Raw genomic sequence first — 124,426 nt, 5'->3', positions numbered from 1 at the left:
GACAACATGTCTCAAGACAGTAAAGACAAGCTGCTAATCCCTGGCATTAAAAGAAAGTTAAAATCGAATACCATAGAAACTAAGATTCAAGCTATTGCAGATGTAGAGAAAGGAATTGACAGTAAGGCGGCCATCGCTAAAAAATACGAAATCCCTCCAAACACATTATCAACATGGATAAAAAATGATGAATAAAATAGCATGCATATTAGCTGTACTTAATAAGATATTGTATTTAATAAACATAAAAAGTTCTTTTTAAAAATCCGTCTTTTTTGTTTCTTACGTGATAGGTTCTTTCACTACAACGCAATAGCTACATCCTAGTCGGGCCTAGACATCAGTAAAGTAAGAATACAAATTGTACGAGCATCTTAATTTTGAAACACATTGTGAGTGTGATGTTTATAGATATGGAGAAAAAACACCGACATATTTGCCTTTGAAATCCCACAATAATATGTTTTACGGCGTTACCGTGTTTGAGGGCGAAGCAAAAAAGTTTTGGCATTAGTATCTATATCCAAAACAGGACAAAAACAACCCGAAGTTAGCACGCGGACGGAGCTGTATCAAAGCATCCTAATTTTGGACATTTGATCCGCCTATATATTGAACGCGGGAAATATAACGCAATCGATGTAAACAGTACATTGTGACGTCATATTCAGCGTCTTTATTTAGCAAATGTATAAACATGGCGTTTGAACCACAACAAAAAACATGGCGTAAATCGTGGAGTGATTATATATGATTAGGAAAATAAGATTTACATGCTTTTACGGATTTTATGTAACATCTCAGAACGACGTGAACTAGGGTAGACGAGATTCAAAATGGAGGAATACATGTCCACGCGCTAATATTCGAATTGACTCCATTAGGTACCAAACTTTTCAAGTTCCATAGGTATGGTTTAATTTTTCATTATTTTCCTATATTCTCCTTTTAAACATGTATATACGTGTTACCTATAGGGAGAGCTCCGCTCTCACGGCCCTTCGGGCCGTGAGAGGGCTTCGCCCTCTATCAATCAACTTGTATTATAAGAAACGGCAACGGGGTTGTTGTTTATAATGCAAATCCCATACTATGCATCATATATCCCCCTTCAAAAAAAAAAAAAATTCAAGATCGATTTTGGATATCTCGAACCCCCGGATATCTCGAAGTTTTTTCGAAGTCCCTTGAACTTCGAGATAGAGATATTTTACTGTAGTACATATGCAGCCATTTACAAGATATTTTAAAGAATAAATGAAAAATATTTAATTATTAAATTAATAATTATATATTTAATAAATAATAGTCTTCTACTCTGTAGTTCCGATTCGATGGTAAGTCACCAAAATAATGTTGATAGCATTACATCCAACTCAATCAGAGGGTTTTTTTTTTTTTTTTTTGGAAAGTCTCTCCACAGCAGAGTTCAGTATGTTATCACACATAAAACAAAAACAAAAAAGTATGCAGAATAGTTTCTACTTTTTATTTACAGAATTTGCAGCTGTGTATAGTTTTGATATTGATCTTTTTAAGATTAATAACTAACAATTAATGATCGATGAATATTTCTATACTGTAGGCACTGCACTGAAGAATCGACTGTAGAATGCCTTGTGTATATATGTATATAAGTCTGTAGCTCCAGGGAGAATCGACTGTAGAATATTTTGTACATTAAATACCACCTATATAAATCCGTAGCTCCAGGGAGATAACTCTCCCTTCTATTTGGGAATATATCAAACAATTCTCAGGAAAATAGTCTCAAAATAGATAGGCAGATATAGAAAACAGCTCTATATATACTATCTATAGACATATAACATTTATGCGATATACTATTATATATATATATATATTTCATTACACGGGGAATGTTGAATTTTTGCTGAAAAACTTGGTTTAAAAAATGCAGCCATTTGATAAAAATATAGTTAATGTTCTTAACACCATTTGGATACCAATCTTTAAGAAATACAATATTTTTCTTGATTTGACTGGAATATAACCAAAAAATTTACATACTTTACACATTCATTATGTTTTGTTGTTCATAACATATCGCTATGAGATAAAGGGCGAGATCAAAAGTTCGATGTCTGACCAAAAAAACCCCAACGAAATTCACATTGTTTTTACCAATGCCCCTTTAAACTAAATATGATGGATGTTGAAACAAGTATAAACACACACTCTGTATACCTTTTCTATTGTTTATTCACAAATTATTGTAGATTCTATATTGTTTAACGTCCGTTTCGAGAATATTTCACTCATATGGAGATGTCACCATTGTCAGTGAAGGGCTGCAAAATTTAGGCCTATGCTCGGCGCTTACGGCCTTTTAGCAGGGGGAGATCTTTATCGTGCCAAATCTGCTATGACACGGGACCTCGGTTTCAATGGTCTTATCCGAAGGACCGCCCCATTTAGTCTCCTCTTACGAAAGGCAAAGGATACTGAGGACCTATTCTATCCCGGATCAAGAGGTGTACATTAAACTATTCACTAAAATATGGTATTATGTGGTTTTTAATAGTCACTCATCTTCGCAAGTCAAGGGTTATTGCTTCGTTACCTCGCACCTTTATTTGTGAAGATGATATTCACTTGTCTTGTTGGGTTTTTTCCACTAAAGAGCAATCGATGTCGGGTGACAGAAAATCACGGGGAATATTTATTCCCCCTTCCCCTGTAACTTGCATTTGAAATATGAACAACCCCAAAGCCTAAGATTTCATGTCCCACATCACTACCATTGAATATATCTAAACATGGACTAACTTTTTTTATCAACGATAATAATATTTATGGTATCACAGAGTTCCGGCCCAAAACGGGCTTAGCCCCTGTAAAACACTATTGTAATTCATATTAAAGGATTTGTTCAAAATCGATTATTTTTGTCAACACCGTGTGGTCGATTTACACTTTACATATCAAGTCCATTGGCATATATAAGTAAGTAATTTTACTTATATATATATATATATATATATATATATATATATATATATATATATATAGTGTATTTCAATGAATATTCATGAATTTTATACCTACATACATTTAGAAATGCCAATGTTTGTTATGTTTGTTTGTTGTTGTTGTTGTTGTGGGGTTTTTTTTGTGCCTATTTTTTTCATTTATTCTTTAAAATATCTTGTAAACGGCTGCATCTACAGTATATAGGAATCATAATCTCTTATATATATGTACACTAATTTACAGTTAACAAAATACGGACACCCATTCTCAATATAAGAGCTCAAACACCAAAATGATTTGTTAAAAATAAAAGTAAAAGATATGGATATTACTATTATGCATAATGAAAATAAAATGTCTATAGATTTTGTATCAAATTTTCTTTTTATCAAATCTAAATACATGAAATAATGACAAAGTGTTAAAAAAGAGGATAATTTCATTTCAAATATGCACGATAAATGTACGTTACCGTCGCTGTATCATCAAAATAGGTCTATAATTAAGAGCGTTATTGAAGAAAATTATATTTTTGGGGTTGTGTTTTAACACCAATGAATACACAAACCTATTTTAACAAAATGATCTTTCTGAATGTAAGCGTTCAAGTATTTTCCCCCTCTTAAAATGATGGTGAATTATCGTTCAGATAAAAAGAAACATTTTATCGATATAATACTTTTATCGGTTCTTCTCATTGTGTTTGTACCGATCAGTTTGGAATACACCTGTCTTTTTTTAAATGGTGAGTGTTTAACGTCTACACAATTAGCTTTTCTTTTGTAATCATTAACAAATTTTACATATAGTTTGGCAATTTAGATACCTGATATAAATGTAACGTACATTTCATGATTATTGTCAGTAAGAAAAACTCAAAGCATCATTAATTTTTGTTTCAATATATTTGTAAACACTATTTTAATGAAAGTAAACGTGTTCAAAACTACCGCAAACCCCAAAAAATATACTTAAAATGTGAAATGTGATTTGGTAACGTACATTTCCAACTTTCAATAAACACACAAATAAACGACAATAAATCAACTGTAAAGAAATAAAAATCAGTTTGAAAATATGTTTCTAGACAGTATTAAGAAATTATAATGTTGATAGTAATATTTTGGTGGTTTTTCTTTTTCAAAATTTAATGTTTGGTAACGTACATTTCGAAGATTTTAACGAAGAAAGTTAAAGCACAACGTTTGGACATTGCATATGGAAACACGATTTTCGCTATCAGTAGAAGAAGAAGACAATATTCTTTTTTTCAAATATAGATTTAAAATTTGCAGAGAATTTCCAGTGAAATCGGCGATTAACCGTAGTGGATACTCACGAAAACTTTGAGCCTCTGCTGAAACAAACGAGGACCCCCTGCTTGCCCCCCATCTCTCACTCTAATCTACCGACAACTACAGTAGTCATGCATATTGCTTTGTTTATAAAATAAATAGCCCCCAAAACATAGTTGTTCCTTTTAAACTTATTGTAGCTTTGAGGAAGGACATCGTAATATAAGCTGGAATAAATGCATATACATGTACTATTAAATCATTTTCTTTGTGTTTGACAAAATAGTGTTTTAGTTTTAACTCCACAGTTAATTTAAACCTGATAAAAAAATTTCCTATACTGTATAGATTTTTTTTTATTCCAATTCCGTTAAGGATTGGAAATACTCGAGATTGCTTTATCTAAACACCACTAATACATGTACCTTCATCGAAGAAACATTTTCAAGTAAATGTTCTTGTTTGTCGCTTTTCCAAGACAGTTAACACCGTATCTAAGGTTTTTGTCGTTGTTTGTTTTTAAAGTAAGAAACAAATATAAGAGACATAGGGGAAAATTAATATGTTCTGACAGTGGTAAGTTGTGGACACCTTACATATACATGTATTTAATTTGATGAAAGAAGACAAGGCTAAAACGGAGTCATTTGTACATTTCAATTATTGAAATGTACGTTACCGTTATGGATGTACTGGTTTTTCCAATTTTATTGCAGCATTAACCTTTCAAAAGAGCACATTTATTTTATCTATACACGACAATATGAAATAGATGTCAAGGATTATCAATATAAGAAAATTATGTTCATAAAATGTGAAAAATAGTAATAGAACATCGCATATAACAGATTTAGCTCAGATGTTTATAATCAGTCATTTTAACATAGTAATGCAGGATAATTATGCCGGTGAAATGTTCTTTTAATGTGCAATATTGTTATGACAATTCTAATATAATATTTGGTATTGATGTTGTCACTAATTCTTTGATTAATTTTTTAAAAATGTGAGCTGGAAATATGCAAAATGTACGTTACCATACATAACGTACATTTCATTTCTTCAAATCAATACTCCACAATTCCCACATGTTACAGACGTAATGCACTGGTTTATACCTTAACATGGATTGCTCAAGAAGTGCATCACACATGTTTAATATTCATAAACCAGTGCACGATATTCAAAATCATATTACAGATGAAAACCCGTCATACCAGCCTCGTGCACAGGGGAAACTTTAGTTTTCCTTCACTTCTGACGCTTAGGCGATATTTAACCTTCAAAATCGTCCTTCGTGTAACTATTAGAATTTGTAAAATATGAAAACAAGAACGCGATATCAAAGTTCCGAATTTTACAGTAACGTACATTTCGGTAACGTACATTTTTTACCAGGAATATTTTACTTAAAAGAAAGTATTCAAAGTGATAAAGCGACTTTAAATTATTTTTGTCCAAGATGCACACAGTCAATAACTCGGGGGTGTTTGACATTTCTCACTCGGCATATTGAATACGGAAAAAACTAGGGTAACGTACATTTCTTTCTTATCTCTACGTTCTGAAATATCAATTTTCAGTCAAGAATTTGAAAACAAATTGTTAAACTTAAGAATCATTGTTTCATTTAATAAGACAGAAAGTATATCAACGTTTAGGTAAGATACAATTAGCATATCAATGTACCTACAGGAAACGACCAGTCGGGTCTCTAATCTTTGCGATTATTAAAAAATTGGGCGAAAATAGAATATGCGACAGGTACATTATACGAGATAAATCATTTATTATCACAAGGACGAATAGAAACAATGAGCAATGTCATCTATACGATATTTTGGTTTGTTTTATCAGGACATTTTAACCTAATATTCATAAACGGGGATCAGACGTAAAGTATTACTCGGCGACAGTAACGTACATTTCAAATACGCTACTATTTTCTGATTTGAAACCAGTTAAATATCCTTCCAAACCAATCCTATTGTATTTTCCTTTTTAATCATATAAACATATTCATATTGTGGATGAAAATATAGCACGGAGGTTAATTATCTTACGTAATAATGGAGCGACATCGTTTGATCCCTTATATTGAGAATGGGTAGGAGAGTAAAATCTGCACTTTGTCCGTCTTACCGTGCGGCAGTGGTACTGAATTTTGAAAAATGTGAACACTTTGTGGTCGATGTAGACAAATAAAGCGTGCCCAGGGTCTCCCATTAACATTTACCATAGGCCTTAATGAGAGAATTCCGAGTACACAATATAGACCGAGTACTGCGGCAGATCAGAGGATCTGGACCACGAATATTCAATGAACTAAGTAAATCATCAACATTGTCCATACAAAGCTAAGAAACAACGGCAGACTCCATTATGCTCTTTGGAAATGAAATATTACAAATTCCCCGTTTTATATATGAGGACATATTAACGAAGATGCATATATATGTGTATGTGATGATGGAGAGATTCGATAATCCAAGAAAATATAAGAAGGATTCGGGTTCTTCATATCGAGGCATCATTCCGAGGTGGGATGTTCCGATTACAAGGATTTTTCGAATTAAAAATTGGATGATCGTATCACACTGAAAAGAAAATGAAGTGTTTATAGAATAACGTTAGCTAGCCTATTTAGTAGTTTTCCTTGTCTAATATTTATCAATTGGTCTCAATGTGTGGTTACTGTATGTGCCACGAGATCCATATATACATAGCAATGATCATGTTATTGTGGGATGTCTTATATTAATTATTTTTGAGTGCGACACACAGGTCTGCACCTCTCGCAAAATATGCCCGATGACCGGTCGGGTATCGGGCCCTATCATTAGGTAATGAATATCCGGTGGTTTTTCTTGATATTTAAAACTATACTTTAAAAATAATAGGGACCAATCAAAGATAATGTAGTTTTAATGTTCGACGTCAATATTTTCCAATTTTTGCAATATTTTAGTTATAAAAATATAACATAAATTTTCTATTAAAAATATTTTACAAACAGGTACACGCTTCTTTAAGAAATATAATAAATTGCATCATTTTTACAACACACAAGGGAGGCTACTCGATATACACAACCATAGCACAGCGCGCCGAAACAACATTAATTAGCAAGACGATGTCTAGTAACTGGGAAAAGTAGTGAATTAAAAGCAGAAATAGTGTGTTTAAAAGTATTACGTCCATATTTGTGACATGGGAGTACAGCTATACCTTTATTGCATGGCGGCGCAATGAAATTCATTAGAAACAGTTATTTATTGTTATCTTAAAATAAAAACAAAATATTTTTTGAATTGCATTTGTTTATCGGGAAACGTGTCAATAGCTACACAGGCAAATGTGCCTCACGTGAATTTCACGAGAAAATTTCTATGTGAAATTCACGTTAAAAGAGCATCAAATGTGAATTCACACGAAAAAAAATCACGTGAAATTCACATGAATTTCACGTGAAATTCACATAAAATTCACGTGAATTTCACGTGAAATCATTAACATGAATTTCACATAAAATTCACGTGAATTTCACATAAACTTTATAACGTTAAATCATACATGGATATTTTGATACTCTGAATCTCGGGTTCAGATGAACACAAAAAGGAGTACAAATCTGCTTTCAATCTGCTGATAATTTAATTGATTGAATTTGTTTTTACATGATTGTCTTCATTGTCTTTTCTTTCTTTTAATCTCTGAAAAAGAAATATTTATGTATTAAAAGGACTGTTCAATATACAAAAGGAGTCATCTTAAGCCTTATGTACACATACTGTACTATGAATGAAATTGCATGTAGATGTAGCAGAAACGAAGAAAAAAAAGTTGCAAAATTATCAATAATTTGTGTTTGAAAGAAACATAACCTTTTATATATCATCATACAGAATAGAATAGAATTATTATACAAGATACAGAAGGAAGTCATGGAATATGTTTTCAAATTGTCATGTTCTAGTCCAGAGGCGATTTGAAAATGACTTTGCATTCCTCATTATCTAGATGAAATCTATATAAATGCATTGCTTAAAATGAAACGATTGACATTGATAGAGCTTTCAAGCTTACATTCTTCTCATTTAAAAGTATTGTTAAAGGGGGGAGCAACCAATATATATACATTTTATTGGCATTACGATATATATAACAATCGATGGACATTGTTACACATCACCCCCCCCCCCCCCCCCCCCCCCCTTCAACGTGCCTGATCTCGATGATGCCTCTATGAAGGTAATATAGAACGTTACTTAGCACCCCTAATCAATATCTAAATCGATTAAATTATAAAAATTATGTTCTGAATTACGATTACCATGTTCTCTGATGAATAAGGAAAGATTAACAAACCGTGTAGAGTTATGCGATTCTGCGACAAGTCCCCGAAGTGACTTCCGTATTTTCGCTGTCGTGCCTATTCGTTGACGTACCCCGTCTAAAGTAATTCTCATCAGTCTGAAATAAACGGTTGCATTAGGAACTTTAGATCACATAAATGTAATAAGCCTAATGGCTTGAATTTACACTGAACATTTATAATTACAATGCTCAATCTCATCTTACCTATAAGAGTTCCTATAGTACTTTCACATTCGCTGTCTTGCATACGTCAGACGCGTCAGACGGTTTACTCGAGTGTGACGTCACAGTCTTGTAAATATTACCGGAATCTGACTGTTACAGTGTAAAGCTTTATATATATTTTTAAAAGTTATCTAAATATACCTGGACAGTATTGTTAAGGATTGTTCATGTTTTTCGCTTTCTTCCGAGTGCTAGAAATCTGTGTTTTCCTTTTGATTGACGATCTGCAAATTCGGGATGGTGAATACGGCTGATAGAAAATTTTCATTTCTACATGCGTGTATCAGCAATTTCCAATAAGTCTAACTTTATGCATACACCAGCTTCCAAGGTATCACACCGGTAATTATTCTCGATGTATCTAATAAGGAGGGGGGGGGGGGGTAATTAAAATTGATGCCAAACTACCGACAGCGGAAAACAATATCATGGCATTTTTTCCCACCTGCACAATACTACCCTCAAATCACATGTATGTAAACAGCCCAAGTTCACTCCGACAAGTAGCCTGTTACTAACATCATAAAGCAGCGAGATAAAAACTTTAACTCATCTTCAGTAGTTTTACAAAACTGACAAAAACAACAATCTTTTGGAATGCATGGTTTTGAATATCCACCAGTTTCAATTTCTAAAGGGTTGGCAAATATTCTTAGCTATTTAAAACGTACTACTCTCACAAATGGAAATTTCAAATGGTCTTATTAGTTTTAATTCATAGTTCTTTCTGATTTTACTGTAAAATAGTAATTTTCCATGTGTAGAAAATTTCGTGGTTTTGAAGTTGCACATTCTAACTCTATCAATACAGTGATTCTTCAAGTAGTTGGAAAATATGCTTTCATTAATATCTATGACGATGGGAGATTTAATTTATATTTTAATTCCTAAGAGAAAAAATAATGGGAAATGAGAGAAATCAGGTGTGGAAAGTACATGTAATCATACTGCGTACAGAACTACAATGCAAGTTAATAATTTCGCAAATAAACGAGGAGAGGGAGGCGTGAGCAGGATCTACTTTATTGGTCGTTTGCCTACATTTTATAAATGTACTCTAACTTTTGAATTGCCTAATCTCCATATCGTTTTATATTTTACCTTAATTTTATTTATTTTTTCGCTTGAATATATTAAGAAGTGTGAATATTTCACTTTAATCGCTTTTCTTGTGAAAGTTTTAAAGTGAATAGCTTTTCACGTGAAATTCGTGTGAAATTGTTCGTGTGAATTTCACATGAAGAAATTTCACGTGAAATTCGTGTGAATCTTTTCACGTGAATCAACGTTCACATTATTTCCTTGCGAAAATCAAATCACATTAAAATTTTCGTAAGGAACTAATGTGAAAAGTGATATAATGCTTTTCACGTGAAATTCATGTGAAAAATTTAACGTGAATTTCATGTGAATTGCTGTTCATGTGAAATTCATGTGAATATTTTAACGTGAATTTCACGTGAAAAGTGATTCACGTGAAATTCATGTGGACATATTAACGTGAATTTCACGTGAATCACTTTTCACGTGAAATTCACATGAAATTTACGTGAATTTCACGTGAAAGGCTCATGTGAATTTCACGTGAACAGCATTTCACGTGAAATTCACGTGAGGCACATTTGCCTGTGTAAAACAAATGTCATTTTCAATATGTTCATCAAGTTTTAGAAAAATTATGTGCAAAATTATTGAATTAGCGTTATTCTCCAAAATGTTAAAAACAAACAAATGTGGACGCATTTTCCTTATAGCATGGTTTACATATCATTTTTTTCTGTTTATATTAGTAGATGTACATCTGTTAGAGTTATTTATGAAAAAAATCCATACCTTTCCTTAATAATTTCAAATCTATAGCTTCCAGAGTATGTATACCCCCATAAAAAAAAACCCCGAAGTCTGGCACCATACAGTTGAGCTATTCAAAATCACTCGGGATTAAATTTTATATGTAATTTCATGAAAAGACACCGAAATGATTCCTTATCACCTTGGTCAGATGTTTGTCAAAAATAAAGGAAATCTATCGCATAATGGACTTGATAAATAATTTAATGAAAACAGAGTTATTGTCCTTGGATTCAATATTTTGAAACATATCATTATTATAAAATTTAGAAATTCATTTCAAAATTAAGGATTATCTCCCTCATGCATAGCTCTTATCCTTGGACGAATTTGGTTCCACTCTTTTGGCACGCTGTTTTTGGCTATATTTAGCTCTAAAACTTCATAGTTATTTCGGATTTCAAACATTTCGGTTGAGCATCACTGAAGAGACATTATTTGTCGAAATGCGCATCTGATGCATCAAAATTGGTACCGTATAAGTTTTACATTATGACCCCTGGGTCGAGGCCTCTGCTGGTGGACTGTTAGTCCCCGAGGGTCTCTACAGCCCAGTAGCTAAGTACTTCGTTACTAGCTTGAAAATACGGATGTATATTTTATTGCTCTTATAAAATTTAGAAATTCATTTCAAAATTAAGGATTATCTCCCTCATGCATAGCTCTTATCCTTGGACGAATTTGGCTCCACTCTTTTGGCACGCTGTTTTTTGGCTATATTTAGCTCTAAAACTTCATAGTTATTTCGGATTTCAAACATTTCGGTTGAGCATCACTGAAGAGACATTATTTGTCGAAATGTGCATCTGGTGCATCAAAATTGGTACCGTATAAGTTTTACATCATTGACTATTCAAATATAACTAAGATTTTTGAAATATTTTATGGCTAACAAGATTTTTGCAATAATTATTGAAAAAGACTCCAACAAAATCTATGTTCCTGTCATTAAATCATTGACTTTGCAAAATCCTATGACGTCACAGGTGTGTGGAACTACGTTAAAATGTCAGTTTCATTACATTGCAATTTGAAATATTGTTAAGTCGTACGTAAATCAAATCATCAGGAGATATATCGTCCCACCAAATCTGATAAGATATCACCAAGTTCACAATGTTCAATTGTTAAATGCATACATTTAATCAATATGACCCTTACCCTGGTGTTAATTATCGTGGATTTCTCACCCAACTCACCATCTTAAAATCGGTGCCTTCCCTACAAAATCAAAGTGGAAAAAGTCTGAAAAGTCTTCTGTAGTTACTTATATGTACCATTCTGATTTGTAAATAAAAAAATGAAGAAAAAAAAAAATGCTTGTTTAATTTATAGCCATGCTTTACCAAAGGAACAGTCACTATATATTCATATATTCTCTCCGGAAACACTGTTACATCTGGGGACAATAACCATGTAAGACAATATTGTCCATATCCCACTTCCCGTGAGGATCCGGGTTAGAATAGATCCTCGGTACCCCTTACTTGTGGTAAGAGGCAACTAAATGGGGGCGGTCCTTCGGACGAGACCGCAAAATCCGAGGTCCCGTGTCACCCAACCCCCAAAGATTGTGACTCCCTGCATTCGGCCTCAGGGAGGGTATCACAACTTGATGGAAGTGCACTATACAATTTACCATTTTAAGACACGGATGTGGCGTTTTCTAGGTGACAACAGCTTTCTTTTATCTGATCAAATTTTGACTTCCAAATGAATTAAAAAAAATATCTATGCACAGAAATTTAATGTTTTCATGCTGTGGTGTTAACATATTGGAAGAGAGAAAACTAAATGATTTAGTTTTGGTAAAATGAGGGTTTTCACAATGGAAACCCGGTCAATAGACGTGGGAATCCGTCGGTTCCATTGTCGAAAAGGAGATTTAATGTTTGGTAAAACAATATTGTAATTCATGTAAAGAGAAGGCTGTTATCCCCAGTGTGGCTCTCATCTTAAACACGGACATATTTTTGAATTACTTATTTTTAGACCAGAAATCTTAAGCATCAAGAGCAACAAATAAAGAATTATGAGAGAGAGAGAGAGAGAGAGAGAGAGAGAGAGAGAGAGAGGGAGAGAGGGGGGGTATCATGAGCATACTGAGATATTTTGTGTTCTTTATCATTGCCAATATAATGCCTTTGATATTAAATACTAAATGGGTCGGTCCTTCGGACGTGATCGCAAAAACCGAGGTCCCGTGTCACAGTAGATGTGGCACGATAAAGATCTCCCCCTGCTCAAAGGCCGTAAGCACCGAGCATAGGCCTAATTTTTCACCGGCAGTGGTGACGTCTCCATATGAGTGAAATATTCTCGAGTGGGACGTTCAACAATAATTAAAGCATCCGTCTTACAATATTGTTATTTATCAGAACAAAACAATATTGAAAAATCGAGGTTGCCAACAGGGACACCCAGTTACCACATATCTGTTTTTCCTCATCGTCGGAAACCCACGGTTGATTACGCTTCGTTCCTCTCTCCATCACCCGTGGGTCCATTCATACCTATTCGCTCGTTCTCATGAATAATTCATGAGGCAATTTCATTGGGCGCTTTACGTATACCCTGAGCGAATTCGTCCAATCAAAAAGACGCTTTTACTTTTGATTTTGGAGTTGGGGTGAGTTTTAATGAACTTAACACTCGTTTTGTCCCTTTAGGCGTTGACAGTTTGTCTTTAAGACTTCGAACACCTGTCATATCTTTCAACGTGGATAACAGCTTATCTCGTTCGTCTTTTATGCTAATTAATTTAGTTTTCAGATCGTTGTTGAGCTTTTGAACGCGGTTGAGCTTGTTGGCACAGGAATTACATGCAAATCCTTTTATGCTTGGAACGCACATAAGTTTGTACACATCCTTGTACTGTTCCTGACTCGGGGCTGACGATAGAGACCTGTATGATCGGTCAGTGATGGTCTTTTGGCAAAACACGCAATATTTTACAGGCGCGGCCATATTTGCTGTGGTAGCAGTTAAGTAATGCTACCTTTAAAAACAGAAGAGTTCCGTTATTATAACGATTACTTTGATTGGACAATATTTTTAGATATTATTCATGAGAACGAGCGAATAGGTATGAATGGACCCACGGCCCACGGGTGATGGAGAGAGGAACCGTGGGTTTCCGACGATGTTTTTCCTCGGTTTTTGCGATCACGTCCGAAGGACCGACCCATTTAGTATTTAATATTCTAATATGAAATTATACAGAACTTTATGATTTTAAGAACCGATAAGATGCAACTTGCGATCCATTCCAAGTATGTTATGACCCCCCCCCCCCCTTGAGGCCCAACGCAGGGGGTCATAATCTCTGTTTTTTGCCATTACGCATTTTTACCGCATAGGATAGAAATAGGGATTGATTGATTGCATGTTGTTTAACGTCCCTTTCTATTGTTTAACGCTCCTTTCGAGAATCTTTCACTCGTATGGAGACGTCACCATTAGAACAGATCCTCAGTACCGCTTGCTTGTCGTTAAAGGCAACTAAATAGGGCGGTCCTTCGGATGAGACCGCAAAAAACGAGGTCCCGTGTCACAGCAGGTGTGACACGATAAAGATCCCTCCCTGCCATGAGCGCCTAGCATAGGCCTAAATTTTGCAGCCCTTCACTGGCAGTGGTGACATCTCTATATAAGTGACATATTCTCGAGAGGGACGTTTAACAATATTCAATCAATCAATCTTTGGGACAAGGGCGATCTGGACCATGGGCCTCTTGTTTTTTCAAATTTGGTATAAAATTGTAAAGTTCAGGTCTCCTGCACCCCCTGAGGCCTTAAGGGTGGGACAAAATCTGCTAAAAGTGACATCAAAACATTTCTTCTCTACAACCACACGTGAATTTTTAGTAGAAATTAATTTATTATAAAAAAAAATTTACTAACCCCTACTTGACTTGAACCCGCGATCTACATTTCAGCAGTCGACGTGCTAACCTACTGAGCTGATGATATTGAAATAAATAGAATTTATATTTTCATCCATGTTTAAAAGGGAGTCAGCCATTATGACGATGTAGAGTACACCCTTGATGTTATTGATACCACAGGCACATTTCCTGTTAAAGAGTGTTCTTTAATAGTAAATTTGAACCCAAGCGATATAATTGCCTGAGATTGATAATAAATCGAAACTAAATGGATATATATATATATTTTTTTAAATTTGTATTCACCTGAGGATGGATGTTAAAATCCAGAAAGCGCTAGTGATTTAAATATATTTTGGAACTGTATATTTTCCTGATTTTTTTATTGAATTATTTTGACTGTGTGATATCAACTCTTTCTATTTGAATTATATATATATATATATATATATATATATATATATATATATATATAAGCAGTAAGTAGCCCTTTACCAAATTTGTAAATTTCATGATCCCAGGGGAAGATATTCTGGTTCCACGTTAATAATGTTCAGTTGAATGGACGACGCCTGACGATGGATGCAGACCAATAGCAATAGGTCACCCGAATGACTCAGGTGATCTAAAAACTTTTATAGGATAATAATCCCACAGGAAATTCCTTCCTTCCACTGGAGCTAGCCACAACACTCACCTGTGTCACTTTGTTCTTCAGAGGAACATTCTGAGAAGATCCTATCCTCTATAAATAAATAGATAAATTTTGACCCTAACCTCAGTGTCACATGGGGCACCGTTGTGACACGATAAAGATCCCTCCCTGCTCAATGACCGTAAGCGTCGAGCACAGGCCTAAATTTTGCAGCCCTTCATCGGCAGTGGTGACGTCTCCATATGAGTGAAACATTCTCGAGTGGGACGTTAAACAATATAAAATCAATCAATAGTAAATTCGAATCCAAGCCATATACATGTACATGTAATTCTCTGTGGTTAGGACTAGTGAAATAAAATTACTTCGATTCTCTAAGCTAACAGTAGTAATACGTCAAACATTAATCTGAATACCCGCATATCAATATCTGTAATCAGTGGTCAACATTTTGAAAGATTAAATGCACGTACATTTCAATGAAAAACTATTGAGGTTCCATCCTAAGTTAACTCCGGGCAATGATTTGTAGGAAATTGATTCTGCCTTGTCTCGAGAAGATTTTAAACATTTTCCCCACACAAAATTCTGTTCCCATTTTAATTGTCCCCTCCTGTGGCAATGAAATGAATAAACTTGAATCTAACTACTTTATGATCCTGTGGGGATCCGGGCTAGAATAAATTCTCAATAACCTTTGCTTATCATAAGAAGTGACTAAATGTTGCGGTCCTTCGGACGAAACCACGGAAAACTGAAGCCCTGTGTCACAGCAAGTGTGGCAAGTTAAAGATCCCTCCCTGCTCAACGGCCGTAAGCGCCGGATATAGGCCTAAATTTTGCATTACTTCACCGGCAATGGGAACGTCTCCATATGAGTGAAAGATTTTCGGGTGGGATGTTAAAAAATATACAATCAATCTAAAGATTTTTTTTTAAAGTTTTAAATCCATATAAACTTTAACCCCCTAATGTTGCTGCACCACCCTATCCATGGGGTCATTGATTTTTGCACTACCTGTAAACACAGCCTACCTGTATACCAAATCAAATTTTGAAAAGAATTTTTCATATATATTCCCTTGATCCCCTGTTGTAGGTGCACCCTACCTCTCAGGGCCACAACTTGAACTTGAATCCGCACTTTCTGACGATGTTTGCATAACAATAGGCCTAATGAAGACTGCACTGTTCTTTGCAACTATTCCTTTAAAATGGCAACATAATTGATAACAAGAGGCCCATGGGCCACATCGCTCACCTGAGTCACCTTGGCCCATATCTGAAGACTTTCCATATATATTTCCATGTAAAACCTTAGTCCCTATTATGGCCCCAACTACCCCTGGAGGCCACGATTTTGGCAAACTTAAATCTACACTACGTCAGAGAGCTTTCATGTAAATGTCAACTTCTTTGGCCCAATGGTTCTTGAGAAGAAGATATTTAAAGATTTTCCCTATATATTTGTATGTAAAACTTTGACCCTCCCCCCACTTAATGTGGCCCATCCTAACCCCCGGGGCCCATGATTTGAACAAACTTGAATCTGCACTATGTCAGAAAGTTTTCTTGTAAAAATCAGCTTTTCTGGCTCAGTGGTTCTTGAGAAGAAGATTTTTCCTATATATTTGTATGTAAAATTTTGATCCTCTATTGTGGCCCCATCCAACCCCCGGGGCCCATGATTTGAACAAACTTGAATCTGCATTATGTCAGAAAGCTTTCATGTAAATCTCAGCTTTTCTGGCTTAGTGGTTCTATTTTTCCTACACATTTGTATGTAAAACTGATCCCCTATTGTGGCCCCATCCGACCCCCGGGGGCCATGATTTGAACAAACTTGAATCTGCATTATGTCAGAAAGTTTTCATGTAAAAATCAGCTTTTCTGGCTTAGTGGTTCTTGAGAAGAAGATTTTTAAATGACCCCACCCTAATTTTGCATTTTTGTGATTATCTCCCCTTTGAAAGGGACACAAGGCCCTTCATTTGAACAAACTTGAAAGTCCTTCACCAAAGGATGCTTTTGGCCATTAGTTTGGTTGAAATTGGCCCAATGGTTCTGGAGAAGAAGTCGAAAATGTGAAAAGTTTACAGACGGACAAAATGTGATCAGAAAAGCTGACTTGAACCTTCGGTTCAGGTGAGCTAAAAATCAGTATATGCACCCAGGGGTGCATGAGCCGAGTTGCATGGGATACATTGTAAAGCCAGGAATGATGTGGCATATTTATAATTGTGAAGAACTAATTTCAGTTTTAAACTTTTCAAGTTACTGTCCAGAAACCATATTTGTCTGAAGTTTTAAAACTATATTCGGTCACTGTGACTTTGACCTTTGTTCTCCAAAATCAATAGGGGCCTTGCTTTGCTGGTATCCAACAATATATCCAAGCTTCATTTGATTGAAATTAAAAATTTTCCGAGTTATCCTCCAACCAATTTTTCTAAAATTTTAAATCTATTTTCGGTCACTATCACCTTGACCTATTTTCTCCAAAATCAATAGGGGTCTTCCTTACCTGGTACATAACAATATCTGTAAGTATCATTTGATTTGGATTTAAACTGTCTGAGTTATCATACGGAAACCAAATATTTCTGAAATTTTCATTCTATATTCGGTCACTGTGACCTTGACCTTTTCCCTCCAAAATCAATAGGGGTCTTCCTTACCTGGTACCCAACAATATAGCAAAGTTTCATTTGATTCAGATTTAAACTTTCGGAGTTATCATCTGGAAACCAAATTTTTCTGAAATCATTCTATTTTCGGTCACTGTGACCTTGACCTTTGTTCTCCAAAATCAATAGGGGTCTTCCCTAACTGGTACCAAAAACAATATATCAAAGTTTCATTTGATTAGATTGCAAACTTTTTGAGTTATCATCCGGAAACCAATTGTTGACGCCCAACCGCCCGCCCGCCCGCCAACCTGCCCGCATCACCAAACCAATAGCCGAGTTCAACTTCGTTGCAACTCGGCTAAAAAAAAAAACAACACCCAAAAACCTTACAATTGTGGTTTTCTTTTATTTTTCGGAAATAAATACATTTACTAGCACTAAAGTAGAGAGTTTCATTCAATACAGTGTGTATCTAATTTAACAAATCATTTCCACCAGTAACAACAATTGAGATGTAGAAAATCACTGAGAGTACTTTCGTTACTTTGATTATCGGGATGCCGCTGAGTGTCCTGAAGTTTCCGATGAAGGACTTCCTGGAATATTTGTTTCCTCTGTGCCCTCTACACTGTCCCTTTCTACATTTCTAGAACTATGGTCACTTAATCTCATTTCTGCTTCACTGGCCAAAGGAGATTGCTCTCTCAACAGCTGAGCAAATCTTTCATGTGGTGGGCTATCAGGAGATTTCCCCTGTTCAGAATACTCCTTTCGAAACAAATTGGCTAGATGCCGTGGTGGAGAGTTATTTCCCTTGGCAGACATAGAACTATCACAATTATTACCATTAGCACTGCCGTCACCAGAACTGGTGGAGTTCAGATGACCGCCACCACCGCCGGACTGGTGGTCACTACTGTGGTAACGCTGAAGAATCTCTCGAATTTGGACGGATGATCGGTCAACGTTTTCCAAACACATTCGAAGTTTATCTTTGTGATGAGAGGTCATGAGGTCATAGGACAATTCTCGCACAGTCTTACACAGCTGAATGCAAGCAGACACAACACTCATACAGGCAGCTGCAAAAAAAACCAAAAGTTCAAATTCAATAATCATTGAATCATACAATTTTGCAACAGTGAAAAGAATACTAGTACCCAGGCAAGCTAATCCCTGCCATTTTCCATGGGCATTGATTTAAGGAAGAATAACATACCAGAAAGAAGTGGAGTATATGTACAATAATATTTTAAAATTGAAAACTTTCAAATTTACCTTGATTGTTCAAACAAAATGCAGTTTTAGTAGAAAGCAATCTGGAATTTTTTTTAAAACTCCTGCTGGATTCGAATAACTGCAATCTACAGATCAGTAGTTGAGATGTTAACTTACTGAACTACCCAGTTAGGTAATCTAATTTAAATGGAATATATAATGATATTGCTGATATTTATATTTTCATGTTTCAAAAGAAGTCGGCCATTATGACGATGTAACACAGACCACCTTAAACATCTGTTTAGTGCCTTTTCCCCTAAAATACATGTAATTTGAACAGAAAGCATTTCAGCCCTTCCATTACTTAAAGAGAGCGATTAAACACCCATTTCATTACTTATTTTTTCTTAAGGTAGTACTCTACATCGTCGTAATGGCTGACTTCCTTTAAAAACATGGATGAAAAAATCATTATCAGCAATATTTGACTTTTCTTTTTCCATTTAAAATACCTAGCCGAGTTAAGCTCAGTAGGTTAGAATACCGACTGCTGAACTGTAGGTTGCAGGTTCGAGTTCAGCAGGGGTTTTAAATTTTTTTCAGATTACCTTCCACTAAAACTGTATTTTTTGACAAAATAATGTAAATTTGAAAATTTTCAACTTCAAAATATTGTTGTACATATCCTCCACTTTTCATCTATACATCAAATTTCTCTGGTGTAGCATACATCCTTAAAGGGGCATGGACATGATTTCAACTGAAAATTTTCAAATTTTAATTTCCCATTTTTAATGTTTAGAATGTTTAACTAAGGTATTTCTGATGGTCAGCAAAAATATAAATGTCAGATGTTATAAAATTTCAGTGTGAAAATAGTCTACTTTAATTCTGAAAATGTCACTGTTATAAAAGTTCAAAGTGTGAAAGTATTTCTTTGTTATTAAATGACAGTCTGAGAATATCATTTTGTTATTAAATGACATAGTCTGAGAATATCATTTTGCTATAAAATTTCAATGTGAAAATATCACTTTATCATTTCAAAATGTAAAAATAAAAACCATTGAAATATGATCGAATTCATTTGACACTAGACTACTGAAAATCAGCCATAGAAAATTTACAGTTTTAAAATGAATGCTGGTAGGTATGACAAGTCTTTAATAAGTTTATCACGCACTCTCTCTCCTCTGCCTTCAACCACTGCAGTGTTCATTATAAACACACCCTCAAGCCAGCTGTCACACAGAGAAACATATTGATGGAGTTTGTCATCAGACAGGGACATTCGCAGTCCCTACTTTATATGTATATACAAGAACACTTTAAGTGCAGATCTACACATAATAAATCCACTGATTGAGGGCATCTTTTCCTAATCAGCTCTCATGACAGATAACATAAAAGCAGTTGCTAGGGGTAACAGTAATTTATATGAATATATATAGAAATTATCATTTTTTGTCAGTTCAAGAAATAAATTTCAGTTTTGAGAATACATGAACTGCGGTGTTTTATTCAGGCATATTTCATAAAGCGTGTTAGCGTTTCATGTAAAGTATGTCAGCATTGTCTGTTACAGTTCATGTCCTCGTGTATTTTCAAAAGTATTTCTTGACCTACTTTCAGTTCTATTGGAATTAATCCCAGCTGTTAAAATAGACGTGCTAATTAATTTATCAAGATTCATATGAACATAATGTTTACAACTGCAATGCATTCACGAGAAAATGGCTATCATTACAATATATAAAGATATATTGTTCTCAACTGCAAAAATATTGGAAATGTAAATATATGGGAGGAAGGAGCCATTCTATGTTGGTGTCAGACAGCTATGTAAACAGAATAACAGAAGAGATACCTATATCAAATATAAAGAAATATCAGAGATTCTTCTACATTTTGTACAAAGGTCCTGTGGCTTTCGAATTGGAAAAAATTGTTGACATTTTCAGTCAAACTGGGAAAAATCAATTCTATCATAAATAAGGTTTAAAATCATATCAAACATTATATTATCTTTATTTTACACATCTAATTTTCTTTAACCTTCTAAAATTTTCAACTATTCCATCCAAATCATCATTCCCATAACTCTTTTGTTAAGTCTTAATATGTATATATAATTTACATCGAATGTTTATTTTTTTCAAATATGTATTCCTTTCATAATTTTATTATTGGGAAAAATGCAAGCTAAATTGGGAAAAAATTTGCAATTTTTAGGAGGGGAAAGGGCCGAAATTCGGACCCAAAATGGGCCTTAAAAAATCACTGAATATGATCATCCAAAGTAAGTCTTCTGAATTTTTACAATCGCCACGCATCAGCCAGGACACATACTTGAGAGAACTAAAGCATAATTCAGAATAATATCTGCAGTGTATTAGTTTCAAACATTGCAATTCAAACCAATTTAAAATGATGCATCCATCAGGAAGAAACATGGCAAACCTCCTTAATAGAAGCACGTATCAACATCCTTAATGGAGAGAGTTTTACAATCAGCTTGTTTCCTGCTGGGTTTGTATAAGTGCTATCTATACTGACGAGTAGTATATTATTGTCATGCACTCTTCAAAAATCCCAATACTTAACAATGGGCGTCGCTCCCATAAACCTAGAAGCACTGTCAATGCTTGTATTGAATGGGTGGGGCTGTTTCATCAAGGAAAAAAATATACACTAGGCCAATAGATAATGCATTGATCAGGTTTCTCTGAGGGTGATTTATTGTAAGAGCTAGCCTGGATAAATAGTGGGTTTTATCTGAAATTGGAGTACTTAGTCTGTTTATTTACAGAATACTGTGTAAAGCAAGTAGTTTTCATTTTACTGTGAAAGTAAATAGGGAGAATTGAAGAAGAAGGCATTTTATTTTTCAAAATTAAGAATTTTCAATGCTGAATTATGTCAGAATTCTTAAAATTTCATTGATTTTAATGTAACAGACAAATCTATATTGAGGAAAATCTTGAATGTGGTAAAATTGAGCCAAGATGTTATATTTAATAAACTTTTAAAGATTTTTCTTTGATCTATGTTTGCAGTTTGTTGAATGCAGGAGAGAGAGAGAGAGAGAGAGAGAGAGAGAGAGAGAACTATTCAATATATTTATTTACTATGACTCACTTTAATGTTTGGAAATTTTTTTTACTGTCACTTAATTAAGTACACATGCCCCATACAACACTGATGGGTGAGATTTCCCCTCAACAGAAACAAGAGTTTAATAAGCTCTTAAATAAAAGTAACACAATTGAAAAATCATCATGTGCACACTTTAAAAACTTATCCTGGATATTTATCAGTACTCTAAACACACCTGCGAAGTTTTCACACAGGTAAAATTTATTCATCTCTCGAATTCCAAATCCTGACCACACCCAATGTTTAATGTCTGTATATCACTATATTACAGTGAACAGACATCAATTTCAATATTCCCCCCTCCCCTCCCCCCTATTCAATCTGGGCAAAACTTTTTAAAATACATTAACCTTAAATTGTGACTATGATTAATGCTTGGGTGGGGCTGCAATTTTTATCCCCAGGGAAATTGATCAATATGTTACCGACAACTCTGTATTGATTTTTTGATTTAACTTAAAGGCGAATTCTAACAGACTTGAAGAACGTCGATTTATCATTATAAACCATACAGAAGTCTAATCGGACAAGCTTGGTGCGAAGAAAAGTCATCAGATTTAAGACAATGTCCTGAAAACAGTGTCTTTTCCTTAAGATCAGTGCTAAATTAGCCGGATTGTTATTGACTGTAAATTGAGTTTACATCGTTAATTCAATATTGTATGCTTTCATATTATATACTGAGGGCCTCATTAGTAATAACCATTGAAAACCTCTACAATTCCCCCCCAATTTTCTCCATTGAAGTCAATCTAGTTGAAATCTATTAAATGTGCTATTACATGTACAGTTTCACTTCTGAGTTCTCGATAAACTGTATAATTACAATTCAATTACTGCAGAGTAAAATCAAATGCTTGAATTATCAATGTGTACATTGTTTGATAAATTAATTGAAGTCTCGGGCTGACCATTTAACATGCTTGACCATTATTATGACTCTTAGTAGTGGACAAAAACAACTGGCCCCGGATGTTGATGTCCAGTGAATGTTGCTATTGGGGAGGAGTCGCGTGGCACACTTTACTAACATCATGCAATGAGCTCAAATTAGGACTTGAACCAGCGACCACTGTGTGTCCTCTGCTAGTCCATGCTACTAGCTAGCTTAATACCAAAGACATCTTTTAATCATTTTTTATTTTCTGTAATGTAATGTTATAAAAGTTGGATTTATTTATTTTTGTGTGTGAGAGGGAGGGGAGGGAATAGTTCCTCCAATCGCCAAAACACAAATGAAAAACATGTCTCAATTCATTTATAATCTTTAAAAAAACAATTAAAGTATACTAGAAGAATTATATGTAGAATGATGACAAACTAAAATCTTTTTGTTGTTGTTGGAAATTTTGGTGAATAATGTTTCTAATTGATAGCCTCAGATTACAGACTTAGGACATCTGCGTGACCCCAATGCAACTTTTAAATAATTGAGCTGGTTGTATTGAAGTCGTCCACTATAACACCTTGAAAGAGTTTATCAAATCAGCACCAATCATTTAATCATGAAAGATATTTATGATGATATGTCATAAGTACACATGTCAAAAACTATGCATAATGCAATTTTGCAGGAAACCCCCCCCCCCATGATTTTAAAAGATTCATTTCCATAGATAACACAAAATACACTGGGGGATTTGAACTCGGGATCTGCGGTTCAGTAACTGGATACCTTATCTACTGAGCTACATAGAACAAACAAATGAATCGATACAAGTAACTTCACAAAACATTGAATTGTCGTATTGTGACTTGTGTCATGAAATGTTTAAATCTTGATATAGCATGCCACCTGAAAGCAAATTCACGTTTTCTTATAGAGATCCATGCCCCGGCTCAATATAATGTAAAATGCACGTTTTCTTGTAGAGATTCATGTCCCGGCTCAATATAATGTAAAATTCACGTTTTCTTATAGAGATCCATGCCCCGGCTCAATATAATGTAAAATTCACGTTTTCTTATAGAGATCCATGCCCCGGCTCAATATAATGTAAAATTCACGTTTTCTTATAGAGATCCATGCCCCGGCTCAATATAATGTAAAATGCACGTTTTCTTATAGAGATCCATGCCCCGTGTCAATATAATGTAAAATTCACGTTTTCTTATAGAGATTCATGTCTCGGCTCAATATAATGTAAAATTCACGTTTTCTTATAGAGATCTATGCCCCGGCTCAATATAATGTAAAATGCACGTTTTCTTATAGAGATCCATGCCCCGGCTCAATATAATGTAAAATTCACGTTTTCTTATAGAGATCCATGCCCCGGCTCAATATAATGTAAAATTCACGTTTTCTTATAGAGATCCATGCCCCGGCTCAATATAATGTAAAACTCACGTTTTCTTATAGAGATCCATGCCCCGGCTCAATATAATGTAAAATTCACGTTTTCTTATAGAGATCCATGCCCCGTGTCAATATAATGTAAAATTCATGTTTTCTTATAGAGATCCATGCCCCGGCTCAATATAATGTAAAATTCATGTTTTCTTATAGAGATCCATGCCCTGGCTCAATATAATGTAAAATGCACGTTTTCTTAATATAGAGATCCATACCCCGGTTCAATATAATGTAAAATTGCACGATTATCAAAAAACACTAAATAGATATTTGTTTCCATGCAATCATAAATTCATCTCGTAATGAATTTATACGTAATATTTCAAAACCACTTTATATCTTTCTGACCTCAACTTGACCTTTAGTAGTCTATATTGCTGAAAAGAGGTTTTTTTTTTATCACTGCTTGTTTTAGATATTAATAATAACATTATATACATATCAAAATACCATCTATACACACAATGGTGTCAAAGGTGAAGGCAACTCTAATTTTATATTGAGAGTATGTGTTATATATTTAAATAAATTATCTACATGTGTGTGTGGGGGTATCTATAACATCTGCACAGATTAAAAGTAACAATTAATTTTGAACCAAAAACCTCTTTCATAACATAGAATGTAGTTTTAACATTTGTTGAAAACTTTTTTGACAAATTAAATGTGTTAAAAATTGCTCCCAGCAAATTTAAAATCCATTAACAGTAAAGTTTATCTTTCAAGCAGTGAGTTTGTTAATTATGCATGGTCATTTTCGTCTTCAATTATCATGTCCTGAATATATAGTAAAATCGCCAAAATATTGTATATTTTAGCCCTCAATGAACGTCCACACACTGCTGTTGTTACATCCGCACAATAGACATCACCGAAGGAAAAATGCTTCATCTAATTAAAAATCATGTTTGTGGTTTTTTTTTAAAAATTCTGTTCATTCTTATATAAATATTCTCTGTATTAAATCTTATAAAAAAAATGCATTTATTTTCTGATAGTTCATGAGATAAAGAGATAACTTACCAGGGTAGAAAATGTAGTGTGCTGAAGTCTGGAGAAGGAAGGGGGTGAGGTAAAGAATGTAGTGTGCTGAAGTCTGGAGAAGGAAGGGGGTGAGGTAAAAAATGTAGTGTGCTGAGGTCTGAAGAAGGAAGGGGGTGAGGTAAAGAATGTAGTGTGCTGAAGTCTGAAGAAGGAAGGGGGTGAGGTAAAGAATGTTTTTTTTGTAGTTTTTAAATTTTTTTTTAACATAATGTTTAATGGCAGGGGTAGGAGGGGGTCTGAACAATTGAAAACTATTATAGATTTAGTGAGATGACAAGTTGACAACTGCTTCTTAACATCCTGAACATATACATGAAGTGCTACGTCTCATAGATACAAGTGCAAAAGTCACAGTTTAATAGCTTCAAATTCCAGTGCCCCACTCTGTTCATATCAATCTTGGGAAAATTGGCTTGACTGTAATTTCATCAGAACTGATGTCCGTATTACAACCTAGTTAAAGCTCATACTAAATTACTGCTAAATATGTTCAAGACTTGTGGATTTTTTTATTTTACTGATTTATGGACTTTAATTTGAATACAGACTTCTTATTGATGATCCACTTTCCCAGTAGCTGTAGAACTGTAACTCTCTGAGAAAATATTGGGCCTGATACGAGACCCAGAGAGCTACGGTTCTGCAGTTACTCAGATACAAATGACATGCTACACATACCAAGGATTGACTTTTGTATATCTCGAGCTTCCGGGGTCAGGACTGCTTCCTTGCCGATAAAGTCCTCCTCGGTTGCAAAACTGACTAGAGCTTGGGCTGTGGCAGTCACAGGATCACAGAAGTTGAGGAATCGAGAATAGTGTCGTGTGTTGGGAAGAGATTTGTAGGTTTTAATACTGGCTATCAGACACCCTGCAGCACATGTTACGCTTTTTACACAGAGCTTAAACTGGTCTCTAGTTCCCTCATCACGAACTTTCTCATCTGCAGATTTACAAATATTTGTCAGCACAGATATATGTTTTGATATATTTGAACACAAATCGATGATAAGCTGAGGTGACAATTCGTCGATGCGAGTCTTTTTTAACCTATTGCAACTTAATTTAATCTCTAATCCTGCTAAACATATAGAGTACCGATCCACGAGCCCAGGAATCGCCTGACAACAGTCTTTGAAAGATATCGCACAAATATAAGCAATGTGGCTGCACAACTCCATGAAGGTCACTACAGTGGAGGTAAGCTCTGTCAACCCTTCACAGATTTCCACCGACTTAGTTGTAATCATGTGTATGTAATTCGCGACACTCTTCATCAGAGTCTTAATTGTTTTTGTGCTGGCGATGATCCGTTCACTGATTTGTAAGAACGTGGATTTACTGGAGATGGTCTCTGTTCTGATGGGACGAGCATCGCAGGACAGGATGAGGAGCTCTGCCACAGACTGAAGAGTGCTATGACACCGCTCACATGTCCCTGTGAGAAGTCTTACGCTGCTGTAACTCATGCTTAAAGTAAAATCTCATGACTTTCCATCAACGTTGAGAATCACAAAATAACATGCGAACAGCTGATGCCATTTCTCATCCCCTAAGGAGCCTCATTACTCACATAAAAATCAATGCCGCTTTGAATTATTACACAACTAAGCCCTGCAAACATTTTCAGTGTTTTTGTCGAAATAATTGCACATGTGATATTTAAAAATAAAAGCACAGACAAGAAACAAAACACGTGAATTAGCAGGAGCCAAAATCTAATTCAGCTCCGCTCGCCTTCCTCCTTTTGTGATGTATGAGTAGGCGTGGTCATTTTCAACAGCAGGAAGTGGTTTTTAGCTGCAGATCGCGTTGATATCACATACTCCGCGCGATTTCCCGTTTGCCCATTTACGGTCTAAATCCACCTCCAAAATAGTCCATATGCAGGGATTTCAACATTCGTAAAAACATTATTTTCATCTTAGAATGTTTCTAATAATCTTACAGTTGATAATAGGTAATTTAAGATTTCTTTCGTACATAATATCTTAATTTAGTAGTTTTATCTCTATCGCGTATGGATATGATATACGATCTAGAAAGGAACTACTTCCGGTTGTAGTCAGAAATTTGGAAAATTTGATGCTTTGTGATACGCAAACAAGGTAAATTTACTGTAAAAACTCTTAAAAACACCCCAGATTAAAGAGAGTTGTCTTACATTATGAATACTTTATCAATGAAAACGGAAGTAAACAGAAAATTTTGTCTTCCGTTCCATGCACATGTTACTTCCGTTCCCGCTTTGTTTGTCTTCGAACATTTCAATAAATTTATCCCATTCCTTGATTTTGATTGATTTTTGATTAATTGATAGAGTAGCAGAGGGGAGATTAATAGATATTTGCAATGTATCTTAAGTACCCAGTTGGTCGACATACCCCTGTCATCGCCGTATTGTTTCAAGTAAATGAAAATTGAGAAAGCTTCTTGCATTAATAAGTTGATTGCAGAATGTTTCGTAAATTTGTGAAGGACTGGGGAATATTTCGACTTGGAATGTAGTTAGATTATTTGAAGTAATTGTAGTTATTTCAGGGGTGTGATTTTTCCTCTTTTCAGAGGAAATCCTCTGATATGCTCAATTTTTGAAAAAAAGAAACTGGATTTGATCTAAGTGGCAGAAAATAATATTTTTCCAGGTAGGGTGAGGTGTTTTCCTCCCTTTTTGACCAGTTTCCTCTGGTTTCTGAGGTATTCAGTCATATCCCTGTTATTTAGATCAAAAGATTAATTAAACCATATGTAAACAATGGTATAGTATACCATATTTCATGGCGTTCACAAGCACTGAATTGTTTCTGTAAATAAGTTGTGACCTCTGTATATTAATAATAACACAACTTATTTACAGAAACAAGTGCCTGCGGTGGCGTACTTGTATAATACATAGCCACGCAATATGGTGTTAAATGTGGATTTGTTCATTTTCCAGGTGTAATTGATCCATCTGACTTTGACAAACACCGAATCTCATACCCTCACAATTTCTTCATGTTCACACGACGTCAATTAAGCCGATGTCAGCGTCACTGACAGAGGAGGGTCTGGACCAGGCTCTGGTAATATCGACTGTCGAGGAGCAGATTATTGAGGACCAACAGGCTGCCAAGGAAATTATCCTCTGTCCAGAAATACAGTTTGTGCAGCAGAAATCTCAGGTAACTACAAAAATCTCAGCTTACAGGAAACATCTTGGGTAACCTCAACTAATGTAGTACGTTGCAATTTCCATCATGATTGGTCAGATTGGAAAATCGAGACCCCATGTCACAGCAAGGGTGGCACATTTAAGAACCCTCCCTGCTCAAAGGCCGTAAGTGCCAAGCATAGGCTTAAATTTTGCAGTCCCTCAATGGCAACAGTGACGTCTCCATATGAGTGAAAAATTCTCAAGGGGACGTTAAACAATATACAATCAATAAATTCCCATTTATGATATTGTAGCATATATAGGAGAGAAGAACATTTTTGGCTATACCAGGAATTGAACCTGGAACTCCTGTATTCCCAGTGATTTTTAAAGGCCCATTTTGGGTCCGAATTTCGGCCCTTTCCCCTCCTAGAAATTGCCAATTTTCCACCCAATTTATTTTGCATTTTCCCCAATAGTAAAATTATGAAAGGAAAACATATTTGAAAAAAAATAAACATTCAATGTGAATTATGTATATAAGACTCAACAAAGATTTATGGGAATGAAGATTTGGATAGAATAGTTGAAAGTTTTAGAAGGTTAAAGAAAATTAGATGTGTAAAATAAAGATAATATAATGTTTGATATGATTTTAAAACTTATTTACGATGAAATTGATTTTTCCCAATTTGACTGAAATGTCGACAATATTTCCTAATTCGAAAGCCACAGGACCCTTGTAAAAAATGTAGAAAAATCACTGATTCCTAGTCAGGTACTCTAAACAATGAGCTATCCAGGCTGATATCCACATAGCCCTAACTACTACAATAACAATGTGCTGCACATCTGAAATTTTAATGAATGTTATAAGCTACAAAATTCTATGGATGCAAAGCACCCCATCAAAATCATTTATTACCAGACTGATGGTTGGACTTGTGATAAGAATGAATTTACAATCTGATCACAAATTTGCAGGTTTTGTCTGTCAGTACAATGACTTGAGTGTCATGTCGCCAATTTACCCCTTTGTTTTTGTCAGTAATGCTCCAGTGTTTCATTTCAGGACTTGTAGTTCATCAAGTTACTAAAACAGTGTGCGAAATTAACCATGGACCGATAGACAATGTCTATAGAAAATCAAATCGTTCTATATTAAACAATCGAAATAGCTATAGACCAACATGTCTATCGGAATTCTGAGTAAAAAACTGGTTTCCTGTCGCCTATTAAACATATATAAAAAGCAGGACCAGTAGAAGTGACTCAGATGAGGAATCAGACTGAAACTGAGCTGGAACAAAATGAAAAATAAAACGGAATTCTAATTGAAAATCTTGTGCATGAAATTGAAAAAGAATATAATTAAAATATCATGAATGAATTACCAAAATCAAATTTGTGTCTATTATTTATTTTTTGATAACAATGAATATTGCATGTTAAATTTTGGTCTATAGGAATTTGTTGTGGTCTATAGGGAATGAAATGACTTTAAAGTTAGTTTCGCACACTGCTAAAATATGACTGGAAGATTTTTAGGTATTTATTAATAAGGTTGGTTTGTGTTTTCATACTATTATCCTAATGATGATAATTCAGTAGATTTGTTTTCTACAGCCAGCGAAGGAGAAGGACATTGTTATTTTCCCGAAATCCAGACAGTACTACGCCAAGATGTCCTTGGTTGACCTTGGGAAGAGGCTCCTAGAGGCAGCAAAACGAGGCGAGACGGATGACGTTCGAACGTTGATGTCGAATGGAGCACCTTTCACCACTGATTGGGTAAATTTTCATTGTCAGGAGAGTAGCGAAAACTATCTAATCCAACACCTATTAAAGTGATTCGTTTTGTTTAATCTAAGAATTCCTGCCCGTATTTTCCCCATGATCTTCGCACTGTCCAGTACAACCCTCTGTCTCATCCTACACAAAATTTATCTCCCAGAACATGTTGGATGAGACATATTTATATATAATTATTGAATTTTAAACAGGTTTTTAATTATTGAATTTTAGACAAGTTTGCTTTGAAAATATGTGTAGATATTTAGTCCTCTGGTCCAAACATGAGTAAGACTCAGATGAGCTTAACATATACTCTGTGTACATATTCAGATTCAGTGTGTACTACTAATGTCTATTCTGTATGTGCTTGATGTGTACACTACTTGTACAAATTTAAATGGGCTCAGTGTTTACACTAAATGTGCATTTTTAAATGGGCTCAATGTGTACACTACAAGTATATTTAAATGAGCTCGGTATGTAAGCTACATGTACAGATTTTAGTGGGCTCAATGTGTACACTACTTGTACAGATTTAAATGAGCTCAGGTGTAAAATATTTACATGTCCAAGTGTGCTCAATATGCAATCTGATTAAAACCAGATCTTCAATCCGCTCCTCTATTGGCCATGTCGCACGACATGGCCAATAGAGGAGCGGATTGAAGATCTGGTTTTAATCAGATTGGCTCAATATGTAATCTTGTTTGGTCATAATAAAAATGCTAATTTTTATGATACAGCCTCATGAATGACTTAGTTTTCACTGTTCAGACTTTAACGTTTACATGATAATTAGCGTTAACGTTTACATGATAATTAGCGTTAATAACGTTTATATGATGTTTATTGTTGATTTTTACATAATGATTAGTGTTAATTTTTACATGATTACTGTTAATTCGTACAGCTGGGTACCTCCCAATGATTACTGTTAATTTGTTACAGCTGGGTACCTCCCCATTACACTTTGCTTCCCAGTATGGTCACCTAGACACAGCGGAGGTCCTGCTGAGGGCTGGAATCAGTCGGGATGCACGGACCAAAGTGGACAGGACCCCGCTCCATGTGGCATCACAGGAGGGTCACTCCGAGATAGTGGAACTTTTGGTGCAGCATGCAGCCGATGTGGATGCAAAAGACATGGTGGGTAGATTTGACGATTCTTAAAGGGACTGATTCAAGATTTCCCCCTAAATAATGAGATTTTGTTTTTCACTTTAAATAGTCAAAAATCTATTGTCAAATGTGTTTAAAAGATTTCACAAAAAATTAAGGTTATATGTCATGATAGAAGTTCATTATGGAGAGTTTAATATTATTATACTGAAAACAAAGATTGAGGTGTGTTATTGTTTACAATGTTTCCTAAATAGATGGATTTCAATCTAAGTTTATTATATATATCATATTTTCAGTATACTTTATGTAAAATGTGTCATTTAAAAGTTAAATTTGTGACTGTACAAAATTAAAATGCTTTAAATTACAAAATTAACATTTCACTGGTTTGTTTGTAAACATGAAAAGACACGAGTCTTTGTTTACATAGCACAGAGTTGAGACTAAAATATTGCTTTTATCCAAGGTCCAAATTTTGGTTGTCAACATTAAATAAGTTATATTTTTAACATTAAAAATGCCAAAAAAAATTCAAAGAGTATGATCCAGTCTCTGTATGACACTTTCCTAAAAATTGTCAGGCTCTCGAACAATGAAGAGCTATTTTAAGATTAGGCTTTCATACAAAAAGGATTCTATTATTAACTGATTTGGCCCTAATTCTGATTGTCATTTATATTACATAGAAGTGAAATCATACAAAACTAATGCATCAATAATTTTAGTATTAACTGGTGAATTTAATGTGTAATGTCACAAATTTGTGCCTCTACCTCCACTTTCTTGCGACTAGCTTAAACTTGCTTTTAAGTTTTCAAATAGTTTGAATGTCATACAACATCCACAGACACTGAATTTTGCAAATTTAGAGAAATCCGTTTTGGGTAAATAGATGCGTAATTCTTATTATTTAAACTGCCCAAAATGTTGAAATTTTTGGACAATTTTCGGAAAGTGTTGAAAAATCTTTACTGTTGTGAAATCAATTTCCAAAGTATGAGGAAACTGTTTCAGAAAATATGTTTAATTTTGATTTTGCCTTCTTCTACGTGCCTGGAAATAACCAAAGACAGTAGACCAGAAATAGTGTTGTCAGGCAGTGCGATGATTTTTATGTAAATTTATGGCATTTCAATGTTAAACCACGTCAATTTCAAATACATTTATCTTTATCATTGACAATGCCATGAAAATGAAGTGATGCAAAAATGTCTTGGTTAATTAGATGTTTGAGTTTTATTTCTGTGATGATTTATTTCTTACAACAGCAGAATCACATGAAACAGAAATTTATCTTATGAAGATATACTGCATTATTTCTGTATTTTGATGTAACAACTGTTGTTTTCAGTTAAAAATGACCCCTCTCCACTGGGCCACAGAGAAAGGACACGCCCATGTGATGGAGGCCCTGATAAAGCATGGGGCAGATACCACATGTGAAAACAAGGTTAGTTTTTAAAATTTTACTGTAGATATATTTCCATAATTTCACGGGTTATTTTTTTGTTTGGTTTGGTCAGTGGGTACAAGATTCCACTATAAAGTTGCTTGTGGCATACTTGAAAATAGCTAACATACATGTACTTAAAGTCCACTGGTATCAATTATTGATAAGCAGATTTTATGTGACTGCAGACTTTAGTATGGTGTGTAAAAATGTATGTTTACAGTATCCTAGACACTGGGCCCCGATAAAGCATGGGACGATAGGACATGTGAAAACAAGGTTAATGTTTAATTATCACATACCCAGGATGGGCCCTGATAAAGCCTGGGATTAATACAACATGTGAGGTTTTGTGTCTAATATATCCCAGACGCTGGGCCCTGATAAAGCCTGGGGCTACATAATGTGTGAATACAAGATTATTACTCCATGGCCTTACATTAACCACAATGTGCTGCCATTCTCTCCACTTCATACGTGTTTTATGGAGATTTGAGTTTTATTAAATAGGTGTATTAAGAAAAAAATCTTCAGAATCACAAAGCTATAGATTGTTAAATTGATATGGAAACACAGGTTCAAGTGTATTCACAATATGTTCAAAATTAGATAATTTTCATTAGAGGGGGGAGGGGTTAGATAAGTTTGAATAAAGGATTAAGTTTGCAGTTGACATGTAGATGTGGGGTGTGACCCATGTGTCATTCCATTATGCACTCATAATATAACTTTTATTTCCGTAATCGGAGATTTGAAGGATGTAGTTGTCTGTCTGTCCAAAAAACTTTAACCTTGACGATAACTTTTGAATGAATGGTGATATGGCTTTCATATTTCACATGTATATCCTTGTCACAAGACCTTTTGGTTACAAAATATTTTACCTTGTGACCTCACTTTGGGGTTTGACCCAATTTTGAAGAACTTTAACCTTGGTCATGATTTTAGAATGTTTGATTATGGAGCTTTCATATTCCACGTGCTTATTTTTTATGACAAGACCTTTCTATTAGTACCCAATTTATTTTTTTACCTCATGACCTTGTTCTTGGAATTTGACCACACAGGGCATTTTCACAAACACATCTTGTTTGTGAAATTTGTCACAGATTCTTACAAACCAAATATTATTTCCAGGAACTAAAATCGAGTGTTTTTTTCTTCTATAAGTTTGACCAAAAGTGTATTTTCAGCAGGCCAAAATGACCCAATATTTAGTATTACACATTTTAGCAGAATTCCTTTGGACTTTGCTCTTTACTTATGTGTTATGATAATTTACAGTTTGACCTCTTTGGACTTTGCTTGTTATGCTAATTTACAGTTTGAGAGAACCTCTTTCACTTATGTCTTTTACTTATAAATGCATTATGATAATTTACAGTTTGACAGAACCCCTTTGGACATTGCAATTGCCAACGGAAGAGCGGACCTAGTCCAGATACTGCAGCTAGCTCAGGTATCATTAGAATAGCTATACAGGCTGCAGATTTCACTGTATATTTTAGTTGTCTACTTGTCGTTTTCATTGGCAATTGTCGTTATTCCACGTTCTTGAAATTGTGCTAAAAAAGACATTTCGTAACCACTAGGATGTAATTCTAATCGAAATGAACAAATTCTTTTATCTAAACAGCACACTCATATAGGAAGCATGGGTGACGACGAGACTGTTACCATAGAAACTACGGAAGTGGATACGGAGAATGTGGAGGAGACTGTGACGGTGTCTACAGACTTGGAAGGGGGTAAACAAGGCAAGAGAGAGTTAGGGGGGGGGGGGGGGGGGGGAGAGTGGCATGAAAACAAGAATTTTCCACTCCCAAACTTGCAGTTTATAAATAGATTCCTCTAGTCCTCCGGTACATGATTGCCTGTGTCTTCTAAAGCTGAATTTATTTATTTAATTTTTTTTTTTTTTTGATAATTAAATTGTTAACCTGCTGTTCTTTTTGTTCAACTATGAAATGAAATAAAAGCTTTTTCATTGGATAAATCAGGTCATGAGACATATGATAAACAATCTCAATTTTTTATGACATGATAGGCCCAGGGTAGAGTGTTGGAAGCAGAGGGTGGTTATTTGGAAATTGTATTAAACATTCTGAGATCAGTGTACATCTGGTGAACAAATGGTGACCTCGCTGACACGAGTTGTTTCTTAGTGTAACTAATTTTTCTAAATTCAAATACTGAATACAAAATGTACGTACTGGAAACTTATGAATATCTGTTTCATTGTTTATTTACAAATGGTCAATGGAAACTTCATTTGCACAACAGGTCACTCTGATTGAGTTATAGATAGTTTGCTTTGCAAGCCAACATGTCTCAATATGGTTAGAAAAGAATTTGAAAATTAATTTCACACAGTTATCTTGAAAACTTTGGTTTGTTTTGAACTGATTACCTACTGTACATGTTCTCAATGGTCAGCTTTGGGTCATGTCTTTATATATATACATGTATATATATACTGTAAATGAATGACTACAGACATCGAATGGCAAAGATGTTTGCTAATCTTTTGAGTATTTCATGTACACATTTAAAATTTGGTAGACAGGAACTGGTTTAAATTAGTGATAAAACATAGACATTTAACTTATTGCAGTTATTTCTATACATATCTCACACTTTTCTGCATTTCTATCCACATTGGAAATGATAAATGATTTATTTCTGAACCTTAGCAATCTTTTACAACCACAGAGATGATTTTTATCAATTTACCAAATTACATCTTCAATAACTGGATTTAGAATATAAATCTTATATACAGCAAATAATCCATTCCCATGGATGGAGTCAATTACATTTTTCAATTACCCCATCCCTGTCCATGTTGGTAGTGAGTAACTTAGTAGCACAAGTTTTTCTTTTTTAGATGGTCAGGATCAAACCAACTCCTCCGTGTTGGCGACATTAGCAGCGTTAGCTGAGGCCACTGCTCCAAACACGCAAGGTAGGTCCGCAGCGATGTACATCTCAAGTGGTGGGTGTGTGTGTCTCAGGTCTCTGTTCACTGTCCACACACATTGGCACACAGTCAGGATGTGCATCTCAGGGGTGGGTGGGTGTGTCTTTGTTCACTGTCCACATGGTCAGCGATGTACATCGGGGGGGGGGGGGGGGGGGTCTAAGTTCTCTGTTCACTGTCCACACGGTCAGTGATGTGCATCATATTGAAGGTTGCCAGCCAACAAATATTGCAGAATATGAATTATTCCCTGTCGATTCCCACTCTCCACATTAACTAGCCTATCATACTAACTAGAGATGCTTTCTAAAACAGCTAATCTTAGCAAACAAGCTCTAATAACAGATTGCAGATGCAGTACGAGTCCCGCATTCTAAATGAATGGGAGATTTTGCTCTTCATGAATGGTTTTTATTTCAGTATCATTTTGGGTCCTGTACGATTTTATTCTGTACTTCAGTGTCGACGGCAAATGCAGATGCCATGACGTGGCTCGAGAGTCAGGGAATTACCATGATAACCACAACAGAGGGCGGGATCATCTCGTCAGCAATGGAGAGCGGACAGTCCATCGCTCTGACAGGTAATTATTCACCAGTCCATCGCTCTGACATGTAATTATTCACCAGTCCATCGCTCTGACAGGTAATTATCATGTCCAGTCCATCGCTCTGACAAGTGCAGTGCTCCCTCGATATATTGCCAACTTTTGTTCAAGACGAATTCGGGCAATAAATCGGGTGGTAATATAACAAATTTACCATTACGGACAATTTACTGAGCAGTCAAAAGAAATTCAATACCATACAGTTATTTGGACATCATTTTGTATAAACATTTAAATTATCTGGAGTTTAATTCAGCAATTACTAGTAATTAGCCTGACCACCTGCGTGTCCAAACTGTCACACTTCACCGAACCTCTATCAAAGTACAAGTGTGGTTACCGATGGATGTTAGGTAATTGACAATATTATCGAGGGTAAACCCTATGAAATTTTACCATTTGTTTGTGAAAATGGGGCATTATTCGGGGTTGGCATTATAACAGGGTGTTAACATGGGAGGAAATCTGTTCTTTAGGATTTTCAAGCAATCTGACAAGTAATTATTCACCAGTTCATTGATCTGACAAGTAATTATTCACCAGTCCATCAATCTGACAGGTAATTATTTACCAGTCCATGGATTTGACATGTAATTATGTAACTTACCAGTTAACAGCTCTGACAGGCAATTCTATAAATAAAATAAAGAATTGACTGTAATTTCTGTATATTCAGCTCTCCTTGTGAACTTGTTTGTTTGTATTTACAGAAGCAGGCAAGATAGCATTGACCAACATAATCAAACAGCAGGGACTGTCCCCGGGCACGCTGATTACCCAGGATTCCGTGCTATCGGACGATGCCATAGTATCGGACGATGCCGTGGTTACACAAGAGTCAGCCATTTTGGGGGCGGGAGAAGTGTTAGAGGAGGACGTTCAACAAGAACTTCAGGAAGGGGAAGAGAGTCAGGTGGGTACTGTGGTGGTGGTGGTGGTGGTGGTGGTGGTGGGGGGGGGGGGGTCTTTGTGGCTGTACTATAGAAAGATTTGCTAAATTATGTATAGTGGTCAGATGGGTTCAATTGGTAGAGCACCTGACTAGAGATTCAGGGGGCCCTGGTTCGAATCCTGGTCTGGTCCATCACATTTTCTTTCTTCCTGTTACACATGATTGACAAAAGGCTGCCTGTAGATGCATAACAGAGAGAACCTCAGAGTGCTTTGGTAGGAGAGTTTTGAGTTACTGCCAGAACACTGTTTTCCCCTGAATTTGATAGCCTTATGAATTTGCTGTTTTTAAGTCGAAGAACATTAAAGACATGACTGATTTTTACACTTTAAAGGGACTGACTCATGATTTTACCCAAAATTTTGTTTTTCACTTTTAATGATCAAAATCTACTGTCTAATGTGTTTGAAAGATTTCACATGAAAATTAAGGTGATACATCATCACAGAATCTCATTTTAGAGAGTTTATTATTTGTTTTGTAAACAAAGATTGCGGTATTCTATTGTTTATGAAATTTTCAAAAGAAATGGATATCGATCTAAGTATTATTATCTTTCACATTTCAAGCATTTTTGGGGTGAAATATGTCATCTAAAAGTTAAAATTTGTTACTATGCAAAATTAAGATGCATTATCTTGCAAAATCAATATTTCACTTGTTTGTTTGTTTACATAAAAAGACTCGAGTCTTTATTTACATAACACATATTTAAGGCTAAAATATTACTTTTATTCTTGTATTCAGAAGGTCAAAATTTTGGCTGTCAACATTAAATGAGCTATATTTCTAATTTTTAAGATCAAAAATGAAAAATATTTTTATCAAAAATCGTGAACCAGTCCCTTTAAATGTACCGGAGCTTAAACAATATTTTTGAAAAAAGGGTGTTATTTTTACCTCAGTTCACAAGATGGAAGTTGTGAACTGAACTTGCAATAGGAGACTGTTTCTCGTTAGAATACCAGTTGATGACTGACCCTTAAAAGTCCGAAAAGCTGTAGATCTACTGCGTAATTCAACCTGAATTAACATTGGGAGGGATCAGGAGGGGGGGTTCAGGCCTGTATAGATTTCCATATTATCCTATGTAGATTTTCATCCTATGTAGATTTACATCAGCATCACAATTTTGTCATTAACCTTATTACACAAAGAAAACAAAGTGTAAGCAAAGTGTTTTAATTTACACGTCATGTAGCTGCTAATATAACAAAATAGATCTAGCACAGATCACATTCCTATGTTTTGATTTGGTAGATCGATTCAGATGTTTAAGCACTACTGTCCAATTATTACCGTAATAGTTCTGTTAAGATTTCATTGCTTCACTGACCACAGATCACCGTTACATTTACTGCTTTAATAAACATAGATTGCTATTTCATACATTGCTCCCATGAACTCAAATTAGCGTTACATTCACTGCTCCAACAGAGATCACCGTTTCATATGCTGCCCCAGTAAATTCAAATCGCCATAAAAATTTCGACAGTAACTCGAAATTCTCCTATTTACAATTGTGTCCAGTTGTTCCTACTTTATCACTGCACTCCATATATTATATTGCTACACTGAGTACTGTTCACAAAGGGAACAATTGGTGGTAGGTGGTATTTCATAATCAAAAGGAGTAACTACATTATAGTTGTTGTTTTATGAAGTGATAGTAATGTTGGTGCTTATTTTTTCGTCCAACAGAAAGTGATAACAATCGTGGCCGCCGCGGGACTAGAAGAGAACCAGGAGGGATTAGGCGAGGTCATGGTGATGGGATCAGGGGACGCTACTGATGAAGCACTTGGTAGGAACAAATTATTGCAAGCTTGTATAGTTGTGAAACACCATCGAAATACTTTGTGAGGGAAATTTACAAACTACTCTGAAGCGTGGAGTCGACATTATCCTGAGAAAAGTTGCAGCTAATTGTTTTGACTGAATGTCATCCAATCAGAACGTAGTAGGCGGAGTCTAAACATCACCTCATTGCTCAGCCAGAATTGCCTGTTTAATTTCAAAGAGAGACAGGCATCGTTTTTTGAAGGGGGGAGGGGTGTGGCAACTGGAAGAAAAAATGGAAGCTGAAACTATTCTGAAGATAACACGGGCTCCATGTTTGAGTGTAGTTCAAAAGACCTATGACGTTTGTTGTGTGCTTGGCAAGTCATTACCTATGTTAAACGATTTAGGTCTGACACGACTCAAGTGTCATTTGTTGAACCCAGGCCCTCACGATTTTAAAGCAAACATTCTGTCCACTTGGGTACCGCTCATAATCTGACAATTTATTCAGCAAATAGCAAGTACAAATAAGAGGAGGAGATTAGGTTTGGATTGGATGTCCTTCTTAATCTGGTTATTGAAGCACGTAGGCCATTGGTACATGTCTATTTATAACATATTTCAGAATCTGCAGAGGAACCACCATTGAAGAAACTGAAGTCTGAGACAATAGAAGAAGAGGACACTAGTATATACACCAACCCAATAGAGACAGTCCCCTCAGAGGAGGTACGTACACTGTATATACCGACACAATAGAGACAGTCCCCTCAGAGGAGGTACGTATATACTGACACAATAGAGACAGTCCCCTCAGAGGAGGTACGTATATACTGACACAATAGAGACAGTCCCCTCAGAGGAGGTACGTATATACTGACACAATAGAGACAGCCCCCTCAGAGGAGGTACGTATATACTGACACAATACAGACAGTCCCCTCAGAGGAGGTACATACACTGTATATATGGACACAATAGAGACAGTCCCCTCAGAGGAGGTACATACACTGTATATACGGACACAATAGAGACAGTCCCCCTCAGAGGAGGTACGTATATATACGGACACAATAGAGACAGCCCCCTCAGAGGAGGTACGTATATACTGACACAATAGAGACAGTCCCCCTCAGAGGAGGTAAGTATATACTGACACAATAGAGACAGCCCCATCAGAGGAGGTACGTATATACCAAGAGAAAGTCATGGAGGAGGTGTGTACACATTGACTCCATAGAGAAAGTCATGGAGGAGGTGTGTGATGGGTACAATGGAGTATCATGATTAAGGATTTCTAATGGAGTCTCCTCTTGATCATAGATTTTATGCTTTTAATCTAAATGAAAATTGTTGTCCGCAAAATTGGAATGAAATTTACATTTCATTACTTTTGTACAATTTGTAATTTGAACAATATGCAATGTGCTATATATTAGTGTACAAAGTGACCATGACCTTTTTAGGGAGATGACCTTGATAAGGAGAGCTTGCGTCGACAACTGGAAGAAATGCAGCGACAGGCAGAAGTTTACAAACTGCAGCTTCAGCAAAAAGAGGAGGAGGCCGCCGCCTACAAAAAGAAACTGGACGAGAGCATCATCACCGAGGTTTCCACGGAGGAGACGTAGGGGTCAGAGGTCATACTGTACAGAGAGACGATGTGTGTGTGTGTTGAATGGTGATTTGTAGGAAATGGTTGTTACACATTTGTAGCGAGTGTCATTTGTGAAAAATTCTGTAAATCACTATTTATTCGCAAAAAATTGTTATATTTCACCTGAATTTGTGAGTTTGACTCACCACGACGTTAGGATATTCATGACTGATTATGTATAATATTATATACATAGTGATGACCAAACTGAGCATTGATAAAAGGCTGATAATTCTGAGACGAGACGAGCATGGAATTAGTCTTATGAAATAAGTGTAAGGTATAGAGTTCCTTGACGGTGTCAAAATGACACTGGCAGATCTGTAATGAGAAGTAAACTGCTTTATTTCAGGACAACAGGTGCTTGCATCCTTAAAACAATAAGTGTCAATCTTCCAGTGTGGATTTTGAAGAAATGGATATTTTTAATGGAGGATAGTCTTATTTTCTGATGTAGTAGAGGATGTTTGACTAAGTTGTGCTGATGATGAGAGTGGCGACACTGAATGCGTGTCGTTAAAAGAATCTGTGTGAATGGAGTGTTTGTGCCTGAAAGCATGATCTCGCTGTATGTTTTAGAAAATGTACGATTTCTGTTCAAAGGGAGAGAACTAGTGTTGACTGAGGGACACAATTAATGTAGGTGTTTGTCTTCATGAATGATCATGGTGACACCTGGAGAATAGGTCACCAAGAGTGTTTATCATTTTATTCATATGTACATCTTGTCATTGTTTTTGTTGGTTATTATTCATCCATGTTGTAATCACTACATCATGTTGATAACAGAAATCACAATGTCATTTTGTCAAGATTCCAAATTCTTACTTTACAATGTCACACTTGATTTTTGAATGACAATAAATTGAGTGAAATGATGATGCGTGAAGTAATATTTGAGAAGAAAGATTAGTTGGATTGAATGTTTGGGAGCAAATATTGTATCCCAGTTAATGTAGATGTTTGAAGATGATTTCAGAAAGTGAAGTCTATTTGGAGAGTGTGTGTGGATATTGTACACATATATGTGCTCATACACTAACATGTACTGCTCTGTCCAATGAGCCTTGCTGGCCACATGAATTATAAGAATGACTTTTTTTAAAAAACATTTTTTGATCTCGCTTCATGACATTTAAAGGGGCATGGACACGATTTGAGCTGAACATTTTCAAATTTTATTTTTCCATTTATATTGTTTACAATGTTTAACTAAGTTATTTCTATTGGTTAACTAAAATTTGAATATCAGTTGTTGAGTTATAAGTGAGATACAGCACTCTGACTTCTTTGTTATGTAAACAAGGCTCGTGCTATGTTTTTGTTTACATTAGACTGTTAAATAGAAAATAGCTGTTTTAAACAAAATGAGATGCACCAAACACTAGAAAATATTTGATTGTGTTAAGAATTCAGTTTTAAATTGAAAAAGTCTGCTTTAAGGTAGGTAAATACGATTAGAAATTTCTGTCAATCAAAATATTTTTTCATCTAAATAACTTTAACAACTCATAAACTAACTAAAAAACCCATATTAGACATACCTTTGCGGGTTTATTTTCATACTATGTGCTACAGAGCACATATACCCCCAAATGCACCCCTTCCTTTTTCTCACAATTGTGTGTGTTATTTTTCTTTTCCTTTTTTTTTTTTTTTTGGCTATCAATCATATCATACATAAAAATACATACATGCTATCTCATACTTATAGAAAAAATAAATTCATGTAGATTCTAGCAACTACAGCTTATGTACAAATAATTTTGTTTCTTGAAAGTACGTATGATGAAGAGTTCAAATATTAAACAACTTTGCTGATGATTTTCTGAGGCTTTATAATTCTGGGTTTCTCTGAACCAAACACAAACTCACAAAAAACAGTTTGAATTCCACTGTGAGGGTCACGCCTATGTATGATTTTTAACTTGTTCAGACTTAAGATTGCAAGCTATATATTGAGCCTTTTAGAGATCAGTGTAGTTATTATATTGCTTTGTACCATTGGAGCTAGTGAGGACTTGACACTATATTAATTCATGGTAAATATATCTGAAGATTCACAATTGAATGCTAAATTTGACTCGTACAGTTCTCGTAAACTACAAACATTAGACAAAGAAGTTATAACCAGAACTTTCTAGTATGTGTTTAAAATTTAAAACCGGATATGTAAAAGCACGGCCTTTCCTTAAAATGAAACTTTTACTAGTTTATTTAACCTATGTAAACAAAAACATGGCATGTACCATGATTACTGACATTCAAATTTTTGCTGATCATTAGTAATACCTTAGTTAAGCATTCTAAACATTAAAAATAAAATTTGTTGAAATTTTTTAGCTGAAATCGTGTCCATTTCCCTTTAAAGTACACTAATCCAGTTTTCAGGTGAACTTTTATAAAGTAACGAGAAAAAGTAACGAGAGTTGTCGGAAGATTTTTCCCTAAGTTATGGCCCTTGACTTATAAAAACAGCATGCATTATCAGTTTTCCAGACTTTTTTTTGTTGTGCTTCCAAATATTCATTTCACATTTGGTGCATTGCTTTGCCATATGTTACAGATCAAGTTTGATTTTTTCCTGAGTTACGGCCCTTTGACTTTGATAAATGAGTGAATCAGTTTTTTTGAACTTTTTTTGTTGTAGTTGCAGATATTCATTTGATAATTGGTACATTTTTTTTGCCTGTACAAAGTTGTTAAGAACTAGTGGAGTCACATCCACACCAGCTTAAAGTTTACATTCAAGTTTCTTATCTCTGTAGTACTAAAAACTCATTAAAACTTCTAGCATAGTAATACAACAATAGAGCTAAATTATGAAGATGAATGATCACCTACATTTCACAGTTCATTGACTTGGTTGGAGACCTAAACCTAATTATAAATCTGTCTTTTTTCCTGGTTTAGTCTTTGTACCTGTATAGCAGTTGATTTCCAATCATTCCTATCCTGGTTCCCCTGGCAATTTTCCTCTTTACCATAACCTATATAGAAATGAACTTTGAATATTGTTGTGGTCCACTGATTTTCACAACTGGTAGGGGACTATGCATTGCCATGTAATACTCTCAGAATGCTTGTTTTGTTTGTTTTTTTGGGTCACAATAATTACGTATGCATTTCTCGTGCTTCCCTTTTTTCAGCAGGGATCCCACATCAGTCAAAATGGCTGGTTTTAATTCTCTGATTTCACAGGATTACCTGCCATGCAACTCCGTCCGATTTGATTCTCAGAACGACAGTCTGACACGCATCATTGCTATTAACACTACCGACATTCGTTCTTCTGGGACAACTCACAACCATCCGGCTCCTTTGTTTGCACTCTGGATTAAAAGTTGGAAAATCATTTATACCAGCAATATACTGAAGCCCTTGACACTTTTTGACCACTTTGTGTTTGTTTTAGCAATTGTTTTAGTCTGAATGATAGTCCTACCAAACAATTTGTTATATCATTGCAGCTCTGCAATTCTTTGTCCCATCATAAATATATTTTTTTAGCTTGATAACAAATGTAAACATTTTCCATATTTGTCATTGAAATCCTACCAAATTTTCACAAAATGACGTCATTTATGATATTGAAAAATGATGTACAAAATTTGAATTATTTTCCCACTTTCTTTGGAAGTGCCGAGACTTGGTACATAGTTTGTATGGTTTTCCATCATCAGATTCCATGACTGCTCTGGGTACCTATTCCTTCTACACATAAATATACTGTTTTGAGAAAATGATAAATTATATCTCTGATAAATTTTGATTTTATAAATTGTTGGTACCTGCTTAACGTACCTACCAATTTTTTACTCAAAAAAGTTTATCACAAAGGAAAATAAACAGTGTCTTAGTGATTTCTGAATAGTCCTCGTATTGGATGTTGCCAGAGACATATATAACATTATATGTCTGGCAACTTTAAATATGACATATAACATATGTCTGGCAACATCAAATACGACATATAACATTATATATCTCTGGCAACATCAAATACGACATATAACATGTCTGGCAACATCAAATACGACATATAACATATGTCTGGCAACATCAAATACGATATATAACATTATATATTATATGTCTCTGATGTTGCCTTGCTCTGTTGCAGGGACATGTTTCACAGACAGAATGATTCTATATACCAGGGTGTACACATAGTGTTTGGGGGGGGGGGGGGGGGGGGGAGTATTTGAAAAGTTGAATAAGATGACCATGTCCTTTTGAACACCTTACTAAAGAATATCCATGACCTGTAAAGCAAACTGGATGGTTCCCTGTGATGATTTCGACACTAAAATAACAGACAAATCAGTTTATTAACAACTTTATTTGAATTTTACACATGCTGACAAGTATCACAAAGAACAACATCTTTTGAGTGCAGTTGCCGAAAAATTTTTAGAGGTAAAATCAATGAATGTACATTTATAATGGATTAGAGGCCGACACAAATAAAATTCTAGAGGGAGTTGTGAATGAAGGTGGTACTTTGATGGAATTATTCCACCTTAATATTCAGTAAACTAAAGCCTGAAAAAAATTCATAATTTTCCAACCAAGGAGAGAGTGCAGTCTTTATACCCCCCCCCCCCCTCACCCCCTTTGCCTCTTTCTGGATTACCATGATAATGGCTGACCTAAGGATAAACAGAAAATTTTCAGCGTGTCAAAAGTTTGACAATCTTGCCATTCAAAAAAAAAAAAAAAATGAATACATTACACAATACAAAATGTTAATTACCATAATCGAAAAAACTTTAACACTGAATCTATTCAAATGTTCATAGTAAACATGGCTTCATACAAGGTTAAAAAAGAACCTAGGTTTTTCATGAGATTTATCTCCATTGTCTATTTTTGGGGCTGACTAAATGTCTCCCATTGCACTGCAACCTATATTTCTCAACCAAAACAAAACAAAAACTGTTAAGTACGTACATCTAAAATTTTAAACTTCTAACACGCATAAATTAACATACCATTAAATCATGGTTTCAACGTCGAGGAACTCACAGGCACTCTAGTTTTCTGATGGGAAATCTATAATTTCAAGCCATTATTTGAATTTTCACACACACTTGGAGTCACTTGCCCATGAAAACAAACATTCTTTGAGCTCTAGAGCTTTATAAAATCTATATAATATATAGTTGCTGACTTTTGATAAAGACCTAAACAAAGCAAGGTTGAAATTTCAATGATTGTTTATCGTAGCTGTCAATTCTGCGGAATCATTAGATTCACCGGGGCTCAATTTCCGTGGCTACCCACGGATTTCAAACCACAACAAAAATACACAATATATAGAATGTTTCCATGTACAGATAAATATCCACATAATTATATCCCCCCAAAAAACAGTAGAATCTCCACAAATCCATGAAAATTGTATCCCCAAAACACAGTAAAATCTCCACAATCCACGAAAATTGAGCCCAAAGAATTTTAGATTCCGCAGCAATCCATTGTGGCTTGACACAAGTATTTTGCAAATCGGGAATTGTTCATTCTGAGCTGAATTTGATAAATGTACTACTAGCATACACGAAGTTTGAAGAGTTAATGATGCATTGACTACTTCAAACAGACAGGTTCCCTCCGTTTTAAACTTTCAGACAATGGTAAACAAATCCTTCACACTTCAGTGCAGTTGTAATTCCTTGGCTCTGATTAATGAATATGGAATATAAAAGTATGGATAAAATAAATCCATGGTCCAATGAATTTTAAAAATCAATCCAATAATAACTCAATCTCAAGAGCATAATTATATATGGTTCCATAACAGTCAAAAAAGGAAACAAACAAAATATCAAGTGAAATAAAACACACCGTTTTCTTTCGCTTTCTTTCTGTACGTGTAGCAAGTAAGTACCACGGAGAAGAAATAAGCTAGATTGTGCAGTTATATATATGTAAACCTATACACAAAAATTATGTTTAAAAGTTACAAATCTGGTATTCGAGTTCGAGAATATTTCACCGATATAGAAAACATCATGACCTTCACCTCATCCAGACAATAACTCTCTAAAAAGAGAATAATGTTCTTGATTACAAACTATCAAATTAACATAAAATTCTGAGAAGCATTTTGAAATATAGTAACACTTTTAGGACAACTTAGCAAAATTTTTAAGGTAAATGAAATGTGTAATTTAGTACATTATGAACATTCCCGGCCAACTTTAATTCTATAAATAGCGAGTACAACATGTTATCGCATTTCTGAATAAATGAAAACACCATACAGTCATGTAACTGGCAAAACAACATGTGAACAACTATATATATATAAATATATATATATATATATATCTCTATGCGGATGACAGTTTCAACCTATACAACGAGAAGTTCATCAACGTTCTCGTTCTTCCATGTAAATTTCAAAGCTCTGAGACCAGGATAATCATTGCATTTTTTGTTGCTAAACATAAAAATCCATTTCTATATTGAATTAAAATATCTATAAATCAAATATGAAATGATGATTAAAACACTATGTAACTGTACATGGCCCTTTGTGAGTTAAATACTGATAAAAATAAAACAAAATATTGGACATGTTCAATTGTTCATGAAGAAAACGGAATACATGTAATGTTTGAATGCATGTGATTAGGGCATTACATATTAATCAACAAAAATCATAACGAAATCATTGTGTTTGTTATGGCAAGATGGGGAATAACGATCTGAGCTCATCAATGCTGGCAGAAAAGAAATTGACCTTTTCATCAGTAAAACAGCTCTTTGTGACCGTTAAGCCAATGTTAACAACCTAGATCTAAAATTTAAAAAATGATGATGTCTTGTCCTCATTTAACTCCTTTTTCAATACTTGGCCCATTTTGGCATAAAATACATGCATATCATCTAGTCACATAATTTCTATTTTTAGAGTTGTTGATTATTGTGGCTCACATCTTCATTAACCCAGAAAATGTTTTGGGCAACTTTAAAATAACATTTTACAAGCTCAATGTAAATTTTGTTAGCCACAAGGGTCAGGCTAAAAGTTCTCATTAAAACCAATTATAGGAAAAATTCTATATTGTATCATTATCTTTCTGTGAGGTCGTAACTGGAAGCTTTGACAGGATAACATCGCAGGTAATGATTGTAGATTTTCCGTTTACTCCGCCTTCAAGAATTTATAACCAAATAAAAACAATGAATTTGTATCATCCATCATTAAACATTTTCTATAATTTCATTGATACACACCCCGACCTATATAGCAAAAGATCACAAACAACCCCCCCCCCCTCCATATGCATATAGTACCTGATTGTTCAGTATCTGACCTTAAGTGACTTATGAAATACACAGATACATTACAAAGTCACTGGGAGAAATTATCACTGTGTAACGGTACAGGTACACTCTGTAAATAAATACAACGACAATAACCTAAGCTGTAGAACACTGACAAGGGGGCTAACCAGCTAACAAACACGTGCAAGTCAAATAAATCACACAGAGAAAAAATCATCAAGAAATCACGTGGTCCGACACGGATTGAATTCTGAAGATTTTTTTTTTTATATCATTCCATTTTAAAAGATATATTTTTGCCCTGTTGGTTGTCATGGTACCAGGCAAACACAGAATGATTTTCATTGGATGAAGCTTTTCTTTAAAATGCTTGTGTAACAAAAATTAAAACGAGGGTACAAAATTTCCAAAATATGTAACACAATTGTAAATCAAAAAAGAAAAGCAAAGATCGTGTTATGTCAATTCAAGCTATAAATGACATCACAATACAATAGGTATTTGTAGAATCAAAAAAAAAAAAAAAGTAATTGAATGTAGAATCAATCATAAAATACATCTTAATACATAATAAATACAAACAAAAAATAAAACCTGACAGAATTAAAACCCCTGCTTTATACCATCACAATAACAAAGGATAGCAATGGATGCTACACCACATGGTCAAAGATATACCACTATGAAATATGCCAATAACAGAATAACACTAATCATTCTTTTAAATGGAGGCGAAAAAAAAAATTGATTGAAAATTCATCAGTCTATTTGAATTCAAGATTTTAATATATATGGATGTAGATTTCCAATATTAAAAGTAAGGAATGTTTTAAAATGATAAAGAAGTCCTGAATATTTTTTCTCGTGTTGTAATGCAAACAAAAACCAGTCCATGGAAATAACATACACAGTTATGTCCCCTAAATTACTAATCACAGTAAGAAAATGTAACAAAAATTGATGCTTGTCTGAGGTTACAAGTTTGGATGAAATTGTCACATTTGAAAAAAAACACCTATCCTCATAATTTTGTACTACTGTGAAATACATCATCTCCAAATCAAACTTGTAGTGTCTAGTGTTCACCAGTCACCTCGTCTGTTTATGGATCAAGTTACGTTTTTTTCTTTCTTCAGAGCTAGCTGTAATAACTTTCAAATGATAATAATAAATCTGGCCCACTTTTCAAAATCAGGTGTAACATTAACTAATCATCACTCCTATTCCTCTTCTGAGCTTGTGTGTACATGTTAGATATTTGACAAGTCCTGATTTTTTTTTTTTTTTTTTTTTTTTTTTTTTTTTTTTTTTCAAGTCCATAACTAAGTGCTAGTATCCTACGTTTCCCGGTATCAAACCTCGCTGAACAATTCCTTCATTTCCACAAACGTTTGGAAGAGCTGATCCATGAAGACAGTTGAGTCTGTTCCACGGCCGACTTTTTGGATGATACGTGGAAAAACACCTTGTAGTCTCCGGGAATCATGTACGATACACCGTAACCGTCGTCCGAGACCGGGCCAAAACCACCCCCAGGGCACAGCTAAAAATAGGATGTAGGATTATTAATGAAATGTTTGACATGGCATAATCATCTCCATCTGATATAGAGGGAAGACATCCCCCCCCCCCTTTCCAGAATTAGTTAAATAATAGTGTATGATATGCGGTAATCATCTGATGCAGCGACCCAACACACATTCACAGCAAAGTTAAAAATAGAATATGGTCATATTTGTAAATGACTGTATGAAATATGTAAAGTGAAAAAAAACCCACTGTCATTCATAATTAAATATATTTGTTAGACTAATGTGTATCATTTCTAGAAAACCATTAAAAACTGACAAAAACCAGAATAGCGAATTTATTCCACATTCTTAATATAGACTACAATCTGTACTCACAGCATGTTTGTATTGGGGAAGGTTGCAGTCAGGAGATGTTGCTATTTGTTGCTGAGGTTGCTGGCTGGTTGATAGAGTCCAGGGAATTGTCAGGGCTTCTTTCAAAAACTCGCAGTCCTAACAAAACCAAATAAAAAGTATGCAAGCAATTTCACATCAATAAGCTCTACTAGTACTCAATATTTATAACAGGACAGTGCCACATTAGACAATGACTATACATGACCTTGTGTATCTCCACAGAAATAGGAAAACCCCTGATCCCCTACATACATTATAATACATTGTACTTTCACTAATCTCAATGTTGAGCTGAACCAATGTTTTTGAGTCCAGCTTTTAAATTTTGAAAACCAAGTACCATATTTACACATAAGCACCATAATTACTACAAAGCTATGAATATTACTAGTCACTATGGATATTACTGGTCACCCTGGATATTACTAGTTACCATGGATATTACTAGTCACTATGGATATTACTAGTCACTATGGATATTACTGGTCACCATGGATAATACTGGTAATCATGGATATTACTAGTTACCATGGATATTACTAGTCACTACAGATATTACTGGTCACCATGGATATTACTGGTAACCATGGATATTACTAGTCACCATGGATATTACAGTCACCATTGATATCATTTAGTCACCATGGTTATAACTAGTCACCAAGGATATTACTAGTGACTATGGATATTGCAGTCACCAAGGATATTACTAGGCACCATACTAGTCACTAGTCACAAAGAATATTACTGGTAACCATGGAAATTACTAGTCACCATGGTTATTGTTACTACTGAGAACCACATTTAATACTGACAATCACCATGGTTACCAAACTGCTGCACCAATTACCTAACAACAAAGAATTCTACACAGTACAGCTCTACAGTTGAGACTTACGTAGCCCATTCCCTTGCTGACGACATAGAGAGCAAACAAATGTCTGTCGACCCCGAGTCCACACATGGCGTCTCTGTACGCGTCCTGGTGTCGGTTGCAGGCTTTCCTCAGAAGTTTTATTGTTGTAGACTTTGGTACAGATTTGTCCAGGAATGCCCTGCAAAAAACAGAAAACAAAACCCTGAAAACTCACACCAGTTTATTCGTGAACTACATCTTAATAGATTGACTGTTTTTGGTTTTACGCCATTTTAGCAATATTTCAGCCATTTTATGGAGGTTAATAATATGAAATATGTTAATGGGTATTAGTTTTGGAGTTTCCCCGATGACTCCTGTGAGCTGAAAGAAAGTGTTGTTTTATTGTAACTGTTCATCCCCTGCACTACAATATTTAGAAGTACTGAATTTCTGTTCGTTATTTTCACCAGACACAGTCATGCCAGAAGATGTACAAGTATATTTTTATCCCGACAGTCCAGGTAAATGAATTTACACCTGTCTGGTTTGGTACGAGTATGATTTTCCCCACATTCGAAAGTTTTCACTCTGTGCATTTTCCCGAAGAGTCATAATTTCGCGGATTATCCTTTTTGGTTCGGTCCACAAGTCTGAAATTCTGCCGAATTGCATATGGCTTACAGGAAATCAGCTTACATACTTTAGATCTGCTGGTATGGAATTACGCAGCTTTCCTGTGACCACATACTTTGCTGAAATAAGTACTGCACCTTAAAATGTACGTTTACAGTATCTAAATGTATTGAATTTTAACAAAATATCGTGTTGCTAACTTATCAGTTTAAAATTCAATGCTGACATTATCATAAGTGAATAAGTGGCCAAACAAGATGGCAACATTTCCTATTTACAAATGGCTATGTTAAGATTTCCAACATATCACTACTGCAAAGTGCTTTCTCAAGATTATACCTCATTCACCTTGACTATTTTCGAAGAAAAGACAATTTATAACATGTTTTGCTATAAAGATCCTCGTTTTCACCACCAGTCCTGAATTTATTGATCCCCAGATGCCAAACCCGATTGTTTATTTAAGGTACATGTACAACTTTCATATTTTGTATATAGACCTTTCATGTCATACAATCATCTATGGCCTTGTGAACTTGACCTTTTCCAGAAGAGGAAGGCCATGTTAGTCATATTGGTGTTGAGGTATGCCCATGTTGTTGCCCTTTGGGACTAGGATTGGATCACGATATGGGATAAAAAAAAAATTATGGGAATAAGTCTTTCAAAAATCAAAACAGCTGAACAATAACAGGGCCAGTATGACTCAGGTGAGTGATGTGGTCGTTGGACCTCTTGTTGAGAATTTAGATGACCTTAATCACCCTATAACAAGTAAAATGTAGTTCATGTCTGTTTCTGATCACATATGTCTGCAAATGAAAGTCTATCACATATTATTGAGGTAAACTAATGTACTTTCTGCTGTTTAATTTTAATTGTGATTGTTTCTAGCAATTAGTATGTACATTCTCACATAAAGCTTGAACCATTATTTAAATCTCAACCTAAAATCTAATTAAAATCAGATCCTAGAATATAATCACAATCGCTACAATAGGATCTGACATAATCCCATAGGGGGTCATGTCCGCTTGACCTTTCGCTTGGAATATTCACGAGAACTATCAGTCAGTCAGATTGCGCCATACAGACAATGATGGCTATTTAGGCGGTTCCTGGCAATTCGTAAACAAATTGCTGTAATCTCTCTCCCAAGAAGTTTATTCCACACTGTAAAATTATATATTCTCTCATAAAGAATTTTAAACTTTTGCAATAATGCCTAATCTATTCTGTTCATACAAACAATGAAACGTACGATATGAAATACACCCAAATAAAATAAATTGTGAATTCCGATTTATGTATGAATAGGGATGGGTATGATTTGAATAGTTTTCAAGATGGTTTACTTAATTAACACGAGGAATATAACACCAGTCGATGTAAACAGTGCATTGTGACGTCACATCTAGCTGCGATGTGTTTTCTTTCAAACCAAACAATCGCAGCCATTTTCCTTGAATTGTGAACACCGACGATTTCAAAGTCGACGCGCTGATTGGCTGACATAAAGTTCATCTAATCATGGCCCCTAATCGGATTATGTCAGTCTGATTTTAATTAGACTGACCCAACCTACTACCCCTGGAGGGCCATGATTTGAAGAAACTTGAATCTATGCTATATCAGGCAGCTTTCATATCAATTTCATCTTTTCTGGCCCAATGGTTCTCAAGAAGATCATCATACTCTTGCCTTTTCTTGATTATCTCCCTTTTGAATAGGGACATTGATCTTCATTTGCTCGAACTTAATCCCCTTCACTCAAGGATATTTTGTGTTAAATTACGTTGAAATTGGTCTGGTGGTTCCAGAGAAGAATTTGAAAAAGTGAAAAGTTTACACACTACGCACACTCTTACAATTACTTACTTGACAAATGCTGCCGAGTCGGTGCTGAGGGAACGGACAGTTTCCGTCCTGCCTTGAAGATAGAGACGCGTCATTGACGACTCGTACGTCAGCGCAAACTTTCCAGCATTCTTAAAATAGGTCACCTGCAGCGCCATCTGTATAAAAGCATCGGGACTTACCTGTAAAATAAAAAAGATTTCATTGATAATAATCAACATGGAATATTTAACACATGAAAAATTCTGAAATTCTTGACTTTTATATGTATGTCTCCACATTAGATATATCAATATCCAGGAGCCAGATAACTATAAGTTTACTTACACTGCAGTAACAAGACAATCAAGCATGGCTGGACTAGAAATGTGGATACTGGACAAAACATACATTTCAGTACCCTACTTTACTTTATTGCTAACTTAAAGAATATTTGCATGGAAAATATTAAGCAATGATAATTTTCAGGATTTTTATTATAGGCTTGGATTTCTCAAAAAAAAATCTCAAACTTAAGTTTGAGTTTTGTTTTAGTTGAGCAGTCAGAATTTGAGTAAAATCTCAGACTTAAGTCCAAGTTTCAACTTGAGATTTATTCAAGAAATCAAGGTCAAGGTTGAAGACAACAAACAATTACAATTTATTGCCGGGGCATGAAATACTACGGTTTTGACAAGGAAGTGCAGATTCATTGAGGACAGCTAGCCTCGACTCACTCAAACTACATCAGTAGTAACGTTCTCATATTCAATATTAGCACTCTATCCAAACCTGTGTGAGACAAACAAAAACTTAGCAGCAAATCTGGCCTGGAGGTTATAAAACTTTTATGAGCACGTTCTCATACTGAAACTCAAACTCTTTGCTCTAAATCATACTCATACTCAAAAGTGAAGGTTATAAAACTTTTATAAAATCATTCTCATACTCAATGGAGTACATGCTCAAGATTTTTCAAATATGTTTCGAAGGTGGCACAGAGTTGTTGTACTCAAAACAAAAATAGCTGAGTTTGAGTATGGTAAAAGTTTTATAATCTCCAAGCCAGGCTGTTTTCACAGAATCTGAAATACATTATTATTTTCTTTAATTTGTTTACTTTAAAATTTAATTTTTTAAAAGATTTTTTATACAATAGTGGAAGGTACAAACAGTTTTGTGCCCCCCCCCCCCCCTTTACTTTGAGAGGGGTGTGTGTGTTACCAGTTTGTGCCTTGTTTGCCTCTACACAGCAAAGGACTTTGGAAAATCCCAACCTCAAATAAGCTTACTTTACAAGACTTCATAAACCCCTTTCCATAGACGGTCAACTCCCTCAGACAAAGATCAAGGTCATCAGAATTCTATAAATAAAAAGTATACACCTCTTTTACAAATTCTACACACCACAATTCTGTTTTAACATCAGAACTGGCCTCAAGACCATAAACTGAGAATAGACTTAAGTTTAAATTTCAAATTCAGCTAACTTCTGAAATAATTTTCATAAACAAATAACATTTTCAGCATAAGTTTGCATTGGATTTTTTTTTTATAAACCTGCAATTTTTTTCAAAATCTATGTTAGATAATAAGTAATCAAAATTTTGACTTAAGTCTATTCTCAGTTTATGGTCTTAAGGCCTGATCACTGTGAAATGCATTAACAAAAAAAAAAGCATACTACATAAAAAGAACAAATATGTTGCAGTTGAAAGTTTTTCCTTACTAATGGCTAGAAAAATCTACAGCAGTACACTGTAAACCGACTTTTATTCACGACGACTTTATTTCACAATTTACTCTGACATGATGAACTGGTTCCAGCAACTAATTTTTGTAACTTAAGATAATCTTAAATGTACAAGAAACATTAAAGGTCTGATTTGCGGTGAGAAATATTCGCAATGAAGTGGTTCTCACGAACATTTCTCACAAGCGAATAAAAGGTGGTTTACAGAATTCACCAGTCCAGAAAATGTCTTTACTTCTAAATACACCCACTCCCCCTTTTTATCATAGTTAATTCAGATTATAACAATTTTCTCTTTAGTACATATTTTTTGACTTACCGTATTACAGACTCTCTCTGCTTCCAGAATGGCTGTTTTGAGATCAGGAGTTATCTCCCATATATTTCTGGTTGGAGTGGAGATAACAAACTTGGCGTCCTCTGGATTTGGAGGAAGGGAGCCGTCCTTTAGAAATCCGCATTGTTCTAATGCTCTGAAAACGAGAATTCATCAAGAAGATTTCATATATGCATTAGTACAAAAATTGATGGACCATAGATACTTAAAACTTTGTGGGTAACTGCTGACCAGTAAATCTCCCCCCCCCCCCCCCCCCCCCCCGGGAGTTTCCAGTCCGTGGCCGAGTGGTTAGAGCATAGCACTCAAAATCACACGGCCTCTCACCTCTGTGGGCGCAGGTTCGAATCCCACTCGCACCGGTAAGTGAGAAAGTTTCCCAGTTTACTTTCGGAAGGTCGGTGGTTTCTTCCCAGGTACATTGTATCTGGGTTCTCTCTTCCACCAATAAAAACCGGGCGCCACCAGAGATAACTGAAAAATTGTTGAGCGTGGCGGAAAACATCAATCAATCCATCCAGTCCTTGCATTGTTATCTTGACCTCTGACCTATTTTCACCTGACCATTCTCCACTTACTATATATAAAATTCTTTTAGCAGGATTTATAATTTGGTAAGATTTATAATACATTGGAGATTTATGTACAGTAGAGCCTCGATAATCCGGACACTTTGATTCCCAGCAAAATCGTCCAGATGAATGAAGCATACGGATAACTGAATCACATATTTTAGATCTTCCTTTGAGTAAACAATATGCTTACCTGGGGGTACCTTATTGATGTGTAGTGAATTACACACATTCTGTCATTTAATTTAACCATTTGCTTTAGTAAATAAATCATAATAATGTTAATATTTACATGCATTTCAAAGCAATCAAATTGAAATATACATGTGCAGTACATTGTACAAGTGCACTTCATGTACAAACAAATATACAAAACTGTACTGCATGCTCTAAAAACAAATATTGAAGCACTATATGTAACTAAAAAATAAATAAATTATTCGTAACTAAAATTCACACATTTCACTACACTTATACTTCTTAATGAAGTCAGTCATCTTCATCTGTCCGGATTCACTGCTTTGGCGGTCTGTCAAAACAGTCTTCATAGTTCAAAGTTGATATAAGAATTGTGGTTGACGACATTAGTTGACCAAAATCCTATCTGTCAGAGTTTATACTTCATATTCTATAATTATCGAAGCCAATATCGCGAGGATAAAATCACCTCAGCTTGTAACATTACAAAAGTGTAAAGCTTTTTTTTTTTTATTATTGGTGTAAAGTTACAACCACTGTGATCTAGCCACGCTCACTTATTATTTTGATGTCATAATAACGGAATGAAACTCGGGCGAAACCAACCTTTAATTGTTATTCCCAAATGAATTGTCAATTTCTCACTTCTACAAAGGGTTTATAATTCTCTACAACATCGTAAAAAAAATCAATTGTAAACAGGTACATTCCGCAAGCGGGGCATTTTATATATTAAAAAATTACTACATATACATGCACATATTATATTTCACTTTAATCACCAATACCAAATCCAGAATCTAGTATAATATACAATCTTTTGATTTGAATAAGCCGAAATCAATTTACGAATGAGTATGCCTAATATGTGTAGCAGTTCAATAAAAATACATTATTATACTATTACTATTAAGCCATTGATCAATATGCTAGAGATTTATATACAAAATTCAACACTATTCGATGTGCAAAATTTGGCAATACATTGTCTCGATTGGCACATGCTATCTAACTGACACATCACCACATACCACCTAATTAAAGGGAGGTGTTGACGAGGAACAGGTAATCACTTCAATTAGACAGTGTGGTTTATGTTTTCTTTATAATTTACGCCTTGCTAAAATAGTTCAAGACAGACCTTCCCACAAAAATTTAATAAAAAATTATCTTCCAGATTAACAGTGCAATTTCCAATGCATTTTAATGTTTTGAATAAAAAAAAAATGACCATCCGGATCTAGAACGCTGATTTCCAGATTAATTATGCAACACATAACATGTAAAAATTCCATTCCCCAGAATAATTGTCCCGAAGGTGAAGCGTCCGGATTACCGAGACTCCTCTGTAATGACAGGATCTATAATTTTGTGGGATTCATAATACCGTGGGTTCAAAATAATGGGATTCATAATTTGGCAGGATTATATTTTAGTGGGATTTATATTTATAGTGTCCTTGACCATGTAGCAAGAGTACTTATCTATGCTTGTGCCAAACTTACAAAAATTTATTTATTCTTTAATTATCACATATGATAAAAGCACATCAATCACCCAATTTTAAATGCAATAAAATAAATGCATTTAGTATATAGGAGTCGTAAGACCGCAAAAACCAAAGCCTCGTGTCACAGCAGGTGGGTCACGATAAAGATACCCCCTGCTCAAAAGCCGTAAGCGCTGAAGCATAGGCCTAAATTTTGCAGCCCTTCACCGGCAATGGTGACGTCTCCATATGAGTGAAATGTTCTCGAGCGAGACGTTAAACAAAACACAATCAATCAATCACGGTGTAGATAGATCCGTGAATTCAAGAATTTAAAAATCACGTCTTTTTTCTTTCATACATACGAGTTCAGGCTACCAGGATTATGTTGCGTGGTCATTCTGTAAAATACACACATGCTGGTTGTAAGCTTACATAATTGTTCACTAATTATTTTTTACTGCCATGCTTTCCATGAAATCAAATCAGCCTATAATGATTTGTATTGATCTTTAAAGTAATATTAGCTCCAAATCTGAGAATTTAACTTTGTTGCAAAAATGTGCTATTATGTTAGTTTTGTATGCGACTTTAACCATAGTCATTGATAAAATTATTAAGTTTAAGTATTCATCAAAATAAAGATTTCGGTTCTATTGAATATAAAGCATTATTTAGTAAACAATTTTTGCATGGGAAGACAATAGTGTAATTTTACTTCATTTAGAGCCTCTGGATAGGTTTTCTAACACAAATATTTAATAACTAAAGTTTATAAATCTTATTTTTTTTTCTGTCATTGAAATTCATGTACATAGTAAATCGCAATTTTGCAACAAAAATTTTTGACACCATAACGTGAAATAAACTGGGACAGAAAACCAGTGTCTTATCGTGTTCCACATCAAGGTCCAGTATTCTGTACTTGTAAAAAAAATTATGTTTTCTACAACTCGATTTCAAACAAATCTTCAGAAGGATATAAGTTTCCATGCAGCTCTTTTCAAACATTTAACGGCAAAATTATGGAAAAACGTACCAACTAATGCAACATAGGGCAATTCTGGAATTAGAGGCAGATAACTCTAATAGGAAAATGGGGGTTCACACAGCATCATACCTTGTTGGATTAAATGTTTTAAAAACCGTGTGAAACAATTAAAACTAAGTTTAAGATTTTATTCAAATAAAGATTTCGGTTGTATCGAATATGTAGCATTATATAGAAATCAATTTGTGTATGGGAAGGCAATAATGCAATTCTGCTTCATTTAGAGCCTCTGGGTAGGTTTTATTCTGCTTCATTCAGAGCCTCTGGGTAGGTTTTATTCTGCTTCATTCAGAGCCTCTGAGTAGGTTTTCTAACACAAATATTAATCACAAAAGTTCATAAACCTTATTTTTTTTCTGTTATTGAAATAGTAAATCACAATTTTGTAACAAAAATTTTCGACACCAAAATGACAGCTAGTATTGCTTTAAAAAGCACCTGTTTATACAACCAAAACAAAAATGGCTTCAGTCTTGATTTACCCATGCATAAGATTACCTCAGACAGTGATTAGCAAATAATGCATATTTTATTTTTATCTTTAGTTTGTAACTAGTGTCTTTACTTCATCATAATTCTGTATTATTGATTTCAAACTTTACTTGATAAAAACTGCATTAGAAAATGTCTCTTGAAGTTAACATGTATCATGACTTGTACTTTGGCTCTTGTCTTCCACAAATATTGTCTTTATTCTTCCCTTTTATGCTTTTTTTGGGTGGGTTGGGGGGTGTTATTCTTTGGATATCGGAATGTCAATTTGTAGAATGTTTTATTTTGTCAATAATTTCATTGGCAGTAGCAAATGAACAAGCTTCTTTACTATTTGTACAATGTAGTGGATCAGAAGGAAATCTGACGGCGGGGGTTTGAAATTCATTTTCCCACACTTTAGTCAATTACTGGTTTTCAATTGAGTGACCAAATCAACTGAATACTTTACTTAAACCCAATATGAATATTGTTGAAAACACATTTCACTAGTGCATGATGAGCTACCTTATCAAACAAACATTATTCAATGCAGAGTTGTCATTCTTGCTACACGATGCATTAAGATACAAAGGGAGGTAACCCTTCCTTTTTCCAAATCCGCTAACTCATCTAACTGTGATAGTGTCGAGAGAGAGAGAATGAGAGAGAGAGAGAGAGAGAGAGAGAGAGAGAGAATGAGAGAGAGAGAGAGAGAGAGAGAGAGAGAGAGAGAGAGAGAATGTGAAAAATACAACCTGTAGAATTAATCCCCAATTAAAGCTAAATTAAGTACTCAATAAGTCCTGTCTTAATGGGACTAATACCTATAATCTATGATTTCCTGTTGTGTGAAACCAGAAACTCAGAGCTTCAATACACACAGTAGAGCTATTTGGTCCAAAAAATAGAAATCAATTAAAGATAAATGAATTGACAGACAGACAGACAAACACAGTGAAACCAAAAACACCCCCCAAATTGTTTGTGGTGGGTGGGTGGGGGTGGGGGGGATACTGTCAGAAATATCATGGAAAAAATAACAGTACTACAGATACATGTCCTACTGCAAAAGTGGCTATTTATGCTGGGGGTTAAGTAGGCGTTTTTCCACGTCAAACATTATGCATGGGGGAAACTGAAAATAATATATATATCATATCTCAAATATTTAAAAGTATATACACATGGGAGAAATGTACACGCTTATTGCGTGACCGCAAAATTAATGTAAATTTCCCCCAAGCGTAAATAACCACTTTTACAGTATAAGGCCCCAAACAATCAATCAAAACTACTCACTCGGCCGTGAAATTGTACTCTAGTAGATGAGCGATGATGGGGGCGTCGGCATAAGAGTGTTCGCTGTTACAGCCCATTCTCCCGTCAGGGAAGGAGACCAGATTAAAACATTTGTCGTACCACAGCTTGCCGTCATTCTTACAGAGCAGGTACTCCCCTCTCTGTGACATTGTCTCGTACTTCTCTGTCTCCAGTGTCAGCTGAAAGGTTAAATGTGAAGCCTTAGAGGAAGAATTCTAGACATTGGAAGTTCATGAAATGTGTGTGCATTTTTGTTAGTTACCAGACACGGTGGGTTATGGAGCCGTGCAATGCTTTTCTTGCTATTTAACACTAGAATGAGGGGCTGGTGAACTTCAGTCATGGGGGACTGTGTTTTCAGTAGAGTACTGTAAACAAACTTATTCGCTTGAATGTGAGAAATTTTCACGAGGTTGGCAAGAACCTTCGTCATTGAAAATATTTTTCGCCACAATCCAGTCCTTCAATGTCTCTTGTACGTTTAAGATAATGTCAGATATCTCTCTTTCTCAATTCAATTCCATCTCTCTCAAATCAATTGATTTTTTTTCTCTCTCTCTAATCAATCAAAACTCTCCCTCTTTACTCTCTCTCAAATCAACAAATTCTCTCTCTCTCTTTCTCTGTCTCTCTCTCTGTCTGTCTCTCTCTTTCTCTCTCTCTATCTCTCTCTCTCTCTTTCTTACACAAAAGATGGCCTTCTCTATCATGTCCATTGTGTCCCTGTTCACACCCCTACAAAAGTGTTGATCTCGGATCTTCCACCACTTGGCCCGCTCCTGACCTGTCAGACACGCCAAGATCCTCTCCTCCCGTGAGTAGGTTTCTGTAGTAAAAAAAATTACAACTGTCAGACATGCCAAGATCTTCTACTCCAGTGAGTAGGATTCTGTAGTAAAAAAAAATACAATTGTCAGACACGCCAAGATCTTCTCCTCCCGTGAGTATAAAAAAACTTTACAACAAACATTTAAGACCTATACATAAACACTATATACCAAGTTTGGCCCCGCCCTGGAGTCAGAACTCCTACCCCGGGGCAATCTAATTAAAATCAGACTTCTTAGATCCGCGCTGTATACTCTGCGTAAGTAGATCTGACATAACTCGATTAGGGATCACGTTCAGATGAACTTTATATCAGCCAATCAGCGCGTCGGCTTTGAAACCGTCAGTGTTTACAATTCAAGGAAAACAGCTGCGATTGTTTGGTTTGAAAGAATACACATCACAGTTAGATGTAACGGCACAATGCACGGTTTACATCGACTGGCGTTATATTCCTCGCGTTACTTAAGTAAACTACTTTGAAAACTATTCAAATCGTACCCATCCCTATTCATACATAAATCGCAATTCACAATTAATTTTATTTCGGTGTATTTTATATCGTGTGTCTTGTTGTTTGTTTGAACGGAATAGATTCGACATTTTTGTGAAAGTTTAGAGTTCCTTATGTGAGAACAACAATTTTATAGTGTGCAATAAACTTCGTGGGAAAGCGATTACTGCAACTTGTTTACGAATTACCGGGAACCGCCTGAATAGCCATCATTGTATGGCGCAATCTGACTGGCTGATAGTTCTCATGAATATTCCAAGCAAAAGGTCCTGTGGACATGACTCCCAATGGGGTTATTTCAGATCCCTTTATAGCGATTGTAAGCGTATCTTAGGATCTGGTTTTAATTAGATTGAACCCGGGGATCAGGAAATCTACAATTTTGGTAGAGGCCCTCCTGCTCTACATCACTATGCATATAGTTTTTCTTACATGTGTGCAGTTCTTAGAAGATTTTTGAAAATTGGTCTATTTTGAGCAGTTTTTGCCCCGCCCCTAAGGCCCCAGGGGTGCTGGAATCCCGAAATTTACAATTTATGTTTCCCTTGTTCCAAATGTTTCATATTAAATTTGAAAAGAATTGGAATGATAGTTATCAAGAAGAAGTTTAAAATGTTCAATTGTTAACGCACGACGACAGACGACAACCAATTGCAATAGGTCATCTGAGTTTACTCAGGTGACCTAAAAATGTTAAAATAAGTATAATCTCCTTGACAATGTACTTTAATGTCTTTGGAATAGAATTGCCATCATGTCTCTGCAAATATACACCAGTGACTTCCTCGAGTACTGTAGGCAAACTTGACGTCTTCAAAATTTAACACGACACTTTATCAACTGTAATGTACTAGCCCTAAATACTATAGGTAACAGTATGGATAAGGATGTGTGGCCTGAGCACCAGAATAAAAACAGGGGTACTCAATTCAAACTTCAATCTACAACTACATAACTAAACTATATAAAGTCAGATGTCCGCAGAGTTACGTTTTACGAGTAAGCCAAAAATATCAAATCCTAATGGAGCTGTCAGATTCAACATAAACATGTGGGTTGATAAACAAGCAGAGAGTGAGGTGAAACTCCTAGCATGGGAATCAATATATGAAGAACGAAACATAAAAATCATCATCCATACGTCAGTATCACAACATTATTACACTATATTGAACTTAGCATCTCCAAAATCTAGAATGACAAGTTACCACACATTCACTAATGTTTACACTTATACACACATTCACTAATGTTTACATTTATACACACATTCACTAATGTTTACACACATACACACATTCACTAATGTTTACACACATACACACATTCACTAATGTTTACACTTATACACACATTCACTAATGTTTACACACATACACACATTCACTAATGTTTACATTTATACACACATTCACTAATGTTTACACTTATACACACATTCACTAATGTTTTCACATATACACACATTCACTAATGTTTACATTTATACACACATTCACTAATGTTTACACTTATACACACATTCACTAATGTTTACATTTATACACACATTCACTAATGTTTTCACTTACACATACACACATTCACTAATGTTTACACTTATACACACATTCACTAATGTTTTCACATATACACACATTCACTAATGTTTACATTTATAAACACATTCACTAATGTTTACACTTATACACACATTCACTAATGTTTACACTTACACACATTCACTAATGTTTTCACTTACACATACACACATTCACTAATGTTTACACTTATACACACATTCACTAATGTTTTCACATATACGCATATTCACTAATGTTTACACTTATATGCACATTCACTAATGTTTACATTTATATGCACATTCACTAATGTTTACACTTATACACACATTCACTAATGTTTACACTTATACACACATTCACTAATGTTTACACTTATACACACATTCACTAATGTTTACACTTATACACACATTCACTAATGTTTACACTTATACACACATTCACTAATGTTTACACTTACACACATTCACTAATGTTTTCACTTATACACACATTCACTAATGTTTACATTTATACACACATTCACTAATGTTTTCACATATACACACATTCACTAATGTTTACACTTATACACACATTCACTAATGTTTACACTTGTACACGCATTCACTAATGTTTTCACTTATACATACATTCACTAATGTTTACATTTATACACACATTCACTAATGTTTACATTTATACACACATTCACTAATGTTTTCTTTGTTTGATATTCGTAGGATTGGTTAACTATATATCGTTAACCGATTGGTGACTGTATTATCTGCCATAATACTATCCATCTCATTGCGATCCAGCCTCCCCCTCCAACACCTCCCAAATGCACCAACATAGTGAAGTTGAAGTGTGTTGTAGTAACATTCCATATGCTCCGTATGGGACGTATGGGTTGTCCCATGGTTTAAAAATAAATAAATATAAATAAATAAAGACCATCGTGTACCAACACGTCTGATGACTGCGGTACTGTCTTTTGATGGCCGGACACATACATGTGATGGTCGTATGTCATAAATCATAATGAAATAAAGAAGTAACTTATATTTATAAAAACTAAATAAAAAGTAAAAAGTAATGAAATAAATTATATTTTTTATTTATATAATAATTTTAATAATAATTTTATTTAATTTGTTCAATAAATTAAAAGAAATTTTTTTTTTTTTATTACAATAAGTAAATTAAAATTAAATAATTAAAATATTTTTTATTTATAATAAATTATATTTCTATTTATATATATAATAATTTTAAAAATGATTTTTATTTAATTTATTTCTTAAGTATATTAAAATTTAAAAAAATATTATAAGTAAATATAAAATTAAATATTTAATATATTTGTTTTTTATCTGGATTCTAATAGAAGGTAATAATTAGTAATCGCACGAGTCTCCGTCCTTCGTCCAATTCAAGATACACCGAAATAAATATACCATAACTATTACATAATTATTAATATTAGTAACAGGTGATAGTAATATGGATGTAGGTATGTATATACATGTGAAATAACTAAAATATATACAGAAAAGAAATAGGGTAGGGTCGCCAAAGAAAATTTTAATAATAGAGTGCCACTTATACACACATTCACTAATGTTTACACTTACACACATTCACTAATGTTTTCACTTACACACATTCACTAATGTTTACACTTACACACATTCACTAATGTTTTCACATATACACATATTCACTAATGTTTACACTTATACGCACATTCACTAATGTTTTCACATATACACACATTCACTAATGTTTTCACATATACACACATTCACTAATGTTTACATTTATACACACATTCACTAATGTTTACACTTATACACGCATTCACTAATGCTTACACTTACACACATTCACTAATGTTTTCACTTATACACACATTCACTAATGTTTACATTTATACACACATTCACTAATGTTTTCACATATACACACATTCACTAATGTTTACACTTATACACACATTCACTAATGTTTACACTTATACACACATTCACTAATGTTTTCACTTATACATACATTCACTAATGTTTACATTTATACACACATTCACTAATGTTTGCATTTATACACACATTCACTAATGTTTACACTTACACACATTCACTAATGTTTTCACATATACACACATTCACTAATGTTTTCACATATACACACATTCACTAGTGTTTACACTTATACACACATTCACTAATGTTTACACTTATACACACATTCACTAATGTTTTCACATATACCCACATTCACTAATGTTTACACTTATACACACATTCACTAATGTTTACACTTATACACACATTCACTAATGTTTACACTTATACACACATTCACTAATGTTTTCACATATACCCACATTCACTAATGTTTACACTTATACACACATTCACTAATGTTTTCACATATACACACATTCACTAATGTTTACACTTATACACACATTCACTAATGTTTACACTTATATACACATTTACTAATGTTTTCACATATACACACATTCACTAATGTTTACACTTATACACACATTCACTAATGTTTTTCACTTATGGGCCATTCTCAGATATTCAGCAACTGTGTACGGTAACAGAACAAAGGGTTTTTACAAAAAGATAAAGAAGTAAAATACAATTGTTGTTGTCTTCATTTTATTCATTTATATTTCAGGAGATAGAGGAAATAGTTTCATCAGGATTAGTGTAGAGGGAATAAATAAATAAAATTGTCAGAAATCTAGTAGTTTTGAGGGCGCCATTTTTTTTTTAGATTTCAGAGTAGGGCATTGTTTAATTTGTTTTCTCAGATTTAGTTACTATACTGAGCGATTGACCAGTTAAAATGTAATCAGTATTGATTAATAAAGAAACTGGTGTCAATATTAAAGCGAAAAAACCACAGTGAACTTGATTTTTGAAGCTTTAAAGTTTGGTATGTGGACGTTATGCAATCGGTCAAACGTACATCACAATATACGCACCGATCTTATTTGTCAATAAAGACAAACATCGCTTCTTTTCATTGTCAAATACATTAAATATGTTATCTTTACATAACTAAGCTATTTCAACAACTGTATATCTTACAGTTACAGAAATTTTCCACTTCAAATATAACAGACGAAGTTTCGGTCAAAAAGTAACGTCCGTGCGATTAGTCAATGGAGCGAATCTGAATCACATACACTTGTTACATCCGTGCGGTTTTGAAGAATAGACTCGCCCTGTGTTCAGTTCTAGTGCACAATAAACAGAAATTGTTTCAAGATGGAGGTAGGTCGAATTCGGTCAATGTTGTTGTACATGGTAACGTCCATAACGGGAAATATTTTCTAACATGCAACCATATTTCTATAATTTCTTGTTATGATATTGTTATTGAAAGAATAATTGGATGATGTCACATACTTTTATTTACAAATTATGAAATAATTTCACAGACAGCGATACCTACACCAGTTGTACACAGTTCCGTGTTCGGACATTACACTTTTGACAATAAAGTTGACTAAAGCTCATCACGTTCATTAATGATTTTCCGTTTGATGAAATTAATCTTACCCAAGATTGTTGTAAACAATGTTATCAATTATCTAAAATTCATAGTGAATGTTCAAACTATTCTTCTCCATAGATAAAACATTATCAAATGAATTAATTTGAAGTAAAGTTGTGGATGTGACACTTGACACGGACATATAAAACGGTGTCGAAAAAGCATCTTGTATAATGATAGAAGCATTTGTGTATATGCCTGTATGATTACATATCTAATTACATAATGCAGATAATGATATTAGTTAACATTCAAGATATTGAAGAACGTTTTTTTTCTTTCAGAACCTTGCTTACAGAAGTGGAAATTATCGGAAATTTATAGAAAATTAAAAAAAATTATTTAATAAAAAAAAAAAAAAAGAAGAGCATTGTGATGTATTTTTTCTCCACAACATTGTTCTGTATAACAAATGAATTAACATTTACACTTGGAGTTCTAATGAATGGCAAAAATAAGATTGCATATGGTGAAATGTATTGAATTTCATTTTATTTACAAGTACATGGGCATGTATATGTTCAGTGCCCATTTTCATTTATTTCTAAAAACATTTGTGTTATTTATCCTTGTGAGTGCATCAATGTTAATGAATTAAATTCAATAAAGTGTATGTCCCTTTTGAGGCTGTTGCCATGTAAGGTATCTCTTTGTTTCTTTCTTTTTTATCTTAGTGTACATTGTTGTGGATGTTACCATCGATGAAATTGTCAACTGTCAATTGATAACATCCATACTAACATATAGGTAAATAATCATTTATAGGTATTCTTCAGAAGCTTTCCTCCATGCAAAATCTCTTATTTTTTAATACTTTCAGAGATAACTTACATAAACTGTACTAAACCTTATCTTGCAATGAATAAAAAAATGTACAGTTGCCAAATTCGTAGTAACGTCCACACCAAAATTTAACTTGATACCAAATCAGATACTAGTGAAAAATCTGTTTCAAAACACATTAGTATAATAGAGATGGTCATTTTCATTTTTATACATGTTTCAAACAACTTTAATAGGTATTTTTTTGACAAATAAATGATGTCAATGGATATGAAGTAATGTCCATAACATTTCCACAGGGTCCAAATAAATCAAAATATCTTTAAAGTATGAGCACAAACTATCTTTTCAGCTTCAAATCTTGTAAAAGCAATGACTGAACATTGGTTTTGTGAAAGAAAATATGCTAATTCTTCAACTTTACAAATTAAAATTTCAGTTCATATAAGTTGCTGAATATCTGAGAATGACCCTAGAAGCATTTGTGTATATGCCTTTATAATTACATATCTAAATACATAATGCAGATAATGATATTAGTTAACATTCAAGATATTGAAGAACGTTTTTTTCTCTCAGAACCTTGCCTACAGAAGTGGAAATTATCGGAAATTTATAGAAAATTTAAAAAATTATTTAATAAAAAAAAAAAAAAAAAAAAGAGCATTGTGATGTATTTTTTCTCCACAACATTGTTCTGTATAACAAATGAATTGACAGAAAATTATGCTAGCCTAACATTTACACTTGGAGTTCTAATGAATGGCAAAAATAAGATTGCATATGGTGAAATGTATTCATTTTATTTACAAGTACATGGGCATGTATATGTTCAGTGCCCATTTTCATTTATTTCTAAAAACGTTTGTGTTATTTATCAATGTTAATGAATTAAATTCAATAAAGTGTATGAGCCTTTTGAGGCTGTTGCCATGTAAGGTATCTCTTTGTTTCTTTCTTTTTTATCTTAGTGTACATTGATGTGGATGTTATCATCGATGAAATTGTCAACTGTCAATTGATAACGTCCATACTAACATATACGTAAATAATCATTTATAGGTATTCTTCAGAAGCTTTCCTCCATGTAAAATCTCTTATTTTTTAATACTTTCAGAGATAACTTACATAAACTGTACTAAACCTTATCTTGCAATGAATAAAAAAAATGTACAGTTGCCAAATTCGTAGTAATGTCCACACCAAAATTTAACTTGATACCAAATCAGATACTAGTGAGAAATCTGTTTCAAAACACATTAGTATAATAGAGATGGTCATTTTCATTTTTATACATGTTTCAAACAACTTTAATAGGTAATTTTTTGACAAATAAATGATGTCAATGGATATGAAGTAATGTCCATAACATTTCCACAGGGTCCAAATAAATCAAAATATCTTGAAAGTATGAGCACAAACTATCTTTTCAGCTTCAAATCTTGCAAAAGCAATGACTGAACATTGGTTTTGTGAAAGAAAATATGCTCATTCTTCAACTTTACAAATTAAAATTTCAGTTCATAAAAGTTGTTGAATATCTGAGAATGACCCTTATACAAAATTACATTCACTAATTTCTGCCACTAAAATATTACTACACTATTTCTTGACAACTTAATATATGTGATACACCTTGTCTAAATGATAGCATTTATTTCTGAACGGAGTTATCCCCCTTACCCGTGTGTTTCTCTGCATCCTTTATGATCCAGTCCAGCTGTTTCTGAATTAGAGTGGGGGTCAGAAGGCGTCCATTTTTGTCAAAGATGTCGAATTTATACAACACCCCACTCCTCCAAACTGCGATGTGCTGCAACAAGACAGACCCAATTTAAAGTCTAAAATAAAATTTGCTTAATATCGAAAAAAAATAAATAATTGCCATTAATAAATGAAAATATATTTTACATACAGGCAAAATATTTTATGATTGACTACATCATGTAATATGTAAGCATTGCACAAAATTCTGATCGAGAAGGATTCATGAATAAGAATTAAGTTTTCAAAAAAAACACCATATCTCAAGGAAGTTTGTCATTTACATTCAATATGGACATGATAGATTAAGGGCTATTCCATAAATAAATACATGGGGGGGTCGGGAGGCACCTTTTGTATATACCAAGCACCCATAAAAAAAAATTAAAAATTACCCCATGACCCATCAAATTAATAAACTCATTTTACAATAACCCATCTAATAAAAAAAAAAAAACTAACCAGACCCACCACAAAAATATTTTTAAAAATGAAAACGGTACAAATCTCGCGAGGTTTTCGGGACAAACATTCTAGTCAATGACGCGGTAATGCCTGTGCGACATTGTATCACAGTAGTTCTGAAGAAACGATGTCACATCAACAATCAAAGGCATCTATGGCGGGAATGTTGGAAAGATTGGGAGTCCAAACGATGCTATTATCATGAAATGGGTATGGATATGTTTTTTCACGAATCGTTCGTCTTCTAATGGAGCCCGCGCCCGGAGGCCTCTATATCACCATCACACCGACTGATAATTATAACGCATCGGTACCCTCGTATAAATCAACTAAGGTTTGCCTATTTTTATTAGAAAACGGAATACCTATTGGTTTCAAAATATTCCCAAAATCGATGCACTGTAAACTGTAATAATCTACAGAACAGAGTTCGCTGCCATCACGTCCAAAGGGACCCTATTAAACGCGCCTCTAATTTGAAGAGTGCCATAATGGAAAGTTATGCGCTGCAAAGAGCGACAACTCGAATAGTTCTATGTTACTTTCGATTTCGAAAGCACGTTTTCAATTTTCCCTCCGACGTTTTGTAACCAACACGACAAGAGCGACAATAAAAATATCCTGAAAACTCAACACCCACGTAGCACAAAATAAAACAATAGAAACTACCCACTACCCATAATAAATATTTTATTAACAATCCCACCACGGACCAATTAAAATCTGAAAAAATACGACCACCCACACAAAAAAATATCATTTGCCGCCCGACCCCCCCATTTGATCATTTCTGGAACAGCCCTAAGGAATTTTGTCACTCACAATGGACATGAGAGATTAAAGAAATTTGTCACTTACCTTGGATATGAGAGATTAAGGACATTTGTCACATACCTTGGATATGAGAGATTAAGGACGTTTGTCACTTACCTTGGATATGAGAGATTAAGGACGTTTGTCACATACCTTGGATATGAGAGATTAAGGACATTTGTCAGATATACCTTGGACATGAGAAATTAAGGAATTGTCACATACCCTGGACATCAGAGATTAAGGACATTTGTCACATACCTTGGATAACAGAGATTAAGGAAGCTTGGTAGTTACCTTGGATACTGTAGAGTCATATGTCAGCAATGTGTCACATTCTTCTCCGGGAATTCTACAGAGTTAACAAAACTGAATTTGCAAATTTTTCTGGACTTCTATATCAAGTAGAGTTGGTGATAACATTATATGTACAAGTAACAAGAGGCCTATGGGCCACATTGCTCACTTGGGTCAACTTGGCCCTGTTGTGGTGATCATAAAAAAATTCAATTTTTTCATTCCCATAAAAAAATTTTTAACCCCAAAGTGTCACAACACGGAGTCACAATCAGGGTATGAAATACACGGTCTTGTCGTTAGGAATCTATAAACAAATAAAAGCCCTATCTTAATTACTTCAAAAGATATTGAGATATTGCCTAAGTTTTCTTTAAAATAATTAACACTCCAATCTCAAGGTCACAAGGTAAAACACTTCATTACCAATAAAAGGTCTAATCACAAGGAATGCACTTTTGAATTGTGATAGCCCTATCATTCATAATTTAAAGTTTATAGGAAAGGTTAAAGCCTTGAAATTTGGTTCAAGGTCACAAAGTTTAAGATGATGGTATGAAATGTAAGGTCTTACCATCAGGTAGCTATACATAAAACATGAAAGTCCTACCTTAAATAATTCATGAGATGATGCCTAGGTTAGGTTTTCTTAAAACTAGGTCCAACTCCCAAAGTCACAAGGTCAACAACTTTGGAACCAAAAGAAATGTCTTGTCAGAAAATATCAATGGGGGTGGGGGGGTTGTTTTATGTAAAACTGAACCCCCCATTGTTTCCCCACCTAAACATTGAAGGGGTGGGGTGGGGCAGAGAATGTTCCTATAAATATTTCTATGTAAAACTGAAACCCCTATTGTTACCCCAACCTAAACATCCAGGGGCAAAGAATGTTGCTAAAACTGAAACCCCTATTTTTACTCCACCTGGAGAAGATGAAAATGTGAAAAGTTTACAATCATGACAATGACAGACAATAAACAAATTTTCTTAAAAAATTCTGAACATTCACTTTGAAAAAGTTGAAGAATTTTCTTCTTTGTGGCAAGTTTGGTTGAAATTGGTCCAGTAATTCTTCATAGACAGATGAAAATGTGGAATGTTTACAGACAGACAAACAGACACCAGATATAAGTTCACCTGAGCCTTTAGGCACACGTCAGGTGAACTGAAAATTATATCCTCAAGGAATTCCAATATCAAGACCCCTCAACATCTTTTTTTTCAAACCCAGTAAAATTTGATATTTGTAAGTATTAGTGACCACTGTTTGATTGTCTGCCCCTTTACCTGGTGGTGGAAAACATTTTCTCATACTGTCCCATACACACAGGAATGGTGTTCCTGATCAGCAGCGGTTTAAGAGCCTCACGATCTCTCAGCTGTTTAAACTTCATTACATTGTACACCGTGCTGGCAATTCTACAACAAATAGCCTTACAATGGATCTCATATCTACAAAAATTGCCGTACAATGGACTCAATTTTATAAAATAACAATGCTTTACAGAAATTTCAGTGAGTAGCCTACCTAGCAGTCTGTATCACAGATGGGGTCCAGTGCTCCTGGTCCAGGACGTAATAATTACTGTTAATTGGTAGAGGGCTTCTACTGGACAAGTACACATACTTCTCCCTGTAATAAAAACATACACATCAGTCATTAGTAGCCATCAGTAAAGAAAGAAGTGTACCACACACCCATCAGACAGTCTACCACACACACCCAACAGACAGTGTACCACTTACACCCATCTGATGGGCAGACAGTCTACCACACACACCCATCAGACAGTCTACCACACACACCCATCAGACAGTCTACCACACACACCCAACAGACAGTCTACCACACACACTCATCAGACAGTCTACCACACACACCCAACAGTCTACCACACACACCCAACAGACAGTGTACCACTTACACCCATCAGACAGTCTACCACATACACCCATCAGACAGTCTACCACACACACCCAACAGACAGTGTACCACTTACACCCATCAGACAGTGTACCACTTACACCCATCAGACAGTCTACCACACACACTCATCAGACAGTCTACCACATACACCCATCAGACAGTCTACCACAAACACCCATCAGACAGTGTACCACACACCCCCATCAGACAGACAGTGTACCACATACACCCATCAGACAGTGTACCACTTACACCCATCAGACAGTGTACCACACACACTCATCAGACAGTGTACCACTTACACACATCAGACAGTGTACCACACACACCCATCAGACAGTCTACCACTTACACCCATCAGACAGTATACCACAAACACCCATCAGACAGTCTACCACACACACCCATCAGACAGTCTACCACAAACACAACCATCAGACAGTCTACCACAAACAGCCATCCGACAGTCTACCACATACACACATCAGACAGTCTACCACATACACCCATCAGGCAGTGTACCACACACACCCATCAGACAGCGTACCACACACACCCATCAGACAGCGTACCACACACACCCATCAGACAGCGTACCACACACACCCATCAGACAGTGAAATTCAACCTGTAGGCACATTATGCACTCTGAATTGATATCACACACGTTCTGAATAGAAAACTAGCTTAAAGTATAGGTCATGGTGCACCAATCTATCTGAAATGTGAACTGATTATGTACTCCTCTGAGAGGGAGGTTGCAATATCTGTATCCATGATGAAAAAAAAGTACAGGAAACTCTTTTACCTACTTTTAGCCTTAAAGTAGGTCATGGTGCATCAAACCAACTGAAATGCAAACTCACTATATGTTTCTTGAGGAAGACATTGTGACAAAATTGTATCACAGAACTAAATCTGCATCAGTTACGGAAGAAAGTCCGGAGAAGATGACCTTGGATTGACACATGGACAGACAAATACAACTGAAATGCAAACTGAACTTGTATTCCTCTGAGAGGAAGCTTGTGACAAAATTTCAGGGCAACATCTGTATTCGTAATGAAAAAAGTCAGGAAAACTCTTTCGCCAGTCAATATAATAGTAACACAACCACTCACCACCAGTTAATATGATAGTAATTAACATGATCACTCACCAACAGTCAACATAATAGAAACACAACCATTCACCACCAGTTAATATGATAGTAACACAACCACTCACCATCAGTCAACATAATAGTAACACGACCACTCACCACCAGTCAACATAATAGTAATACAACCACTCACCACCAGTCAATATGATAGGAACACAACCACTCACCAACAGTCAACATAATAGTAACACGACCACTCACCAACAGTCAACATAATAGTAACACGACCACTCACCAACAGTCAACATAATAGTAACACGACCACTCACCACCAGTCAATATGATAGTAATTAACATGATCACTCACCAACAGTCAACATAATAGTAACACAACCACTCACCACCAGTCAGCATAATAGTAACACGACCACTCACCACCAGTCAATATAATAGTAACACGACCACTCACCACCAGTCAACATAATAGTAATACAACCACTCACCACCAGTCAATATGATAGGAACACGACCACTCACCACCAGTCAATATGATAGTAACACAACCACTCACCACCAGTCAACATAATAGTAACACGACCACTCACCACCAGTCAACATAATAGTAACACGACCACTCACCACCAGTCAACATAATAGTAACTTGACCACTCACCACCAGTCAATATGATAGGAACACGACCACTCACCAACAGTTAATATGTTAATAATTAACAAAACCACTCACCACCAGTCTGTGACGTAATTGTTACACCACCATGACTTCAGTTTGAGTATTCTCTGTAATTTTGGTCCGTATCCTTTTTCGAAGTCTGCCGCGTCCTTCTTAAGCTGATTCCACTTCTCAATGTCCTCCCTATACAGAGGTTCCAGCGAGGCCATGAGCTTGGCTAGCGTGTCGCTGAGGGAGGGGACAGGCATGCGGGCCAGCGATGACTGACAGCTGTACAGTTTAGGACTGTATCCACTGACCAATTTGACCAGTAGACCCCATACTATGGTGCTGACCGACTGGGTCTTTGGTTGCTCATCTGACAAAAACATGAAACATATGGACTGAACTTAAGCAACTGAATGGTAGCCACATGCAAACTTTGTACAGCTATAATTCAATGTTTAATTATAGACAAAAATTCATTTTGTTCCTGGCTAGTTTTCTTTCTATTTTAAATTCAAAATGGCTGTTGTTAAGTAAATGTAAACAGACCAGCGAAATAAAAAAGTGTCAGTTTTTCACTTTGGTCAAAATTTGCATTTAATTTCATTCATGTGTTTTGTTCTTTAAAAATGTTATATAACATATATTACATGACTTCTCGGGCAACTGTACCAAAATATTTACCCCTTGGTGACAGGAAAACCCCGACGTGTTATGTCACCCTCTGCCTACCGTATTGGGTGATATAACACCCCAAGGCTTTCTACATGTATCACCTCAGGCAAATACTCTGGTATGACGCCCTCAGTCATGTCATATAATAATGTATAATGAGAAATACCATGCCCCTGACGTTGGAAAAGCCCTGCAACAGCATCATTGCCCTCCATAACGTTTTGCAAATTTCTGGGGGATTTCATCTCCTCCCACTTTGGATACTCCAGCAGAAAGCTGCCCCAAATCTGTCCTTGCAGAAAGCTGACCCTAAACTTGGGGACCCTTGACCCCATAAATCCAAGGCTAACTTCCTAAACCCTCATTCAATACCTATAACAACATAGTGTCACTGTCAATATACTTACACATCCAGCCCCTGTAAGATAACAGCCCCCTCAGAAGATAACGCCGGACGTAGATCTTAATCAGGAAGAACCAGAATCCAACAAAACAGGAAGTAATTACAGCATTCACCACCAGAGGGAGTCCTACAAGATCAAAACAGGAAGTAATAACAGCATTCACCACCAGAGGGAGTCCTACAAGATCAAAACAGGAAGTAATAACAGCATTCACCACCAGAGGGAGTCCTACAAGATCAAATATGCAGCTTTAAGTGAACGTTGTGAAGTTTTTCGCACATGTTGTCGGGGCCATAATTTCTCCAAATACTCCAGTCTATTCCACAAACAGTTACTTTCAAGGAATCTACCTGGAAATTCTACAGCCGGGAATGCCATATGCTACATATACAGCCATACACACATTTTATTTGAATTACACCATCAGTTCTTCAACGCATTCATTATGAGAGCATGAAAAATTCAATAAAATTTTAAAAATAGATAATGAACTTAAAGATCTTTACACATAGCAAATATAATTTGCTACACAAATTTTTCCTTTGCCAATCTCACTGCATGTTCTTTACATCAGGTAACTTGCATGAGGAGGAGACAGTATTTACCTGTTTGGCTATGTATAACATGTGACACAATCTTCATAGTTCTGCCAGTCTTTAATTATTTTTCATTATCATATTAAAAGCATGGTCAGATACTATCCATCTATTTCACCTTACTTACCTTTAGGTCACTATTCTCTATTTTACCTTACTTACCTTTAGGTCACTATTCTCTATTTTACTTTACTTACCTTTAGGTCACTATTCTCTATTTTACCTTACTTACCTTTAGGTCACTATTCTCTTTATTTTACCTTACTTACCTTTAAGTCACTATTCTCTATTTTACCTTACTTACCTTTAGGTCACTATTCTCTATTTTACTTTACTTACCTTTAGGTCATTATTCTCTATTTTACCTTACTTACCTTTAGGTCACTATTCTCTATTTTACCTTACTTACCTTTAGGTCACTATTCTCTATTTTACCTTACTTACCTTTAGGTCACTATTCTCTATTTTACCTTACTTACCTTTAGGTCACTATTCTCTATTTTACCTTTGGGTTGGTTTGTTGTGTATTATAACGTCCCTCTTGAGAATTTTTCACTTGGAAAATGTAACGGTCACCCACCCAAGTGCTGATCACGCTCGCCGTTGCTTAACTTGCGTGATCAAGAGAGAGACTCTACCACATCACTAGATAAGCTACCTCTCTAGCGAGGCAGTATGAGTTCCCCTTATACTGTCCATTACACACACTAATGCCAGTGAAGGGCTACGAAATTAAATTACGCCATTTTGCTCTGCACTTATGGCCTTTGAGCAGGGAGGCATCTTTATCATGCCACACCTGCTGTGACACAGGACCTCATTTTTTGCAGTCTGATCAGAAGGACCACCTCATTCAGTTACTTCTTACGACAAGCAAGGGAGGTACTGAGGAGCTATTCTAACCCGGATCCCCAGCACAACTGACCCTTAGGTCACTAATCTGACCTTACCTTTAGGCATATACATCATGTGGTAGACTTTCCATAGTCGATCATTAATGGGCCTCATCATCTCGATGTCCGTTATCATGGTAACGGACAGGATGATCACCATAGCAGCCAGATTCCATATCGACGTCGGCCACATTCCATTGTACAACAGGTTCCTACAGAAAAATAATTTAAACTCTTAATAAGACTTCTGCTGATAGCACTGAATTTATGAGTTACCAACGATATAACAAGACACATTCCATCGAAGACAGTTCCAGAAATATGCTCCGTCTGTACAATGACCTTGATATTAAATATGACCTTGACCTCCAATTTACGTTAGATTTCATTGTTAGCCTTCACACCAACTCTGTTCTCACACCATTCATGATTGTCACCCCATAATAACTTTTCCCTGTGCTTTCCCTTGCTTTTCCTGTGTTATTCCTGACAGCTGCCCTATAAATTAGTGTATTTTATTATTACTATCATTATTGTTATAGAATAGGTTCTGGGAAATAATATATATATATATTTAAAAAACAACAACTTTTTCCTGTGCTTTAATTACTACTAACATCATTTATTGATTATCTTGTGGTTCTTAAGAAGACTATTTCCCCCCTAATTTTATTCATCTCCCCTTGGAAGGGGAATGATCAGATAACTGACCCACAGATACCGAGTTCTAATCCACCAAAATCAGGGCTTGAAATTAACATATGCCCGTCAGTCTGTGACTTGTTAAAAGTCTGGCGGACTAACTGACATTTGTTTTAGTCAGTCCGATGGGACTGGTTAATTTTCTAAAGCATCATTTTGGAAAATATACTTATGAAATTTTATACACACATTTGGCATGCTTCGGTCTGTAGATATCAGACAAATATGATTCGTAAGTATAAATCCCACATTTAAGTGAACAATACAATATTGTTTGGGGCATATTGAGTTAAATTTCATTTTAATAACATATAATGAAATATGTTTAATCATTTGTGGAAAACTCTGTTGGACTGGTCAATTTTTCTGCGGACTGGTTGAAATTATACCCCATCAGTCCGGCTGGACTGGTGACATAAAAAGTTAGCTTCAAGCCCTGAAAAGCTACTGTTCACCTCTATTGATTCACACAGAAATAAATTTTTGAAAATCATATTTTTTTAGATTCCAAAATTACAAATTTTTTTGGGTGCCTTTTTGACATATTTCATAATTATGAAATCATTATATGAAACACTTTCAAGATGTAAGTGAGCAACCCTAAAACCTTCATGATGATGAAAACTGTAAAATTAATGTGTTCTTCCTTCACTCAGACACCGACTAGTACTTTACCATATAAAGATATATTACAGTCACACCACGTTACCATGAATTCAATGGTGCCAAGAAAAACCTAAATTTTCGAGGGTTCAAAATATTGAGGTCAAAATACATAAAGAAAGTGTTGAGTTGGGAATTTCAACTCACTTCAACATATATCCATGGTATTCGAGATATCTGCATTTGAGATACATACCGAAGTTTAATTTTAAATGTATGTTTATTCTCATGAAACTGCCACCTTTCGTAATTTTTTAAAATGGTGGTATAACAAATTTAGTGATGAATTGATGAATATAGAGCATATCGATCAATAGTTTGATCGTATGTGTGTTAGAATACACTCGTAAGATCCAGTTGCCATTCATTTATCTAGCACCTTAAAATACATATAATATGATAATTTCAACTTCTTTTAAAAAGGCTGAGGTTTTCAACTGGTCGGTTTTCCTCAGGTAAGTTAAGTGCGGGGCGATTAGGCAATTTAAGGCAGGTGTGAAGCCCCGAGCCCAAGGGAATCCTGCTAGCTTGTATATACTGTCCCAAATACACAGGAGGTTATCTGTTAATATCAGGCCTAAGTAAGTAAGCAAGTATCTGTGTTACCTGCATTACCTGTACGTTTTTGGAAGATTGAAAACTTCATGGTAGTCATTTTTCTTGTGTAGGTTAATCGAAAAGTTGATAATTAAATCTTATGAATCAAACGTAAAAATTAAAGATCGATAAATTTATTTCATACAAACAAGAACGTTAGCCAGTGAAAACTTAGGCAGAATATTCTTTATTCAAAGTTTTTTTGTATCCATTTGACTGCCTTTGTTCGTCGGATACCCATTATCCGACAATGTATGCATGACATATAGTTTCCGACGGGTGTTCCTGCGGTAGATTTTCTGGCTATGTACAGCTGATGTACTGATCATCGTCCCAAGCCCCATGATGACTATAAGTTCCAAAACAACTTAGAAAGTTTTATTCTGTTTGAATTAGTTTTTCTGGACTGCACATAATAAAAATTATTATCAATCGTACCCATTTCTAAGCATGAACTACTATAATTAATGTATGTAATTGTATGCAAAATTTACTACTATTATTGTGCGACTGCATGTCCCTACCAGGCAGGTAAGCATCAAAAGATTGCCAGATAAGATAGATAAGGTATACACAAAGACTAGTAACCAAATCTCCATCAGTTTCTAGCATCCAATCTTCAAGCTTTATTTCTCCTGATTGACAAGGGTTCACTGACCAGGTAAATTTGAAGGCGTTGTTTATTTTCTCAGTCTTTAAATCTAACTTTACACATTCTACAGACAAGTATTCTACAACAGTTTTATTCCCCATCACCTTCCATGATTTCCTGTATAGACACACCATAAAAGACATGTTGTATAAAACAAATTGTACTAGTACTAGGCTAAATTCAATATTCAATTGTTCAATCTATTTAATTTGATCATCATTAAAAATTTCCTCTTTATCTCTCTTTAATACTATCATGGCAATTTTTCTAAGTTTCCACATCGATATGGTAAACACTCGACTTTCTCATTTCCACTCACACATATATTTATTTATCTGATGTCAATTCAAATTTCTGGACAGCTTGTTCATGACATTTCTAGTGCTGTAGATATTAATAGATTTTTCTATTCTAGGTCCATCTATCACTATAACTTTGCACAATGCTCTCTCTCTCTCTGTCTCTCTCTCTGTGTCTGTCTCTCTCTCTCTCTTTCTCTCTCCTGACAATAAATATATCAAAGAGGATTAATTTTAATAATATGATAATTAATAGATCTATAAAGACCCTGAGTCACATTAATAGTGACTTTGTCCACATGTTGTTACATGCATGTATATCAGAATAATAAGTCAGTTCAAAATTTAAAATTCCTTTAATTAGAATATTATGCGAACTACCAGAAAGATAAACTAAACAAAAGAAATCTTGATGCTTGAGGAAATTTGATTACTAATTGAAACATTTAAGCTGCTGCAGTTAATTATTAAGCCACCAATTTGTGGTGTCATTGACCTAAGTGGCCTGTACCATTTCGTTTTTTATGAATAATACATGACCTAATATTTCCTCCTAATACTCCCAATTAGTGTGTGTGTACTTATAAGTAGATGTTTATGAGGTGTGTGTGTGTTGTTTACTGCTGGATATGAACTGGACTTTGTCTTCCTCATTGACACTGTGAAATCAACTAGCATACTGACAGTTACTGTGAATCAGGTCAAACGAAGCAACTCTTGTGTTTACAATATTTTGTCAACCATGTAAATGCAGCAATGATTAATAATCAATATTTTCATACCATTTTTAATTTTATGAATTAAGTTATAAAAAAAGGCCGGAAAACAAAGTTTTGATGCATGAAGAGAAAGACGTAGAGACAGTGTAAACATATTAGTCCTCTTCAGCTATATTGGTAAGAACGTTTTTTTTTTTAAGGACCCGATTTCAGTGGCCTGGGTTTTTTCTAATTGTGGGAAAAAAGAGACATTTTCATACAATGAAGTAAGGAAAAAACCCAAATCAGTGCATTAATCAAGATATAATTGGATTCATTCTGGCTTTCAATTTCAAGAGAGCAAAAAAATTAGGTTTACAAAACAGTTTTGAAGCAAAAATTGTGAGGGAAATTTAATTTGTACTTAACAGTAAGACTACCCTGCGTTGATTTGTTTTTATTGTTTGGGAATTTTAAAGCAAAAATTGGGGAAAATATCTGCTTTTTAGCATTGGGAATGGGGCCTTATTTCGGCCCCCAACAGACCCTTAAAATCCTTGGGGGATTATGATAAAATTAACTATAAATATGTGCATCATCCCCATATAATTTCAACTTCCCTTGTAACATGCAACACAACACTTCTTTCTTTTGGCCTAGATGAAAATGAAACTCAGAGTCCATTCAAATGATGGACCGTTCTGACATTTGACACCGGTAGAGTTATAATACTAGTGACTAAACACTGATAACCTGGGTAACTGGGTCATTCGATCTCCCCGACTTTTCAATTGATTGATAACATGCAGTGAGATAGGGTTATATATATATCTTACGCTGACACATCTCAGACGCACTCTATCAAATATCGAATCAAAACTTACAATCATCCAAATAGCATCTTTCATTTAATTAGAGTATTTAAATGATACATTTAATTAGAGTATTTAAATGATACATTTAATTAGAGTATTTAAATGATACAAAGTTTTTATATAATATGCATGCATCATCAGAATTATGTAACTGTTTTTACATCACAAAAAAAGTCCATTGACTAAACTACTAAATGATTATTTGACCCCTCTAGCCTTATCAGCTGAAGTGTTTAATCAATTTATCTAATAATATCTACATATAGAACTCCATGTTTTGTAAGATACCAATATAAATACATGTGTAAAAAGAACAAAATGTCTTGTGTTTCTTTTCTTTATATATATATATATATATGGGTATTAAAAAATATATATATATATATGTATATATATATATATATATATATAAAGCACTAAATAATCACAACTTGGTACTGAAAATTTTTGCCCCAGCCCAGAGTCGAACCAGCGACCTGAGGCACCCACCACCTAGCAAGACTGTCAAACCAGTGCGTAAGTCCACTCGGCCACGACTTCCCTTATATATATATATATATATATATATATATATATATATATATATATATATATGAGAAGTATACATGTAGATGATTAAGTTATATCTATGAGAAGTATATTATACATGTAGATGATTAAGTTATATCTATGAGAAGTATATTATACATGTAGATGATTAAGTTATTATAAGTATATATCTATCAGAAATATTTTACATGAAGATAATTAAGTTATTATAAGTATATATCTATGAGAAATATATTATACATGAAGATTATTTAAGTTATTAAGTATATATCTATGACAAATATATTATACATGTAGATGATTAAGTTATTAAGTATATATCTATGAGAAGTATATTATAAATGTAGATGATTAAGTTATATCTATGAGAAGTATATTATACATGTAGATGATTAAGTTATTAAGTATATCTATGAGAAGTATATTATACATGTGGAGGATTAAGTTATTAAGTATATCTATGAGAAGTATATTATACATCTATGTACATGTTAGATGGATGTGATGCAGGAAGACCAACACAAGACACCACTTCCTCCTCATCATCATACATTTTTTCCTTACTGTTGTACTAGACCTACATGTTTTAATTACAATTACTTCGTTATATAAAGTTAAAGGGACGGGGTATTAGCTGTGAAAGTGATATGGCAAACATTTTTTTCTCAAAATCTTTTGATGGCAAAGGAATATATATATATATATATATAATGACCAATAAAACATTTATTTTAAGCAAAAACAAAAGAAACCTAATAAAACTATGTTCGATAGTCGTTTTTAGTGTGGAGAAATACATATAGGGAAGAATTATTGTCTTGCAAGACAGAATATCATGTTCATATGCCTGTTAAAAAGAGGTTAAAAAGTGTTTGAAATAATTAAATACTGGTTTTATTACTGAAATATATATAGTGGAATTTTCACTGAATTCAATTTTTTGCAAGGGCAAACTGCCTAAATTTGGTAGTAATTCTTACATAAATTATGAAAACACTGCACAGATTTGGAAAACTCAGAAAGTCAGATCACAATCTGTTAATGAAGTATCAAAACTGATGGATGCATAATATAAATATTGATAAATATTAATTATTCCTCTGAAATACTCATTGTATTTCAGAACCTGAACTTACACAATAACCTTTGTATGCAGTACAAATGAAAATTAATTAAAAAATATTAATTTTTTTCTAGCTTGATTTGTCATTGACAGACTGGTAATCTGCATTGGTAGATTTATATAGGAACAGTGAAGAGGGAGGGGATAAAAATGTTAAAGAAAATTTCTTAATTTTGATTACCAATCTATATTCATGGATTTCATTTCCACATTTTTTTTTTTACATGTATGATCAAATACTAGAAACAAGTAAAGGCAATTATTATCCAAATCTAGAGGTTCCTGAGTATAGTTCTTTGTATGTACACAGGTGTGAAACGATTTCCTGGATAGCCAGGTGTGTGCGTTCAGGTGCGAGATGATTTCCAGGATCCCAGTACTTTACATTCATTCACACATCAGTAAGTCAGTCTGCATAAACATAAGATAATTATAACTATTTTGTGATTACAAATTACTATTATAAGAAATAATAGACTTTGATTTGTCATTACTATTGATTTTAACACTCAACTAATAATTATTGGCATCTGCATATAGTCGAACTGAAGATTTTTCTTAATTGTCAGCAAATGTCGAAAGCACAGGAAAAAAACACAATCTTGTATTAGTAATCATGGACGAATGATTGCTGCTAAAAACATGGCACAGAAAATATCACCGGATAAACAATACGTCCTCTGTTAAACTTTGACTTCAAGTTTTTACTGAAAGGCCACTCGCACATTTATTTGATACTTGTGTATTTACAGGGGAGAATCCTTTGTAGTTCTTTTTATTAAAAATTGAAATTTAATATGTCAGACACCTATGCAGTCACATGGCAGAACAGCAATGATAATCAATAAATCACAAAATACTCTTGTGATTTTTTCTGAAAAGCAAATACTCAATACATTGATTTCTGGAGCTCTGATTACTATGAATATTGTTTTATGGAAAACTTTAAGCAAAATTTCTCTCTCAAAATATACAAAATCTCTGGTTCTATCAACATCCGATGAGGCCTAAAATTAACCTGAATCCACTTGCAGTATCAAGATGGACCTCGAATTTTCTCAGCCCCTGTCTCCCAAAGTCTTTAAACTGTCCCTGATCTTGCTGTTGTAAATATAATTGTGTGATTATTATTTAATCCTGCTTTCAAACACAAAAATTCAACCATGTGAGTACAGTGAAAAATGGTGCAGACCGGGATTCAAAATTAAATCATTTTTATTTTAAGTCAGACTTGTAGAAAAAACATGATAACATTAGCTAAGCTCTAAGGGGCTATTTCTAAACTAAATATGGTCATAAATACACTACAAACCAATTACCTTCATGGTAGAATACATACAAGGTTTAGTAGTATTTATGATTTATGGTGCATACAAAATTAAGATGGTAAAAGATCACAATACAAAGGTATCAGAAGGCTACAACAAAGGGTTGAATTGAAAATTTATGACTAAATTCTAAAATGAAATAGAGATAATGTTGGTTACTATGTTGTTCGGATTAAACTGTGGTGTTATTGCTCAATAACGGTTTCAATTTACAGCCATAAATATTCTCTGATATGTAAATAAATTAGAAGTTTCCTTCGCCTGTTTTTGTTGTACAATAGAATTACACAATATCGTCTAAGAACAGCAGACAGATGTAAACAATGTATCCACTATCGATCTGGTGCTATAACCATTACCTTGTTCTGTAAAAGCGACGGACAAGCGACCTTCGCCATTCATTGTAAATATTCCTCTGGTATTCTTCCTCGGACGTCACGTGGGGAACTATAGGTTCGTGCACTGCACATCTCGCCTCCGCCATCGATACCTGGGGAAAATAAAGTACAAAGTCTTTGTCAACTGAACGATCTCGAACAACGAGCTCAGCACCCTTCTGTGTCGTCCGTCTGTTTATGCTGTGTTGGAGGGCTATATTTGGGATCGGATATGAATTACTACCAAAACGAAATGCAGAAATTGTGTTCAACGAATTCATTTTCTTTTCCATCATATTTGATATATATAAATGTAATTATTATAGATATGAGATCTGCATAGATACTTTCATCAAAGTTTTCAATAAAAGAAGAATTCCCATTTCTTCGTTTTAGGAAAAATACAAGTTTATGAAAAAAAAATTTTACATCATAGTCACATAAAAGCTTTGTATTAACGATTTTCAAGTTCTCCTATGCGGAAGCTTTTCTATAACGTAGAATAATGCAATTTACTCTCCATGCCAAAAGAAAATTATAGAATTTAGCATCATGCATTGATACTCTGCTGCATCTGTCGATAGTCTGTGTTACGTAAACAACATCATCTCGAGCTTCTAATGCAGTAGGACTCTGAAATGCAAACCTGAAAAGATCAATTCGGGCAATCAGGGTAACAAAAGGCAACGATTTTTCTGGGAAAAGTTTAAAACCTGAAATTTAATTTATTTAGGGCCTATATGTATCCTAAGAACAATTTACAATAGTGCTGGGTATCGTTTGGAAAATTTTGTTACGATACGAATTGAAATACCATATGAGATACGTATTGACAATACAATATAATCTTACATACACTTAATTTTGCATTAAATTAAATAATAATTAAAATAAAGCTTAACCTTTTCCTTTTGTTTCATTTCCATGATTAGCTTGAATTACTTTATCATAAAAGACAATTGTGCATTTGTTTATTATTTATTTGCTTTATCAATATTGTTATTAATGTTAATTTTTTTCTTTACGAAAACAAGCCCTAACCAGCTCCTGTTATCTTTCCCTTAGATGGCGCCACAGGAAAATGCGGTCCTCTTTGTAACTAGCTTGCATATTATCGCAATTTTACCTTATCACATGTAAACAAATCGCTGTCATATTCACATGTGAAACATGCCGGAGACTTGTTGTTGCATACCTGGGTGTAGTAACAGAGGCGGACACGCTTTTCCGTCAGATCAAATCAGGCGAAAATCTTGGATTCATGCAATTAAGCAAGGAGAAACCCGTTCTCAAAGCTGGGAACCTTCTGTCTATGCCGTAGTGTGCAGATCGCATTTCAAAGAAAGCGATTATTTAGGGGAGACTATTCACGGTAAAATACTTTAATATCCCAAAACTATTTCTTCATATATAATGTATTATGCACGAGAAACTGTAAGATCAAACAAGGCAAATAGTGGTAAGGCATCAATAAAAATTTAAACACAATGTGATAAGTTTTGCCGAATCCCATGAATGTTATAATATTTTTACATATCAAGAAAACTTCTGATTATGTCAATTTGTGTTTTTATTTGTCATCAGCGAAAGTGGGGAAATCAATTATAGATAACATTTCTTGGTATTCATTTAATACAATGACAGTGCACCTTACTGATTTTCCCTATGAGAAACATGTCTTATAAGTAGGAAACTGTCGTTAGTAAACATCTGGCATCATAAATATTTAATATGTTAAATGAGCTCAACTATAGTGACTGATGACTTTCTACTATAGTGACTGATGACTTACTACTATAGTGACTGATGACTTTCTACTATAGTGACTGATGACTTTCTACTATAGTGACTGATGACTTTCAACTATAGTGACTGATGACTTTCTACTATAGTGACTGATGACTTTCTACTATATTTCATGTTGTGAATGACATCTAATCTGATAAATCGCACAAAGAAAAATATTACCAAATATAATAAACAGTACTTAATTAATTACTTTAATCCTCTGTCCAAACTTCATTTAACTTTGGTTACATATCCCTAGTAAATATCAAACATTGAATTGAAAATAAATTAGAAATATATATCAAAACTGATGAATGTAATTATTATATTTTAAGGATGTACACCATTAAGTAAGCGGTTAAAGAAAGCGGCAGTACCCAGCCTCTTCGAATGGACAGATCCAGCAAAGTCAACGACGGACAAAGCTAAGACAAGGGGCAAGAATCTGATTATGTGCTTCATATAAGATATTTTCAAGATACTGAAACTCAAATCCTCGTGCATCCATAAATGAGTATAGACTAACTTTGCAAACGATACCGCCTGAGTACATGTTCGTAGTGTATACTAGAATAGAAAATTTCATTAAAATTTATTGAAGCATATGCATCATTTAACGTTACTTGAGTTAGGTCAGGGGGTCATCGTAAGGTATTCTCCACCAGCCACATGATTCAATATGCAATACATCGGTAGGTTTAAGTCTGAGAGTATACAGAGTTTAGTGGGTTGAAATTGGATACTTAGTAACTTTCAAAAGATTAAGAATTTTCATATGCGATAAACAGTTTTGAAAAATTTACAAAAAGTTCCCATTTTCTCCCAGAATTCTTCTCATTACAAGTTTTTCCACTCGTCCCTCAGCTCGGGTATCATTTAAGCACCTTAAATTTTCACTATCATGAATGCAAAATATCTTTAAACGTGTGATTTTCTTCAAAATCTATCTGAATAATGATAGTTATAAGCCATCGCTTAGCAACGTTTTTGTTGGACCGCATTTTCCAGTGGCGACCTCTATCCATACAAGATAAGATAACTTGAGTCTGGTCCCGAGATTATGAGGTAGATCACTGTTCATTACCTTCACCTTTTCATGAAGTTGGATTTTTAACTAGATAGAACAATGGTGAAGAAGAGCGGGCGGAGCTCGTCGATTAACCTGCGGAACAGCGGGATGCCTCTTCTGGTGATGGACTGCTGGGAGGAAAACCTGGCACCCAGCCAGATAAACGACTACAAACAGAAGCTGCTGGAATGTCAAAAGGCTCAGGAAAAGGTATGGGGTCATTGTGTTAAATCATCTCAACAGCAAAAAGGTCAGGGGTCATTGCGTTAATTCATCTCGGAAACATATTGGTACCATAGATGTATTTACAGGACTTCAGGGCCTCATTTTACAACAGAACTTAAGACTAAGATTAAAATTGCAGCAGAGTTCTAAAAACTCATCAATTTGATTAAATTTTGTGAGATTATACTTTAGATAAATATAAAATTACATTACTAAATTATTCTTATTCATAGTATGAATCACAATTTATACAACATAAAGAATAAAATGTGGCCCTGATCTAATCTAACTCTAGATATTTACGGGACCTCGCAGTCTCGATGAAAGGAGATATTATACTATACCATTCAGGTGATGGTTTTTTTTTTTTTACTCGAAATAAAAAAAAACCCAAATATGAACAATTACTGTAATTTCACTTTGCATTGAATGATAAAATACTAAATCTGTAAAACTTTATAACATCAAAACTAACACACTTTTAACTGATAATTGAACCCATCACAGTACAAAGGACAGCTTCAGTCCAAATAACAAACATAAAATCAGTAATCATAATCTGCTCTGATTCAATTGAATTTTTATAGTTTTATTTTTACTAATCAGTAATAGATTGAAAATGTAAACAAATGAAAAAATTTTTGAAGAAGGAAATGCAGAACAATTTCAATCTATGGATGATCCTTTGTCAAACACATACATGAACAAGATTGTGTCGATTTGCGGCAGATATGAAATGCTTCTGTGTGAAATCTGATAATGACGTCTTTTGTTTACAGGTAAAGGAAGCTCATCGACTGGCTCAGCTGGGTTTGGCGATTGTCACCGTTTTGGATGATCCCAGGAAACCAGTTCCTCAACCTACCCTGCAACAATTACGACCAGACCTGATAAAGAGCCCTCAAACACCGCGGACTCGGCCCAAGGGTGAGTAGCAAGTCCCCCCCCCCCATTACCAGTTTTACCCTGTCTATACATAGGGGGTCCACACACAACACAGTCATCCCCAGGGTGAGTAACACACCTCAATCTTTGTTTTCAAAACAAAATACTAAACTCTCTATAATGAGCATCTATCATGATCAGTGATTTTTTTAGACCCATTTTGGGTCCGAATTTCGGCCCTTTCCCCTCCTAAAAATTACCAATTTTTTCCCAATATAGCTTGCATTTTTCCCAATAATAAAATTATGAAAGGAAAACGTATTTAAAAAAAAAAATAAACATTCGATGTGAATTATATACATAAGATTTAACAAAGAGTTATGGTAATGATGACTTGGATAGAATAGTTGAACATTTTGGAAGGTTAAAGAAAATTAGATTTGTAAAATAAAGATAATACAATGTTTTTTTTTATTATTATTTTTTTTTTATATATATATATTCATTTATTTCCCAGAGCCTACTCTATAACAATTTTAAAATAACTAACTAATATAATAGGGCACATGCCAGGGATGGGGCCCTGACTAAGCTCCCTCAATATATAACAAAGTTTTTACTAAAGTACCACGCAGGGTACATATTAACTAATTTAGATGTACATTCATTGAATACATAAATTTCATTGCGTGTCAGAGTAATATTGTCATAGTTGACATTTAAATATATAGGTTATACAGTATTCATATTGTATGATGATCAATGTAACAATGAGTTTAGTAGATTACAACAGTACCATAATGTTAGATATAATAAAGCTAGGGATTTTCTTAAAACATAATACCACTCATGCTGCCTCAGGGTCCACACAGGGTCCACACACACACAAACTAGAGTCCAGAGATGACCCTAAGGCAGCCTAGCCGGGAGACCATTTTCTCCCAGTAGAGGTGGATTTATATCATACGTAAAACTACATTTACATAATTAAATACATGTTGTACGTGAACATATCGATTACAAATAAATACAGACATATGAATAGTAAGAAATATATGTAACTATATTAATTAAAAGTATGTTACAATACTGATAATGTCTCGCACGTTGATTTAATTTTATTGAAGTTTATCCGAAATTCCTAATATAATGTCTATATAATTCGAGTCTGAAAAATAATATTTACTTTAAATATATTCTAATTACCAATGAAACAGATTTGAAAAATTATGGCTTAATTAAAAACTTTCCAATTTTCTATCAACAAATTTTTATATGTTACAATAAATGTAAACAGAGACAAATGCATTTATCAGCTACAGAATTCTTACAACAACCAATATGGAATAATAAATTATCCACATATAAAGGTAAGTCAGGCCACATTTAAAAATATGTTTGTTTCCCCTCTCCCGACCCTAAATTTCAGAGGAAGGTCGGTAGGTAGGTAAAAAGTTTTTTTTTTTAGCTAGCAGAATTTTATTTATTATGAAATTCCCATAACCATTAACAATGCCCGATACCAAACGTCGTGAAGCACATCATCCATGTTTCCTCATCAAACTCGTATAGTCAGTTCTCGCGTAAATTCTGCTTTGATTGCCACGTTTTGCAATTAGGAAAGGTGTCGATATTTCGGACAGTACTTCATGTATTTTGGAAATGCTCATTATCTAACCACTAAACTTAGGCATTGGACTACATGTATACATATTGGTTGATTCAACGAAAATTGGGTTTCATCAGAATTTTCTCTGCTATTTATACCACATACTAACACTTAAATAAAGTTAGGGAGAATGTTGCAACTATGGACAATGGTGTTAGTTTTGGACACATGGTGTTATAAAATTGGTAAACTCGGTTGCTGTCTTTTATTTATGGTTCACTGACATTTTATGCTTTTGTTTTTTGCACATTATCTTAATTTATATATGATAGTGATTTTCATTATATTTTTAAATGATATCGGTAGATCTAGTTTACCAGAAAACGTTTCAACGGGACTTGATTTTGCCGATCAAACAAAATGGATGCTGACATCAACCAATCAGAGCTGAGTTACACATGTGCATATAATTAGGTGTTTTCCAGTTTGTAAATATAGCATTAGTTCAGAAATAAGTTAAATTGAGAATGCTTCTGGTTGACTGTCAAAAATATCGCATCCGTCCGAAATATCAACACTTTCCCCTACTGAAGAACACAACTTGCACACTGGATGCCCCGAATTCTCTTGTTTCCTCGCTCCTCGTATAGACAACATTTCTCCATCTCGATCTTGCAGATCACTAGTCCGCATTGCGAGCCGAATTCAATGTTAAACTCACTTGTAACTAATCAATAAAACAATCATGATTCTTGTACTTATTAATATCGATTAAAAGAAAATATCAATCCAAAATTCGATATTAAACAGAAGCCAACAATTGTAGTCAACCGAATTTTCACTGGCATTTGAGCAAACGAGTCTCGTGACTCAAAACAAAGCTTGACAGTTTGATAAAATGTTTTCAAGAGACTGTTTATGTGATGAAAGAACCCATAATATCGATATTAGTAAGTACAAGAAGAATCGTTTTATTGATTAGTTATGAGCTTAAAATTAAATTCGGCTTGTAGGTATTTGAAATCAGCCAGAGAATGCCGCCTCCAGCTGGAGGCAGCGAAATTTCTAGATTTCGGACCAGAACACCTCCTGTATTCGTATCATCATTATTTTTTAATTTTGGATTGAAACCAAAGAAGATATAGAAAATTTTTGTCATTATAAAATACTGATCTGCACCAGAAACGACCTTGAATTTTTCTTAAAATTAAAAAAAAAACTTCACTTATGGGTCGGTGTGAATTTTCAGACTCGGTCGGGCGAGGGGAAACAAACAATATTTTTATTTTGGCCTCACTATATTTCCCTGATTGGATTAAAAGTAATCTGCTCTATGTCAAAGATATATGCGACTCAAGTGGTCTAAAACCTGCTAAATTGTTTCTTGATAATTTAAAATACAAAAGTAATTGGATTTGCCAATATAAGATTTTATATTCAGTCTTTAGAGATTTATAAACAAATATGATCTTTCAATTGTTCCATTTATCATAAACTCTCCAATAATCCCTCGCTTTCAGTACGGTAACAAACTATTAGACTTTTAGCAAAGATATTTCAAAAATATTTTACAAAATTTTATGCAATAAAAAATCACGTACACCTATTTATCAGTCATTCTATGAAAGAGAATTTCATATTCAGTGTAAATCATCATGAGTAAAAATATATAGACATAAAATTGCAAATATTTTTGATAAAAAGGTTGCAGAGTTCAACTATAAACTTCTGAACAACTTGCTCAGCAATGATTTATTCTTAAGTAAATGCTGCCAAGATATAAGCAGTAAATGCAACTCATGTCCAAATGAAACAGAAAATTGTAAACATTTAATATTCGATTGTTCAAACGTCAAAGATATTTGGAATTTGATAAGTTCCTCATTAAAATTTGAAATTAGCTGGAAACATATTGTTATTGGCTTCTATCAGGAAACAAATAACAAAATATCAGTTCTTAATATTTTAATTTCTTTCATTGCTTATCGTATATACAAATTCAAAATGTTATGTAGACTCAATAGCAAAAATGAAACACAAGAAAGAGTTAAACAACATATAAAATATGAATTGCTAACATATCATAAAGTACTTAAGAAATGTAACACTCATAACTCGAATTATATAGACATTATATTAAGATAATATAATGTTTGATATGATTTTAAAACTTATTTACGATAAAATTGATTTTTCCCAATTTGACTGAAAGGTCGACAATTTTTCCCAATTCGAAAACCACAGGACCCTTGTAGAAAATGTAGAAAAATCACTGATGATATATAACCTTAATTTTTTGTGAAACCTTTTAAACATATTAGACAATAGATTTTGATTATTAAAAGTGAAAAATAAAATAAGGGGAAAAATCGTGAATCAGTCCCTTTAAAGACTTGAGCGTACCAATGGCTTTGATAAGTTTTCATAATGAACACCAATGGAGATTCTTATTTTACATGAGTCATCAATAATTACATTAATTCATTTGACAACTCTCTTGTGAAATCAAATTTCCCCCTATTTTTATTTAATATCATTAAATCATAGGCAGTATTATGGGGGGGGGGGGGGGGGGGGGGTCTTTGTAGAAGCCAGTAATTGGCGATTGCTCATCATCTACTTGTGGCAAATTCTCGACTCTCTTGTGAAATAAAAATTTTCCCCTATTTTTATGGCGTCGAGCTTTGCTCGAACGGCATCTAGTCAGCGTGTACGACTGAATCAGCTGAAAAGTTTACGCGACCGAAGGTGTCAGACTATCGATGCTTCCGCGGAAAAATCCCGCGCTTTTTGTAATGGCGTATGAATATCTGTACTGTTTAATGATTTACGACATTTTAAAGTTGTTAATGAGAAACAAATGAAAATTATCACATTGATTTACTTTAACATAAAAACTTTCACAAAAAATAAAAACAAATCAAATAAAAATTCCAATTTCAATGCGAACTACATTTGCAAAGTCACGTGATGTCTGAAACGATAGCGTGTCTAGACGAAGATAGCGTGGGTTTTGTTTGTAAACATTGCGTGCTGTTGGCGAAATTTAAACTGAGAAATAGTGTATCGCGGATTATTTATGGTCATTATATTTTAGGGTAGGTAATGTTTATTTGACTGTAGCATTCTCAGTAGGGTATTAACGCATCTGTAGGTTTGCAAATCATTGGTCAACTCGGTATATAAACACTGGCACGTGTTAATGTTATTGTAAACAAACCAAGCGCGGAAGCATTCATTATTATAAGGCTTTCAAGTAAAGGTTTTTGTGGAGGTAAAAGTTACTGAATTAACAATTTTTTTTTAAATCTGACTAGATTTTCATCTCTTGAGATGCTAGCAGTGATATATACTACAAATGGTCCATAGTTGTTTACATTGTTGCAAATATTTCTTATTAAAATTTTGGTTTAAAACTTATTTCTTGTTTTTATTATGTTATCAACAAGTACATGCAATGCTGCCCTTTACAACTATTAAAAGGAGAGTTCTCACAACAGTTGACTTTTTCACTAAATATCTTAATGCACAAATTTTCAGTTCTTTGTGAATTACATTTGTGCCAAGGATTGTAGAGTACTCCCTTGGCTAGCAAAGATGTGTGAATAATTGAGAGCAATGGTTGATCACAAAAATCTTCATTATTTAATAACATTAGATATTGTAAATAATCCTTTGAAAAATATTCTGAAGAAATGAATGGAATTGTAAAAAAATATATCTGTAATTGAATTTTTGTGTGAAAAGAGCTACTGTACAGATGTATTAGAAGCATTATTCCTGTATGAAGGATAAATATTCTTGGTATTGCTTGAATTCAAAGCTGTATGTGTGTTTTTAATACATGTACAGCTAATCTTCGTTATCGGGAATATGTAAATAGAGTTGCCAGTCCAAACCACTTCTTTTTTGTGTGTGTGTTATCCTTGTTATCGCAAATCCTTGGATATCTCAAATTTAATTTCAGTCCTGTTGAATTTGCAATAACAAGGTGTGACTGTAGTCAATGGCATCAAAATATTCACAGGTAGAAGACTCTCCATTGAGATTTATATAAAGCTATATCTACTCTGTGTACATACAATAAGGGATGAAGCATTGATGAACTGGACAGTACATAGTTTCATTATAATCTTTGCTTTCTTAGCACGACGCCATTGTGGCCCTTCAGGCCTTTGATTATTTATCACTAAATGATAGATAGTATAAAATGAGATTCTTTGTAGAAGAAGGCAATTGGCGATTTCTCGTCATCTACTTGTGGAATTCTCTTCCTACTTTCAGCTACGATACATTAGATTGAAAAGTTTCTAAAAGTTTTGATTAAACGGAATCACAATTGTATTCAATTATCAAGATTGTTTTTTATGTTTATTCATTGTTTCACGGGAAGTGAGCATTACTTTATGTTAGTATATCTCTCCCAATTTTGTTTTGGCATCATTAATATTAGTGGCAGATCCAGGATTTTCGAATATTGAGGGCTCACATGTGAAATCAGGTACATGTATTAGCCAAAATACTTGCTAGCCATTTTGGGTGCCAAATTTGGAGTTTTACTAACATTTTATTATAAAACTAGCATTTTGTTAATATTTTGTGTGCAGGGTTTGAATGTTTTTAACGTTTATCATCTATACATGATGCCAGTAATGCCTTGTAAATTTGTGGTGAAAAAGATGGACTCCCCGCAAAAAAATCTGCTACTGATTATGTAGATATAGTCCAGAGTCTAGTACTAGTGATATTACGGACAAATTTCCCAAACAAAATATTCATGTAAGTATACGGAATCTTCTGTTAGATTCCATCTGAGTATAACTTCTGTACTTTGGGTTTCTTTCTTTTCAGAATCTCAGAGGCCCACCAGTCCAGACATTATCTTTATTGGAGAAAGCCCCCCAGTCCAGAAAACTCCGCTAACCCCCACCCAGATGCCTCAAGTCCGCACACCTACCACCCAGACGCCTCAAGTCCGCACACCTCCCACCCACACACCTCAAGTCCGCATACCACCAGCTAGCCAAGCACCAGCTTTACCAGCCGTGCCACGACAGCTGGTCCAAACTCTTCAATTCCCAGGTGCACAGGTAAACTCCCTGGAAAAAATAATGTTAGTTGCACAGGTAAAGTCCATGGAAGTAGTGTTAGGTGCACAGGTAAAAGTTAATGGGAAAATAATGTCAGTGCACAGGTAAAACTTTATGGGAAAGTAGTATCTATCACAGCCATTTTGACCGTGCCACTAATTACCCAAATTAACATCATTATAATTATAAATCTCGTCAAAGCCTTGTGCTGATGTGGTTTTAATAAGAATAGACATAAAAGACAGTTGTATCAATATAAAGACTTGTTATTAGCATAATTTATGTACTATAATGAATTATTATTGATAGAAATTAGTATTTGAGTCTCTAAATCGTTATGGGTCCTTTTTCATCCATTTTGGTAATTAGTTGCACTGGTCAAATGGCTGTGATAAGTGAAAGTGCAGACGGTTGTACAATTTTCAGTAACTTGGAGCTGTTACAGACTTCAGTTTACAGTGATTGTGTTTCATTGCAGCAGCTACACAGATTCCCCTCATACCAACAACAAGCACCTGCAGTTCAGATACAGGGAAGCAACATCAGAGTCATTCAGCAAAGAGGCAGTGAGTATCCCTCCACCCTCCTCCCATACCTCTCTCCCCCCCCCCCCCCCCCCCCCCGTCCATTGTCCCATCCCCCACCCCCATAGTATCTGAGAGCAGCATCAAAGTCATTAAACAGAGAGGTGGTAAGCATCCCTCCACCCCACCTTCTCCCCCCCACTCCTCATCAACGTCATTCTGCAGGGATAATAATGTTCCTGTCTAGACACCCACATCACCAAGATTATAGGACTCATTACACAAATTACAGGACCCTATACACAATTATGTGACCCAATAACACCAATTATGTGACCCAATACATAATTCATGGGACCCAATAAAAGAAATTGTGACCCAATACATAATTCATGGGACCCAATACACAAACTATGAGACCTGATACAGAAATTGATGATTTACAAATCAAGTTAGGATTTCATGTCAATTGACCTATGTATGTCTCCCCTCTTCCAAGGGGAGACATATTGTTTTCGTGCTTTCTGTCCGTCCGTCTTTCTGTCACTAAGTCTTGTGAATGCTTCTCCTCCTATATGGCTTATCGGATAAACCTGAAACTTTGTACAATGCTTTATTGCCATTTGTAGATGTGCATATTGCTGGGATGGGAGGATCCAATTATTTTCCTAAAAGTTATAGTGGATCTAAGAAGGGTGGAGGATGTAAAATAGCTTGTGAACACTTCTCCTATATGGCTTATCAGATAGATTTGAAACTTGGTACAATGCTTCATTGCCATTTGTAGAAATGCATATCGTTGGGATAGGAGGATCCAATTATTTTCCTAAAGGTTATAGTGGATCTAAGAGGGGTGGAGCACGTAAAAATCTGTGAACACATCTACAGTGTATATGGCTTATCAGAGTTCATAATGTCTATGTTCCTGCACATGCTTTTTCCTCCATACCATGCAGTACATTTTGGGAGCACTTCCAATTAGGGGGGCTGGGGAGGCATTTGTTTTTCTAAAAACGATCTCTAGTTTTACCAAAGTTATTGCCCTTTAACTTTTAAAATTTCTAATCAATTGCTGTTTTCCAGACTTATTTTGGCTATTCTTGTAGAATGTAGTTAATATTTGGTATGTCTTTTTATATTGAAGACTTATTGATCAAGTTGAACTTTCATATTGAATGATTGACCTATTTTCACCAAAGTTATATCCTTAGACTTTGGGAAAAAATATCTATACTAAATTAATTACAGTTTTTCGGCCTTTTTTCATTTTTTTTTTTTATATTTTTCGCTGTGTTTACAGATAATGGGCCAATTTTTTTTTTATCTGCGCTTGAGGATAATGAGCTGATGTTGGGTATGTTTTGTGATCTTGATGACTTTCGGATCAAATTCCGAGTTTTATCAAGAAATGTCTATCAATTTGAAAGTATATGAGGGGATATACATTGAGCCTTTTCCCAACGGCGTATTAAATGGAGTGTGTTGGTGTATGCTGGTGTGAAGAAAATGCAGGTTTATCATCTCATAAACTTTTTTTTAAAAACATGAAAGACATTTGTTTTATTTACTTTTTCTATTGTATTTACCTTGTTTCATGCATTGTTATTTTGTTATGTTTTTGCATTTTGTTTTGTTATTCAGCATTTGAAATTCAACAAGCATTGCCATTCCATGGTTTCCACTGTGATGTCACAATCAATAATGTTGAAAATATCACGTTTTGATTGTGGCGTCATGATTTCCGTATGCAAAAATGAAAGTATATGTACAGATGAGAAAATAGGCTTCATTTTTAGTTGCTAACAGTATTATGGAGAAAACTGTGTGAATAGAACTATGTCACTTGACCTATTTTCACCCAAGTTATTGTTATTTGATTTTGAAGATTTCTAATTTTTTACTGTTTTATGGATTTTTATTCTGGTGTTCATTATCAGATTTTTATTCAGATGTTTTTTTAATTGATAATTAGATTTTTAGTGTGTACCTTTACAATGATAACTTACAGAGATTTTTGGTGAAAAATCCTCAAAGCGTGATGTCCAATATAATAAATTTCACTTTGTAGTATTTTGACTTGCTTTCACCAGAATTATTACCCTTGGACTAAAAAATGATATTTTTTTTCACAAAGGCATTCATTGATGAACAAATAATTATCCTTAGTGTGGCTTAGTAATGTTTTATTTAAGCGATATTAGCTGTCATTTTGGTGTCGAAATTTTTTTGGTAAATTTGTGGTTTACTATTTTAATGACGGAAAAGGGTAAGGTACAAATGAATATAAATTGTTTTTAATATTTGTGTTAGAAAACCTACTCAGGGACTCCGAATGAAGAAAAATTACTGTCTTCCCCTACAAATTGATTTATGTATGATTCTCTATATTCAATAGAACCGAAATCTTTTATTTCGATGAAATCTTAATTAAGTTTTTACTACTGACTAAGGTTAAAATTATTTGTAAAACTCGTAATGGCACATTTTTACATCAAAGTAAATTTTTCAGGTTTAAAACTAGCTACATGTAATATTGCTGTGATTCTTTATATGACTCACCTTTAACTTTGATGTGTTTAAAAATTTAATGTAATTTAATTCTCTTCACAACTGATTCAGGAAAACAAAATTACCAAAGTAATTTGTTTTTCTATTTGCACCAAATGTATTTTTTACATCCTTGGTCTTTTAAATACAGTCAAACCTTCTTATCTCTAACTTGATGGGACCGAGAAAAAACTTCAATATATCCGAGGATTTGAGATATCAAAGATAAAAATGCTAAAAGAATAAGTGGTTGGGACTTCCACATCACTTCGACATGTCCATGGTATTCGAGATGTCAGTGTTCGAGATTCCGAAGTTGAAATGAAACCAAAGTTCAAATGAAGCAATTATATCCTATTGTCACACCTAGCTGCTTGAGTTCTTTACACTGTTCAATCTTAGAAGAACTATGTTTTCCAGAGAATGTCAGATGGTACATAATTTACTGTATATTGAGTAAAAATCATGACAGTACTATTTATAAATGCATTTTCTTTTGTGAACATTAACAGGCAATGTACAAACACTCCAACATCTCACGCCGGTACAGGGGACGTTCGGTATTGGGGTCAAGAGGTCAGCACAGCTGCAGCCAGAGGACATAAGTCCAAAGCGCAAGAGAGTGGAGGCAGACAGTGAAGGTAATTATATGCAGTCTTAAACACGAGAGAGTGGAGGCAGACAGTGAAGGTAATTATATACAGTCTTAAACACGAGAGGGTGAAAACGGACAGTAAAGATGAAAATATGAGGCAAAAATCCTGAATAATCCTTAATAAAACATAATAAAGATGGGTAGGGAAGATAAATCTATGAGGACAATGCCAGTCACAGGAATATTTGTTTGTTTTATGTCCCGTTGAGAATTTTTCACTCATATTGAGTAGTCACCAGTTGTAAGTGAAGTACTACAAATTTAGAAGCAGATAAAAATTTGAGATCAAAACTGTTTAACACAAGAATGGACAAAAGCAGTAAAAATCCAAAAGCAAATGAAAGCTCTAGTAGTAAGGCATAAATGCAGGTAGGTTTTTATTGCCTTCGTGACCAAACATTCAGACTTATGGGTTGAAAAAAAAATGTTTTAATTTTTGGCCAGAAATATAAATGTTAAAATTCAATAAGGATGAACCTTTTTTTTTGACACAGCTAAGCTACATGCAGTGTTAATATCCACAGGATTTAATCCATTTACTCATCTTTTGTCTGTAAATGATGAAGATCTCAGTACTTGTAAATAGAGACATGATTTCAGTAAATGTTTGCTTAATTCAGGTCTCGTGTAGAAATATTTCGTGAAAAAGCTTCCTCCTATGAGATGAAAAAGTAATTTGTGTGACCAAGCTGACAGTAGCTATGACGTTTTTTCTTCTCAGACTGCATAAGTGTTAGTTTTGGGGAAAGTTTGCTAATATAACACAATCATGTATGTTTTATCCATAGTGAACTGGGTTCCACTGGATGAATTTTACTATGGAAAGAGTGAGGGAGATCCCACATACAATGAAGAGAAGAACGAATTCAGGTTCAAGGTCAGTGTCTGAAAATAGTATGGCTATTTTAAGTAAATTCTCTTTCATGGCAAAGTTAATTGAAGCCAATGACCATGTTGTAGATCTCTAGTGAGAAGCATGAGAAGTCTATATGCCAGTTTTTATCTTGTAAATCTTTTTAATTTTTTTTTTTTTTTGAAAATATTTAGAGCAGATGTTAGTGGGACTGTGTATGGTCTTACAGAATTTCTTCATCATATTTTAGGATATTATAGGACTTCATTGACAAATTACAAAGTCTGAATCAAAAAATATCTCAAAAATGTAGATGACGGATTACTCAATACTTTCAGACCTTTGATTATATTGTGATGTGATGTTCAATCTTTACAGTGTTGGTATTGCAATAAAATGTTGTATAACAACATCAAGGCCATGATGCATATTCAAGGACATATCGACTCCAGCAAACAGCAGAATATTGATCTCAGTGACCTGACGCAGTGTAAACACTGTTACAGACAGTTTGATACGCCGTTCGAGATGCAGACTCATGTAGAGAAGGTAAAATGGACACTGGAAAAGAATCCGGGTCACTTCATGTGTAAAGTGAGACACTGAAATTCCGCTTCAAATACATTTGCTAAATTGTCTAATAATTTGAAGTTTTATTAGCTAAAGAGCATTTCTTGAACTGCATTCATCTATGAATATATATGTGATAAATTCAATGAAGCAGAGAGAGAGGGATCTTGCTCATTTAAGGGTGAGGTTTCGGTTGGGGGGGGGGGGGTAAGATTTTATTGGCATAGTGAAAATTTAAGAATTTCACCTTTATGATTTCCGTATATGTACTGTTGTTTGAAATAAATGAATGCTTTTATTCAGACATATGTAAAACAGAATAAGATCATTTCTTAAGATTAACATTAAAATTGTACTTACATAGTACACTGATTTCAGAAATTCATTTAGAAAAGAAAAACAAATTAAGACAAAAAGACAAGGATTTTACAAAACACATTTAGATATCTGTTGTAAAACACATTTAGATATCTTCTATACAACACATTTAGATATCTTCTATACTACACATTAAGATTAGAGAGATAACATTTAAGAAATGAACAGCACTTTTGAGCTGTTCATAGTCAGTATGAACAGATTTGGATTTGAGTTTGCCTCAAATCCAATTTCGTTCATATTGACCATGAACAGCTCAAAAATGCTGTTCATTTCTTATATTTATATTCATTTACTAAATCACCATTTGTTTACATTGCTTGAATAAGTCAGGAAATATTTTGTTGGATAAAACAAACTCCTAAGGTCCACCAATGTCACAGTCGTATCGTGACATACGTCAAAACATAGACATGATGTCACACTTTGTCCTGCCTTTTAATGTTAACATTGCACGGTGCACTGTATTATGGAGCTAGGAGATCACAAGATTGGGGTGATGATCCACATAAGACCACAATATTAATCCAGGGTGTGACTTTGCGAGATCTTTGGAAGAAATGTTGTATTTTTTCAAATCATTACACTTTCTCAGTCGCGCGCTTTAAACTAGTTCATAATCCGTTCATAGTCAATATGAATGGATTGTGTCATGTGCTGAAATTAGTTGGTTCATAGAGGAAAATGCGATATGTAATATAAATATAAATCTTTGTATACATTGTGGTACAGCTGTACATACAAAGTGTGTGTGCTGTGTCAGGTCTATGCCTTGTAAGTAACAATACATTTCTATCTGTTCTGTTTATATACACAGTGGGTATTTATATATTTTGAAATTGCTATATTGTAGGTACATATGAACAATGTGAGCATGCTATATTGTAGGTACATATGAACAATGTGAGCATGCTATATTGTAGGTACATATGAACAATGTGAGCATGCTATATTGTAAGTACATATGAACAATGTGAACATGCTATATTGTAGGTACATATGAACAATGTGAGCATGCTATATTGTAGGTACATATGAACAATGTGAACGTACTGATGTGTCGCATTTGTGAGCGAGATCACCAGTCCAGACAGGCTCTGATGACCCACATGAGAGTAAACCACAATGCCTGTGAAATGCCTTACATCTGTCAGCTTTGTAAATTCAGGTCCTCGATGTACAGTGACGTCGTCGACCACTTCAAAAAGGTAAACTGAAAGTAGAAAGGCCTCCATCTTCTATTCTCTGGCAAAACTTTTCTTCCAGGTTGTAGGATTCAATGTGAGATTTAGATAGATTTGGATACTCATTGTGGATGTCTGCTATCATGGGAAATGGGCTGGTAAATTTACTGTCAGTTTTTCCATGGCCAACCTTACCCCGGGGGGAAAAATTCATCGTAAATTAATAAAATATATGTTATATTAACTATTTATAGTCAACACGCTTATTAGGTGACTGCGTAATCAGTGCAAATTTCTCCCACGCTTAAATAACCACTTGTAAAGTAGCTAGTACAGGGATGGTCTCAAGATGAATATTTCAGTTAACTAGTACAGGAATGGCCTCAAGATGAATATTTTAGTAAGATAGTGCAGGGATGGTCTCAAGATGAATATTTTAGTAAGCTCTTTTGTACATAAATATTAAATGTGATACTGTGTCATTGATACTTTTGAGTAAGATAGATGTACAGCAAAACTTGCATGTAAATTGGTACAATTACAATTTTGAGCTTTTCCCATACTAAGTATAGTTCTGCAAACATCAAATAGGGTATGTTGATTTATATTTAGTACACAGGCTTATGGATCAGATAGCACTGAATATGAATTTCGCTGAAAGACTTAACTTTGATAGTGCTTCTCTGTAAGAAGACACTCAGCCTGACTAATTCGGTTTCAGAAACACGACAGTTCTCAACACATCCTGTGTCTGTACTGCCTGAAGGTGTTCGCGGTCAAGTTTGTGTCCCAGGGGTGGGGACAGACCCAGACGTACTACGGGCATCTTCTCAAACATCAGTCCAAGTCCAACAGCAAGAAGTGTACCTACTGTCGATTGACGTTCGTCAACCCCGCCGATTGTAAAACACACAAAAAGAGGGACCATGTCGCAAATCAAAAAGGCATAGGTACGTGTTCTCTGTCAAGAGGGAAATTTTTGTGGGAAATTTAATATAGCAAATTTTTGACAGAAAGGTTTTTGTGATTTTAGTCTTTGCAGGTGCTAAGAATTACAATCATTTGTTTTGTATAAGAATAAATTTCATTTTGACTGAAGCACACAATGTGATTGGATGATCGGTACTCATTGTACCAATTCGTATCATATTGAATGTTAATCTGTTAATGTAAGTGGTGTCGGTGGCCTAGTGGTTAGGCTGTCAGACTCTCGACCGAAAGGTCATGGGTTCGAATCCTGGCCACGGCAGGGCGGACGTTGTGTCCTTGGGAAAGGCGCTTTACACGAATTTCCTCACTCCACCCAAGTGTAAAAGGGGTACTTGGCTATAGACAGTGAAAGGTATTGTTAGAATGTTAGTGCTCTAGCACCTGTAACGGCAGCTTGCACTGTATGCTTCACAGGAAGCTGAGAAAGTTCTAGATTGATATAAGGTCTTCCGGGGTAATAATGTATTGTAAAGCATTTTGAACAGCATACGCTGGGAAAGTGCTATATAAAAACCAATCATTATTATAAATCAATCATAATCTGCCTTTCCGTGTCATATGATGGGTCTGGACGATGTCACAATACAGATTTTCAGGATATGTTGCCATAGCAATAATGCTTTGAGTCACATTTTTAAAAAAAATTCTATGTTTACATAATTGATAAAAATCATATTGGATGTCTAAAAAAGAAAATTAAAGAATGAAGCAAAATAACGAAATCGTAAACTTTGAAAGCATGTGTAGTAATATTGTACAGTAAATTCGATGTGACAATTTATATGTCTTGCCAGTTATGAAGCAATGATGTGTGATTTTAAGTAGTATACATGCCAAACTAAGTACTGAACCTTTTCGTTGTGCAGAATTACTTTTAGAAATGCTACCACACATATAAATACATAGAACTGAAGTAGCTCTCATTCTTCTGCAGATTCCAGTCGTATGTTTGAGCAGGACATGATGATCAAGGTTCAGGAGTCTGGCCTGTCCAGCAAGCAGGCTGTGAAGTCACTGAATGCCCCAGCGGTCAGTAAAGTGCTTGACTTCGGAGGGACAAGATTCCCATACGCTGTTAATTACAACAACTGTGTTGAGTGCAAGACGATAATGGGTACCCCCGACCACTTCAGGTAAATTGTGTTTACACCTGACCACTTCAAGTAAATTGTGTTTACACCTAACATCTTCAGGTAAGTTGTGGGTACCTCTGAAAACTATAAGGTAAATTGTGTACAGTTGACCACTTCAGGTAAATCTGACCTTTATCGGGTAAATTTGACCTCTTTTGTTAAATTTGACAACTTCAGGTGAATAGGACACAGTGTCCTGTGATGTGTGTAGAATATTGGACTCAGCTGAGTTTCTCCTGTGAAATATTTGCCTTTTCTTTGTCCATCTTATCATATTTTCAAATTCTCAAGAACTACTAGGCCAATTTCAACCAAACTTGGTGCAAAACATACTCAGGTGATTAAGATTACATAACATAGAATGTTTTGTGTCTCTATTTGCAACCTGCTGTAGTAAGGGCTGGTTAGTTGTTTTTTTTTAATTAGATGGGTCATTGTAAAATGAGTTTATCAATTTGATGGGTCATGGGGTAATTTTTTATTTTTTTTTTATGGGTGCTTGGTATATACAAAAGGCGCCTCCCGACCCCCCCCCCCCCCCCCCCCCCCCCATGTATTTATTTCTGGAATAGCCCTAACCAGCTGTCTTTGTGTTGCAGGAAGCACATTGAGTGTTCCATGTGTCGGTTTGCCACCAGTTGTAGTATAGCCTACGCTAATCACATGATGGGATTCCATTCGGGTCAGATGACCAGCCTCAATCTGAACATACCATGGGAACGACCAATGAAAGAGCCCATGCACTGTCTGTGTGGATTTGGGAGTCGCTATGGAAATAAAATTGGTAAGTTCTGTAATGGAGAAAACCGTGTCAAAATTGCAGTGTCATTTGTATCGTAGTTGCAGTTAAATACCATTTTGTACATGAACAGTCTTCCCAAAGAGCGAGTGCAAGAAAAAAAAAAAAAAAAACTTTATATAAAAACCATCTTGTTTTCAATTTTGATGAAATGAACACCATTTTTTTGATTTTATGAATATCTTATGGTAAACTTTTTTTCGATATGTAAGTATATAATCAAAAAAGTTGAATTGTGTGTTTAAAAAATTTCATATCCTTATGTAAAGAACAGATACTGTTGTGTTCAAATTACATATTTGTGCAATAAGTGGTGATAGAATTATTGAATTATTAAGGTATGCGTTGAACAGATTTGTAATTTTCATTTCATCAAAATTTAATTTTTAAAAATAGCTTTGGGAGATTTTCTTTAAAAGATAAGGGCTATTCCAGAAATAAATACATGGGGGGGTCGGGAGGCACCTTTTGTATATACCAAGCACCCATAAAAAAAAATAAAAAAAATTACCCCATGACCCATCAAATTAATAAACTCATTTTACAATGACCCATCTAATAAAAAAAAAAAACTAACCAGACCCACCACAAAAATATTTTTAAAAATGAAAACAGTACAAATCTCTCGAGGTTTTCGGGACAAACATTCTAGTCAATGACGCGGTAATGCCTGTGCGACGTTGTATCACAGTAGTTCTGAAGAAACGATGTCACATCAACAATCAAAGGCATCTATGGCGGGAATGTTGGAAAGATTGGGAGTCTAAACGATGCAGCATCATGCTATTATCATGAAATGGGTATGGATATGTTTTTCCACGAATCGTTCGTCTTCTAATGGAGCCCGCGCCCGGAGGCCTCTATATCACCATCACACCGACTGATAAATATAACGCATCGGTACCCTCGTATAAATCAACTAAGGTTTGCCTATTTTTATTAGAAAACGGAATACCTATTGGTTTCAAAATATTCCCAAAATCGATGCACTGTAAACTGTAATAATCTACAGAACAGAGTTTGCCGCCATCACGTCCAAAGGGACCCTACTAAACGCGCCTCTAATTTGAAGAGTGCCGTAATGGAAAGTTATGCGCTGCAAAGAGCGACAACTTGAATAGTTCTATGTTACTTCCGATTTCGAAAGCACGTTTTCAATTTTCCCTCCGACGTTTTGTAACCAACACGACATGAGCGACAATAAAAATATTCTGAAAACTCAACACCCACGTGGCACAAAATAAAACAATAGAAACTACCCACTACCCATAATAAATATTTTTTTAACAGTCCAACCACGGACCAATTAAAATATGAAAAAATACTACCACCCACACAAAAAAATATCATTTGCCGCCCGACCCCCCATTTGATCATTTCTGGAACAGCCCTAATTTTATATGAAATACATGTATAAAGGGGAAACCAAAACGAAAAGATTAAAAAAGCTCTTTTAAGACTATGCCCTCTTGCCTTAAGTCTCCAAGTTAAAAGAAAGCAGGGACATATGGGGGTTTTTGTCCTGAATTGAGATTAATTGATACTTGTGTGTTGTTTTAAATCATGATTGACTACTTTATGCAATTTTTCATTGGTTTACAGCTAATCATCTGGTGTATTGCACAAAGAGGTCGTGTTACAGCACCAAACCAGTGTCAGTCGTCAGAGAGGTCGAAGGTGAGGATATGATCTCGTATCAAATGCAGCTAAACTGGGCAGAATATTCAGGAATTAACGATTCTGTTGGTGTAATGAGCATTTAACTGGTCATTTTAATGAAACAAAAAATTGGGAACTTTTCAAGAAATTGGTTTGTATGTAATTGTAGTGTTAATAATTTAGCGAAATTCTGATTCCGAACTTTAGAAAATAATTAATAAGATACAATATACATGTATATAGAGTTTTTCATTTTCTTTTTAGAGCAAAACCTAATATTTCATTAAAAAAGATTTTTTTAAAATAACTTAGAAATTTATGGTTATGATGGTTGAATTTTAGAAATGAATACATTTTTTTGATTGCCTGATTGACCATATTGCATTGACTGTTTGATTCATTTTTTTTTTTTTTCCCCCAGTGATATTAGGTGTAAGAGGATATATTTATTTCTACATTAATGTATGTTGTTTACACAGCTTACAAAGATGAGGACCCCCGACACAAACCCGGGGCATCGCTGCTTGACGTACTGGGCTTAGTGAAGAAGAAAAATGTCACAACCAGTAAGTAAATCCCGCTGTGAGAAGGGAGAGAGGGGGGGGGGGGTAACAGAGAGAGTTTCTTTACATTAGACAGGTTTATAATGTTTACTTATTATTTTTCAACTTTTAAAATTTGACAAGATTGTCAATATTTTCACAAATTGATACTAATACATGAGATCAAAAGAATACTGTTCATTTCCATTGGAAGCCAGCACGGCTCACAAGAGCTGAATGGCAAGATACATATATTCATCCCATAATTTTTTTTTTCTATTTTCAATTGACTTTCGACTTCTCAGGATACAGTTGCAGTCAGAAACATGTGGAGTATAAATACTGAATGAAAAATTGGATGGTCATGTGACCTCTTCTTCTTTATTTAAAATTTTTACTAAGACAAACCTTTCTTTCCTAACTGTTTACGCATACAGAACGAAAAAAATGTGGATATTTATAGAATACTGTATACAGGGGAAAATATCCCACCCCCTACCACCGTTAATTTTCACCCTCGTCATCAGTGGGTGAATGAAAGACTCAATAAAACTGATTTTTCTCTTCTCTTTCTTGTCACACAACTGTGTCTGCACAAAATGAGAATTGGGTAAAAACCATCTCCTAGTGCAGTAAGGTGAAAATAACTGGGAAGGGGGGGGGGGGGGTATAACCGTGTATACAGTACATGTACATGTATGCCTTCAATGTACAAATGGTGAATTTACATCTTATATTCATAATATGGTGCAGATTTGATTGTGCCTTGTTAATTAATGACTTGTTGACTTTTTCCTTTCATCCTGTCTTGTTTTCCCTGCTCTCAGAAGATCGAGGTAGTCTCAACAGTGGTGAGAATTGGCTGTGACATCTTCAGTTCCTGCTTTTATTTTCTTGTTTTATTTGCAAATTTGAACAGCTTGTGACATCTTGCATTGAGACGCACTAGCTGTAGTAATATAGCTATTTTTTAACACTACGCCTGCCTGGGGCTGTGTTATGGTATAAGCTTGTTCGTGTGTTTGTGTGTCTGTTTATTTGTTTTTTACCTGGATCGTGTCTTTCATACTGTGTGAGGCCTCGGACTATCAGACCTGCTCAGCTGATGCATCGTTTGTTATGCATTAATGTTTTTTACAGTCCCACCTTAACAATGCAATGCCTGCTGACAGGGTTGGTGTCCTACAAAGCTATGCAAACAGATCTTTTCAAACAATTGAGACATTTCTTTTAATAATATTTTCACCCAGTAAATGTGTACTGAAAAAGTCGTTATTTATGCTGGGGGTTATGTATGGGTTTTTCCATGTCCAGCAGTACTTGGGGGGGGGGGGGGGGGGGGGGGGGGTGGATATATGTGATAACTGGATATGATATATATTATATCAAATATTCATAACAATACGCATGGGGGGGAAATTTACATACTTATGACATATAATGTGACTGCGTAATTAGTGTAAATTCTCCCTACATGAAAATAACCACTTTTACAGTAACCTAATATCCAGCTCAAGCTGTAGCTGTGTTGTGACCCAAATATAGATCATTGTGGCCTCCCATAATTTTATGGCTCTACATATCTAAATTTTGTCTGAATCATATCTTAAACATTGTAAGGCCTGGCTCCATCAATCCTGGTCTGCTGCTGTGTCTTAAATGGAAGGTGTGTTGTGATTTGAAAGTAGGTCATGGTGACCTACTTTTAGAATATTTTCCACAATCCATATCGAAATTGTTTCTGGGTCTTTTCTTTCACACTGTGAGGACTAAGATAATCAAACTTGGGAAGTTGACACATCTTGATGCTATGGTGGTTGTTTCTGGGTCTTTTCTTTCACACTGTGAGGACTAAGATAATCAAACTTGGGAAGTTGACACATCTTGATGCTATGGTGCTGCAAAAGGAAGGTCATGGTGACCTAATTTTTTAAACCAATGACTATGCTTAGTGAAGCTGTGTGTGGTTTGTATCTTGCTCATTGTGTAACCAAGGATCTTGTCAGTTGATGCAATTACAGCCTAAAGGTAGGTCACAGTGACCTCATTTTTTAACTAAATCACTATTGTTTTGACTTGAGATTGTTTTGAGAAATCCAGGCCTTGTTTAACTTTGTACTTTAAAATAGAGGGGAAAAATATTTTTGACAAGAAAACTTAATAGCAGTTAATTGTGAGTTGCACATTTTTCTGGTCAGATAAAGAGGGAAAATACCATAAGGGGTAGATGAATTCAAGTATTTTTTTCTTGCGGAAATCACGAGTTGCTGTAGATAAAGTGGAGTGTAGATGGACTGGAATGTAGATGGACTCGAGTGGGGTTTTTAATGTGGAAATCACGAGTTGCTGAATAATGTATCTAATTTTCATTGTATCATCACGAAAATTTTTAGGTGTATCAGACTGTTTTTTATAAAATACTTTACACCTGTCTTTCCGTCCCACATGGTTTCTCTTGCTAACTCTTCTACAATTCTCAAGCTTGTACTCTTATGATAGACAGGATGATACATCATAATCTAAGGTTGTTGGGATTTTGTTTCTCATCTCGTTTTTCATAAATGTCATATTTTTTTTCTGTTTCCTGAAAGTGTACATGCAGGGTATGTGTTCAACAACCCCCTCATATAGTGTTAATTCAAGCTAGAAGTTGTTTGATGCAGCATATTAGACTAAGACTGTGAAGTTTGTCAGGACTTTTTACAAGTGACAGCCACCTTACACTGAATTTTTTTATTTAAACAATATTAATTCAAATAATTTGATGGGATTGGGCAGCAGCAGGCTTAGCATATATAAGCTCTCTCCCTAATGATCGAACAGGATTTACCTGTACAAAATTGTATAACATGTAATACGCAACTTCCGAGATATCAGCTCTTCTGTGATGGAGGTACGTTCAGTGTTCTAATGAACGCTTCGGTGGGTACAAGATGTACATGTATTATAGACTAGCTATGTAAATACATACGGATAAAAGTAATGAAAGTGTAAATTTTGTTTATATTAGCTGTTGGGATACATTAAACTGACCATATCAAGAATAGTATCAGGCCATTAAATTAAATATGAAATTATTTTTTATTCCCTCTTCTGTGTGAGTGATATTTTAACCAAAGACAAATGGTGATAATCAATCTTTGTTTGAGCTATTTTATTATTAAATACTAATTTTATAAATATTGTGTGTCCCTGCAGTATGGGTGGTTGCATGGTGTCTGATAATCGGCCTATAAGCAATAAATGAAGGCAACGATAAGCATTTGTACCCACCGCGTGTGGACGATAGTATGTTTTGCGTTTCACTGTGCGTAAGAGTTCCACAAAGAGAAAGAACTATTGGGTAACTCAGAAATTGCGTATTAATTTGGGGTTTACATGTATGTAAGAAAATAGATGAACCACTGTATAACATTAGCACATAGTGCATTTCTGAGTATGATACAAGTAAAATATAGTATTGATGGTACTTCAATTTTTTGAATTGGTGAAATTAAGCATTCAAAGTTTAGGATATTCTTACAAGCTTTGAAATGAAGTTGAATATTAGTCACAATACTAAGGAAGTATTTATTGCACTGAGTTTGCTCTCTGTGAAGTTTTCCTTAACTATCGGGCCGTAAAACTGAGTCATTTTCAAATTCTTCTTTTAAAATTTTGAAAAAACAATGAAACATAAAATTAATTATTCTACATAATGGATTGCAGAGGCATGAAACATCATCTGGCCACAACCACATTAAGTTGTACTCCAATTATAAGTTGTTCTCCAGTTTAAGTTGTGCTTCAATATAAAGCGAATTCAACTTAATTGATAGATTATCATCCCCGCCCACCCCTCAAAAATTGGCCCGCCCTGATTTTTTTTTATTTTGCAAAACTTGTGATTTCCAGAAAATTTTCATGGCCAACTCAGGTATTTACACTTCTTGTTTACATTTTCGGTATAGCAACGTGAAAAGCCACATGAAGAATATGGTTTCTTGCATTCTTACGGGTGTAAATCTTGAAGAAGTTTGGTATTTTTTTGTGTTTGAAATTAAGCTTAACCTGGAATTCGTCTGAAATAAGCATAGACCTGGCATTAAATGAAGCACTTATGTTGACAACAACTTGTTTGTCATTAATATTTTTCTCAGAAAATAAAAATTAAAAAATAAAATCCTCCCACCCGCCCCATACTTTTTGGTGACCCTGGATGATAATCTACTAATTAAGTTGAATTGGCCTAAATCTACTAAATCTTGTAGATTCCTTACAATGTGCAGGTATTTAATATCGCAAAATGTCTCTTAGACATCAAGCTATGAGAACGTGGCCGTTATTTACATGTATTTCAGCAATATTTTAAATAAAAGCGAGTAATATTATTTCACGATTTTGTGCTTCTTGCTAGATTATGCAATAAGATATTTCTCGCATATATTCAGGTGTCTGTAGTAGTTTTCTACACATTATTCAATCTCTGTCTAGTGAATTTTTGTGCAGTGCATTTTTATTTTTTTGTCAGACTTGTGCACTGAAGCTTTGTTTCATCAGTAGAGTTTTGTATGCAGAAAACCAGGGTTGTGTATGTTCTTTGTTTGCTTCCTTGTTGTGTATGGTTTGATGTATTCAGGAGTTAAAATATTTTATTTGTTTTTCAATGTTGTAACATCTCTGCCTTAATATAAATAATATTTCATGTAAGAATGGCATCATAAACAAGTCAACTTTTATTTTTATCTCTCACTTGTCCTTGAAAACAACCATTTCTATCCAATTACCTATAAAAGTAAATTTGATGTGTTTGAACCAATTACTTATACATGTAGTTACTGGCCATAATGTATTCTGTTATATTTACATTTGCAATATTTTTGACAACTCGTAATGATGGCCATTTCCTCATGAGTGTGTTGCAGTTGTAAACTATGTGTGTATCAATATAGCATTTCTCTCTTTAACGGCTGGGAATTTTCTGAAAGAGATGAAAGTAGAATGGTAAGGAGGTACTCTACATCGTCATAATGGCTGACTTCCTTTTAAAACGGATGAAAATGTGAATATCAGCAATATTTGTCTATTCATTTACAAATTTTTCGCCTAGCTGAGTAGCTCACTAGGTTAGTACGTCGACTGCTGAACTGTAGATCATGTGTTCGAGTCCAGCAGGGGTATTAAATTTTTCTCAGATTGCTTTCAACTAAAACTGCATTTTCTGACTAAATAAAGTAAATTTGAAACTATTCAACTTCAAAATATTGTTGTACATATCCTCCACTTTTCATCCATATCAAATTTCTCAGGTGTAGCATACCTCCTTAATATACGAAATACAATATGATATTGAAAACACACGGGTATGAACTCTAAAGCATTTCATGAAACCCTAACAGCAGTGGACAGAACACCACTCTCAAGGTTTTTGTTTTACAAAGATGGTAGTGCTGAAAGTTTCAATTGTTTCATCTTTGCAAAAATCTTGATTCAACCTCTAGTTCTAACTGAAATCACATAGATTGGTAAGAGCATAGAAATTTTTATTAAATGAAAAATTCAGTTCAATTCATGTTAAATGTGCTCAATTAAGCAAAACCAGTTTTTAGTTATTGGTTGTTGTTTTTTTTTTTCCAGTTGCAATGTGATTTTGGTAGAGTTCATATAAATTTCCCATTTTTAATTTTGGTTCAGTATTAAAGATCACATGTCTGCTGTCTTTACAGAAGTCCAGCGCCGTCAATCTAGCGAGGAATCCTCCAATAAAGAACCCTCGGAACTGATCTGGAAGTCCTCAGAAGACGTACCCAAACCACTTGAAGAAGATGAGAGGCAGGTGAATGATGGGATACCCCAGGAGCTGAAGGGGGCGGAGAAGTGGAAGACTGTGAAAATCAAGGACCAAAGTACTCCCTCCAAAGCTTCCGTCTTCCTGGGAGTGTCCATGGTAAGTTCCGGGGGAGGAGTATTCCGTAAATTTTCTCTGTATCACTGAAAGATAGGGATTTAGTATTAGTTCTCAGGGGGAGATATCATTAGTACATTATTTTACTGGGGAGCCATCATTAGTTCTCAATATTCCCAGGGAGACATCATTAGTTTTCTATATTCCCAGGGAGACATCATTAGTTCTCAGTATTCCCAGGGAGACATCATTAGTTTTCTATATTCCCAGGGAGACATCATTAGTTTTCTATATTCCCAGGGAGACATAATTTATAGTTTTCCATATTCCCAGGGAGATATCATTAGTTCTCAATATTCCAAGGGGAGCCATAATTTGTTCTCAATATTCCCAGCCAGACATCATTAGTTCTCAAATTATGATTTCTGAACGAATTCCCTAATTTACACCATTTAGATCTGAGGTTTAGTTTCGTTTTTATAAATCATCCGAAGTCTTCAAGCTATCCTATATACTGATTTTTCGAAACAAAAAGCATGTGAAATGATACGTGCAAGTTAAAATGGCAAGGTAACATATTTCGAACAGCGAGTCGGAGGAGGAGTCTATGCCAAACCAGAAATATAAACTGAATATGATGCAAACATTCAGAAAGAATACACCAATGAAAATTAATCCTGGATTGTTAACTCTGTAAAAGAAATATGTAGGCTGTACTGTTGTTATCTCAGACTTTCAAATCTTACAGGGATGGGGGTTAGAGAGTTGATGAAGACACACTAGATATCTAATACAGGGATGGGGGTTAGAGAGTTGATGGAGACACACTAGTTATCTCACACAGGGATGGGGGTTAGAGAGTTGATGGAGACACACTAAATATCTCACACAGGGATGGGGGTTAGAGAGTTGATGGAGACACACTAAATATCTCACACAGGGATGGGGGTTAGAGAGTTGATGGAGACACACCAGATATCTAATACAGGGATGGGGGTTAGAGAGTTGATGGAGACACGCTATATATCTAACACAGGGATGGGGGTTAGAGAGTTGATGGAGACACGCTATATATCTAACACAGGGATGGGGGTTAGAGAGTTGATGGAGACACACTAGATATCTAATACAGGGTTAGAGAGTTGATGGAGACACACCAGATATCTAACACAGGGATGGGGGTTAGAGAGTTGATGGAGACACACTAGATATCTAAATCATCAAAAAATAAAAATGTAATGATGGAGAGTGTTGCTTTGCTTCATAGGTTATATTGAATACTGAGCTCAAGTGTGGCATTGTGTGTATGTGTGTACTAATATTGTTAAGCTATGTACTGATGATATAACCATGTCTAACACACAGTAAAGAGGTCTGATAAGTAACAAACTGTTTTCACATTTCTACCCCAGGACCCACCAAATGAGCTGAAAATTCCCAAGAAACCCAAAGACATGGAAACTGGAACTGAAAATATCTCGGTAAAGGAAGAAAAACCAGAAACTAAGGGAGATAACTCTGTTATGACAGCAGGAAGTAATCAGGCCTTGTCTGAACAGACAGGAGGTGAAGACAGCAGGCAGATTAGTGAGGGAGTTGTACAGGGCTTGGATAGTGATGTGGTTATGGAAACCAGTACTAAGGAGGGTGGCCATGATGTACAGTCCGAAAATAAAGATGTTAGTGATGACAGGGAAAAGACAGAGTCCGATTTGGCCAAGAAGAAGGAAACGATACCAGAGAGAGAGACGGAGGAGGCATTATCAGAGAAAGCAGCAGAGGGAGAGATACCAGAGAAAGAGGCAGAGGGAGAGATACCAGAGAAAGAGGCAGAGGGAGAGATACCAGAGAAAGAGGCAGAGGGAGAGATACCAGAGAAAGAGGAGGCAGTAACAGACAAAGAGACAGACGAGGCAGTAACGGAGAAAGAAACAGATGAGGACATGAACAACAAAATCACCGTGCCGTCACCACAAGCAGACGCAGTTACTGCAACTCCAGGTATTTCTGATGTTATGGAAGACGAAGACCTAGTGATGACGGAGGAGAGAGAGAAAGAGGAAGAGCTGGAGAAGGAGTGTACACAACAAGAGAAATGTCCTGAACTGACAAGAGATCGTGCACAGCTGGAGACTGAACAAGGGGAAGGTTCATCGGATTTAATGGAGAGTGAAAGGAAGGAGGATGAAGGAGGAGCTGAAAGTGTGATGGAGGAAATGGAAGTTGAAGGAGAAGATTCTGAGAGGAACATAGAGAGTGAAATGGAGAAAACATCCAATGAGGACATCCAGGGTGATGACAGCAGTGAATTAAATGATGGAGTATTGGGTTCAACAGAGACCGGAGAGACAGAGGAGTCTAAGAGAGAAGACCAGAAGGAAAAAAAGTCAGAGGCATCGACCGAAGAGGACCACAGGTCAGAGGCACTGGCTGAAGAGGACCGCAGGTCAGAGACACCGACTGAAGAGGACCGCAGGTCAGAGACACTGGGTGAAGAGGAATGCAGTTCAGAGGCACCGGCTGAAGAGGGAGAGGTTGCAGCTACTGAAGAGGAAAACAACCAAGAGGAAGACGGAATGGAGGTTGAGGAAGATAAAACTGAGACCAGAGAAGGATTGGAGGTGAAGGATGATGGAATTGAGACAGGTGAAGACAGTGGGACTGGGACAGGAAGCAAACTGGAAGTTGAGGGTGATGGGACCGAGGCAGAGAGGGGATCAGACAACAGAACAGTAATGGATGACGCCAAATGCCAAGACAAGCAGCAACCACAAGAGACAGGTGGAGATACGCCAGAATGTGAAATCACAACAATAGCAAAGAAAGAAGAGGACCAGAAACTATCTTCATCAACAGGAAGTGACTCTTTTGCTGCTGGAGATACAAAAGGTGTCACAAAGTCATGTGATACTGATGATAAGAGAGAAAAGCCAGTAGAGGACAGTCAGAGACAACAGAGAAGAGAGAGCTCGACAAGGAGTAGCGAATCTCATCATCAAAGTGTAAGACAATATCATTCTTAGATAACACTTCTAACAGATCTACTACAAAACTCTCACCTACAAAAGCTCTTTCTATGAATTGAACACTATACGGATAGTTACTGTAGTGTATTTGAATCTCGCAGTTAAATGTCAGATTATAAAAGAGTGGAGAATTTTCTGATAGCGGTTGATTACAGCTGACTGGTCTGACATGTTGCTCTGTATGAAAATTTTGATTTGAATTTTATTCATAATATTTTTTTAACTTTGTATGGTCAAATATTGACTAACAAATGATTTCAAAGTTATTTAAATTCAAATTCTGTTTCCAGCCTTCGCATGGTGACAGAAGGTCGGATGAGGGTCGTCACGGTAGTAGTCATCACCGTGACAACAGATCTTCAGAGAATAGAGATTACAGATCCCCTAACTATAACCGGTATGATAGACCGCAAGGAGACAGAGGCTGGACCAGACAGGAAAGACACCCCCATGAAGATCGGTAAATTTTAATAAAAGAAAAAGGTCAAATAAACCAATCAAATTGCATCTTTCCAGAGACATTAAATTCTGACTGGTTTTAGTCGATTTCAATCCTGCTTCCAGTTTGATAATTTGATTTGACTATGAAAACAGGAAGAATTTAATTTCACTTTGTTTTTGTTACCAAATTAGAAGTAGAAGTAGTTATGAATAAAAGTTAGTTTACAGTGTTTCAGGAAATGTTACCAGTGCTTTCTGTTTTATGTATGTCCAATTCTGCACACATTTGATTAATTGACTGTATATTGTTTAATGCCCCTCGAGAGAATTTTTCACTCGTATGGAGACGTCACCATTGCCGGTGAAGGGTTATGCTTGGCGCTTACAGCCTTTGAACAGGGAGGGATCTTTATCGTACCACACCTGCTGTGACACCGGGCCTCAGTTTTTTTGGTCTCATCCAAAGGACCACCCAATTTAGTTGCCTCTTACAACAAGCAAGGGGTACTGAGGACCTATTCTAACATGGATCCACACGGGAAAAAAATGTGTGCTAAATCGGAATACGTCCAGATATGACAATGACTTAATTGCTGTAGTCTTTATCATACTTGGCAGAAAAGTAAAGATTTAGAACCATTGATAAACTTATGCAGTTTATTTTTTCATTTATCTTACAGTATATCCAAGAACCATTAATGAGGTATTTTCCACAGTTTGTTAGGTCACCTGAGTCACTCAGGTGACCTAGTATTGCAAATGGTCGTGCTCATCGTCGTCCGACATGCATCAATATTGGAAACTTTTTAAACTTCTTACTAACTACTATTCCAATTTTTTTTTTAATTTGGTACATGTATGTTTTATTTTTAATTTAGTTTGAAATTTGAAATTTCAGGACTTCTGCACCCTCGGGGCCTAAGGGGCAGGGTAAAACAGCCCAAAATTGACCAATTTTCGAAAATCCTCATCTTTATAATTGCACACTTGTGAGAAGAACTAAATGCAGAGTCATATAAAACAGAAAGGTGTATATCAAAGTTGTAAATTTCATGATCCCTGGGGTAAAGATACTTTTTATGACACTACATCACAAGATGGCGGTTTAAATGTTTTGTGAAATTATTTGTATTGATTGATTTGTTGTCTGTCATCGTAGCTCAGTGGTTAAAGCATTTCGCCGGTGAACCGCAGATCTCGAGTTCAAATCCGCCATAGTGTTTTGTTCATATTAGTTGAAATAAATATTTGAAAATCATATTTTTAACCAAATTTGCATATTTTCTGCCTTTTTGACATATATACTTATTGTATATCACCATATCTTTTATGATTAAATCAATTCATACTGATTTGAGAAACTATTTCTAGGTGTAGTGAGCCACTTTAATGTGTAAAACATTTTTGAAATAAATATCTTCTTGAATGCTATTAATACCAAATTGAAACAAAATAGATATTTAGAAAGAGCAGGAAGTCCTTTACCAAAATTGTATTTCATGATCCCAGGAGTATGGGTTTTGGTTCCTGGGTAGGGCCAAATCTAATAGTAGTAATTATTGTCTTCATGATATGAGAGACTTCTTCTTTAATTTTGCTGATAAAAATACATAAGCAGAAAAGGATGTCCCATAATTATGAGTTTTGCTACTCTAGCATTTTGATTCCAAGGTGGATCCCAAATAGTCACATAGTGTATATAACTTTTTCATCAGTATAGGCATCTTCAAGAGCATTTACACATCTTGTTTTACACTGCTGCTCAATATTAGAATCTAGGAAAGAAAAATCATTCTAGATTTCATAGCCCTTCAGGGATCGACATTAATGGTTGTCTGATTGCTTGAGGCAAGTGGAAACCCAGTTCGGACATGTGAAACTCAATACACACTTGTCTGATGGGGCAAGTGATTATTTCAGTAGAAAATGTGATTATCATGATAATTTATATTAAGCTTGATGAATGTTGAATATTAGAAAGTAAAGTCTAATTCCGTATATTTTAGCTTTTACCGAATCATTAGTTTATTTTTAGCGTATCAGTAAGTTGTTCCGATTAGCATAAACTATCCGACATACGACTTATCTTAGTCATGTTTGTAAGAAAATGGTGGCCCCACGACCATCGCTCTAACTCTAAGGATTTTAGCGAGGTAAACGCTCAGAAAGAAGACGATAAAAGAAAAAGGCAATTTTGAAATAAAAGTAAATTGGAATTGAAAAGAAAACTTAAGATTCAGGCAACGTGACAATCCTAATTTTGGGGTTTGATTGAGATTGACAGCAGTATGATCTGTGCCATGTATCAGAAAGTCATGCCGGCTATTGTCAGCACTTTGTATTTTCTTACCGGTAATACAATTTAAAATATTGATAGCATCCGTGGATATTTTATCAATTTTTTTTTAATAAAGACTAATTTGTTGTAGATTTGAAACTTTTTAAAAATTGAAATAATACATGTAGATTGAGCATTGGAATCAAATAACTTCACCTGTGTTACGTCCCTTGTCCGTTATTTTGCGGTGAAAAGATCTATTCCCCTACAATGACCAATTGTTGTCATTTTCTGATCTATAACTTTGAATGATATTTTTTTCATCAATTTCATATAAGTATAATTCCAATGTTATTTATTACAATTGTTTTCATTGGACAAAAATAAAGCTGAACAAGAGTTTACACATCAATAAATCCAAAAATGCGATGTATTCATACGCGCCTGAAAACAAATAGCATAGTGCGGGGAAACTATTAAAATTTTTGCAATTGTTAATAAAGTGAATGAATTGGAATTATAAGAATCAAACATTCTGTTTGAAGAATTTATCGATGTGTAAACTCCGGACATTTTACTCACAAACTTAACATAAAAGTGCTTTGCACTTTTATTCAGTTTGTGAGTAAAATGTCCGGAGTTTACACATCGATAAATTCTTCAAAAAGAATGTTTAATCCTATATTGATAAAGTAACTTATGTCAGGGCAAATAATCCACTGGTGTATTGTTGGAAAACTATTCTAGAGAAGGGAAAACATAGTTATTCACCGATTGAAAGAGGGATATAATAAAAATTACTTATTGATAGGTGTATTGCAGTCTTAAAATATTCGGACATCCAAGTTTTCCATTTAAACAAGTAAAAGTTCGCGTTTACTTGGCCAAAGGGGAAGTAAGATAAAAAAATTAATGTCTATCTCTGCCCTTAAGATTAGTGATACATTTAACTAATACTTCAGGTGACTGATAAGGCCTTTGGGTCTCTTGTTTACCATTGGGGGGGGGGGTCTATAGTCCCCCCACCCCTTCCCCCTTTAACCCCCACCGACCCTCCCTTTGAAAATTTTCTGAATTTGCCACTGCATGGTGAACCATTTGGCGGTGATGGATTTAAATCCTTGGACTGGAAAAAACCTGTGCTCCTCCTTGTAGAAAGCGGGAAAGAGCTTGGTTTCCTCTGGTGAATATTTTCCTCGCGTTCACATCTGCTGTATCAGCAGTGTGTGGTTGTGCTTGTTATGATCATTTTTGTATGTTTTTTCTTATCGATTAGTTCTTTGCCTTTAATAATTTGATAATTTCTTCATGGTTTTTCCTGACCCCTTTTTGTTAAAATGATGATGATCAATGTTCTGCGGAAATTCAGGTAAATCTCAGGTGAACCACAAATGGAGAGTGGACTATATTATCTAAACATAATTCACACCTGTTGTCCTATATCTAATGTTTAAGGGTGTGCTTATCTGGAACACACCCTCCACAGTGTAGGTGAAGTTGATTAATTCCACAGTTAAATAAACATTTTCTTGATTCCATAGTGATTGAGCAAGTAATTAACCTCACAGGTACCTATTAAGCAGTTAATTAATTTCACAGTTAGACAAGCGATTAATTATACACTTAGATAAGCAACTCATTAACCCCACTGTTAAATATTAAGCAGTTAATTAATTCTACAGTTAGATAAGGAGTTAATTAATTCCATAGTTAGATAAGAAGTTAATTCACTTCTGTGACCTATGGCTTGTTATTAGGGATGAAGATATGATTTAGATTGTAAGCAGGTTGTTGTAAATTTTACAGGGACAGTTACAGACAGCACGGCCAAAGCAGACATCACCATGACGACAGGCACCATTACGACAGAAATCGCTATGACGACAGACGGCAAGGTCACCATGATAATAGATACGGTCATCATGACAACCGATCCCAGCGAGGTCATTGGAGGGGTCGCGGGGGTTACCGGGGAGACTACCGAGACTATAGATAGAGAGACTGTGTTACAGACACATATTCTCTTCGCAAAGATTTTATTTTTATTTTTTTAAGTTGCACATAATATTTCAAACATTTTTAAGAATATGTAGCCACTCATTCATTAAAATTTTGATTTCTATGTACATTTAAAATAACAAAATGATTTTTTTTTGCATAAATGTTTCTTGGTTTTGACAGGAGAATGAGTAAATTCAGTGATAAATGGTAGTTTTTTGTACACGAGGTTGTAAATCATGAAGAATAGTCAGGTGACTCTTTTATGTCTATAAATCTAAACCTCAGCGCCTTCGAGTTCTCCGACCTTGGAATGTCTGCTATGAAAAGAATATATGTGAATGTGTATGCTGTACAAACTCATTAAAAGATGTTTGTTAATTGAAAGTTGATATAACCAAGCCTATTAATAGATGTAGGTACATGTATGTGAATGTTTATATATCTTTACATATACAAACACGTGAGTGCTTTTTATAAAGGTGTTCATTGTGTTTTGAATTTGAAATTTGAATTTTACAGACAGTCGGTAGAGTAGCAAAGAAATTTTGTATGCTAATATCAAATTGATACTTGACCAGTATGTAATAAAACAGGAAATTTATGCTTTGTTTCACATAGTTTTTAAAACATTTAATCCAACAAGGTACATGTATGATGCAGCGTGAACCCCATTTTCCCATTAGAGTTATCTGCCCCTAATTCCAGAATTGTCCTATATTCTATTAGTTTGTACTTTCAGTCCCGTAATTTTGCAATTAAATGTTTGAAAAGAGCCTCATGGAAACTTGTATCCTTCTGAAGATTTGTTTTGAAATCGAGTTTTAGAAAACATAATTTTTTTAACAAGTACAGATTATTGGACCTTGATGTGGGACACGATAAGACACCGTAGGAATGGTTTACTGTCCCAGTTTATTTCGCCTCCATAAATGATTTTAAAGCAATACTAGCTCTCGTTTTGGTGTCAAAATTTTTTATTACAAAATTGTGATTTACTATGTATTTCAATGACAGTAAAAAAAAAAATAAGATTTATAAACTTTAGTTATTAAATCTTTGTGTTAGAAAACCTATCCAGAGGCTCTGAATAAAGTAAAATTACATTAATGTCTTCCCGTACAAAAATTGTTTACTATATAATGCTATATATTCAATAGAACTGAAATCTTTATTTTGATAAAATCTTAAACTTAGTACTCAATTCTGTGATGGTAGGTAAGCAAATGTACGAAATAAACAAAAACAAACATCAAAAATTAAGATATTGTTTGATTGACTGGGTAAAACGCTCTGATGTGTATAAACTTGTGGAAAATGATTAGCTGATAAAAAGACATTTATCCAATAGAAAAAAGGATAACAGTTTTCATTCATACATTTCACGTACTTATTGAAGGGACAGTCACTACCTAGTGTAAAGGTCTTGATGGGACGATCAAGAATGAAACTTTGTGAAGTATGAACAAATTATTTCCCTGCTGCTATACCATTCTATCACTAGAGGGCGCGTTACGCAAGCTTCACTTACACTTCTGTCAACGCTTGGAATCGTGTGAGAATATAATCGCATGATAAAAGTACGGTCATTCTCGTTTACTTTCCCTTTAAACGTGTAGTGTTCGTAGCGCACAGAACTCTGGGTAGAGAATGCTTCTATACTTATAAAAATGATTTTCAGTTTCGAAAATGCCTGAGGTTATGGACTGCTTCGCTATATGTTGGTAAATTCATGTCGCGCATTAGCGCTTCATGAAAAGTACGCCGACCTGAGGCGTTGCAGCTCATACCCTCATGCATTTTCAGAAACGAATTTTTATTTTTTTTTAATATTTATATTCTATTTTATCTCTTGAAATTCCCAGCTATTAAAGCAGATCACAGGGGCATCTTATCCGCTCTGTTCTCTATCACACATAGGCCTATAATAATTTTTTATATACATGCATACCTGTGAGTATATGTGTTAAATTGCACATTGTTCACAACTGCAATACAATCGATGAGGAAATGGCTATCGTTACAATTTGTAGATATTATATTTATAATCTCCTCTCTTCTATCTTGAAATTCCCAGCTATTGAGTAGATCACAGGGGCCATCTTATCCACTCTGTTTTCTATCACACATATAAAATACATTCCATGTAAATATTGAAATATGTGTGAACGAGAACAGCACGGATAAGATGCCCCTGTGAGTTATCAGATTCATGTACGCACACTGTTCACAACTGCGATGCATTCAAATGATTCGTGGGGGAAATGGCTATCATTACATTTTATAGAGATGAATTCTGAAATGTAAATATAATGCTATAAAACCTGCATCCTGGAAAAATTGACAACTTTCTTTCAGCAGATGTGTTGCTTTCAGATTGTAGAAATCCAGTGTAGCACAACTTGTATAGTAGAAGGAATGGGTCGGGATTGTGCGGACCATGGACATTTTGTGATGGACAGGAATAGTATAGTTTATGTTGAGACACCTCCTCCCTCGAAAATTTTGACGCTGTCCAATAATGCCTACCGTTAGTACATGTAGATCTGAAATTCCGCTCATTAATGCGAAAATATACTAATTAAGTGAATATGTAGAATTTCCTGATACCAGAAATAGCCATCAAAGAATATTGAAAGGTATACCTGCCAGCCACT

General features: G+C 34.9%; 4 protein-coding genes and 2 long non-coding RNA genes across 13 annotated transcripts; 2 read left to right on the top strand and 4 right to left on the bottom strand.

Annotated features, from left to right (window-relative positions):
- Positions 1–7,686: 7,686 nt before the first annotated feature.
- Positions 7,687–9,702, bottom strand: LOC130049031 (uncharacterized). Its single transcript, XR_008797556.1, has 3 exons — positions 8,871–9,702; positions 8,658–8,762; positions 7,687–8,002 (listed from the first exon to the last, which is right to left on the bottom strand). It is a non-coding gene; the product is annotated as an uncharacterized LOC130049031 (long non-coding RNA).
- Positions 9,703–18,300: 8,598 nt separating this feature from the next.
- Positions 18,301–27,507, bottom strand: LOC125661905 (talin rod domain-containing protein 1-like). Its single transcript, XM_048894053.2, has 2 exons — positions 26,370–27,507; positions 18,301–18,996 (listed from the first exon to the last, which is right to left on the bottom strand). Exons 1-2 carry the CDS (start codon positions 27,157–27,159, stop codon positions 18,464–18,466), a joined length of 1,323 nt encoding a protein of 440 aa, XP_048750010.1. The 5' UTR covers positions 27,160–27,507; the 3' UTR covers positions 18,301–18,463.
- A 147-nt stretch (positions 27,508–27,654) lies between these two features.
- LOC125661903 (GA-binding protein subunit beta-1-like) lies at positions 27,655–42,049 on the top strand. 3 transcript variants are annotated; one of them, XM_048894050.2, is made up of 13 exons: positions 27,655–27,798; positions 28,629–28,854; positions 30,453–30,617; positions 31,569–31,766; positions 33,094–33,192; positions 34,577–34,651; positions 34,829–34,940; positions 36,080–36,157; positions 36,633–36,755; positions 37,490–37,692; positions 39,433–39,535; positions 40,139–40,242; positions 40,980–42,049. In XM_048894050.2, the coding sequence occupies exons 2-13, from the start codon at positions 28,714–28,716 to the stop codon at positions 41,142–41,144; spliced, it is 1,566 nt and encodes a 521-aa protein (XP_048750007.1). In that variant the 5' UTR covers positions 27,655–27,798; positions 28,629–28,713; the 3' UTR covers positions 41,145–42,049. The 3 variants fall into 3 exon arrangements, with proteins under 3 accessions (XP_048750007.1, XP_056001965.1, XP_048750008.1); XM_056145990.1 differs by lacking the exon at positions 27,655–27,798 and adding an exon at positions 27,906–28,099; XM_048894051.2 differs by lacking the exon at positions 27,655–27,798 and adding an exon at positions 28,082–28,335.
- A 3,444-nt stretch (positions 42,050–45,493) lies between these two features.
- On the bottom strand, positions 45,494–85,870 carry LOC125661658 (carnitine O-palmitoyltransferase 1, liver isoform-like). Of its 2 annotated transcripts, XM_048893729.2 has the most exons (17): positions 85,625–85,870; positions 77,837–77,991; positions 76,294–76,416; positions 75,281–75,584; positions 73,035–73,139; positions 72,794–72,925; positions 71,507–71,561; positions 69,851–69,980; positions 61,603–61,742; positions 60,896–61,095; positions 58,437–58,472; positions 55,795–55,948; positions 55,015–55,086; positions 53,765–53,925; positions 51,293–51,449; positions 50,374–50,490; positions 45,494–50,009 (listed from the first exon to the last, which is right to left on the bottom strand). In XM_048893729.2, the coding sequence occupies exons 1-17, from the start codon at positions 85,747–85,749 to the stop codon at positions 49,842–49,844; spliced, it is 2,334 nt and encodes a 777-aa protein (XP_048749686.2). In that variant the 5' UTR covers positions 85,750–85,870; the 3' UTR covers positions 45,494–49,841. The 2 variants fall into 2 exon arrangements, with proteins under 2 accessions (XP_048749686.2, XP_048749687.2); XM_048893730.2 differs by lacking the exon at positions 58,437–58,472.
- Positions 85,871–86,127: 257 nt separating this feature from the next.
- Positions 86,128–122,373, top strand: LOC125661824 (uncharacterized). Of its 5 annotated transcripts, XM_056145988.1 has the most exons (22): positions 86,128–86,315; positions 86,708–87,014; positions 87,766–87,867; positions 88,549–88,709; positions 89,504–89,651; positions 96,070–96,308; positions 96,787–96,874; positions 99,892–100,020; positions 100,823–100,911; positions 101,266–101,436; positions 102,864–103,043; positions 103,741–103,969; positions 104,944–105,142; positions 105,742–105,926; positions 107,544–107,618; positions 108,080–108,166; positions 108,970–108,993; positions 113,848–114,068; positions 115,439–117,028; positions 117,343–117,512; positions 118,174–118,196; positions 121,578–121,712. In XM_056145988.1, the coding sequence occupies exons 2-21, from the start codon at positions 86,813–86,815 to the stop codon at positions 118,190–118,192; spliced, it is 4,308 nt and encodes a 1,435-aa protein (XP_056001963.1). In that variant the 5' UTR covers positions 86,128–86,315; positions 86,708–86,812; the 3' UTR covers positions 118,193–118,196; positions 121,578–121,712. The 5 variants fall into 5 exon arrangements, with proteins under 5 accessions (XP_056001963.1, XP_056001959.1, XP_056001960.1 ...); XM_056145984.1 differs by lacking the exon at positions 118,174–118,196 and having other exon boundaries at positions 86,130–86,315; positions 121,578–122,373; XM_056145985.1 differs by lacking the exon at positions 118,174–118,196 and having other exon boundaries at positions 86,130–86,315; positions 86,677–87,014; positions 121,578–122,373.
- LOC130049030 (uncharacterized) lies at positions 113,648–123,898 on the bottom strand. The gene is made up of 2 exons (XR_008797555.1): positions 123,721–123,898; positions 113,648–114,112 (listed from the first exon to the last, which is right to left on the bottom strand). It is a non-coding gene; the product is annotated as an uncharacterized LOC130049030 (long non-coding RNA).
- Between the last annotated feature and the right edge of the window lie 528 nt (positions 123,899–124,426).

The sequence above is a fragment of the Ostrea edulis genome, chromosome 8, assembly GCF_947568905.1.
Source record: "Ostrea edulis chromosome 8, xbOstEdul1.1, whole genome shotgun sequence".
In the NCBI taxonomy this organism is placed as follows: Eukaryota; Metazoa; Mollusca; class Bivalvia; order Ostreida; family Ostreidae; genus Ostrea; species Ostrea edulis.
This window is presented reverse-complemented; position numbering and strand designations above follow the sequence as displayed.

Coding starts and splice junctions, on each gene's coding strand:
- LOC125661905 (XM_048894053.2), bottom strand. CDS start 27,159: ATGAGTTACAGCAGCGTAAGACTTCTCACAGGGACATGTGAGCGGTGT. Junction 18,997..26,369: donor TATACAAAAGTCAATCCTTG/GTATGTGTAGCA, acceptor TTTTTTTTGCAG/CTGCCTGTATGAGTGTTGTG.
- LOC125661824 (XM_056145984.1), top strand. CDS start 86,813: ATGCCGGAGACTTGTTGTTGCATACCTGGGTGTAGTAACAGAGGCGGA. Junction 100,021..100,822: donor AGTGGAGGCAGACAGTGAAG/GTAATTATATGC, acceptor TTTTATCCATAG/TGAACTGGGTTCCACTGGAT. Junction 107,619..108,079: donor AGTCGTCAGAGAGGTCGAAG/GTGAGGATATGA, acceptor TTGTTTACACAG/CTTACAAAGATGAGGACCCC.
- LOC125661903 (XM_048894050.2), top strand. CDS start 28,714: ATGTCAGCGTCACTGACAGAGGAGGGTCTGGACCAGGCTCTGGTAATA. Junction 34,941..36,079: donor GTCTACAGACTTGGAAGGGG/GTAAACAAGGCA, acceptor TTTCTTTTTTAG/ATGGTCAGGATCAAACCAAC. Junction 36,158..36,632: donor CACTGCTCCAAACACGCAAG/GTAGGTCCGCAG, acceptor TCTGTACTTCAG/TGTCGACGGCAAATGCAGAT.
- LOC125661658 (XM_048893729.2), bottom strand. CDS start 85,749: ATGGCGGAGGCGAGATGTGCAGTGCACGAACCTATAGTTCCCCACGTG. Junction 75,585..76,293: donor ATCTTACAGGGGCTGGATGT/GTAAGTATATTG, acceptor TGTTTTTGTCAG/ATGAGCAACCAAAGACCCAG. Junction 55,087..55,794: donor CAGAGAGAGTCTGTAATACG/GTAAGTCAAAAA, acceptor TTTTATTTATAG/AATTCTGATGACCTTGATCT.